Consider the following 144,179-nt stretch of genomic DNA (forward strand, 5'->3'; position numbering starts at 1 on the left):
ATTGTTTTAAGCTCCCAACATCTCTCTCTCTCTCTCTCTCTCTTTCTCTCTCTCTCTCTCTCTCTCATATTTATTTATTTGCCACCCATTTTGCTGTTGGGTGACTCTGAAGGGCTTAAAGGTAAAAGGTAAAGGTTCCCCTCGCACATACATGCTAGTCGTTGCCGACTCTAAGGGGCGGTGCTCATCTCCGTTTCAAAGCCAAAGAGCCAGCGCTGTCCGAAGACGTCTCCGTGGTCATGTGGCCGGCATGACTCAACGCCAAAGGCACATGGAACGCTGTTACCTTCCTACCAAAGGTGGTCCCTATTTTTTCTACTTGCATTTTTACGTGCTTTCGAAACTGCTAGGTTGGCAGAAGCTGGGACAAGTAACGGGAGCTCACCCCATTACACGGCAGCACTAGGGATTCGAACCACCGAGCTGCCGACCTTTCGATCGACAAGCTCAATGTCCTAGCCCTTGAGCCACCGCGTCCTTACAATGCATACTTACGCATGGCTTACAATCTGATAAAACTATAGTATAAAAAATTAAAATGGTAGAATAAATACATTAAAATTAATGAGTGATAATTAGGGTGTGTGATAATTAGAGTGATAATTAGTAATAAATAGGGCCTCTGGTGGCTCAGACTGCTAAGACAGTCTGTTATTAACACAGCTGCTTGCAATTACTGCAAGTTCAAGTCCCACCAGGCCCAAGCTTGACTCAGCCTTCCATCCTTTATAAGGTAGGTAAAATGAGGACCCAGATTGTTGGGGGCAATAAGTTGACTTTGTATATAATATACAAATGGATGAAGACTATTACTTAACATAGTGTAAGCCGCCCTGAGTCTTTGGAGAACAGCGGGATATAAATGCAAATAAATAAAAAAAATTAAAATAGTGTGGGGTATACAATAGAATAGAGGTGAGATCTTCTATTCAATCCAGTAACCACCTCCAGGATGACATGTTCCTATCTGGGCCTCAGGTTTTAAGGTCTTTACGGAGGGCTAAGAGGGTGGGGCATGTAATTCCAGAGGGTGGGAGCCATGGTAAAAAAGGCTTTTCTCCTGGACCCTGCTGAAATTCCTTGGCCAATAGGATCCACTGCATGCCTTCTGCCAGTGCAACTGGTGCGGGGCAACCCCTTTGAGAGGAGATGCTTCCTTAGATAACCTGGACCCAGGCCATTTGTTTTGATAGACAAAGAGAGAAAAAAATGCAGTGGTGAAATACAATTTTTTTACTACCGGTTCTGTGGGCGTGGCTTGGTGGGTGTAGCTTGGTGGGCATGGCAGGGGAAGGATACTGCAAAATCTCCATTCCCACCCCACTCCAGGGGAAGGATACTGCAAAATCTCCATTCCCTCCCCACTTCTGGGGGAAGGATATTGCAAAATCCATTCCCACCCCACTCTGGGGCCAGCCAGAGGTATATTTGCTAGTTCTCCAAACTGCTCAAAATTTTCGCTACCGGTTCTCTAGAACCTGTTGGAACCTGCTAGATTTCACCCCTGGAAAAATGTGTATTGATATGAATGGCTTACTCACTTATAAACAAGGCATTTTCCCAATGATGAATTAACTTGCAAAAACCATGTTTAAATGAATGTTAAATCATTGAATATGTTTCGAATATGAACCCAAGTAGGTGTAAGGACAGTTCATCCTTCTGGGCAGGGAAGTAAAGTAAAACCCTCAGATCAATGGACCTTGCATTGTTAAAAATGTATAAGGAATATCAAATACATATCAAAGTGTTGGAAATATAAAAAGGAACTTTTACTGTATTATGTATGGTGGGCCTGTGAAAAAGCAAAGACATTTTGAGCACAAATCCATACAAAGATACAAGATTACTTATGCACAAAGATGAAAGTGTAATGAAATACCCATAGTTTTAAAAAATGGGTTGTAAAATTGATGGAGCTTGTGGAAATGGCAAAGCTAAGTTTGGTCAAGGAAAAAAAGAAATCCTTTTTTTGAAGGACTAGGAAATCTATATGTACTTTTTTTCAACAAAGCCTGAATTATGATTTATGGATTTAGGAACTAAAAAGGAGTAAAAGGGAAGGGAATTACTAAATAAGATGGTAATTTCATATAGAAAGAAAGGTAGAAATCATTTTAAATGTCCTCCTCCTCTTTTGTTTGGTTCTTTAAACTTTTATTGTATTTAAAATTCTAATAACGACCTCGTAGACGACCCTCACTTTGTCAAGGATTTAGGAGTACTCATCTCAAACTGACTGCTCTTTAGAAGGTCAGATCCTGAAGATGAAACTGAAATACTTTGGCCACCTAATGAGAAAGAAGGACTCACTGGAGAAGAGCCTAATGCTGGGAAAGATTGAGGGCAAAAGAAGAAGGGGACGACAGAGAACAAGGTGGCTCGATGGAGTCACTGAAGCAATAGGCGTGAGCTTAAATGGACTCCAGAGGATGGTAGAGGACAGGAAGGCCTGGAGGAATGTTGTCCATGGGGTCGCAATGGGTTGGACACAACTTCGCAACTAACAACAACAACATCTCAAATGATGTAAGCCCCAGAGCTCATTGTAACAGCATTGCCAAAAAGGCATTAAGAATTGTTAATGTAATTTTGCGAAGCTTCTTCTCCAGTAATATTGAATTGCTAACTAGGGCATACAAAACCTTTGCCAGACCAATTCTCGAATACAGCTCATCTGCCTGGAATCTACACTGTATATCAGACATTAATACAATTGAGCGGGTCCAGAGGTATTTCACAAGAAGAGTACTCTACTCCTCTACTCACAATAGAATCCCTTATGCACCAGGCTTGAAATTTTGGGCTTGGACAATCTGGAACTGTGCTGCCTGCAGTCTGATCTAAATGTAGTACAAAAAATTGTCTGCTACAATGTCTTACCTGTTAACGACTTCTTCAGCTTCAACCCAGGGGTGAAATCTAAAAATTTTCCCTACCAGTTCTGTGGGCGTGGCTTGGTGGTCAGATGGCTTGGTGGGCATGGCCAATAACAGTAATTAATAAAAATAATAAACAAAGTATAAAAAAACAATAAGAGGTACCAAAAACCAACTTTCACACTTTACACACACACAACACAACTGACTCACACACAATGTAAAAGCAGCTGCGCTTCACACTTCACACAGCCACAAAAAGCTCAAAACCCAACTTTCACACTTTACACACACACAACTAACACACATACACACACACACAGACACACACACAATATGCCACATACAGCTTTCTGAGATTTTGTGTGTTTGTGTAGTTAGAGTGAAACACTACAGAAAGACACCAAATCTCAGAAAGCTGCACAAATATTTTATTATTTTATTTTATTTTATTTTATTTTATTTTATTTTATTTTATTTTATTTTATTTTATTTTATTTTATTTTATTTTATTTTATTTTATTGTGGACTTCAAATCCCAGAGTTCCTCAGCCAGCAAAGCCAGCCAGTTGATCACCGAGGAAATAGATTAGCTGAGCGATTGATTCTGTCTGGCTGAAACTGAAACTGCTTTCGGGCTGGAAAAAGAGCCATGCGTTCATCAGTAATCAGATAAGTGCCTTAGAATCTCTATTCTTACTTGTAGAAAACATGTTTTCTACAAGTAAGACTACAGGTAAGGTTCTGCTGATGAGGAACTCAGGTGAGATCGCCAGAGGAGACTTTAATTTTTTTTTTAAAGTTTAAAGTCTCTGCCAATCTCAGCTGAGCCGCGGGATCCTCAAAGGCTTTTTTTTTACTTTTAAAGGCCTGTTTCGGCTGAAGCAAAACCGGCTTTTAAAAGTAAAACTTTAAAAAAAAAAAAAACTTCTGTTGATGGTGCGGCTCAGCAGAGGCAGGGGGGCCGGGGCCAGGGATTTTTGCTACCGGTCCTCCGAACCAGCAGCCGCCATCGCTACCGGATCGCGTGATCCGGTCAGATCCGGGAGCATTTCACCCCTGCTTCAACCTCAATAATACAGGGGCAAACCTATATAAATTCAAAGTAAACCACTCCAAACTCGATTACAGAAAATAGGACTTCTGCAACAGAATGGTCAATGCCTGGAATGCTCTACCCGACTCCGTTGTTACATCCTCAAATCCCCACAGCTTCAACCTTAAACTGTCTACCATGGACCTCACCCCATTCCTAGGGGGTCCGTAAAGGGGGCATGCATAAGCGCACCAGCGTGCCTATTGTCCCTGTCCTACTGTCCCCATTTATTTATATTCATTTCCTTTGTTCATGTCCATGTTCATATTTATATCTGCTATCTTGTACATGTTTGACAAACTAATAAATAAAATAAATAAATAAATAAAATAAATTTCAATGGACCTTGCCAAAGAAGGAAAAGTCATAAAAGTTTATTCATGTCAAACTTTGATTCTGTGTCTTATGCCTATCACATTGCTACTTGTAAATACAAGATAAATAGGGGCAGTTTTACACAGGTCCTAAAGTTCAGGAAAGTGTACAATAGCAAGTCACCCTGGAAGGTAAAGAGATTCCTCATGGAGTTCAATTAGAGTCCAGTTCATAAATCACTTCTGGGCCAATCCTCCTTTCTCCAGGTGGACCATCAGAAGTAAGAGTGCTTGTGACTCACTAAGGAATAGCTGGGATCAAAATCATCACCTCCTTTTTCTAGAAATGCAGAGCTTTTGTTGTGGCAGGAATGAAGAATGGATCACGTAAGTATTTTTTCCCCATAAACCTATTTTTAAAATATCTGCTATAGTGAACATCAATATTCATTTTTTTTCTTTTAAGTAGTGTTTTTCCTTTACAACTAATATTGCTGCTCAGCAAAAATATTTGTATATCAGTCTTAATCTTCTTCTTCTTCTTCAAAAGTGTTTTGGATTAAATTGCACATATTACAGAAGAACTGAATCTCATCTCAGGGCACCTTTGCTGAAACTAATATTAGGTAAATGAGTCCACATTTGCAACAGAAATATGAAAGCCTATCACTACAAACCTAGTTTAAGCCCCATATTGTTGAATATGAGATTCTTTCTAAATAAATGAATTTTTATGATTACAGCATAATTGCCAGTTTGGCTTGCATTTTATTACGTTTTGAATATAATTTATTTATAAATTTTCTGTTTATACCTTTTGGCAAATGTTCCCTAAGAAAAAACCACTTATAACCTTAAACTTGGAGTTGGGGACAGCCAGTAACTTAACGGAAGACAAGGACCAGACCACCCAACTTCTTTACAAACAAATAACCAGACTGCAACACAACAGATTCTTTTCCAACCATGGAAAGGCGACATCCTGCAGGACAACAGGTAAGACATCCTGAAGACAACAGATAAGCTTAGGAAGAGGAGGCAAACCGTATATTGCAAAGAAATACAATCCTGTCCTTAATGTAGTAACTCAGTTCAGGAATTCCTCATCACACTTTTTGCACCGCCTAAGATTCAGATTGAGTGGACCAAGCACAGGTCTTCTCTGCTGAACTCTTCAGATTTGGGAAGAGTTTATAAGATCTATGACTTTTGTGGCAAGGCTGATGCAGGATGCTTTGAATCACTTCTCACCCCACTTCATATATTTTGCAGAGGAAGCATCCCTCTGTCTGACTCCAGAGTAGATTTTTTCATGGAAGAATGAAGTGATTCCATAGCATTTGTCCTTCCAAGGTTCTACAGGACAGGAACCACCCACGTTTGCATCCCCTGCTAAACTCCGTGACAGAATGATTTTTAGCTTCAATTCAACTCATAGAAATTGTGATTTATTTATCACTCTCACATTATCACACATTTATCACTTCAAAACCTTTAAAATAATTAAGCCAGCGTTCTCTTGAAATGTATGGTAAATGTATATCATAGATGACCTCTTTTAAGACATCTACCTAGTATCCAGTTTCATGGGTCTATGAAGCCCGACTCATAATGGCATCATGTGTCCATGAATATTTGTCACCAGTTTTCTCTGGGTTTTTTTATCGCAAGCTCAGTGATTTTTCAGATGTCTCCTATCCAAGTACTATTGGGATCTGCTTATCTTATGTTTTCAGTCCAACCCAGACTGAGCCTGAGCTTTGTTTTCAGAATATATTATTCTATTAACTATTCTTCAGAATTGTTCTAATTAGGAAACATATTTAACTAAGACCCAAGAGTTGATCAGACAGTAATATTGACCTGGATTGGAGTTTTACTTAATTGAATTGATCGATAGATCTACAATTTCACTGAACAACTTAGAATATTTTATCCAGATCTAAAGTAAACCCTAAATTCAACATGTATTGTATTATATGCATCCATTGTACTCACTACTTTCTTTAACACATCCCCATCCACAAATATGCATAGCATTATCTAATAAGTACTATAAATACATATATTAGATATCTTCCTTGTGGTCTAGATTTTTTTTGTTGGAGTATTGTATCAATGAACTAATAACAGTTTATATATAACATGCATACGTTATCTTCACTGTGAATAATGGGGAGGTTTGATGGCAATCTATGGCCATATTTATTTGCAATCACTGAATAAAAAGAAAATGCCCATCACTTTTAGAGATTATCAATTATAGAATAGAACAGATTTTTTTATTGGCCAAGTGTGATTGGACACACAAGGAATTTGTTTTGGTGCATATGCTCTCAGTGTACATAAAATAAAAGATACCTTCATCAAGGTACAACACTTACAACACTTAATGATAGTCATAGGGTACAAATAAGCAATCAGTAAGGATACAAGCAACAAAGTTACAGTCGTAAGTGGAAGGAGATAGGTGATGGGAACGATGAGAAGATTAATAGTAGTGCAGATTTAGTAAATAGTTTGACAGTGTTGAGGGAATTAGTTGTTTAGCAGAGTGATGGCATTCGGAAAAAAACTGTTCATGTGTCTAGTTATTCTGGTGTGCAGTGCTCTATAGCGTCAATTTCAGGGTAGGAGTTGAAACAATTTATGTCCAGGATGTGAGGGATCTGTAAATATTTTCACAGCCCTCTTTGATTCGTGCAGTATACAGGTCCTCAATGGAAGGCAGGTTGGTAGCAATTGTTCTTTCTGCAGTTCTAATTATCCTCTGAAGTCTGTGTCTGTCTTGTTGGGTTGCAGAGCCAAACCAGACAGTTATAGAGGTCCAGATGACAGACTCAATAATTCCTCTGCAGAACTGGATCAGCAGCTCCTTGGGCAGTTTGAGCTTTCTGAGTTGGCGCAGAAAGAACATTCTTTGTTGTCCTTTTTAAGTGACGTTTTTGATGTTAGCTGTCCATTTTAGATCTTGTGATATGGTAGAACCTAGAAATTTGAAGGTTTCTACTGTTGAAACTGTGTTGTCTAGTATTTGTGAGAGGTGGAAGTATGGAAGGGTTTCTCGTAAAGTCTACCACCATGTCTACAGTTTTGAGTGTGTTCAGGTTTTTTTTTATTTACATTTATATCCCGCCCTTCTCCGAAGACTCAGGGCGGCTTACATTGTGTAAGGCAATAGTCTCATTCTATTTGTATATTTATATACAAAGTCAACTTATTGCCCCCCCAACAATCTGGGTCCTCTTTTTACCTACCTTATAAAGGATGGAAGGCTGAGTCAACCTTGGGCCTGGTGGGACTCGAGCCTGCAGTAATTGCAAGCAGCTGTGTTTAATAACAGGCTTCTTACAGCCTGAGCCACACCGCAGCCCAATCAGTTCCAGATTGTTCCGGTCACATCACGAGGCTAGTCGTTCAACCTCCTGTCTGTATGCGGATTTATCATTGTCTCGAATGAGACCAATCACTGTTGTGTCATCTGCGAACTTCAGTAGTTTAACAGATGGATCGTTAGAGATGTAGTCATTGGTATACAGAGAAAAGAGAAATGGGGAGAGCACACAGCCTTGTGGGGGGGGGCTGTGCTAATTGTACAGGTATCTGATGTGATTCTGCTTAGCTTCACCTGCTGCTTCCTGTTTGTTAGGAAGCTTGTGATCCACTTACAAGTATGTTCAGGTACCTGTGGCTGGTTTAGCTTAGTTAGAAGAGTGTCTGGAATGATGGTATTGAATGTTGAATTAAGTCTACAAAGAGGACCCTTGCATAGGTCTTTGGAGATTCAAGATGTTGTAGGATGTAGTGCAGAGCCATATTAACAACATTATCTGTTGATCTATTTGCTCGGTATGCAAATTGCAAGGGGTCTAACAGTGGCTCCATGATTTTTTTAAATTTTTTTTTGTTTTTTTTTGTTTTTTTTTGTTTACATTTATACCCCGCCCTTCTCCGAAGACTCAGGGCGGCTTACAGTGTATAAGGCAATAGTCTCATTCTATTTGTATATTTTTACAAAGTCAACTTATTGCCCCCCCCCAACAATCTGGGTCCTCATTTTACCTACCTTATAAAGGGTAGAAGGCTGAGTCAACCTTGGGCCGGGCTCGAACCTGCAGTAATTGCAGGCTTTGTGTTCTAATAACAGGCTTCTCTATTGCCTGAGCTATCCCGGCCCCTTGATGGTTTTCAAGTGGGACAGCACTAACCTTTCAAAAGTTTTCATGACTACAGTTGTTTGAGCAACTGGTCTGTAGTCATTCAGTTCCTTGATGGTGGGCTTCTTCAGCACTGGGATGATAGTAGAGCGTTTGAAGCAAGAAGGAACATAGCACATCTCTAGTGATTTATTGAATATATCGGTGAAGATGGGGGCCAATTGGTCAGCACAGACTTTTAAGCAAGAAGGAGTTATCTTAATTTCTTCTACAGTCACCTGTAAAAAGTATTTATTTTTCCCCCACAGGAGGCAAAAAAAACCTAATGCTACTATGGCATCAACAAATGAAACAGTGGCAGTAGTATTCATCTTAATTGGATTATCTGACCAACCCAAAGCCCAGCTTATTTTCTTTTGGCTCCTGTTGATGGTGTACCTCATTAGTTTTGTTGGCAATGGACTCATCGTTGCATTAATTATTACAGACCCCCAACTTCATACTCCTATGTATTTCTTTATTTGTGTCCTCTCCTTGATAGACTTCATTCTCATCAACAATGTAATTCCTGAAGTTCTCATCAACTGCTTCATTTACAGGCCCACTATTTCATTCTCCAGATGTTTGTCTCAAATGTATCTGGGTCTGCTGCTTGTTTCAACAGAGTGTGTTCTCCTTGCAGTCATGGCATATGATCGCTTTGCAGCTATATGCCAACCCTTACACTACATGCAGATCATGAGTTGGAGTTTATGCACTTCCCTGGTAGCCACATCAGTCACTCTTGCTTTCACGTTTACCTTGATCAATGGGCTTTTGCAGCCCGTTGACTTCTGTGGCCATCACATTATCAACCATTTTGCCTGTGAGCTACAATCTTTTGTCAAACTGGGTTGTTCCAACTCACATATCAGTGAGGTCTTGATGAATGTTTCCAGCCTCTTTCTCTTAATCCCTCCCTTTGGCTTCATAGTTCTGACATACGGTCGCATAGGCCGGGCTGTAATGCACATTCGCTCAAATCAGGGTTACAAAAAGGCCCTTTCCACTTGCAGCTCACACCTTGCTGTTGTCAGCGTCTTTTATGGGACAATCATCATAATGTACATGGTGCCGGAAAAAGAATCCGTTTCTGACAAGGGGAAGATCCTATCTATAGTCTATGGAGCTCTGACCCCTATGCTGAATCCTGTAATTTACAGCCTGAGAAACAGGGATGTGAAAGGAGTTTTTTGGAAACTGGTTGGAAAAAAGATATCAAATTAAATCAGTGTTCATCTCTGTCTATTACCCAGAGGCACCTGCAGCTGGTAGTTATTTGTAACTACCGGTATTTATTGTAGATACTAAAAATTACCTTTTCCCATTATCACTGCATGGTGTTTCAGCCATGGAAGAATAACCTACACAGAACATATATCTGGCTGAAAACAATGAAATCTCTCTTCTCAATCAAGAACATATCCCATTTTTGTAGTTGAGAGTGGGGTCTTCTGCCCATTTATATATAGTAGATTCTCTACCAGTTTGGTAGGGATTTGGTTTTCTTCTTGGTGATTCCTTGATTAGAGCATTGTAAATCTAATAAAGTTCAGACTATACTTGTTTTGAGATCTGGTGCACCATTTAAACAGTGATGGAATTACATATCTAAATTTGTGTGGCGGGGAAAAAACCCACAAGTTAAATATAAGGTGCTACAAGATGCAAAGAAAAAAGAAGGATTGGGTTTACCTGATTCGTTGCTGTATTTTGCAGCTTGTTGTTTGGTTCAGATGAGAAATGTTGCTGAGAAATAGGATGTTTGTAGAGTAAGAGGGACATGACATGAGATGTGAGTGGCATGGATATTTGTGATAGGACAAAGTCAAAGTTAATGTGGATTTTAAAAATTTATTGAGATAAATTTTGAGAAAATGGAATACATAGAAATCCAGGTTGTACCCAAAAACATCTAAGTGGCTCTCAGCAAAAGAAGCATTTTAAAAATGAGAAATAATAAGCAAACACAAATGGCTGACTTATTGTGAGATATTAGAATTTTGTCAAGGGGAATGTAAAATAAAATCAAGAGAAGAACTTGTGATATTGGGATATAGTTGTCAATGCTTTTTTTATTTATAATTATCACAAAGTTTTAAAATAACCAAATAATTATGGTTTTGAGCATTCTAAGTCTGAGTTTGAAGTGGAATGGATGATCATGTAGTTGCTATATATGAACTATTATTAAAATTTGAAACAGAAGAACAAGTGAAAAAATGTATGGTAAAATGGGCTAAATTTTGGTTATGATATACAGATGGCTAAAAGGACTAAAATTTGCCTTTGTACAATCTTTAAAAAAGCTTTAATACAATGATATACCATAAAAAAACCCCCATCCAATCAGAGTACAGACAAGCTCCCACCCAATCAGTTCAAACCCCCACTAGCAGTTAAAAGGAAGAAACAGCTGCGATCACACATTGCTCCCAGAAGCACGAAGCTGAAGCCTGAAGATAACGAATGAGACTTCGTCGAAATGTCACCAAGACACTTCCAATTTTATGCAGGAGAAAACCCGAATAACCAAAGACACACACACACACACACACACACACACACACACACACACACACACATAATGTAATAATTGTCTAGACTATATAAAGGGACATCAAATTTATGTTGGAAATGCGAACAAGAAGAAACATTTTATCATGTTTGGTGGACATGTAAAAAAACTAAAAATTTCTGGATTCAAATATATATATCAATTCAGAGGATATTTAGAATGAATAAAAAAAACTGAAACCAAAGGGGTTTTGGGGGTGGGGGATTGATGGACAAACAGTTGTAAAAAAGTTGTGAAAATTTGTTTTTGTGCATGATAACTATTTAAACCTTAAACACTAAAAATTCTGGCATGTAATCAAGCTTCCAACATTGCAATTTCCTCACCCTAACCAAACATTTCTGGAGAAAACCTTTCCTACCATGAGGCCTTTATACAGAGGCATGATTGAGAGCGTTTTAACAAACTGATCACTGTTTGGTTTGGTGGCAGCAGTGTCTCAGATAGAAAGTCCATACAGAAAGTGGTGAGGACAGCCGAGAAGATTATAGGAAGCTCGTTTCCTGTTATTTAGGATACTGCTTATAAGCTCTATGTGCTTAGAGGTTTTTTTTATTTTGCTTTTTTACTTGACTTTCTTATTAATTTTTTTAATTTTTAATTTATTTTTTATGTGCTTAGAGTTTGAAGCATTGTTAGAGACTCTACACACCTACTTCATAGTCTGTTTTTGTTTGCTTCCCTCTGGGAGGACGTTTCAAAGTATTTCTAGCAGGATTACCAGACTGGGTAACAGCTGTTGTGATCCAGGCCCAAATAGGTAGTAAGAAACTCAGTCTGTGAAAAAACAAACAAACTTTATTCGAACAGCTGAGAATTCCTTCATTCCCAGCTTCGTTCAATTCAAATTAAAACAAATGCCTCCCAACACAAATTCCTCAGTTCTCTCTCAAACCTTGGTCCAATTAGGCAAACTGCCAAAGGCCTTTCTTGGCAAACGTTCACAAGTCACAAAAATAAAGGCAAGATGTAGACAAAGCAGAAGACAAAGCAGAAGATGAAGCTACCAACGTTGTTTTCTGGCAAAGTTCAAATGACAGTGTTTGTCTGTTTTAAGCCTTATGGGAAGGACCAATCATCTCTTGGCCCTACTCCCAAGTTGTCCTTTTTGCTTGAGCTGCTCTTGCCTTCTGGCAGCTCTTCTCATGCATGCATTAGGAACAGGCTCCTCCTGTTCCTCTGCCTCACTACTATCAGTCTCTGGAGGCTCTGGAGTCCGCACCTCACTCCCCGATGGCCCTGGCCTCACCTCAGCCTCATCGCTGTCCGACACCATTGCCAGCTCTGTAGGCTGCTGACGGACCACAATAACAGCTTTGTTCTCTATGCTATCTATCTGGCAAACTCACAAGATTTGTTTTTCTCACCATGTACATGTATACATTCAAACTAGACTGTGTTGTTTCTCCGTATCATATAATATATGTGGGTATAGGCATAAGTTTGTTTACTTATTTTGTCATGTTTATATAGTATATATTGGAGGTGGAGACCCTTTGAGAGCTGTATGCAACAAAAATTCATTTTAATGTATGCCGATTAGTGTACAATTCAAAGTGACAGTAAAATTATTCTATGTCTAAGGCTTTTTGAAAGTTAGAGGGTAGAGGCCAGGGGTGAAATGCTCTGGTTTCGACCGGGGTGGCCAATCCAGTAGCGATGGGGGCAGGTGGTTCGGAGAACCAGTAGCAAAATCCCTGCCTTCCCACCCATGCCCACCCAATGCCTGGTCCTCGCTTCCCCGCTTGCCGCTTCTTTTAAAAAATGCTTTTAAAAGGTTAAAAAAAAGAGGCTCTGATGATCACAGCTGAGGCGCGTGATTGTCAGAGCTTTTTTTTTACTTTTAAAAACATTTTTTACAACCTATTTGGCTGAATAGGTTGTAAAAAATGCTTTTAAAAGTTAAAAAAAAAAGATCGCGCACCACAGCTGATCACCCCCTCCCCCGCGGGGCTGTTCTGCTTACCCCATGCATCCTTTTGGCATGCACTGTGCACATGCACATCTTGCATTTGGTGCGTGGTGTGCACTGTGCATGCGCGCACAGCGCACATGCGCAACCAGTGAATCAATAGTAAACTGGTTCAGATTTCACCACTGGTAGAGGCCTGCTAAACCTCAGGTGGAAGAATGTTCCATACAGCAGGGCCTGCCATGGAAAAACACTTTCTAGATCCTATAAGGTGATAATGCTTAAGGACTAGGAATGTGCCCACCTTATCTAACCTAGGAGAGATGGATAAATGTCCTTAGTGAAAGATGGTCCTTCAGATAACCTGGTCCTGAGCCATATTAGAATAGAATAGAATAGAATAGAATTTTATTGGCCAAGTGTGATTGGACACACAAGGAATTTGTCTTGGTGCATATGCTCTCAGTGTACATAAAAGAAAAGATACGTTCATCAAGGTACAACATTTACAACACAATTGATGATCAATATATCAATATAAATCATAAGGATTGCCAGCAACAAGTTATAGTCATACAGTCATAAGTGGAAAGAGATTGGTGATGGGAACTATGAAACGATTAATAGTAGTGCAGATTCAGTAAATAGTCTGACAGTGTTGAGGGAATTATTTGTTTAGCAGAGTGATGGCCTTCGGGAAAAAACTGTTCTTGTGTCTAGTTGTTCTGGTGTGCAGTGCTCTATAGCGTCGTTTTGAGGGTAGGAGTTGAAACAGTTTATGTCCAGGATGCGAGGGATCTGCAAATATTTTCACGGCCCTCTTCTTGATTCGTGCAGTATACAGGTCCTCAATGGAAGGCAAGTTGGTAGCAATTATTTTTTCTGCAGTTCTAATTATCCTCTGAAGTCTGTGTTTTTCTTGTTGGGTTGCAGAACCGAACCAGACAGTTATAGAGGTGCAAATGACAGACTCAATAATTCCTCTGTAGAACTGGATCAGCAGCTCCTTGGGCAGTTTGAGCTTACTGAGTTGGCGCAGAAAGAACATTCTTTGTTGTCCTTTTTTAATGATGTTTTTGATGTTAGCTGTCCATTTGAGATCTTGCGATATGATAGAACCCAGAAATTTGAAGGTTTCTACTGTTGATACTGTGTTGTCAAGTATTGTGAGAGGTGGAAGTATGGAAGGGTTTTTCCTAAAGTCTACCACCATTTCTACGGTTTTGAGTGTGTTCAGTTCCAGATTGTTTTGGTTGCACCACAAGGCTAGTCGTTCGACCTCTTGTCTATATGCGGATTCGTCATTGTCTCGAATGAGACCAATCACTGTTGTGTCATCTGCGAACTTCAGTAGCTTAACAAATGGATCATTGGAGATGCAGTCATTGGTATACAGAGAGAAGAGAAGTGGGGAGAGCACACAGCCTTGGGGGGCCCCTGTGCTAATTGTACAGGTTGTATTAGGCTTTAAAGGTGATGATCTGGAAAAAAACAGGAAGCCAGTGCAGTTTGTGCAACAACAACAACAACAACAACAATAATAATAATAATAATTTAATTTGTATACCGCCCTTCTCCCGAAGGACTCCCAAATAAAACAACAATCAAGACACATACAATACAACTAAAAACAGTAATTAAAAAACTTATTTAAATTTGGCCCAAGTTTTAAAATACATTCAAACCCTATAAAACTAATTAGAATTAAAACCCATAAAATCATCTAAAAGATTAAAATTCAGGCCAATCCTGCATGCAAAAATAAATATGTCTTAAGTTCGCGGCGAAAGGTCCGGAGGTCAGGTAGCTGTCAAAGTCCAGGGGGAAGTTCATTCCATAAGGTGGGAGCCCCCACAGAGAAGGCCCTTCCCCTGGGGGTCGCCAGCCGACATTGCTTGGCTGACGGCACCCTAAGGAGTCCCTCTCTGTGAGAGCGCACGGGTCGGTGGGAGGCATAAGGTGGCAGTAGGCGGTCCCGTAAATAACCCGGTCCTAAGCCATGGAGTGCTTTAAAGATGGTAAACAGAGGTGGTAAACAGAGGTGTGATGTTGATAAACCTAGGGACACCCATCACTGTGCACACTAATCATTCTTATTTACTTTACATTGCCATATCTGATGACTTAAGTCAGGGGCATCAAACTTGATTTCATTGAGGGCCACATCAGGGTTGTGTTTCACTTTGGGGCGGCAGGGGGCCATGGTCAGAGTGGGCATGGCCAGCTCAACGTCATTCGTGTTGGGGGTGCCTATGGTGGCTTGAGCACTCTGCCAGAAAAAAATGGGCTCCCAAGCTCCGTTTTTGGCTGCGACAGCCTGTTGCATCTCTCTGCCAGCGAAAACAGAGCTCGGCCCTCCAGAGCTCTATTTTCACTGGCAGAGGCACCACAGGCTGGTCCTTCACTGTTTCCAGGGTGGTCCTACAGGCCAGATCTAAGCACCCCATGGGCCAAATCCAGCCCACAAGCCTTGAGTTTGACATCCCTGACCTAAGTCATGCTATTGCTGTCCTCTCATGGTCCTGGAGACTGTGAAGATTTGGATGGGGGACAAGTGACTTTGACTGAACTCTGGTAAGATCAAATGGCTTTGAGTGTGTGGAAGTTTGGGATCAAGGACTTTAGTATCTTTAGTTCTGGGTTGGGTTATACTGCCCCAGACAGACCCAGTGTGTAACTTGGGAGTTCTCCCGGACTTGCGACTCCTGCTCAAAGAACAGGTATCAGTCATGGCTAGGAGACCCTTTGTGCAACTATTTGCTGTGTGCCAGTTGTGTCCTTTCCTGAATCGGGAGTCCCTACACTCAGTCAGTCAAGGCTTGGTCATCTCATGCTTGGTCTATTGCAACACAGTCTACACAGGGTGATCTTTGAAGAATATTTAGAAATTACAACTGGTGCAGATGGCAGCCATGCAGACAGTTTTTGAGTCCCATAGGGTGATCCATGTTACTCTGCAGACTGCACTAGTTGCCAGTTTGCTTCCAGGTCAATTCAAGGTGTTAAATTATCACCTTAAAGCCCTTCATGGCATGGAACCAATTTACCTGAGGAACCATTTCAGCCCAATGGCATTGGCCTGCTATAATTGCATTGGCAGAAGCGCTATGCTATGGACCCTGTCAGTTAATAAATTCCAGCTGATGTGGTCCAGGATAAGAGTCTTTTCTGCTGTGGTTCCCATCCTCTGGAATATTGTACCCCCTTTCGGCCTTCCAAAAGGGCCTGAAGACCTGGCTTTGCCAACCCAATGGAGTATATCATTTTACAGGTGGTTAATGGACTAAAATGAGATCCAAACCCCTTCCTGTGTATATGTTGATTCTTTCTATTTTGTCAATTTTAAGCAATTCTAGTGTTGATATTTACTGTTTTAATGTTTCATCTTATTTTTACGATTGTAGGCCACTCCACTTAGAGTTGCCTCTAGGCAAGATAGGTGGCAGATAAATTTAATAAATAAATAAAAATCTGATCACTTGAAGTTTCTGAGTGGCCTTCAAGGGCAGCCCCATGTAGAGTGCATTGCAGCAATCCAAAGGGGGAAGTGGCCAATGCATGAGTTATCATGAGAGAGACCTTGCAGTCCAGGAAGGGATGCAATTGGCACATTACATGAATCAGCACAAAGCCCCACTTCACCCCAGCCATGGATGCTAGCTGCTCCTCAAGCAGCAGCCGTAGGTTCAGAAGGAGCCCCCAATTGTGCACCAGCTCAATCCAAGGAATTGTCACACCATCCAGTGTCAAGGATGGAATATCATCTGAGTCCATCTGGCCAAGAATGCAGAGTCACTCTGTCTTTCCAGGGTTGAGTTAGAGCCAAGTCCTCCCCATCCAAACCTTTGCTTTTGACTCCTGCCCTGCGACTGAAAGATATTGTAGAACTTGAAGGGCAGGTGAACATGATTCATTTCAATGATTCAAAAAATAATAAAATACATCTACAGTATCTCTGAGTTGCCTATCTGCTTATATTAATTCTGCACAACTCCACTACCTCTGTAGTGGCTACCTTTAAAATTGATCAGAAGATTGCTCACAATCAAATTCCAAAATTTGAGATTTCAAATAGGACGCAACTGCTCAGATGGCTCTGAGGAGACTTTTCACATAATGGACTGTGTTTGATGGGGCTGGGATTTTAGCTTGAGGATCCCCAACTTCAACCTCAGAATATTGCATGTTAAAACTGTAGGTCAACAGCACAACATACACCGGGTCCAAATGAGTGGTCAGGACATTGAAGGGCAGCAAGATTTAGGGCAACATGACTTCCTTCTGGAATGGGAGGGGAACATGGTGAAGCAGCTAGTTTGAGATGGTTTACTCCGAGGCATTCAGAGTAGAAAGAAACAACAAACAGGCCATCCAGTATGGTCTCCAAGCTGCTTTGGTTCTCTGTCTAGTAGTTGGGAATCAAGATTAGAGTGAAGTTCTATAATCATTCTCATTTAAGAAAGCTTGAGAATGGATGGAAAGGGAGGAAAAATGAGACAGAGAGGAAAAAAAGTAATTCTAACATTTATATAGTAGTATTGTTTTGAGAGCTTTTACATTATTTGTATACCTCCTATGACAAATCCAGAGTACTCCTTGCTTTGAGTGAGAATGGCCCATTAGCCACTTCTAATGAAAATATCCACACGCCGCTACTACTTGTACTTCATCATCCATCTGCAGCTAAGGCACCCTGAGGATAGCTTTAAGCAGTGATTCTGGAAGTGATGTTTTCCCTCATGCCATCCAAACTTCAGGCCAGTAATGGGTTTCGTTTGCTACTGGTTCACTTGTGGGCATGTGCACATGTGCACACGCCACTTCTGTGCATGCGCAGAGACATCCGGGCAGATGGGCGGAGCCTCCTGCCACCGCTACCGGTTCGCCCAATCCAGGGTGAACCGATAGCAACCCACCACTGCTTCAGACTCTACAAAGAGAAAATTGATGTGAACAAGGGAAAGAGTCTGAAATAAAGGATTCCATGTCAACAAAGGTGTGCCTCCCATTGATTCTGCCAGCTTCCCGTGGGACCGCCCCCTTCTATATGGTTATTAAACTATTCTCCCACTTCTGGATTCTCATTTGGTTGTGCAGTACACCAGAACACTGGCTTCTACAGCCATTTTATTCTATAAATGTTGTCAGTCTCTGAGAAACTAAAAACATTGGTTTTGCTGTAAAGCTGCCTTTCTGGAAAAGAATGGCACAGTTGAACTTAAATTATCTTTTCGACTTTAAACTTAATGGGCAGGAAATTCCCTTGAAGTTCAATTAAAGACCTGTCCTTGGAATTTTACCTCGGCCTTCTTCCAGCATTTACTACACACAGGGGAAAAGATAAGAATGAAAATAAACCCTTTTACCTCAAGGTACTGACAATGTTGTTCTCAATGCCAAGGCAAAGAACAGATCTAAGACACTATCCTTCTGCTAATATTTTTCCCCTTTAAGTGCTTGTTTTTCTTCTCGAGCTGTGGCTCAGAAGTAAAAGCAACCACAATGAGGACCACTACGCATAGCAAAAATACATGATGCAAAGATAATATGACTGGATGATGCTAGAAAACTTCAGACCACAAATCTGGATCTAAACTTCATCAAATCCCCAGTTTCTTTGAAAGCAAATAGCACCATTTCCCCCACTTTGCTTTTCACAATTACTTTGGAAGACATTAATGAAAATATTTGACTATTTATCACTGGAAGAACACTGGGTAAGCAAAACTTCAGAGATAAAAAGACGAATACAGAAGATAATTTAAGTGGGTAAGTTCTTCTCTGTTTGTATTTGTAAAGCAAATCTTGAATTCATGGAATCCTTGATCTAGACAGGAGACTTTGAAGCCGTGTCAAACATATGCAGTTGCTATGAATTGAGCACAAAGAGCAGATATCAAACTCCATCATCTCTCTCTCTCTCTCTCTCTCTCTCTCTCTCTGTATGTGTGTGTGTGTGTGTGTAGGTGTTTGTGTGTCTGTATTTACATGTGCATACATCTACAGACATAGCAGGGATCTGAGAAAGAAATAGGGTGAATGACCTTTAAACTACCCATCTGAACAAGGCTAATTCAAAAAGATAAGAAGGGACAGAAAAAGGAAGTCTAGATGTAGATTTTAATTAAACAGAAGACTGATGCAAAAAAAAAAAAGGAATGAGAAAGGAACTGTGACTGAAATGAATTGTGTTGTTTTCTGGTTATTCAAATGCTTATCTTTCTGATAAGAGATTTAGTTCTCTAACCAACCTCCATTCTCAATCTTAATCTTTTATAGGAAATGACAGCCCAGGGAGGAGGCCAAGAATCTGATATATAACCTTTTATGCGGTCACTGCAGTTTGCAAACAACATACACTTTAATGCAGTGTGTGAACCTACCCATGTGAGAATCCAACAGTTGTATTCAATAAACCATGGTTAAAACAAATTCTGTCTAAGCATGATGAGCAAAGTGGTTTTCAAACAGTTTTTATTTCATTTTTATTTTTTCTATTCAGCTTTGACAATCTAAACATTTAAAATGAAAATATTGTATCTCTCTTGAATGTAGTCAGTAATCAAAGATTCATTCTTTCCTGCAGGAGAGAATGAGAGAAAATGGGATAGGAACTTCAAATGAATCACTGGTGACCAAATTCATCCTGATCGGATTATCAGATTATCCCAGAGCTCAGATTATTCTCTTTTGGTTCCTCTTGATGGTGTATCTCATTAGCTTTCTTGGCAATGGACTCATCATCATATTAATCATTGCTGACCCCCGACTTCATACCCCCATGTATTTCTTCATTTGTGTCCTTTCCACAGTAGACTTTATTCTTACCAACAATGCAATTCCTGAGATTTTAGTGAACTGCTTCATTTACAGACCCACAATTTCTTTCTCTAGATGTTTGGTCCAGATGTACATGGGTCTATTTCTGGTTGTAGCAGAGTGCATCATTTTGGCAGTCATGGCATATGATCGCTTGGCAGCTATATGCCAGCCATTATACTACACACAAATCATGAGTTGGAAATTATGCTTTTTTCTAGTAGCCATGTCAGTGGGCCTTTCCTTCATGACGACACTGGTCAACGTGCTCTTGCAGCCCATTGACTTCTGTGGCCATCACACCATCAACCATTTTGCATGTGAGCTGCAATCTTTACTCAAACTGGCTTGTTCCAACACAGTCAGTGAACTCTTTATGCATATCTCCAGCTTCTTTCTGTTATTCCCTCCCTTTGGCTTCATAGTTGTGACATACGTCCGCATAGGCCTGGCTATACGACGTATCAGCTCTACTGAGGGACGCAGAAAAGCCTTCTCCACCTGTAGCTCTCACCTTGCTGTGGTCAGTGTCTTTTATGGAACAATCATGATCGTGTACTTGAGACCCAAAGAGAAATCCGTTTCTGAAAAGGACAAGGTCATAGCCTTAGCATACGGGGCTCTGACTCCCATGCTCAATCCTCTGATCTACAGCCTGAGAAACAAGGATGTCAAGGGGGCATTTTGGAAGCTGATTCAAAGAAAAATCTTAATGTAATGCTCACCATGTCCTATGTAAGTTTTTATTGCTGCCAATCTCTACTGACCTGAAAATATTTACAGACCCCTTGCATCCTGGACATAAACTGTTTCAACTCCTACCCTCAAAATGACGCTATAGAGCACTGTACACCAGAACAACTAGACACAAGAACAGTTTTTTCCTGAACGCCATCACTCTGCTAAACAAATAACTCCCTCAACACTGTCAAACTAATTACTAAGTCTGCATTACTATTAATCTTTTCAGCATTCGTATCATCCATCCCCTCCTACTTATAACTGTATGATTGTAACCTTGTTGCTGGTATCCTTAAGATTTATATTAAGAATCATTAAGTGTTGAACCTTATTTTTCTTGACAAATGTATCTTTTCTTTTATGTACTCCGAGAGCGTATGCACCAAGACAAATTCCTTGGGCGTCCAATCACACTTGGCCAATAAAGAATTCTATTCTATTCTATTCTTTTAAAAAGGAATTTAATAACCAGCCATCCTGCTCCTAGTAAACCCAAGAGGGCATAAGCAATATTGAATTTTAAGGAGGAATGTGTTAGGACTCCAAGAACTAGAATTCATAGTGCTTTTGAAGAATGTCAGGTTGGGGAATATATTCACAAATAAACTGAGAATTTTAGGTGCCAAAATACACCCCTGAATAAACTACTGTTTCAGCTTATTGTATATATAGTAATACTTCAAAAAATATTTGTTATCCCATATGAGCTCACAGGTAAGCCATCCATTAATAAGCTGATCCTTGATTTTCTAACCAAAATAACTGTGCTGGGATTCGACTGGAAGCATCGCAGCGATACAGTCACCTAATAGCTCACCTCTGATGAGCCTTGTGAAAATCCGGTCTGACAAATCGCTGTCAGGGGGGTCTTTGAACCAGATCTGTCCTGTAGGGTTGGAGAAGAAGGAGAGGCACCTCAGAAGACCAAGAGGAACAAGCAAGTTCCTTGGAGATCGGAGGAAATTCTTTGACTCAGCGGCAGGGTGGTGGCCATTGCAGCCGTCACTAAGCTGGGGAAACCAGATTAAAGTTTTGAGCAGGAGCGGTGATTTGGATGGAGTATTGGTACCAGGTGAGTGATTGGCCAGCTCACAGGCAAAAAAGAAATATTTTTAAATTGCTAAAGGCTGCCCCAGCAAAGAAACAGCAGCTAATGGGCGGTGGGGAATATTAATAGAGAGAGGAGAACAAAGCGGAAATTTAAAGTGTCAAAGCCTGAAATGGAACTTGAGTTTTGGTTTAGAATTTGTCTGGAGATATTTAAATTATTATTAGAAGAAACCTGAAATAGTGGTGAAGAGGATTGTTAATAATTTTAAAACTTTTGAACATGAAGGAAGAACAAACAAAAGTTTAAAATTAAAAGCCCTGTGACAGAGTTTTTTTTAAAAAACTGGATTTGGATTTGGATTTGAAAATTGGAACTTGGGGAACATTAAAACAATACTAAAAAGATTGAAATTGATAAATATTGGCAATGTGGATTTAATAAATAAATTGGATATTTTTTTTAATGTGTTGACTGGAAGTGTGAATTGGAGAGAGAAATCTGCAGGCGGAAAGATACATTACAACTGTTAATGTGTATTTTGGAAAAAAAATTCTTAAAGTGATAACACTGGTGGGAACTTTTGAGGAGGATTTGTTTTTGTTTAAGCTGTTTGATCTCGACATTCAAAGAAAGTGGAACATAACAAAACTTAAAATTGGAATAAAGACAACTCAGAAACAACAAAATGACGCAGGAACTAATTGAAATGATTGAAACGATGCGCATATCATTCAAATTGGAAATAAATGAAATGCTTACAATGATGCATGAAAAACCTAAACTGGATAAACTAGAGACTGTGCTGGAACATACCCAAGTGGAAGAAACCAGGAACAAGAAGCAAGAAAGTACTATTAAAAATAAAGACATTGATTATGAAAAATTAAATGATTATGGTGGGAGTAACAATGAAAAAAAGAGAGGATTTAGGAGAAAATTAATGGGAAAAAGGAAACAAATAAAGGGATGAAAAGGAAAGGGGAAAAGGTTAGAAATGAAGATGAATTTTAAATATTACATTAGGATTAACAATGTCAAAAATGGAGGGATTATAAAGGGACAAGGAGAGAAAGAAAAGGGGAAGAGACAAAATATAAAAAAAATCAAATGATTACACCGGGATTAACAGAGAAGTTGGAAATACGGGGCAAACTAGGAGAGCAAGGGACTTTAAAATTAGGGGGGAAAGGGAAAAAGAAGAAAATAAGAGGGTGGGATAAAGGATAATAAGATTTACAAGTATAAATGAATGGTAGTAAGTTTAATAGATGTGATTATAATATTTGGAATGTTTTTAATAGTAGTAATGGAATTCAGCTAAAGCATTTGAAATTATATTATATTGATATAGAAAAGCCTGTTCAATTATGCAGGAATCATGAAGGATGAAAGAAAATAAAAAATAAAGCATGAAACAGAGAAAGGTATAATGCACAATACTCATTTTATTGAAGCAGGTTTTGAAGTTTTTAAAAAGCAAATTTGTTCCCTCTATCCCACCCAGAAATCTTTTAAAAATCGTCATTTGTATGCAATTTGTAAGCTTTGAGTCTATAACATACATGGTTGCTTAGGTCTGCTCTGCTAGAGAAATGATTGTAGCCTCTTCAACGATGCAAGAATCATGAAGGGTGAAAGAAAATAACTAAAGCATGAAACAGAGAAAGGCATAATGCACAATATTCATTTTATTGAAACAACTGAAGATTTTAAAAAGCAAACTCTTTTCCTCTTTCTACCCAAAACCCTTTTTAAAATCATCATATCTATGCAAAGAAATCCATTCATCCCAACATGTGGAATACAAGTATAGAATCAATATATCCAGTCATAATTGGTTATATAAGAAATAGCATCATTTTTGTCGTAGGAGGAGGAAGAGAAATGCAGGATCATCAGTCTCAGAGCTTGCAGTCCCGAGTCCATTCTGACAGATCTCTTCCTTGGCATTTGCTTTTCCAGCCATACCTAGGAGTAAAAATAAGAACGTTGCTTTCTTTTCTACATCACACACATGATTGTTTCTTTGATGACATAACTCTACTTCAAGAGATTCAGGATTTTTCAAGGTGAACTAGTTCTTTATTGAATGTCCTTTCCCCCAGGTTAAAATCAAAGGAAAATAATTGTTTTAGCTAAAATAGTCCTGAGTTTCTATTTCTCATAATAAAGCCTATATGCCACTGTTGCCCCATATATAATTTGGACTCCCACAAAAACTTGCCAGAATCCCTGTTAGGGCTGAAGAGATTTAATCTGAAGTATGTGGTGAGCACCAGAGGCTCACAAAATCCTGCCCCAAACCTTAGAGGGCCTTAGAAAGGCACACAGCAGTGTAACTTTTAGATAATTAAAATATACAAATTTAGATAACTAAAATATACAAATAGAATGAGACTATTGCCTTACACACTGTAAGCCGCCCTGAGTCTTCGGAGAAGGGCGGGATATAAATGTAAATAAAAAATAATAATAACTCTAATTGTTGATCACCTAATATCTTTATGATTTGCTTTTAAATGCTAATTGCTGGCTTAAGAGTTTCCTATCTAATGATCTGCTGCTGCAGCCCCCTTTCCCACCCATCCTATAATTAGAGGCTTCCCAAACGATCTCCTGCTTCGCTTACAGCTATGCTGTTCACAAATCCACTTCTTTGATCCCTTGGAGCTCATTCCAAGGTGGTGAGCTGTGGTGGCGCAGTGGTTAGAATGCAGTACTGCAGGCTATTTCTGCTGATTGCCGGCAGCCTGCAATTTGGCAGTTAGAGTTTCACCGGCTCAAGGTTGACTCAGCCTTCCATCCTGCTGAGCTGGGTAAAATGAGGACCCAAATTTTTGGGGGCAATAGGCTGACTTTGTAAACCACTTAGAGAGGTCTGTAAAAGTGAGAATGAGGAAAGTAGAAAGAGATAGAAGAAGGAAGAGAAGGGGAGAGGAAGAGGAAAGGTTGTGGAAAAATAAAGGAGAGGAAATGGTAAAAGAACAGTCTTGAATAAGAGACTGTACATTTAAATATGTTTATGAAAAACAAAAATAAAAACCTTTTTTTTAAAAAAAAAGAGAGGACTGTAAAGCATTGTGAAGCAGTATGTAAGTCTAAGTCTAATTCAGGAGTGGGATTGAAAATTTTTAGCAACCGGTTCTTGGCCTGGTTGCTGGGTGGCATGGGCTGCTCGGCCTCCTGCACCATGGTGGTGGGGTGTCTTTGCCCTCCCCAGGCTCCAAAACTTTCCTTGAGCCTCTGGGAGGGAGAAAACAGCCTCTTATGGACTCCAGAGGCCCTCTGGAGACCAGAAACAGGCCTGTTTCTGGAGTTCCAGAACTTCCGGGAGGCCCATTTTTTGCCTTCCCCAGGCTCCAGTAGCTTTCTTTGAGAGAGGGTGAAAATGGCCCCCCCTGGGCTCTGGAGGTTCTCCAGAGGCCGGAAACAGGCCCATTTCTGTACTTCCAGGACTTCCGGGAGGGCTGTTTTTTGCCCTCCCAGAGCCTCCGCGTGGGCCCTGAACTTATCTCGCATCCAAAATGGGCTGCGGGTGCTTATTGGGTATCTTCCCAGAAAAAAGCAGTAAAGAAAATATTTATATTTATTTGATTATACATGTAATAACAGCAGCAAGAATTGTTTTTGCACAAAACTGGAAAACAGAGAAAATACCTCTAGAAGAAGAAGTTATTTAAAAAATTAGATTGTGCAGAAATGAATAGATTAATTTAGATGATCAAAGAAAGAGGATTCAGAATATTTTAAGATATGGGGTCAATTTTGCCATTGGTTAGAAAAAAAGATATAGATAAGCAATTGATAGTTATGTAAGAAAATGGTATAATTAGAATATTGTACTTGTGAAAAAACTGTAATAAATTAAATTGAAATGAAGAAAGACGAAAAACAAAAAGATGGAGCCATGAAGAAAACACCGAGATGTCAAACGGAAGGAATGACTGATGTATTAAATGTTTGTTTGTTTATAAAATAATATAAAAAATATATATGACTCCTGGGAGGGGAGGGGTGAGAGGGGCCAGCCACTCCTTGGAATTATCGCTTCTGTGAACCAGATGTAAAATTAGCATTCGGTTTGCCCAAACCGGTTTGAACTGGCTGAATTTCCACCCACCCCTGATCTAATTGCTATTGCTATTCTTAGGATCAGAATCTTGGTGTTTAAAAGGCCATTTGCCAAATTCTTCTCTTGCCTGTCCCAACTGGGTGCTAAACCTCCATGATGAACCTGTGTTTAAAAAGATGTATAAATAGCCAGCAAGCAAAAATTGGATAATGGATGTCAAATTACTGGGAGGAAATTCTCCAGCCTATAAAAATAGGCAACATTCACCCTGCTAATCTGTGCCAATAATCCACCTTTAATCTACTTCTAATCCACTTTCAAACCATGATTTAAAAGACTGTTAAACCCAAATTCAAAAGGCTGTTAAACCCCTGTTGTAAAGCAACCGAAATGGAAGCATAGCAATAAAAATACAGTTTTTTAAATACATATTCTGAATGTATTTTTCTCCACCAATGTTAAAGTTGTACAATAGTCTAGAGAAAGGTAGTTATCTTTCATGAGCAATAGTAGTGGATTTGCTACTGAATGCCACAAGTAGAAAGATGTTAATGAGAGATTGACTCACCAGGCATTCATCCCATTGGGATCACGCACAACTCTCTTAACACAAGTAATATCATCTGTGATGTCATCATCTATGAAATCTGCCAGTAGAAACAAATAAAAATATGTCCCATCCCAGATATTTCAAAGTTATTTTCAAACATTTGCATAAAATGATTATAGGAAGCAAAAAAAAAGTGAGAGAGATGGTGAGAATGTTGAGCCGTGTGGGACACTGGGACCTCATCAAATATGGGTCTGGTGCTCATTAAAACTCAGATCACACTGGGTTGGGTAGTGTGGAGGCACAAAGTCAGGTATGTCTTTGTAGGGGAAGGGAGACAACTTGTGAGAAGCTTAGAAATGGGATACTAAGTGGAGGACCAGATTGAGGAAGGATAACAGGTCAACAAAAAACAATGTGTCTAGGTACCATCACAATTTATTTATTTATTTTATTTATTTATTTAATTAAACTTTTATACCGCCCTTCTCCCGAAGGACTCAGGGCGGTGTACAGCCTACATTAAAACAATTAATATACACACTAAAATAACAATTAAAAAACTTATTCAATAAAGGCCGAAATTAAAACCATCCAATTGACCATATAAAATACCCAAGAAATATTAAAATTGAAAAATTTAAAATTTAAAAATTTAAAAATCAGGCCAGTCCCGCTTGGATAAATAAATAAGTTTTCAGTTCCCGGCGAAAGGTCCGAAGGTCGGGCAATTGGCGTAAACCGGGGGGGAAGTTCCTTCCAGAGAGTAGGTGCTCCCACAGAGAAGGCCCTTCCCCTGGGGGCCACCAGACGACACTGCTTGGCGGACGGCACCCTGAGAAGACCCTCTCTGTGAGAGCGCACGGGTCGGTGGGAGGCATGTGGTAACAGCAGGCGGTCCCGTAAGTACCCGGGCCCTAAGCCATGGAGCGCTTTAAAGGTGGTAACCAAAACCTTGACGCGCACCCGGAAGACCACAGGTAGCCAGTGCAGACTGCGCAGGAGTGGTGTTACTCGGGAGCAACATGGTGCTCCCTCAATCACCCGTGCAGCTGCATTCTGGACTAGCTGAAGTCTCCGAGTGCATTTCAGGGGTAGCCCCATGTAGAGAGCATTGCAATAATCCAGACGAGAAGTGACGAGAGCATGAGTGACTGTGCATAAGGCATCCCGGTCAAGAAAGGGGCGCAACTGGCGGACCAGGCGAACCTGGTAAAAAGCTCTCCTGGAGATGGCCGCCAAGTGATCTTCAAACGACAGCCGTCCATCCAGGAGAACGCCCAAGTTGCGCACCCTTTCCGTTGGGGCCAATGACTCGCCCCCTACTCAATGACCCGAGTAGGAACTCGAAATAATTTTGAGAGGCAGGATGATTAAATGTGAATCTTCATGAAGTGATGGGTGCAATTGGACAATTACAGAGACCAATAAAGGAGAAGAAGGAGTTAGAATTTCCCTACAAAATTTTCAATTGAATTATTTGAGACATTTCACTTTTTTGCTTTTCTAACGAAATACGTGTCAGCCCTTGATAATAGATCAGGTCAGGAAAAAAACACTGCAAGGATTATGGGAATCTATACTACTTCATTGTCATAGACCAGAATAATAAGAACAGAATTTTAAAAGCTTCTCTCTCCCACCTCACACACAAACAGGATCAAAGTGGGGTCACTTTTAGTCTCTTTCAGGTGTTTCCTTCTTTCCTAGGAGTTGTCATTCTTTTCTCATCAACTTTCTCTTAATAGTTCTCCTAACAGCTCTTGCATTCCTTTATCAAGATTATACCCTACATATCTTACCACTGCAAGGTTTATTGCAGCCATTAGCTGTACGGCCCTGGTTATCATTGCACCAATAGCGGCTGTTTATCTGGAAAAGCCCATAGTCGCGACTGCCATTGTCATTTAGCCTACTCACAGCTCCGGTGTCAAAACTGCTTTCAGAAGAAGCCATACAGATCCCTGGAAAAAAAGCAAATGAGGAGAGGGCCACAAAAGGCCTTTGCTGTAAATGAAAAGGCTATCCTGGCTTCTCACACAGAACATTTAAAACAGAATATTTAACTATCTTCCCATTTTTTCTCCAATCAAAGAAGGACCCAAGAAGTGCAATACATTTTTGGAAACCTTCAGGAGAATTTGGAATAAACCTGATTGTTGTCTCCAAGATGTTCCTGGGGTTGTTGATGGCAGATAAAGCCACGTCTGCTTTTTCTTTCTTCCTAATCAGGCCTTGCCGGGAGAAGATACTTTTCCATGGTGGATCTTTTGCACTGCTGTGCCTGTGGAAAATCTTCTGGGATGGATCCTTTAACTATATTTGATTTGGGGGAATCTGAAGGATCTGACCTTTGAGAGGATGCTTATAGCTGCCTATTTGTAAGCTGTCTATATTAGCTAAGCAAGTTATTGTTAATAGACAATACAGGGTTCTAAGCAAATCCCAGTTCTGCTCTTGTCCCAAACAGGTGACAAACTGGAGATCACTCACCCTCATTAAAGTCAGAATAGTAATGCTCAGTTTTTGCCCCATTTAGGATCCCTCTTGCAAACCTGGTTCTTCCTAAGGTGGAGAAAAAGAGAGAGTAAACTCACAGTCTCCCAAGCTGACACCCTCATATCCATCCATGCCATTTTGTTTCAGAACTGAAGCCAGGTCACATCTGGTATATCGTTTGGCTTCACTGGCTGCAACGAGGAGGAAGAGGAAGGTGAGCACTAATGCCTTCATTGCTGTGGCTTCTTGGAGGACGATGTCTGATTTCTCCAGTGCAGCTACTGGATTTTATAGTCAGAAAAAATGGCACATCTGAAGACATTGTAAACAAAGTATATAGCAATAATAATTCTGAAACCTGAGGTAATTATGCACTGATAAGCAGAGAGTAGAAAGGGCAAAAACCAAAGGGAAAGAAAAACAAAAATGTAAATCTTCTTTCAATTTAAAAATCAAACACAACCAAAATGGGGGAGAAGCATTTTTTGTAACCTGAAAGATCCTGGGTCAAGGGAGTCTATATGAGGGGTACCAAAATTGTACAAGTAAGGATTGCAACTATGTGATTGAAGCCCCAACCATTTTATGTGTCTTGCATGCAATGCACATGAAAAAGGAGCTGGGTTTTCATTGTGTGGTGGCTGCCGACATCTTTATTTTTCTCAGTCCCACCCCATAGACATTCCTCTCTGGGGGCCCATTGTTTATTTGAGTTTTCTGTTTGTTTGTTTGTTTGTTTGTTCGTATGTTTCAATTGCAATTGTGGTTTCAGTGTATATTTCTTTTGTCAGGTGAAGTTTGTAGAGAAACAAAACACGCTGAAACAACTGAGAGAACTATATTTTATTTCTTGCTTTTCTTGCCATAATACCAGTGATGGGATTCAGCCAATTTGCACCACTTCGGGAGAACCGGTTGTTAACTTTCTGAGCAGTTTAGTGAACTGGTTGTTGGAAGAAAACATTAGGGCAGAGAACCGGTTGTTAAATTATTTGAATCCCACCACTGCATAATACCCTCCCTGAAGGCACAGAAAGTAGGAGGGGGCAAAGGGAGAGAAAGGTGGGAATGAGGCTCTAATTATGTCCTTTCTGTTCATATAGGAATACCTAACACGGGTGTATAATAAATTCACACCTTCTAGGTGTTTGGCATTTCTTTACAGGATGCTTTATTAAAAGCTTTTTGAGAACGAAGGTTGGTGGGACAGGACGGGACCCTTCTCCTTCAGTTGATCTTATCAGAGAGATGAAATCCACTGAATCCACCCCTCCCCCCTCCCCTAACTAGGCGCAACCATCTAAGGAACTTCAGGGTAAATCCATGTCGCTCCTTTTCCAGTCCAGGAGCAAACCGGCTGCAGAAGCCAGCTTCTAGCAGCCAAAGCTGCCATTTGGCCAGCAGAGCAGAGAAATGCTCAACTGGACCAGAATGCTATTTCTGGGTGGAGTCCTAGGATTTGGCAATTCTTAAGAGGATGCTTTATTAAAAGCTTTCTGAAACACAATATTGGTCCATTAATTCATTTTTATCTTGAATTGAATTGGATTGAATTGAAGTTCATTTTGCAGTCATGCTGACATTGCTAAGAAAAAGACTTTTCTGTGGTGATACTAAGGATATAGAATAAATGAAAGCCCAGGTTGTATCCAAAATACCTTTACTGTTCTCAGAGCATATAGCATTTTAAATGTATCTGGGTCTGCTGCTTGTTTTAACAGTGTGTGTTCTTCTTGCAGTCATGGCATATGATCGCTTTGCAGCTTTACACTACATGCAGATCAAGAGTCGGAGTTTATGCACTTCCCTGGTAGCCACATCAGTCACTCTTGCTTTCACGTTTACCTTGATCAATGGACTTTTGCAACCCGTTGACTTCTGTGGCCATCACATTATCAACCATTTTGCCTGTGAGCTACAATCTTTTGTCAAACTGGGTTGTTCCAACTCACATATCAGTGAGGTCTTGATGAATGTTTCCAGCCTCTTTCTCTTAATCCCTCCCTTTGGCTTCATAGTTGTGACATATGGTCGCATAGGCCGGGCTGTAATGCACATTCGCTCAAATCAGGGTTTCAAAAAGGCCCTTTCCACTTGCAGCTCACACTTTGCTGTTGTCTTTTATGGGACAATCATCATAATGTACATGATGCCAGAAAGAGAGTCAGTTTCTGACAAGGGAAAGATCCTATCTATAGTCTATGGAGCTCTGACCCCTATGCTGAATCCTGTAATTTACAGCCTGAGAAACAGGGATGTGAAAGGAGCCTTTTGGAAACTGGTTGGGAAAAAGATATCAAATTAAATCAGTGTTCATCTCTGTCTATTACCCAGAGGCACCTGCAGCTGGTAGTTATTTGTAACTACCGGTACTTATTGTAGGTACTAAAAAATACCTTTTCCCATTATCACTGCATGGTGTTTCAGCCATGGAAGAATAACCTACACAGAATGCATATCTGGCTGAAAACAGTGAAATCTCCCTTCTCAATCAAGAACGTATCCCATTTGAGAGTGGGGTCTTCTGCCTATTTATATATAGTAGCTTGCGCTACCATTTTTAGTAGGGATTTGGTTTCTTTCTTGGTGATTCCTTGATTAGAGCATTGTAAATCTAATAAAGTTCAAATTAAACCTGTTTGGACATCTGATGCCCCATTTAAACAGTGATGAAATTACATATCTAAATTTGTGTGGCGGGGAAAAAAACCCGCAAGTTAAATATAAGGTGCTACAAGATGCAAAGAAGAGAGGAAGATTGGGTTTACCTGATTTGTTGCTGTATTTTGCAGCTTGTTGGATGAGAAATGTCGCTGAGAAATAGGACATTTGTAGAGTAAGAGGGATATGACATGAGATGTGAGTAGCATGGATATTTGTGATATGACAAAGTCAAAGTCAATGGCCGACTGCCCAAGAGCTATACTGGATGAAGGAGGACCTAACGGGCCACCTGATCCTCCAGGAATGCCAGATTGCCTCAGTGCTGGTGGAGTGCACAACTATCCTCGAGTGGAGAGCCACGTGGCTCCTGGACCTTAGTGAGTCCCAGGAACGGGGTGCCCAACCGCGGTCACAAAGCCAGACTTTGGATGGGCTGCCAGAGAGGGTCAGCCAACTGAGTGTCAGCAGCCTGAGTCAACACCACCAAGCCAGCCAAACCGTGATGGCCCTGATCCAGCCGACATTCATCTTCCCTACCCAGGGGAATGTGACCACCCCGAGTGGAATTTCCTTCTTGTTCCATTCAGCACAGAGTGGATACTGCCCAAGTCTCCCTGTGGGACTGATCTATGAGTTTGACAGCTCAAACTCTGACAGCCACCAACCCTTTGGGCTGGATTTAAGCACCCCACAGGCCAAATCCAGCCCACGGGCCTTAAGTTTGACTCCCCTGCCATAGCTCACTGGAGGTCATGAAATAAAGCTTTGGCTCAGACAGTTTAGCTCCCAGCACAAATTCTATTGCACAGTTGGTAGTCCGGGGGGGGGGGGAGCAGGGTGTTGCATTCTTGTTCACTGAATGTGTTGGCCCTGTATTCTTTAAGGACCTGGAGGCAACTTGGTGATGATTTGGTGCTGGTGGCAGCTTTCTCACGGCTCTCTGGGTCATATGGCAACCCCCAATCAATGGTGTCCCATATGACCCGGAGAGCCGTGACTTATATAAGTCTAAGTGGTATTGCTATTGCTATCCTGGGTCTAGCCTGGCGTGACAAATGGGCACCTGCCATCACATGGGAAGATGGCTACTGGATGGCTATTGGAAGGTGGTCCCACTAGGAGTGGGACCATTGCCACCTCACCCTCATTGCAAAGCCTCATTTTCACCCTACATGGCCTCCTCCAGTACTCTGCAGGCCAAAAACGGGCTGATAACGGGCCGAAAATGAGCCACATGGCTGCTCACCCCCCCCCATAGACTAGCCTCCAGCAGCACTCTACTGGCCAAAAACAGGGTGTGCGGGGACCACGGGAGGTTGTCTCCCATGGGTTCTGCAAGTTTCCTGAGGGACCATCCCCTTTTATGTGGTCATTAAGCTATTCTCCCACCTCTGGATTCTCATTTGGTTGTGAAGGACACCAGAACACTGGCTTCTACAGCCATTTTATGCTATAAATGTTGTCAGTCTCTGAGAAATTAGAAAACATTGTTTTTGCTGTAAAGCTGCCTTTCTGGAAAAGAATAGCACAGTTGAACTTAAATTTATCTTTTCGACTTTAAACTTAATGGGCAGGAAATTCCCTTGAAGTTCAATTAAAGAACTGTCCTTGGAATTTTACCTCCGCCTTCTTCCAGCATTTACTACCCACAGGGGAAAAGATGAGAATGAAAATAAACCCTTTTACCTCAAGGAACTGGCAGTGTTGTTCTCAATGCCAAGACAAAGAACAGATCTAAGACACTATCCTTCTGCTAATATTTTTCCCCTTTAAGTGCTTGTTTTTCTTCTCGAGTTGCAGTTCAGAAGTAAAAGCAATCACAATGAGGACCAGTATGCGTAGCAAAAATACATGATACAAAGATAGTATGACTGGATTATGCTAGAAAACGTCAGACCACAAATCTGGATCTAAACTTCCTCAAATCCCCAGTTTAGATCCAGACCACAAATTTGGATCTAAACTTCCTCAAATCCCCAGTTTCTTTGAAAGCAAATAGCACCATTTCCCCCACTTTGCTTTTCACAATTACTTTGGAAGACATTAAAAAAAATATTTGACCATTTATCACTGGAAGAAGACTGGGTAAGCAAAACTTCAGAGATAAAAAGGCAAATACAGAAGATAATTTAAGTGGGTAAGTTCTTCTCTGTTTGTATTTGTAAAATAAATCTTGAATTCATGGAGTCCTTGATCTAGACAGGAGACTTCAAAGCCCTGTCAATCATATGCAGTTGCTATGAAGTGAGCACAAAGAGCAGATGTCAAACTCCATCATCTCTCTCTCTCTCTCTCTGTGGGTGTTTGTGTGTCTTTATGTATGTTTACATACATCTACAGACATAGCAGGATTAAATCTGAGACAAATAGGGTGAATGACCTGTAAATTATCAATCTGAACAAAGGCTAATTCAAAAAGATAAGAAGGGACAGAAAAAGGAAGTCTAGATGTACATTTTAATTAAACAGAAGACTGATGCAAAAGAAAACAAGTGGGGGGAATGAGAATGGAACTATGACTGAAATTAATTGTGTTGTCCTCTTGTTATTCTAATGCTTATCTTTCTGCTAAGGTTGAACTTGTTGCTAACATCTCTTCTCTCTCTACTCTCTTTACTTTCATTCCAAGAATGTTTTTCTTTTTGTGAGATTTAGTTCTCTAACCAACGTCCATTCTCAATCCTAATCTTTTATGGAAAATGACAGCCCAGGGAGGAGGCCAAAAATTTATAACCTCTCCTTTGGATTCTAGTATAACACAAAAAAAGTGTCTTGAATAGTTTGAGAATGGACTACCTAGTATGTCGTTAGTTTTCCTTAATAAAAGCATCAGCCTATTTTCTATTCTGAATAATAACATAATTTTCTTTCAATCTTTCCACCCTCCCAAAGAATTCTGATCATCTTTTAACTAACAATAATTCTGAAGTATTATTGTTAAAATATCAGTGCCCTGATTATAACATAATAAAGCAAAGAAAAACAAAGCTAAAGTTGACATCTTAATAGAGATATCTCAGGTTTAATAACAACATTATGCCCTGCAACAAATTGTACTTGCTTACAATGAACCCTGTGTGCCACTCTTTTTTTTGGCTCTTTTAGATCCAAAAAAGAAAGGATGGTGTGCTTGAGATCAGCATCGATTCTACTTTGTTTTGTGAATTATCTAATTCACAATTATCATTGCTTCTAATGAGTTAACTCAGGACATTTTTGTTCAGTTTCTACTAACCTACTGGTAAATTAGGGGAGGGGATGAAGCTACAGCTGCCAGCTTGCTGCTTCCATTACTTTTGGAAATAGATTTCTTCATCTTCTATCTGGGGTTGGATCTCAATATCTACCTGTGAGATATCTAGCTTATTGAGTTTTGGCTTAGCATTTTAGGTGGTTACTGCACTTTGCAAACAACATATACCTTAATGCAGTGTGTGAACCTACACATGTGAAAATCCAATAATTGTATTTGATAAATCATGGTTAAAACAAACTCTGTCTAAGCAAGTTGCGCAAAGCAGTTTTCAAGCAGTTTTTATTGCATTTTTATTTTTTTCTATACAGCTTTGGCAATCTAAACATTTAAAGTGAAAGTATTGAATCTCTCTTGAATGTAGCCAGTAATCACACCATTCATTAAACCCAAATTCAAAAGGCTGTTAAACCCCTATTGTAAAGCAACCGAAATGGAAGCATAGCAATAAAAATACAGTGTGTCATATTCTGAAAATATTTTTCTCCACCAATGTTAAAGTTGTACAATAGTCTAGAGAAAGGTAGTTATCTTTCATGAGAAATAGTAGTTGATTTGCTACTGAATGCCGCAAGTAGAAAGATGTTAATGAGAGATTGACTCACCAGGCATTCATCCCATTGGGATCACGCACAACTCTCTTAACACAAGTAATATCATCTGTGATGTCATCATCTATGAAATCTGCCAGTAGAAGCAAATAAAAATATGTCCCATCCCAGATGTTTCAAAGTTATTTTCAAACATTTGCATAAATTTATTATAGGAAGAAAAGAAAAAAAGTAAGAGAGATTGTGAGAATATTGAGCCGTGTGGGACACTGGGACCTCATCAAATACGGGTCTGGTGCTCATTAAAATCAGACCACACTGGGTTGGGTAGTGTGGAGGCACAAAGTCAGGTATGTCTTTGTAGGGGAAGGGAGACAACTTGTGAGAAGCTTAGCAATGGAATACTAAGTGGAGGACCAGATTGAGGAAAGATAACAGGTCAACAAAAAACAATGTGTCTAGGTACTATCACAATGACCCAAGTAGGAACTCGAAATAATTTTGAGAGGCAGGATGATTAAATGCGAATCTTCTTGAAGTGATGGGTGCAATTGGACAATTACAGAGACCAATAAAGGAGAAGAAGGATTTAGAATTTCCCTACAAAATTTTCAATTGAGTTATTTGGGACATTTCACTTTTTTGCTTTTCTAATTAAATAGGTGTCAACCTTTGATAGTAGATCAGATCAGGAAAAAAACACTACAAGGATTATGGGAATCTATACTACTTCATTGTCATAGACAAAAATAAGAACAGAATTTTAAAAGCTTCTCTCTCCCACCTCACACACAAACAGGATCAAAGTGGGGTCATTTTCAGTCTCTTTCAGGTATTTCCTTCTTTTCCAGGACTGAGTTGCCATTCTTTTCTCATCAACTTTCTCTTAATAGTTCTCCTAACAGCTCTTGCATTCCTTTATCAAGATTATACCCTACATATCTTACCACTGCAAGGTTTGTTGCAGCCATTAGCAGTATGGCCCTGGTTATCATTGCACCAATAGCGGCTGTTTATCTGGAAAATCCCATAGTCGCGACTGCCATTGTCATTTAGCCTACTCACAGCTCCAGTGTCAAAACTGCTCTCATAAGAAGCCATACAGATCCCTGGAAAAAAAACAAAGGCCTTTGATGTAAATGAAAAAGTTATCCTGGTTTCTCACACAGAACATTTAAAACAGAATATTTAACTATCTTCCCATTTTTTCTCCAATCAAGGAAGGACCCAAGAATTTCAATACATTTTGGAAACCTTCAGGAGAATTTGGAATAAGCCTGATTGTTGTCTCCAAGATATTCCTGGGGTTATTAATGACACATAAAGCCACCCTCCTTTTTCTCTCTCTCTTATCAACAAAGATAATTAGGGGACTGGAGGCTAAAACATATGAAGAACCGTTGCAGGAACTGGGTATGTCTAGTTTAATAAAAAGAAGGACTAGGGGAGACATGATAGCAGTGTTCCAATATCTCAGGGGTTGCCACAAAGAAGAGGGAGTCGGGCTGTTCTCCAAAGCACCTGAGGGTAGAACAAGAAGCAATGGGTGGAAACTGATCAAGGAAAGAAGCAACTTAGAACTAAGAAGAAATTTCCTGACAGTTAGAACAATTAATAAGTGGAACGACTTGCCTGCAGAAGTTGTGAATGCTCCAACACTGGAAATTTTTAAGAAAATGTTGGATAACCATCTGACTGAGATGGTGTAGGGTTTCCTGCCTGGGCAGGGGGTTGGACTAGAAGGCCTCCAAGGTCCCTTCCAACTCTGTTGTTATATTATTATATTATCTAGGCCTTCCAGGGAGGAGGTACATTTCCATTATTGATCTTTTGCATTGCTGCACCAGTAGAAAATCTTCTGGGATGGCTCGTTCAACCATTTTCAGACTTGATTTGATTTGGAGGAATCTAAAGGATCTTACCTTTTAGAGTATATTTATCCTGGGAGGGATAACCCCCTATTCTTAAGTGAATAAATAAAATATTAACAAAACCAGTTATCGTTAAAAGACAACAAAGAGACTGAAGCAATATAAGCAAACCCCAGTTCTGCTGTTCTCTCAAACAGGCAGCAATAGGTGATCATTTCCCCCTCATTAAAATTAGCATGTTAATGCAGGGTGAAACTGATCAAGGAAAGAAGCAACTTAGAACTAAGAAGAAATTTCCTGACAGTTAGAACAATTAATAAGTGGAACGACTTGCCTGCAGAAGTTGTGAATGCTCCAACACTGGAAATTTTTAAGAAAATGTTGGATAACCATCTGACTGAGATGGTGTAGGGTTTCCTGCCTGGGCAGGGGGTTGGACTAGAAGGCCTCCAAGGTCCCTTCCAACTCTGTTGTTATATTATTATATTATCTAGGCCTTCCAGGGAGGAGGTACATTTCCATTATTGATCTTTTGCATTGCTGCACCAGTAGAAAATCTTCTGGGATGGCTCGTTCAACCATTTTCAGACTTGATTTGATTTGGAGGAATCTAAAGGATCTTACCTTTTAGAGTATATTTATCCTGGGAGGGATAACCCCCTATTCTTAAGTGAATAAATAAAATATTAACAAAACCAGTTATCGTTAAAAGACAACAAAGAGACTGAAGCAATATAAGCAAACCCCAGTTCTGCTGTTCTCTCAAACAGGCAGCAATAGGTGATCATTTCCCCCTCATTAAAATTAGCATGTTAATGCAGGGTGAAACGTGAAAGCTCATCAATTATTTGGGATGGGGAAGAAAGGGTATTTTGAACAAAGTTTTCTATTCACTGGGTGAACTTTTTCTGGAAAGGAATTGCCCCATTTTGCATCCCTCTTGTGAACCTGGATCTTCCTAAGGTGGAGAAAAAAGAGTAAACTCACAGTTGCCCAAACTGTAGCCATAATATCCATCCACGCCACTTCCTTTCAGAAATGAAGCCAGTTCACATTTGGAATATCGTTTGGCTTCACTGGCCGCAATGAGGAGGAAGAGGAGGGTGAGCACTAACGCCTTCATTGCCTCGGCTCCTTGGAAGACAGCTACAGGATTTTATAGTCACGGATTTTGGCACAATAATAATTCCGAAACCTGAGATAATAGAATAGAATAGAATAGAATAGAATAGAATAGAATAGAATAGAATAGAATAGAATAGAATAGAATTTATTGGCCAAGTGTGATTGGACACACAAGGAATTTGTCTTGGTGCATATGCTCTCAGTGTACATAAAAGAAAAGATACGTTCATCAAGGTACAACATTTACAACACAATTGATGATCAATATATCAATATAAATCATAAGGATTGCCAGCAACAAGTTATAGTCATACAGTCATAAGTGGAAAGAGATTGGTGATGGGAACTATGAAACAATTAATAGTAGTGCAGATTCAGTAAATAGTCTGACAGTGTTGAGGGAATTATTTGTTTAGCAGAGTGATGGCCTTCGGGAAAAACTGTTCTTGTGTCTAGTTGTTCTGGTGTGCAGTGCTCTATAGCGTCGTTTTGAGGGTAGGAGTTGAAACAGTTTATGTCCAGGATGCGAGGGATCTGCAAATATTTTCACGACCTCTTCTTGATTCGTGCAGTATACAGGTCCTCAATGGAAGGCAGGTTGGTAGCAATTATTTTTCTGCAGTTCTAATTATCCTCTGAAGTCTGTGTTTTTCTTGTTGGGTTGCAGAACCGAACCAGACAGTTATAGAGGTGCAAATGACAGACTCAATAATTCCTGTGTAGAACTGGATCAGCAGCTCCTTGGGCAGTTTGAGCTTACTGAGTTGGCGCAGAAAGAACATTCTTTGTTGTCCTTTTTAATGATGTTTTGATGTTAGCTGTCCATTTGAGATCTTGCGATATGATAGAACCCAGAAATTTGAAGGTTTCTACTGTTGATACTGTGTTGTCAAGTATTGTGAGAGGTGGAAGTATGGAAGGGTTTTTCCTAAAGTCTACCACCATTTCTACGGTTTTGAGTGTGTTCAGTTCCAGATTGTTTTGGTTGCACCACAAGGCTAGTCGTTCGACCTCTCGTCTATATGCGGATTCGTCATTGTCTCGAATGAGACCAATCACTGTTGTGTCATCTGCGAACTTCAGTAGCTTAACAAATGGATCATTGGAGATGCAGTCATTGGTATACAGAGAGAAGAGAAGTGGGGAGAGCACACAGCCTTGGGGGGCCCCTGTGCTAATTGTACAGGTATTTGATGTGATCTTGCTTAGCTTCACCTGCTGCTTCCTGTTTGTTAGGAAGCTTGTGATCCACTTACAAGTCTGTTCCGGTACCTGTAGCTGGTTTAGCTTAGTTAGAAGAATGTCTGGAATGATGGTATTGAATGCTGAAGTCTACAAAAAGGACCCTTGCATAGGTCTTTGGAGACTCAAGATGTTGTAGGATGTAGTGCAGAGCCATATTAACAGCATCATCTGTTGATCTGTTTGCTCGGTATGCAAATTGCAAGGGGTCTAAGAGCGGATTCGTGATGGTTTTCAGGTAGGAAAGCACTAGCCTTTCAAAGGTTTTCATGACTACAGATGTTAGAGCAACTGGTCTGTAGTCATTCAGTTCCTTGATGGTGGGCTTCTTCGGCACTGGGATGATGGTAGAGCGTTTGAAGCAAGAAGGAACATAGCACATCTCTAGTGATTTATTGAAAATATGGGTGAAGATGGGGGCCAATTGGTCAGCACAGACTTTTAAGCAAGAAGGAGTTATCTTGTCTGGGCCTGGAGCTTTTCCTGGCTTTTGTCTGTGAAATAGGTCCTGCACTTCCTTTTCTGTGATCACTAGGGGTTGTGAACCCAATGAAATGGGGTCAGTTGTAGGAGGCTTGGGAGGCTTGGCTGTTGTTGGTGTGTCTGAGATGGGGGTTGTGGAGATAGGTGGCTGTAGTTTCCTTTCAAACCTGCAGTAAAACTCATTCAGGTCATCTGCCAGTTGTTGATTACCTTCAGCCTGGGAAGGAGGTTTGCCATAGCCGGTGATATTTTTAAGAGTTTTCCACATGTTTGCTGGTTCATTTGCTGAAAATTGATTCTTTAGCTTTTCAGAGTAGCTTCTTTTTGCTGCTCTTATCTCCCTTGTTAGTGCATTTCTGGCCTGATTGTACAGCATTTTATCACCTTTTCTGTAGGCTTCCTCTTTGGAATGTCGTAGCTGCTTAAGTTTAGGTGTAAACCAAGGTTTGTTATTACTGTGTATTCGCAAGTTCCTTGTAGGTACACATAGGTCTTCACAGAAGCTGACATATGATGTTACAGTATCTGTGAGTTCATCCAGGTCTGCAGAGGTATCTTTAAAAATATTCCAATCAGTGCAGTCAAAACATGCCTGTAGCTTTAATTCTGATTCCTCCGTCCAGGTTTTCACTGATTTAATTATTGGTTTTATGGCTTTAAGTTTTTGCCTGTAAGCAGGTACAAGGTGAATCATGCAATGATCAGAGTGTCCTACAGCTGCACGTGGTAAAGACCGATAGGCATCTTTTAGTGTTGTGTAGCAGTGGTCTAGAGTATTCTTGCCTCTGGTGGGACAATTGACATGCTGAAAGTATTTTGGTAGTTAATTATGCACTGACCAGCAGAGAGTGCTGAGGGCAAAAGCCAAAAAGAAAGAAAGAAAAATTCACGGTCATTTTAAATTTTATAAGAAGTCAGACACAACTAAACCGGGAGAGAAAAGCATTTTTAACACCCTGAGTGATCCTGGGTCAAGGGAATCTGCACGAGGAGTACCAAAACTGTAAAAGTGGCTTCTGCAACTGTGCGATTGAAGCCTCAACCATTTTCTGGTCTTGCACATGAAAAAGGAACAAGACGTTCATTGTATGGCAGCTTTCAACATTTTTGGACCTCCACCCATTGACATGCCCATCTGTGGGGCCCAATGCTTATTTCTGGTTTTCTGTTTCTTTGTTTCAGTTGCAACTCTGGTTTCAGTGCATTTTTCTTTTGTTGGATGAAGTTTGTAGAGAAAAGAAACCTACTGAAATAAATATAGAAACTGTATTTTATTTCGTGGTTTTCTTGCCATATTTACCCTACTTGAAGGCACAGAAAGTGGGAGAGGGACAAAGGGAAAGAAAGGTGGGGATGAGGCTCTGATTTTGCACTTTCTGATCATATAACAATACCTGACTTGGATGCACAATGAATTCACACCTGCTAGGATTTGGGTATTTTTAACTGGATGCTTCACAGGTAGTCCTCAACTTATGACCACAATTGAGCCCAAGATTTCTGTTATGTGAGACATTTGTTAAGTGAGTTTTGTCCCATTTAATGACCTTTCTTGCTTCAGTTGTTAAATGAATCACTGCACTTGTTAAGTTTGCAACACCATTGTTAAGTGAAGAGGGCTTCCCCTTTGACTTTGCTTGTCAGAAGGTTGCAAAAGATGATCACATGACCCTGGGACACAGAAATGGTCATAAATATGAACCAGTTGCATATGATCATGGGGATGCTGCATAGGTCATAACTGTGAAAAGTGGTCATAAGTCACTTTTTTTAGGGATGTTGTAACTTTGAACAGTCACTAAATGAACTGTTGTAGGTTGAAGACTACCTGTATTAAAAGCTTTCTGAAACACAATGTTAAAGTCCATGAATTTAATTTAATTTAATTTTTAATTTGATTGAATTTAATCAAGTTTGGTTTGCAGTATTACTTAGTGATATTGCTGTAGAAAGGACCTCCATGTGGCCATATTAAGGATACAATCCAAAAATACCTTTACCTCAGAGCAGGAAGCATTTTATAGAAAACAGGCAAAGGGAAATGGTTAACATCTATTAGTACAAAAGGTTGGAAAATTTAAGATGAAGTCAAGAGAACAATTGACTGTAAAGGAGTTATTTTTCAATGGGTTTCATATTTTTTCATATGCAGAAAAAACAATTGCTACCAATTGATTCCCTCAATACTGTCATACTAATTATTAAGTCTGCACTACTATTAATCTTCTCATTGTTCCCATCACCCATCTCCTTCCACTTATGACTGTATGACTGTAAATTTGCTGCTTGTATTCTTACGATTTATATTGATATTGATTGTTTCCTGATTGCTTAATTGTAGCCTATGACTATCATGAATAGAATAGAATAGAATAGAATAGAATAGAATAGAATAGAATAGAATAGAATAGAATAGAATTTTATTGGCCAAGTGTGATTGGACACACAAGGAATTTGTCTTGGTGCATAGGCTCTCAGTGTACATAAAAGAAAAGATACGTTCATCAAGGTACAACATTTACAACACAATTGATGGTCAATATATCAATATAAATCATAAGGATTGCCAGCAACAAGTTATAGTCATACAGTCATAAATGGAAAAAGATTGGTGATGGGAACTATGAGAAGATTAATAGTAGTGCAGATTCAGTAAATAGTTTGACAGTGTTGATGGAATTATTTGTTTAGCAGAGTGATGGCCTTCGGGAAAAAACTGTTCTTGTGTCTAGTTGTTCTGGTGTGCAGTGCTCTATAGCGTTGTTTTGAGGGTAGGAGTTGAAACAGTTTATGTCCAGGATGCGAGGGGTCTGTAAATATTTTCACGGCCCTTTTCTTTATTCGTGCAGTATACAGGTCCTCAATGGAAGGCAGGTTGGTAGCAATTATTTTTTCTGCAGTTCTAATTATCCTCTGAAGTCTGTGTTTTTCTTGTTGGGTTGCAGAACCAAACCAGACAGTTATAGAGGTGCAAATGACAGACTCAGTAATTCCTCTATAGAACTGAATCAGCAGCTCCTTGGGCAGTTTGAGCTTACTGAGTTGGCGTAGAAAGAACATTCTTTGTTGTCCTTTTTTAATGATGTTTTTGATGTTAGCTGTCCATTTTAGATCTTGCGATATGATAGAACCTAGAAATTTGAAGGTTTCTACTGTTGATACTGTGTTGTCTAGTATTGTGAGAGGTGGAAGTATGGAAGGGTTTCTCCTAAAGTGTACCACCATTTCTACGGTTTTGAGTGTGTTCAGTTCCAGATTGTTTTGGTTGCACCACAAGGCTAGTCGTTCGACCTCTCGTCTATATGCGGATTCGTCATTGTCTCGAATGAGACCAATCACTGTTATGTCATCTGCGAACTTCAGTAGCTTAACAGATGGATCATTGGAGATGCAGTCATTGGTATACAGAGAGAAGAGAAGTGAGGAGAGTACACAGCCTTGGGGGGCCCCTGTGCTAATTGTACGGGTATTTGATGTGATCTTGCTTAGCTTCACCTGCTGCTTCCTGTTTGTTAGGAAGCTTGTGATCCACTTACAAGTCTGTTCCGGTACCTGTAGCTGGTTTAGCTTAGTTAGAAGAGTGTCTGGAATGATGGTATTGAATGCTGAACTAAAGTCTACAAAAAGGACCCTTGCATAGGTCTTTGGAGACTCAAGATGCTGTAGGATGTAGTGCAGAGCCATATTAACAGCATCATCTGTTGATCTGTTTGCTCGGTATGCAAATTGCAAGGGGTCTAACAGTGGATCCGTGATGGTTTTCAAGTAGGAAAGCTCTAGCCTTTCAAAGGTTTTCATGACTACAGATGTTAGAGCAACTGGTCTGTAGTCATTCAGTTCCTTGATGGTGGGCTTCTTCGGCACTGGGATGATGGTAGAGCGTTTGAAGCAAGAAGGAACATAACACATCTCTAGTGATTTATTGAAAATATGGGTGAAGATGGGGGCCAATTGGTCAGCACAGACTTTTAAGCAAGAAGGAGTTATCTTGTCTGGGCCTGGAGCTTTTCCTGGCTTTTGTCTGTGAAATAGGTCCTGCACTTCTTTTTCTGTGATCACTAGGGGTTGTGAACCCAATGAAATGGGGTCAGTGGTAGGAGGCTTGGCGGGGGTTGTGGAGATAGGTGGCTGTAGTTTTCTTTCAAACCTGCAGTAAAACTCATTCAGGTCATCTGCCAGTTGTTGATTACCTTCAGCCTGGGAAGGAGGTTTTCCATAGCCGGTGATATTTTTAAGAGTTTTCCACATGTTTGCTGGTTCATTTGCTGAAAACTGATTCTTTAGCTTTTCAGAGTAGCTTCTTTTTGCTGCTCTGATCTCCCTTGTTAGTGCATTTCTGGCCTGATTGTACAGCATTTTATCACCTTTTCTGTAGGCCTCCTCTTTGGAATGTCGTAGCTGCTTAAGTTTAGGTGTGAACCAAGGTTTGTTGTTACTGTATATTCGCAAGTTCCTTGTAGGTACACATGTAGTTGTAGGTCTTCACAGAAGCTGACATATGATGTTACAGTATCTGTGAGTTCATCCAGGTCTGCAGAGGTATCTTTAAAAATATTCCAATCAGTGCAGTCAAAACATGCCTGTAGCTTTAATTTTGATTCCTCCGTCCAGGTCTTCACTGATTTAATTATTGGTTTTGTGGCTTTAAGTCTTTGCCTGTAAGCAGGTACAAGGTGAATCATGCAGTGATCACAGTGTCCTACAGCTGCACGTGGTAAAGACCGATAAGCATCTTTTAGTGTTGTGTAGCAATGGTCTAGAGTATTCTTGCCTCTGGTGGGACAATTGACATGCTGAAAGTATTTTGGTAGCTCTTTCCTTAAGTTTGCCTTGTTTAGATCTCCCAAAACAATGGCCAGTGAATCAGGGTGTTTGGCTTCAGCCTCCATGATTTGGTCAGCTAGAGTTCGTAATGCCTTGTTTACACAGGCTTGTGGTGGGACATAAACAGCAATTAGAAGAAATGAGGAAAATTCACGAGGCGAATAGTAAGGTTTGCAGTTGATAATTAGAGTCTCTAAATTATTGTCACAGAATTTGTAAATTATTTTAAAATCTTAAGTGTTGTAAGTGTTGTACCTTGATGAAGGTATCTTTTCTTTTATGTACACTGAGAGCATATGCACCAAGACAAATTTCTTGTGTGTCCAATCACAGTTGGCCAATAAAAAATTCTATTCTATTCTAATCTAATCTATTCTATATGCACAATTAAGAGCGAATTAAAGATACTGTAGATAAAAAGATGGCAGGAATTGAACAACATAAGACAGAATTTGAAAATGAATTATGTACAAATAATGAACACGTGATTGCAAAAGTGCATAAACCTTTGTTGAAGAGGGATAAATTCAGAATGGCATGATAAAATGAGCTAAGAATTTTGATTATAATATACAAATGGATCAATGGGAGAAAATGTGATTAAATAGGATGAAATTCCAGTTGTGTTCTAATTTAAGAGAGAATGTTCATGAAGGATGTATCATTGGTATATGACATCATAAAAATTATTTAAGATGTATAAGATACTTCTAGTCAATGTTGGAAATAGATTATAACTATTTGTAGACATGTTATGTAGGGGGAGGAAAACCTACCAGTTATTTCTATTTTTCCGCATCTCAGTCAGGGTGGACTCTTTATGTTCAGTGTTAAATATATTTGACATTTGGGTATTTTCTCTCTCCCCCCCCACTTTTTTTTTTGTACACATAAAGAACCCCCCCCCCCGCCTTTTTCAGTGTTAATGTTGGATGTTCATCTTTCTGTTTCTCTGTTTTGTTTTTATTCTTATTGACAAATGAAAATAAATATGAAAACTAGATAAAAGATGTATAAAGATACTTCTAGTGAATGTTGGAAATGTGAAAAACTTTAACAGACATGTTATCATGCATGGGAGAATTTTGAAAAAGCAAAATAAAAATTGGATACAAATAATAATACAAGGAATTTTAAGATTAATATTAAGAAGAACCCCAACACTCTTTATTTGGGATTTATGTGCAGCCAAATAGAAGAGAGTCGTGGAAGACTGATTTTATATATGGTAACTGCAGCAACATCATTATAAGCACAACAATGGAGAAATACTAAGACGCCACAGTAGAAGGGTGGATTGTGAAACTAGCAGAATTGGCAGAATGAACTTGTTTGGTCTGGAACTGAAGTAATTTTAACAAAGACTGGAAACTATTTATGGACTTTTTGCTTAAAAGATAAACAAGTGAAATGATGATTTCTGGATGTGACAGTTGAAATGGAATTTTAAAAAGACTGAAAAAATTTTAGCAAGTGGCAAGAAGAAGAAGAACGAGTTTCTTTATAACGGTTAAAAAGAAGGTCATTTTTTCCCGACTGTTATTTCTTTCGTTTCTTTCTTGCTTGTTTGCTTTCTCCTATATTTTTATACTTGCCTTTTATCTATGTAAAGCTCTTAATTAAAATTAGAGAGAAAGAAAAAAGAAAAGCCCTCCCGCCACTCAAGTATTCTTTTCAGAAATGTGGAGAAAAAGTTCAGTTTTTCAATGCCAGAGTTCTGCTTTTATGAAGCATCCATGCCCAGTGGAATAGAGAACAGAAAAGTGGCATAGGCACATGTCATAATAACATAAGCCAATTGGTTCATCTCCTCATCCCTCTTGATTATTGGAGACCATTACACAAGCAAGGTGGGAAAACAAGACTGGAACTGAACTCTGGGATTTCTTCCAGCTTGCGTGTTGACCTGACTGAATTTATACAATCTGAATCAATATAAACACTGAAATCACTTCTAAATAACTGCACGTACTGGCCACTGAGTCTTTTTAATAAAATCAATGCCAGGCATACTTACTGGAAACTTTGGCTAAAAGATGTGATTCTTCTAGCCAATGAATAAACAGCTTTAGACTCTGCTGTGTGCTAGGCCAAGGCCTAATACTCCCACCTGGTGGCCAAATCTAGCCCTGGGTTCTGCCTCGGTTTACCTTTTCCAATAAGCAACCAAGTCAGAAGAGCATTTAAAAGCAATTTATTAGAGTTCTCTGATCAAGAGTGGTCTCCCTATGAAAAGGGGAAACATGGAGAAATTGATAACATTTACTTTTATAGTTAGCACAACAAAGAACCTCGAAGCAAAAGTTGATTGGTTTAGGAATAGTCATCTGTCCAAGTTACATGACAAAAGTTACAACATTTTATTTATTTTATTTTATTTATTTATTTTGTCGAGTACATATTAGATAATATATATATAAGTATAAGCATGAATTGAATACGTAAAATGAATACAATTAAAGGGAACATTAGGACAGGGACAGTAGGCACGCTGGTGCTCTTATGCACGCCTCTTACAGACCAATAATATGTGTGCATAAGCATAGAAAAGGGTGTTGTAGTCTGAATAAAAGAAACATTTGCAAAGTAAAACATCAAAGTGGGTATGGGTAGGATACAAAAACCATGTTTCAAGTATTACAAAATCCACCCTGTGTGGCCCTCACACCTGACTGAAATATAGTCTTCTAAGATCCCTTTATCCCCTTTGTCGTAGACCCGAAGCAAACTTGTGATTCAACTTTCAGGGAAACCTTTTAGTGGTGCTGGTTTAAGATTATTGTATATGGCACCCCTAGTCCATATTGAGTGATGGCTCCACTTCCAGTCAATGCAAAGATTTGGCACTACCTAAATTTTGGTATCCAAATCCAGCACTAACTTTGCTTTAATCCAAAACTGGTCCTGCCCTTAAGTACAAATTTATATCTTCTACAATTGAATACCCTTCTTGACTGCATTTCAAATAAATGATAGACTCAAGTTGAGATTCAACACAGGTGGACATTTCTCAGATGTAGTGCAAACTAGCAATAGACTTAAGCAACAATATATCCTAAGTGCTTCATTACTCACAAGAGTAGAGTGCAGTAGAAAGGACATCATCCCTTTATGACTGTAAAATGATGGAATAATATCACAGATTCTTGTAGAATGAAGAAGGACCATGGGGACACTCTGCTACTTCTGTAAACAACATTCATTACAAATTCATTACAGGAAAACAAAGATCATGTACCTTGGGAGAAAGTAAAAAAACAAATCCTGCAGCATGGATGGGAAGCTGATCCATCATGCATGTAAAGGGTAGTGAAAAGTTCAGTTTTTTACCGTACTTGCTGCTCTGCCATTAGATTAAGAGAAAAGATGGATTAGGTAAGAATCAGAATGGTGGGGTTATATTAGAGAAGGAATTTGAATGGATAAATGGTTAGGAATTAGAACTATTCCTTCCTTCCCCGATTCTACCTGCTAATTTTCTGCCATGAATTCTCTGGTGGGTTTCAGGCACGACTTTTGGAGGAAAGATAAGTTGATAGAATCAGAACTTCCATGCCTTCAAAATAAACAAAGGATGTGCAATATTACTGTGATGGGTTTATAACTCTTCTGTTACCTTTCAGGGTGTGAAATGGCATGAAACAAATAGGTAGGCATATAAGAAAGAAAGTTATGGAACAACAGTGGAACAATTTGCCTGCAGAAGTTGTAAATGCTCCAACACTGGAAATTTTTAAGAAAACGTTAGATAACCATTTGTCTGAAATGGTGTAGGGTTTCCTGTCTGGGCAGGGGGTTGGACTAGAAGACCTCCAAGGTCCCTTCCAACTCTATTATTATTGTTGTTGTTTTTGTTGTTGTTGTTGTTGTTGTTATTATTATTATCATCATCATCATCATCCTATAGGTCCATGATGGTGAACCTATACACATGTGCCAGAAGTGGCACACAGAGCCAACTCTCCGGGCATACCAGCCGTCGCCTGTTGCTCTTCTGGTTTCCGGCACTCCTGCCTGTGCCTACGCCGGGCAGCTGCTCTTCCTGTTTCCAGTGCTCCCCCGTGCATGCGCATGCTTCTAGTTTGGCACTCGGTGCCAAAAAGGTTTGCCAACACTGCTATAGGTTGTTGCTGTTTAACGAGTGTACAAACCTAATCTCTTTGAAGACCCAGAGAAATTCAGTAGCAATTCTTTTTCCCCCCAAGTGAACACAGCATTGTTTTGTGAATATCTCAGGCCAACCCTTGGCCCAGCTCTGTATGGGGCTCAGTTAAATACCAGTATTGATTATACTAACCCGGAAGATTGCAAACTAATTTCTTAAACAAACTGTTCAAGTAAGAAAAGGCATTCCAGTGCAGTCCAGGAGGCAGGGCTGCAAAGAGATGAAACACAACCAAGGCTTAGTGGTTTTTAAAAATTCATTAATGATTAATTTTCAGTTCCAACTCTTGACTCCTCTTGTCAGAAAATTGCTGGGTCCCCTTCAAAGATTGTATTGAAGATCGACTTCCAAAATTGGGATTTGTGCCAGAGCCGCTCTGATACACAGTGACCAAATATACTCTGCAATTGGAAAGAGGACACCCTAGTTTCTACTCACAAAGGGAAAGGTGCCCATCCTCCAGAGTTACAGATCGTCACTGAAAGGGCTTCAGTATGCAAGAGGAAACGTGATATTAACTGCATTCAAATAAATATAAATGAAATTACTGGAAACCAATGCAAATTGGTTTTGCTCCTGACACTATTAGCTGGCATGCCTGCTATTCTTCATTATAGAATTCGTGGTCAGTAAAGCCAAAACTATAGACATCCATTGGCAAAACAAGGCTTTGGGACAAGCTGAAGCACCTTAATCTCAAGGCTTGAGCATCAACTTAGATTTAATTAGACCTGTGCTCTGCTGAAGGACTACTGGTATCTTTCGTCATCACCTAAATTGGCTTTCATGTTTTCAGAGAAAGGGCTCAAAACAAGCTTTCAGGCAATAGATTGAACATGGTTTTGGTGATAACCCAAGGATTTCACATACTATCAAGTATGTAATACAAATACATATCAAGTGTAGTGTTCAAAAATTGTTCCCAGATATGTGTTATGCATTATTTGCAGGATCTAATCTGGAAAAGAGAGACCCTGGACCAGTGGTGGGATTCAAATAATTTAATAACTGGTTCTCTGCCCTAATGATTTCTTCCAACAACCAGTTCACCAAACTGCTCAGAAAGTTAACAACCGGTTCTCCCGAAGTGGTGCGAACTGGCTGAATCCCATCATTGCCCTGAACCAACCCCATGTTTGGTTGGAATCCTCTGTTTGAATTGGACTGTTGGGGGCATTAAATTTTTTATTTATTTATTTATTATTCAAACTTATATACCGCCCTATCTCCCAAAGGACTCAGGGCGGTTTACAGGCAAATCTAATTCAGTGCACACATCCAAAGGAAAACATCCCTGGTGGATGTTGTCTATTTTCTGGTTGGACAGATCCAGCAATGAGGAGCTTACCCTTATGTTTACTTTAATCATTCTTCCTAGTTTTTTTTTTTAAAAAAGTCCATCGTCTCACTGTTTCATCAATAAACTACTAAAAAAAAAAGGAATTCAGTTACTATGTAGGAAGTTGATAAAAGGTTTAATGGTTGAGTGGTTCCAAATCCCACTTCTCTTGGCCCTAATAATCCTAGATACATGCATGAACCAGAAAGTGTGGTTTCTTACATGCATAGAATAAACACATTGCAGTAAAGGGTTCAGTTGAACCAGGTACAGGCAGTTGTGGTCTGGCCAAAGTGAAATACATAACAGAAACTCAGAACCCAGCGGTGTTTTGCAGGTTGATTGAGTTACCCAATAAAAGTGAACATTTATTATTATTTTATTGAAGTCTAGAAATGTAAAGATAAAAACATTAATATAAACTACTCTAAACCACAACATATATATTTTAACCCTAGTCAGATAGATTTACTTTATAAACCTCCTGTTTACTTCTTAAAAATTTGCTCTGTAATCCCATCAAATAATGTCCCACAAATTGATTTCTTATAACGTTCTCTTTGTCTCGTTTCAGGAACAGAATATAGCATCCAGAATAACAGTTGAAAGGGACCTTGGAGGTCTTCTAGTCCAATCCCTTGCTCAAGCAGGAAACCCTATACCATTCCAGACAAATGGCTGTCCAATCTCTTCATAAAAACCTCCACTAATGGAGCATCCACAACTTCTGAAGGCAAGTCGTTCCACTGATTAATTGTTCCAACTATCAGGAACAATTTCTCCTTAGTTCTAGGTTGTTTCTCTCCTTGATTAGTTTCTATCCGTTGCTTCTTCTCCTGCCCTTCAGGTGCTTTGGAGAATAGGTTGACCCTCCTCTTGTTTGTGGCAGCCCCTGAGATATTGGAACACAGTTTTTGTAAATTGAAAATGAGAAAGCTATCCAAATTACTCTTCTGATTCATTATTTGTATATCCATTTTTATTAGGAAGACATTAGCTGGTTTCATTTGTAAATCCATTTTAGCATCTTTTTCCATATCATTTATACTCTGACATTTTTAAATTCAATTTCAGATCCACAAGACCTTTTCCTAGATCACCCTTGACATCCAGCATTTTTTTTAAAAAAAATCCAAATCCATATTTAAATAGCCTTAGTCTCTATTTTTTTTTATTGAAAGAGTTTTAAAAAAAAAAACAAAGACATTTCCCCCCCTTTTTCCCCCCTCCCTCCCAGAAAACCCCTTTCAATCTGTTATACATAAACCAAACATAGAATAAAATTTTCCCTTCCAATCCAATTAACCTCATCCAAAGCTTTTCATCTCCCAACCCCCTCCCCATTACATAACCTTAGTCTCTATTTTATCTAATAAAATATTGGTCTACATCCTCTATTATAGTATCAGACAATCATGTAAGTAATTTCTGAGTATATTGTTCTCAAATGGCCTTAATTTCTTGTATAGTCATTATTGCCCCATAGCATTAATAGATCACTTTAACTGTATATTGTTCTCTCTTATTCCCTCTAATGAACCTTAAAGTTCTCTCTCCCAAGGGACAGTTAATTTATATATTGTTTTGTACATTTTAAAATACCCCACAGGAAATATTCTATCCCCTAATGTTCCAAAATGAACATTCTAGCTCCCTTTTTTGCTGTTTCCAAAGATTAATCCTTGTTAATTGTTAAACCTACTGGTGCTCTTTGCAGATTGTCTGATTCCTAATAGCTCTGAAGCTTCATGGCTGTAATGCCCTGTTGTGAGACAGATCTGGGAAGTGAGGGGGCTTTGGGTAACACTGCAGGAAAAGTTGCTTGTTTTTTCACTGGTGTGAAGTCAGCTCGCCCTCCTGTGGCACACTTTGGGAAGTGTGCAAGCATGTCTTAGAGCTGGTACCTTAGCAAGCCAAACTACTACTCTACAATAGCATTGTGGATTCATTCATTCATGCACTCATTTAACCATGAAGATAACTGTAGTGGGAGAAGGTCTTGAGGAAGGATTATCTCTGCCATTTAAAGCAAAAAATCTTTACTTCCGATAAATAGGGATTAATAAAGTGATAAATTGAGAGGAACCCTGAGAAAATCTGCTTGGAGAGAGTAAATCCAGCATAAAAGTGTTCTAACTGAGGTCTCCAACAGTGGCCATCAAAGCTGCCGCCTGTTACATTCTCTGTGCCTTCCAGCATCTAATGAAGATGAATACTTTGCAAAGAATAATACTTCTCTTGATACATCTGAAGGAGTAGTTTGTCACTGAGTCTATATCAAAGTGTAATATCTCATCATTTTACATTATAGAACACTAGCTGGACACCTGTGCTTCACTATGAAACTATGTGATTGGATGTGATAAATTGACACTTAAAGCCTGAAACAAATTCCTTGTGTGTCCAATCACACTTGGCCAATAAAATTCTATTCTATTCTATTCTATTCTATTCTAATGTAGAATGTGTAACTCCATAGCATCAGAGCATGTTAATATAAGGCAACTGGCAGCTGGAACAGAGGGGGAAGGGGAGTAGAATGTCCCAGCCTGCAGGCCTGATGAGTCATGTGCTGGCCATGCCCACGCCCGGTTTAGCGAAGGGGTAGCATGACAGTGTGTTAATATAAGGCAACTGGCAGTTGGGACAGAGTTTATTTTAGGTGGGTTGGAAGAGTAGAACATCTAACTCCTTAGCATCAGAGTGTGTGAATATAATATTGTATATGAAATAATAATGATCTGATGGTCATTTTGAAAAATCCTTTCTTAGCGAGCACCTAGAAGCCAAGAGGAACATATGTGCCAAATTTCAAGTTTGTAGGCTTTACAGTTCTGGAGATTTTGTGATGATGCATGAGTGGTTTTCACTTTTATATATATAGATAAGCAGGTTTCCTAATGAGAAACTATTTAGCAATTCCCTTCCTCTCAGTGAACTACTAATGTTAATTGAAGTTCCTGCAGTCCAAGCCTCATGAAAAGCAGACTATAGTATCATGCTATATGATATGTTTCTTATTGCTGACATTACCAAAGACATGCTGGCTAATGGCGTTATGTATTTACATAATGTTAAGTTTGATCCAAAGGGCAGAGCTTTTATTTTATTTTTTAAAATTAGATTGCGATCCTGTAGACATTTTAAATACTGTAAGTCTAATTGAACTCAATGGATCTCAGTTCTCACAACTCCACATAGTTTGGGTTGTTTATGAAGAAGTTTCAAGGATATGAAGGGGCCTCTGTGGCTCAGACTGCTCATGCAGTCTGTTATTAACAGCAGCTGCCTGCAATTTCTGCAGGTTCTAGTCCCACCAGGCCCAAGGTTGACAGCCTTCCATCCTTTATAAGGTAGGTAAAATGAGGACCCAGATTGTTGGGGGCAATAAGTTGACTTTGTATATAAATATACAAATAGAATGAAGACTATTGCTAATATAGTGTAAGCCGCCCTGAGTCTTCGGAGAAGGGCGGGATATGAATGCAAAAAAAATATATGCTTAGTGGTTAATGTTTGAAAACTAAAGACAGTCAGAAAACAGTTAACTATAACTGCAGTCTCAGTTGGAACTTGGGGGAGGGGCATTTTGGGGAAAGTACAAGTATTTAAACAAATTAGAAAGATAAATATGAAGTCCAAGTATTTAAATTACACAATTAATTAAGGATCAATCAAAATCCAAAAGGTGAATGCACTTGATCGCAGTCCAAACAATTTCATTTCATAATCTTTATTTCTTGGCTGCCAGCAATAGAGAACTGAAAGGGCTCTTAACCAGACAAACAGCTCTTAAAACACACTCAGATACCCAAAAACCACCTATTTTCAGGAATGAGGAATTTTTTGACTTGTTTCTTGCTTTGTCTTCCAGGGACAAAGCAGAGGAACTTATTCACTGCATTAAAGCAATATGTTTGCGTATGTTAGTTACAAATCTAGTTACTGAATTAATACAACATGCTAACTTTGGTTAGCTTTAACATTTGTTAGTGTTTTTGATTCGCTGTAATTGTTCAAACCTCATAAAACGGCTTGAGTAACCAGGTTAGGTTTGCTGTGGGAAAACAGCCTTTGGTTTCTTCTATGGTAACAAGTTTCCAGTTCAAGAAGACTTAGAACTTAGACTTAGAATAACTTTATTGTCACTTTGAATGTACACTAACCAGCATACATTAAAATGAAATTTTATTGCATACAGCTCTCAAAGGGTCACCACCTCCAATATACACTACATAGATACGATATGACATGACAAGATAAATAAATAATAAATAAATAAATAAAATAATATGTATATAACCATATATATTATATGACACAGAGAAACAACACAGTCTAGTTCAGATATATACAGGTACATGGCAAGAGAAACAAATCTTGCGAGTTTACCAGATGGATGACATAAGGAACAAAGCTGTTACAGAATCTGGCAGTCCTGCCAGAAATACTTCAAAACCTCCTCCCAGAGGGGAGCAACAGAAATGGACCGTGAAGTGGGTGTGTGGGGTCTCTAACAATGCTTTGAGCTCTAAGCACATAGCTCTTATAAGCAGTATCCTGAATAACAGGAAGTGAGTTTCCTTTTCAGATGTCCTTACCACACTCTGTATGGACCTTCTATCTGAGGCACTGCAGCCACCAAACCAAGCAGTGATGTAGTTTGTTAAAATGCTCTGTAAAAAGTGGCGAGGCCAGAAGGAGAAAGATGTGCTCTCCTCATCCAGTGCAGGAAATGCAGACACTGGTTTGCACGCTTCACTAAGGATGATGTGTGGAGCAGTGGTGGGTTTCAAAATTTTTTACTACCGGTTCTGTGGGCGTGGCTTGGTGGGCATCGCATGGCCTGGTGGGCGTGGCAGAACAAGGATACTGTAAAATCTCCATTCCCACCCCAATCCAGAGGAAGGTTACTGCAAAATCCCCATTTCCTCCCAATCAGCTGGGACTTGGGAGGCAGAGAATAGATGGGGCGGGGCCAGTCAGAATATTTACTACAGGTTCTCCAAACTACTCAAAATTTCCACTACCGGTTCTCCAGAACTGATCAGAACCTGCTGAACCCACCTCTGGTGTGGAGAGACCAACTGAGATAGCTGGTTATCTGAAGTAGCTGAAAGAATAAATTTGTAGTTTTAATTGAAGCTTTCTTTCCTGGGCTTCTTTGTTCCAGCTCAGTTATTTCTCAACAAGTTTGCGTGATGCTATTTGTTTGAGAGGGCAATATTGGGAAAGAGGAATCTAGCAAACATCGCAGTTATTAAGGAAGAATGAATATGCTGGACAGCCAAGACATCATACGATAGATCATCCATCATATTTACCTCTGAGGTTAAAGATCAGTAGTGAATTTCGGGAAAGCTGATCAACTGTTTATCAAAGACATGATGAATCTGTCTTTCTCTCTAATTTTCCCCCTAAATTGCTTCTATTTTCAGACTCATTTACTCAGCAAAGGTTGTTTGGCCAGAAACAGTTCTTTCTCTTCTTTTAACCAATATTACTTATATTTCACCATAATATAATAGCAATATGATACCACATCAATATGTGTGTGTGTGTATATACATATACATAGATATACAGTACATACTGGTAGATATATGTATAGTATATTTAAAAAGTATTCAGATCTCCTTCACTTTTGTCAATTTTGTTATGCTGCAGCCTGATAATTAGAGTTGTTGAAATTCATTTTTTTCTCATTAATCTACATTCAATACCCCATAATGACAAAGTGAAAACAGAATTTTAGAAATGTCTGTTAAGAAGACAACCATTTCAATCAATCAATCTTCTTACCTGGGAACTTTTCTTCCCTGTATGGATAAAAATCTCACTTCCATTTCTTCACTTCTGATATAGCTCAGATACATTTCAAAAGAGCAGGTTTACCTACCTTCCTAAACTCTGAATAGCCTTGCACAATTGCATATACATCAAGAACAACCAGTTCCAAAATATTACAATTTTAGTTACTGGAAATGAGTTTCAAGCAAACATACAGCAATCTCATAAGATTTCACATCACATTTCAGCATTTGTGCAATTCTGACATTCTGGGGAGGATTTTTTTCCATTTTATGAATAATTGTTCTATTTTAGGTACAACTTAGGGACCTAAATAAGCATGGTCCAAATTAGTAATGCCAGTGGCTATTTTATAGATATTTTATAAAATATTTTATAAAGGTGATGGTGGTGTGGTAATTGGTTGAGTTGCTAGCAAATTCATTTTGTCTCGTTTTTGAGGCTGATGAAGTGGTTTGGAATATGTGGGCATTATTATGATGAAGATGAATTGTACGTTACTTTAAAATAGTTATATTAAAACATGGCATGTAATAATTAAGGATTATATTAAGATATGAGAAATTAAAATTGTCTTCCCAATTGCTGCCCAATTGCTTTTGGGGAGAATTTCTATAATAAAAATGATTGTTTTGACTAGAATGATTTTTTGTTGATTGTTGGTTTAGACAATACCTACTCCGACAATGATGCACCATTCAAGCAATGGCAAACAGACATATATAAATTTGAATGACAAGAGAAAAACCATGAGATAAATATAAAAGAAAACTGCAAAAAATCAATAGGTATGTAGGTATGTATGTATGTATGTCTTGGCATATTCGGGTCTTTTCCCATGTATGGTTGAGAGTATCTTGGCAACGTTTCAATGAGGTCTCACTCATCATCTTCAGACTGGTGCTTTCGGCTTCATGCTTGTGAGAGGAAAGCGTGGTCGGAGCTGCTGTCTCTCTATAAATACTGGTGGGGAGGTGGGGAGTGTTGCTGTGAGTGAGTTGGTTGGCTGTGTGGTTGCATCTTGATTGGTAGATGGAGTGGGTGTTTGCAGATTGGTCGGCCGTTTTGTAGCATCCTGTGTTGGTGTGGTCCTAGTCCTACACCCCAAAATACAATTCACTATGGAAATAGAAACTAACAACCAACTCCCTTTTCTGGACGTCCTAATCTACAAAAAACTCAACGGCTCCCTAGGACACACCATCTACCAGAAAAAAACACACACCAACTGCTACTTAAACACACAATCACATCACCACCCTGCACAGATCAACTCCGTAGCCAAGACTCTCATCTCCAGAACCAAACGCCTAGCTGACAAAGTCCACCTGAAAACTGAATTACACACTCTCACAAGCATATTAATTTCCAACGGATTCCAAAGAAACACAATTACCAATCTAATCCAAAGGGAGACACCACCCAAGAACTAAGACACAGAACAAGACAACGGCATCGCCCTCCTCCCATACATCAAAGGCACCACAGATAAAATCAGCAAAATTCTCCACAAACACAACATCAAGACAGCCTTCTGCACAGACCAAAAAATAGCCAACATCTTAAGAAACCCCAAAGACAAATCCATCTAGAAAACCAAGGAGTCTATACCATGCAAAATCTGTCCAGCCACATACATTGGACAAACTAATAGGAGAATAAATGCACACATCGCAGAACACAAGAAGGCAGTCAGAAAAGAAGAAAAAACCTTCTCCCTTTTCCAGCACCTTAAAACCACAGGATATGAAATTGATTTTGAAGGAACCAAATTAATCTCCAAAACTGAACACTATAACAAGAGAATAATTATGGAAGCCATAGAAATAGAGAAACACCCCCACAACATGAACAAACGGGATGACATCTCCCACCTACCAGACATCTGGAAACTAGCCTTAGTCAACAAATGAGTCCCAGTCACAAAAATTGACACCGGACCCAGGATAACACACAACGCCACCACCAGTCATCCTCAACAGATTCAAACCCAAACCCATCCCACAGATGAAACACAACCACCATCCAGAAGCCAGACCACGCTGGCACCACTGGCTGCTGCACCCCCCTCTGATCCCCACAAAAAGCAAGCTGACACATGCCAGGAACACATGACAAGACCTCGGACTCGGAGCCAAACCAAAACCCGGGATGCTGCACCACGGCCATCTGCTCAAGACATCACATCACAGAACTCCAGAGACCACAACACCAAAACTCAGGTACAAAAGACTAGGACCACACCCACACAGGATGCTACGAAACAGCCAACCAATCTGCAAACACCCATTCCATCTACCAATCAAGATGCAACCACACAGCCAACCAACTCGCTCACAACAACACTCCCTACCTCCCCACAAGTATTTATAGAGAGATGGCAGCTCTGACCACGCTTTGCTTGCACAAGCACGAAGCCGAAAGCACCAGCCTGAAGATGATGAGTGAGACCTCGTTGAAACGTTGCCAAGATACTCTCAACCTTACACGGGAAAAGACCCAAATATGCCAAGACCTACATACCTATACCCGTGAAAACCTACAAACACACACGCACACACACATAGAGAGGGAGAGAGAGAGAGAGAGGGAGAGAGGGAGAGAGAGAGAGATAATTTATCAATTTGAAATTGTATTCTACAGCTTGTAGTTTGGTTTGGATAAAAAAAACGGGTGTTTCTGAGAAACAAAGGACTTTTAGAGTTAGGACACCATGACCTGAGGTATGGATATTTATAGTAAATGAATGCATTATGCACTATAGACAAATAGTTGGTGAAATTGACATAATTTGCTGAGATGGACAAACTGACTTCTTTGATTAGAAAAAGTTCATTATTAACATTTATCAATGACTGAAAACTCCTTATGGACTTTTTACATTAAAAAGAAAATGATTTTATGATTTATGGTGAGATTAGAAAGAATAGGTTATAGTAGCAAGGTGTCAAACTGGTGGCCTGCAAGCTGGATGTGTCTTGCACAGGCCACGCCTACCTCAGTTCCGTGAATGGGAAAAACGTCGCAAAACATCACATGATGGCAATGTGATGCACCACGTTTGACACCAGTGGGTTATAGAATGAAAGGAATTATGATGTCATCTTAAAGAAAGAGGTTTGATAGAATTAATTAGAAGATTAAAAGTCAAAGAGAGAGATAGAGATTCTGTTCATTTATTTTCTTTTTCTTTTCCTTTTTTTCTGCCCCGTTTCCTTGTTTTTCTTTTTTTTTCCTATTCTGTTTTTCTTTTCCACATTTACTTTATTATTTTTCCTTTTCTTTTCTTTGAATGTATTTCATTCATTCAAAAACTAGTTTTAAAAAAGAATCTTGGACTGTATTGTTGCTCTATCTACCAATAACATAGCAATATTTGTAAATCACCCAGAATCACTTAGGTGAGATGGATAACATAGAAATTTGATAGATGCATAGATAGCTAGATAGATGATAGACAGATGATAGAGATAGATAGATGATAAATAGATAGATAGATAGATAGATAGATAGATAGATAGATAGATAGACAGATAGACAGATAATCAGAAAATCAGAAACTTGATATCCATTCATATAAAGATTTTCAAATACTTTAGTCCTTTCAAAATAACAATTATATCTGCCTTGCAAAATGATAAGGAAAGGGCCCCTTTATCAAAAGATTTCTCTTTCTAATATAGAGGCTGAGCTTCCTTTTTATTTTTGTACCATTCTTTTGGAAACCCATGTGGCACAGGCACCATTCCAAAATTCATAAAATCAGTTCTACTCAATACTTTCTACAGTATTAAAATTATGGCTAAAGCCTTTGAACTTTAGCCATAGCTTGAGAAATCTCTGAAAGATTTTTAAACTTTTACTTTTTAAAAAATTAAATTTTACTTTTTACTTTTAAAAAAAACTAATAATCTTGCTTGACAGGTAACTATATAATTGAACGATAAGAGTTATATATAAAATTGGATGGAATAGGTAGAAGCATTCACGCAATTAGCAATTGTACTATTTACTATGAGTTGAGAGGGAGCTGCAGTGGGTTGTAGTGGCATGAATGACTGGTAATTTAAGGGGATGTTTGGGGAGAAGTGTTTTCGGGTAAACAGATGAACTCTTCTCAAATCATCTTTAGAGAGGCTGTCTTTCTTTCAAGATCTTCACAATTTGGTTAGTCTAGTGATTTACTATGTGAAGATATTAACTATAGGGTACTGTAATGAGGAAACAATTCCTAGTTTAATACCAGCTGAAGATCCCTCTACAAATGAAACTTTGGGATTTTGTGAGGAGTCCCCAGCAGAAACTGGGACCTATAACCTCATGGTAGGTGCATGGTGCAATACATTTAGTTAGAAATTCATAAAGAATGGAGGAAGGAAACAAAAACAAAACTAGTAGACTTACCGTTTAGTAGAAATAAGAAAAGGAAAGAACACTGTGGTAGTTAATAATCTTTTAGCTGACCTCTGGGGAAATCCAGAAATTCTTCTCAAGAATCAGAAGCATTTATAGAACTTCCCCAGAGGTCAGATGAAAAGATTATTAACTACCACCGTGTTCTTTCCTTTTCTTATTTAGAATAGAATAGAATAGAATTTTATTGGCCAAGTGTGATTGGACACACAAGGAATTTGTCTTGGTGCATATGCTCTCAGTGTACATAAAAGAAAAGATACGTTCATCAAGGTACAACATTTACAACACAATTGATGGTCAATATATCAATATAAATCATAAGGATTGCCAGCAACAAGTTATAGTCATACAGTCATAAGTGGAAAGAGATTGGTGATGGGAACTATGAAACGATTAATAGTAGTGCAGATTCAGTAAATAGTCTGACAGTGTTGATGGAATTATTTGTTTAGCAAATTGTCTAACAAACTGTCTTAAATCTACCACATACTGGTTTCATTCCCCATCCTTCCTCCTTACACATCTTACAGTAATTTCAAAGTTGGGAAATAGGGGATTCAGGTTGGCTACCTGGTTCATTCATTAATTTTGGCATTGGGAAAACTTCTCAATAGCAATAGCACTTAGACTTATATACCGCTTCACAGTGCTTTAAAGCCCTCTCTAAGTGGTTTACAGCATCAGCCTATTGTCCCCAACAATTTGGGTCCTCATTTTTACCCACCTCAGAAGGATGGAAGGCTGAGTCAACCTTGAGCCTGGTGAGATTTGAACTGCCAAATTGCAGGCAGCTGGCAGTCAGCAGAAGTAGCCTGCAGTACTGCATTCTGTACCATACCACTGTGGCTCAAAGGAAACATGTCAGAATCATAATCGCTAAGAGGAGAAAAAAATAGTATGAAACCGCACCAAATACCTCTTCAGACTATGCATTGTCCCAATTGGCCAGCCAGTCAGTTAATGCATATGAAAAATCTTTATCTTCGTAATAGGGGAAACTGTTTGTGGTTACCAAATTGTATTTTATTTTTTATTTAATTATTATTTTATTTTTATTTTAGTTATTTATTTTCATCAAACATGTATTTTATGACAGATACAAGTGTAAATATAATTATAAATACATGAAAAGGTCACAAATAAAAGAAAATATTAGGACAGGGATGGTAGGCATGCTGGTGCGCTTATGCATGGCCCTTATGAGGACTACCCCACTGTAGCAGTGAATGTGCCTTACATATCCATGTATTTTATTTCCTAATCATATAACTAAATTAGAGTTAGAGGAGGGAGATATAAGTCCACCTTATAACTCCTTCTCCTTTGGTAGAAGTAGACTTGAGAAGGGTAAATTTTACAGGAACAGGAAGAAATTCTGTTTGGCAAGTCTCTGGGGGAATTCAACATATATATAATAGTAATATATATATATATAATAACATAATAGAATACAGATAATAACCAAGTACAGTGCTATTCAGTCAATAGGAACTGGAGGCTATTGACACTATAATGATTAAAGTAAACTGAGCCTTTCAAAACAGAATAAATATAACAACGTCAAATATAATTTCTGAGATGTAAATAGACAGGGTGTTGTCCTGCTAATTCTAATATAATCTTGATAAAAAGAATGACTGAATGAGTTCATCAATCTCTTGAAGGCAAATCAACAAACAAAAGTGGGAAGTTTCCTCATTCCTGAACCCAGGTGCTTTTTGTGTATCTGGGCGTGTTTTAAGAACTGTCGTTTGGTAAAGAGCCTTTTCAATTCACTGTTGCTGGCAGCCAAGAAATAAAGATTATCTGTTTAAATTGATTGTGTACAACTGCATTAATCTTTTGGACTTTGATTAATCTTTAATTAATTGCCCCATTTAAATACTTGGACTTTCATATTTATATTTTCAGGTTATTTGTACTTTCCCATAAATACCCCCAAGGCCAATGATACTGTAGTTATGTTAACATATGCATTTCCTGACTTTCTGTAGTTTTTGTGAGCACTGACTACCTGCTAAGCATCTCCTCCAAACCTCTTCACAAACAACCTGGAAACTATGTGGGGCTGTGAGAATTGAAACCCACGGAGTTCAATTAGATTTATTTAAAAATGTCTACTGGATTGCGATCTAATTTAGAATAGAACAGAACAGAACAGAACAGAACAGAACAGAACAGAATAGAATAGAATAGAATAGAATAGAATAGAATAGAATTTTATTGGCCAAGTGTGATTGGACACACAAGGAATTTGTCTTGGTGCATATGCTCTTAGTGTACATAAAAAAAAAGATATGTTCATTTAAAAAGCAAAATAAAAGCTCTGCTCTTTGGATCAAGCTTAACATTATGCAAATACATAAGGGCCATTAAATAGCATGACTTTAGTAATGTCAGCAATAAGAAATGTATTTACATGGTACCGGATTCTGTGCTTAATGATGTTTGGATAGTAGGTAACTTCAATGGATTTTTCTCATCAGAGTTGGTTTATGTAAACATGATGGGGAAAAAACAGGAGGCTTTATAATTAATAACAGTTTTATAAAAATGTTCCTCATGATGACAACATTGGAGTTTCCTCTCCTTGGACTACTGCAGTGAGCCAAAATAGCAAGGAGGTTGGCATTCCATGGAAACAATTCACAAACGGGGAGGGTATCACTTTTAGGGGATGACTCAATCAACTTGCACACAAACATACACAAAAATCCCACTGCTGGGTTCTGAGTTTCTGTTATGCCTTCCAGATTGGCCAGACCACAACTGCCTGGACCCGGTTCAGCTGAACCCTTTATCGCAATGTATGTGTTCTACGCATGTAAGAAACCACACTTTCTGGTTCATGCATGTCTCTAGGATTATTAGGGCCAAGAGAAGTATGTCTAGGATTTGGGAATACTCAACCGTTAAACCTTTTGTCAGCTTTCTACATGGTAACACTGATTTCCTTTTTTAGCAGTTTGTTTATAAAACAGTGAGAGGATCAGGGGTAAAATGCTCCCGGTTCAGATCAGATCAGCCAATCCAGTAGCTATGGCGGCAGGTAGTTTGGAGAACCGGTAGCAAAAATCCCTGCAAACCGCCCCCCGCCCCCCGCCAAGCCTACCCAATCGGCCGATCGCCTGCTTGACCACTTGCCCGCTTGCTGCTTCTTTTAAAAAATGCTTTTAAAAGTTTTTAAAAAGAGGCTCCAATGATCACAGCTGAGCCGCGTGATTGTCATAGCCTTTTTTTTACCTTTTAAAAGCATTTTTTTACAATCTATTCTGCTGAATAAGTTGTAAAAAAATGCTTTTAAAAGTTTTAAAAAAGAGGCTCCGATGATCACAGCTGAGCCGCGTGATTGTCATAGCCTTTTTTTTACCTTTTAAAAGCATTTTTTTACAATCTATTCTGCTGAATAAGTTGTAAAAAAATGCTTTTAAAAGGTAAAAAAAAAGATCGCGCGCCACAGCTGATCACACACCCTCTGCATGAGATGTTCTACTTACCCCATGCTTCCTTTTGGTGTGCATTGCGCGCACACATGCGCACCTCACATTTGGTGCATGGTGCATACTGTGCATGCGCATGTGCAGTACACATTTGGTACACAACATGCATGCGCAGCCAGTGAACAAGTAGTAAACCAGTTCAGATTTCACCACTGGAGAGGATGGACTTTTTTTAAAACCAGGAAGAATGATAAAGATAAACATAAGGGTAGGCTCCTCATTGATGGATCTATCCAAGCAGAAAATAGACAACATCCACCAGGGAAACTTTCCTTTGGATGAGTGCACTGAATGTAATGCCCCCAACAGTCCAACAGAGGATTCTAACTAAACATGGGGTTGGTTCAGGGCCTCTCTTTTCTAGATGTGGTCCTGCAACTATTTATTTATTTTTTCAATTTTTTCAATCTCTTTCCAATTGCAGAGTATATTTGGTCACTGTGTGTCACAGCACCTCTGGCACAAGTCCCAATTTTGGAAGTTTATCTTCAATACGACCTTTGAAGGGGAACTGCATTTGTCTGGCAAGATAAGAGGAATCAAGATTTGGGACTGAAAATTAATCATTTATTAATTTTAAAAAACCACTATGTCTTGCTTGGGTTCCAGCCTAGCAGCCATACCTCCTGCCCAAGGGCTGCACTGGAATGAATTTTCCTACTTGAACAGTTTGTCTCAGAAATTAGTTTGCGCTCTTCCCGGTTAGTATCATCAATGATGGAAATTAACTGAGCTCCATATAGCGTTGGGCCAAGAGTTTGACCTGAGATATTCGCAAAGCAAAGTTGTGCACTTAGGGAGAAAAAGAAGCAAGAATTATGGCTGAATTCCTCTGAGTCTTCCAAGGATTTGAGTTTGCTCAAAGGGATTAAGTTTCTAAACTAGTTAAAAAGCAATAACATATAGCATAATTTTCTGTCTTAGAAAATTTTATACCTTGAAAGGATCATCACAGTAATATTCCGCAACCTTTATTTATTTGTAAGGCATGGAAATTTTGTTTTTATCAAATTATCCTTCCTCAAAATGTCATGCCTAAAACATTCTAGAGAATTCATGGCAGAAGAATTATCAGAAATGTTTGCCAAGGTTTGAAAGGGGAAAGGAAGGAATCCCTCTAATTTCTAATAATTTCTCCATTACAGTTCCTTCTCTAATACAATCACTACATTCTGATTCTTACCTAATCCATCTTTTCATATTCCTGTTATTCTTAATTTAATGGCAGAGCAACAAGTGAGGTAGAAATTTCTGTGCCCACAAAAAGGAAGTTTAGTAAGGCTGATAGCCTTCTTTTTGGGCAAAAGGAAATCCTACCCTTACAAAAAGTTAAGCGGTAGAAATGAAGCAGTGCCACTTTTCTGTAGTCTTATCAGGGCTGGGATACAGGTGCTCTATACTGATATTGATTGTTTCCTAATAGCTTAATTGTAGCCTATGACTATTATTAAGTGTTATATCATTAAGTGTTAAATTTGTACTATCATTAAGTGTTGTAAGTGTTGTACCTTGATGAAGGTATCTTGAGAGTGTATGCACCAAGACAAACTCCTTATGTGTCCAATCATACTTGGCCAATAAAAAAATCTATTCTATTCTGTATTCTATTCTATGAACATCAGGCTGGTTCCCTGTTTGGTAGTTTGAAAGACTGGGTTGTTTTGAAAAGACTTTCACTGATTTAACATTGCCACTTTATTATTTTTTTTATTAGAAAAGTTTTACAAAAAAATTTTTCCCCATACGTCCCCCACATCCCTCCCACCCTAACCCTCTTCCCTCCCCCTTCCCTCCTTCCCCCACTCCCTCCCCCCACCCAGACTTCCCAGAGCAAATACAGGGTATAGTGTCAACAATCACAAACTAAAATATACTAATCATCCAATAGCTCCACCCCTCTCTAAGCCCTTAACTCCCCTTTTCCATAAAAACGAAGAAAGGGTTGTAGCAATACAATTTACAATCTTTCCATTCATAAACTATTTAACTTTTTAGTCTTTCAGTCCAGTTCTTAAATATCAGTCTATCTTCTCCATTCGTAATATCTTGCATAAACAAATATGATACTTCCACGTTGCCATCTAAGTTCATAAATTTTACTGTCCATTCTTCAACGATAAACAGTATTCCAACTTCTGATATTACACCATCAAGAGTTATTCTTCAATATAATCCATATTTACTTTCTAAAATGTATTTGGCTATCCAAAGTCAATTAGGAAATATATCTTATAGTCCATATTTGTATGTCCATCAAATAAACATTATCCTTTTAATTTATTTAAATCTAACATTTAACTCCAGTTCATTCCCATATTCCCAACATTGTATTCTAAATCCAAATCCTTATTCTGAGTTTCCACCATATCTTTATAATCCAGTATTTCTTTTTCCATTTCATTAAATTTTTGATCTATTACAGAAATTTGAGCCTCCCAAAGTTCCTTTAAAAAAGCCCTTAAATATTCCTTAAGATCTTCTTTTAACTTCTGTATTTGAACTAGAGAGATTTCACAGTCCTTAATAACATTTGGCTTTGTTTACTTAAAAGCCATTTCCTGTTAAGCTATAATATGCCAAATGGCAAAAAAAGATAAAAAAGAAAATGGAAAACTTCGGTAAATCTTCTCCTCTTGAACTCTATAATAAAAAAAAATTCAGTTCTTGTACATTCCATTTACTTAATTTCTTCTTATCTTCGTGTAGCTTCAACACAGACTGCTTTAACAAGCACTTCCTTAACTTTCGCTTTCAAAGAACAAAACACCATTTCCTTTCTTCGTCTCCAATCTTTACAACAAAGTATCCTCTGGTTAGGGAGTTAGAATTTCCTTGCAAATAACTGCCAGATCTCCTGTTTTTGCTCCGTCTGCGTTAAAAATCAATTCACAGGTCCATATCGATCGCAGAAGTGGACGCAGCGTTTTGTTCTGCCATTAAGGCAGAAGCACTCTGGATCTGGAGCTTTTCCGGGCTTGAGAAGGAGCACTCACCCTCAAGCCTCCAGAAACTTTCCTGGGGCTTTCCGAGGGGCTCTACTTCAGCCCGAATGCTCACCTTTCCCTCTTTATTCAAGGGAAAGGTTTCCGAGCCGCCAGACAGCTGATTTGCACTGTCTGAGCGGCTCTACATGATCATGGAGCTAGCGGTCTGAAAAAGACTGCCATCAACACAGCGGAGTCACTAGAAGTCCGTCACTTTATTTTTTAAATGGTTTATATAGCAGTTGCGGTTTCTTTTTATTTAAACCGGATGGATGTTTTCTGTTGTATCATTTTGCTTGAGCCACACAGAATCTTTTGATTGGGGCAGCATATAAATATATAATTATAATATTTTTATACCATTGTTAGCCCCCATTATTCTGCAAACATATATCCATTCTTGAAAATACCTATAATGCCATACAGCATTTATTTGCTTTACATTTTGTAACTGCACATAATAAGAAAGAAAGAAAGAAAGAAAGAAAGAAAGAAAGAAAGAAAGAAAGAAAGAAAGACATTTTTAAATAAAATAGTAAGATAGCTAAGTGGTGCTAAGGAAGGCATGGCTAGGAGTAATGGGCGTTTAATTTGTGGCTCCCCTGCTGTTTGTAATAATGAATTTAATTACTTGTAGTTGATCAGTAAATCATTACTATGATATTTGCACTGAAAAGTATAAAGTATAACCAATACCAGGATTTAAGTGTGCCCCATACAGAACTGGACCAGTGGTGGGATTCAGCTGGTTCTCTCCGGGTCGCACGAGCCGGTAGTGGTGACTGCGGGAGGCTCCATCCACTCGCCCAGACATAATGTGCGACTACTGTGCATGCACAGAAGGCTGTACACATGCGCAGAGGTGCAAAGAGGCATGCGCTGACATTTGCGAACGGTAGGGAAGGTAAATGAATTCCACCTTTGAACTGGACCGATAATTTTACTTCAGATATTTGCAAAGCAAACTTTTGTGCTTCTAGAGAAAAATGAAGCAAGAATTGCTGCTGAATTCCTCTGAGTCTTCAGAGAAAACAAGGCAAGCTGGACTTTTCACTACCCTTTACATGCCTGATGGATCAGCTTCCTATCCAGGCTGCAGGATTTGTTTGTTTTTTTACTCTTTCCCAAGGTGCATGATTTTTGTTTTCCTCTAATGAATTTGCATGTTTAATGATGTTTACAGAAGCAACATAGTGCTCTCATGGTCCTTCTTGGTCCACAGATTCCACAGGAATCTGTGATGGCATTATTATTTTATTTTATTTTATTTTGCTTTATATTTTATTTTATTTTGTAAAACGTTGGTTGTCCATCTTACCCAGGGCAACTCTGGCTGGCTTACAATCATAAAAGATAAATGTATATAAAACTAAAGATATAAATAAAATACTACAAAGTGAAATACTGCCGCCTAATTAAAAGATGGGGACGGCAGGAGCAGAATGGGGGAGAAGGTGGGGTCAATCTCTCAACCACCTCCAAAGTAATGTGCTACTGACAGAATTCATACCCGTATTCATAGACACCCGTATACTTCCTAAAACCTGGGAACTTCACTTTCGGAGAATGTATGAAGACCTGTCCAGCGAGAGTCTAAGGGATACAATGAAGGATTTACCTGACTGGCTCCCAGTTTTAGAGTCTGAAATTAAATCTTTCATTGGCCAACTCAGGACTGGGAAGGCCTCAGGAGCTGACTTCATTTCTGCTGAATTATTAAAGAACAATTTGGAGTGGTAGATACCAGTTCTGGCAGCGTACTTATATATATCGACTCCACTGGCAATGTCCCAGAAGATTGGGGCTTGGCAATCATTGGCCTAATTTTTAAAAAAGGAAAGAGAGATGACCCTGCCAATTACAGACCAATAAATCTGCTAAATATAATCCGCAAACTTTACACCAAACACCTCCAAGATAAATTAAAGGAGTGGCTGGATCTTGAGAACTTGATCGCTGAAGAGCAAGCCGGGTTGAGAGTGGGGAGAGACACCATAAATAAGTGCTGAGTTCTCTGTCATATGACTGAAAAATATGTATTAAATAGACCTGTATCATTATACACCGGCTTTATAGATCTCAAGGCAGCCTTTGATATGGTTACCTGGAGAAGTTGGAAGCTGCCTCAATTGACCACATTTTTCTTCATCTATTACGTGCCTTACATACTAAAACATCCCTCAAGGTGAGGTATAATATGCAAGGCTCCCTCTCGAAGTCAGTCAAAACTCAAAAGTGGGTTAAACAGGGGTGCATTTTGGTTCCCTTGCTTTAACAATGGTTAAATAAACTAAATTACAACCCCCAAAACAATAGGTGATCGTAGCATCACCATGCTGCTCTATGCAGATGACACCGGGATCCTCTCCAGGACACCAGTAGGCCTTAAAAGAGCCTTGCGAGCCCTCATCCAGTATTGTAATTATAACAAACTGGATATAAATTATGAGAAAACAAAGATTATAGCCTTTGCAAAAAGGCCAAAACTCTATTCATAGTATCTAAATAGCCATAATATAGAGCAGGTAACCAGCTTCAAATACTTGGGGGTGGTCATCCAGGCCACTGGTTGAAGAAAAGCACATGGTGACCATGCGGCTGCCTTGGGCTAAAGATCAGCAAGCGCCATCCTTAAATTTTTCCACACAAAGGGACGATACTATGTTCCTACCGCAATTAAACTTTTTCTGGCCAAGTCACTAGCACAACTTCTTTATGGGACCTTGCTTAGACACTCAGCTTCCTGTTTCACACCATTAGAAAAAGTTCAATCCAAATTTACTACAGCAATTCTCTAGATGCTGTGCTGTTGTCTCAAATGCACATCTGCGCCTAGAGACAGGATTGACAAAAGTTGAAGCAAGAATCTGTATAGTGTCTTTAAATCTCTGGCTAAAGCTTAACTTCTTTCTGCAAGGTGTTGTTCCATTAATCCTCCAAGACAAATTCTCCTCGTCATGGACCAATGCTGTCAAGTCCAACTTTACCAAACTAGGCTTCTTCCCAGCTGCAATACTCAAGTTGGACTACGGCCAAGCAAAACAAACCTTGAGACAAAGGGCAGAGGACATTAAAAGGCAAAGAGACTTAGAGAAAACTCCATTGTTTCTGGCTCCAGACACCATTAGATATGTTGTTACTCCTGCCAGCTATCTTAGACAGTTGGAGTCTGCAAACCATCAAAAAGCATTTTCGCTCACCCGTTGCCATGTGCTTCCTGTACAAGTATAAAAAGATACCATTGACTGAAAAACTCTGTTCCTGTGGATCAGAAGAAATGGAGACCGTTGATCACATACTCCTTCAATGTTCCTTTTACACAGAGATTCGGAAAAAACATATCCTTCCAATTATTGCTAGGTATCCGGCCGTTCCGACGCTGCTTATCTCCAGTGGCTGCTTAAGAATGAACAATCCAAAACTACAGCACAAGTGGCTAAATTCTGCACAGGAGCACTGAGGATTCATTGAAAACATGTGTCTAATCCACCATAGCTATTTTATACAACAGATGTGGCAAATCCTTTGCACTGCTTATTCCTTTCCCTTTAGTAATAAACTGACTATGGGCCACACCATTTATGGATTATAATTTTAGTATAGTTATTTATTTATTTATTTATTTATTTATTAATTAGTTAGACCATGTGTAATTGATAGACTGGATTTTATCATAGATTTTATCTGTTATTTATTATTTTATTGTAGAATTCTTAATTGTATATTTTATTGAGTGTTTTTATTTGTTCTGGTCTCTAGTCTATGGCTGTAATAGACTGAATTGAATTGATCACCTTGTCTGGATAAAATAGAATAAATATAGACCTGTTTTCCAATCATGATGATGCTCTTTTTACTAAATACTTCATTTATTGCATTGATACAATATGTAACTGGACAATGAAGCACTCAGGATATACCATTGCTTAAGTCTATTGCTAGTTTGCGCTACATCTGCAAATGTATCAGCTGTATTGCATCTCACCCTGAGTCTATCGTTTATATGAAATGCATGTAAGAGGGGGAGTCAATTGTAGAATATATAAGTGTGCTTAAAGGCAGGGTCAGTTTTGGGCTAAGGCAAAGAAGGTAGTGGATTAAAAAGGTAAAGGTTCCCCTCGCACATATGTGCTAGTCGCTCCTGACTCTAGGGGGCGGTGCTCATCTCCATTTCAAGGCCGAAGAGTCAGCGCTGTCCGAAGACGTCTCCGTGGTCATGTGGCCGGCATGACTCAACGCCAAAGGTGCACAGAACGCTGTTACCTTCCCACCAAGGGTGGTCCCTATTTTCTCTACTTACATTTTTACATGCTTTCGAAACTGCTAGGTTGCCAGAAGCTGGGACAAGTAACGGGAGCTCACCCCGTTACATGGCCACACTAGGGATTTGAACCGCTGAGCTGCCGACCTTTCGATCTACAAGCTCAACATCCTAGCCCCTGAGCCACCGCTTTGGGAGTGCTGACTCTTTGCATCAACTAGAAGTGGAGCTGTCACTCAATTTGGCCTACCAGTGCCATGTAGTCTTGAGCCAGCACTGCTAAAAGGTTTCCCTGAAAATTGAATCACAAGTTTGCTTTGGATCTAAAAACAAAGTGGATAAAGGGATCTTAGATCTTTTTTTTCCCAGTCAGATAAGAGACACTGGCCTAGCACACAACAAAGTCTAAAATTGTTTATTGTCACATCTTTTAGCCAAAGTTTCCAGTAAGTATGCCTGGCATTGATTTTATTTAAAAGATTCAGTGACCAGTAAGGGCAGTTATTTAAGAGAAATGACTTCAGTGTTTATATTGATTCAAATTGTGTAAATTCAGCCAGGTCAACCTGCAACCTGAAAGATATACAAGCTTTCATTTCCAAACTTGTTCTCTCAGCTTGTTTGTGTAATGGCTTCCAATAATCAAGGGGACAAGGAGATAAACTTATTGGTTTATGATATTATGACATGTAACTATGCCATTTTTTTTTTCGTTCTCTGTTCCCCTGGGCATGTATGGATGCTTCATAAAAGTACAAATTTGGAATTGAAAAACTGATCTTTTTCTCCATATTTCTGAAAAGAATAATTGAGAGGATGGAGGGCATTTCTCATTTCTTTAATGTAATTTTTATTAAGACTTTTTATCTATATAAAAGACAAATATAAAATGTGTGTGTGTGAGGGGGGGAGGGGAGAGAGAGAGAGATGTAATTGAAACAAACAAAAAGTAAACTCAGATAAGCATTGGGTCCCCCAGAGAGGACTGTCTATGAGTGGGGGTCTGAAAAATAAATATGTCAGAAGCCACCATACAATGAACATCCTGTTCTTTTTTCATGTGCAAGATCATAAAATGGTTGAGCTTCAATCACACAGTTGCAGCCCCCACTTGTATATTTTGGTTACCCCTCATGCAGATTCCTTTGACCCAGGATCTCCTCAGGTGCCAAAAATGCTCTTCTCACCCACGGTTAGTTAGGTTTGGCTTTTTATGAAATTGAAAATGACAGTTAAACCTTTTTCATGGTTTACAGTCCACTGATTCCGCAACCCTCCATCACATCCAAACACTCACCACCCAAAACATCCATCCACCCATCCAACCTCCTATACAACCACCAGTTATACATATCCCTCAACCAACTAACATCCAAAACTAGGTATGCACGCCCCTTACCTCTTCAAATCACTCTCTACAGATTTTAAATGTAAATTGATGAATGCAAGAAGTATTGTTAACAAATTACCTGAATTTATCCTCCTGCTAAACAGTACATTTGATATTATATTTGTTTGTGAAACATGGCTGAACTCATCCCTTCCTGACTCCATCATTTCAAACAAAGAATATCAAGTTCACCGATCAGATCGTGAAAACCGAAGAGGTGGTGGAGTGGCTATTTTTTACAAAAAGTCACTGAATCTAAAAAACATTCAAGTTGCACACAAACTTTCTCTTCCTGAAACTATTGTATGCGACCTATCATCTAACACCACACTTCGATTCATACTATGCTACAGAGCCCCTAACTACGACATTACTCATGCTAATATTTTAACCTCATTACTAACATGGGCTACCTCTTGGCCATATCCCCTCATCTTCCTGGGTGACCTAAATCTACCTCTCATTAACTGGATAACAAATGAATGTACAACTGATCCAATCCATACTACAATATACAACGCTGTTACAAACCTAGGTCTTGAACAACTTTAACTAACAGTACAAGACTCAACAACTGCCTTGACCTCATCTTCTGCAACAACACCAATACCATTTATGGACTACAAATAAAAGAACCCTTTTTCAACAGTGATCATTGCATGATTGACTTCCATCTTAATATACGTCATTACTTAAATCGTCATATCAATAGCATTCCTAACTACAATTTCAAAAAAGCCAACTATGACCTTATAAACAACGATCTTTCATCTCTGGACTGGCAAAATCTGTTCTCAACCTGTATAACTGCTGAAGACCACTATAGAGTTTTCCTACTTGAAATCAATAGAGTCATTAAACTACACGTACCACAAACTACCACCAAGATCAGGAAAAGCAAACTACCCATATCAATAAAAAAGCTTCAATCTAAAAAAAAATCCCTCTGGAGAAGAAACAAAAAGGGCTATGTAGCAAATTTTAAAAATCGCTACAGAATTATATGCAATCAAATAAAAACTGAATGCACAAATTACCACACCAAGCAAGAAGAGGATCTTCTTCACAAATTCCAGTCGTGCCTTCTATAATTTTGTGAACAATAAGCTTAAAGACTCTAAATCCATCCCACCACTAAAAGATTCTAACGGCAAAGAATACAATGACGAAACAACTAAAGCAAACCTCTTTAACACATTCTTTGGCTCAGTTTTTGTCAACAGTGATGACACATATCCGACATTCCCAAATTGTACAAGCAATGAGTATGACGACCTAACACATATAGATTTCACAGAAGATAATGTTGGAAAAGCTCTTTGCAACTTGAAACCATCTCTATCCATTGGACCTGATAGACTATGTGCTTACTTCTTAAAAAAACTTTCTACTAATTTAGCAGAACCCCTAAGTATAATCTTTAATAAAACTTTCATAACCAGTTCCCTTCCTAATCTCTGGCCACCAGCCATAGTCATTCCAATCTTCAAAAAAAGCGACCCCAGCTTAGTTGAAAATTAGAGACCAATCTCCCTATGCTGCGTCGCCTGCAAAGTAATGGAATCTATCATCAACCAATTCATTACCTTCCACTTAGAAATACACAACCTACTCTCAAATAAACAATTTGGCTTCAGAAAAAAATTATCATGCAACTTACAACTTCTCCACTGTAAAACCTATGGACTACATATCTTGATCTAGGTAAAACAATAGATGCAATATACATAGACTTCTGTAAAGCTTTTGACTCAGTAGTACATGATAAACTTCTCCTAAAATTAAAATCCTATGGCATTTCAGGACCCCTACACAATTGGATATCTGCTTTTCTGTCAAACAGACAACAAGTAGTTAAAATTAGTAATGCTCTATCAAATCCTGTTCCTGTCAAGAGTGGTGTTCCTCAAGGTAGTGTTCTTGGACCAACTCTCTTTATAATATACATAAATGATCTTTGTGACCATATCTCAAGTAACTGTGTTCTCTTTGCTGACGATGTCAAGCTTTTTAACACCATTGACAATACATCTACAATTCAAAAAGACCTTGATCATCTAACCGCTTGGTCTAAAATTTGGCAACTCCAAATCTCAATCAGCAAATGCTCAGTCTTACATATTGGATATTACATATTACCTTACAGATGACACCCACCTTGTCAAAGACCTTGGAGTTTTTATATCTAATGATCTAAATGCCAAAGCCCACTGCAACTACATAGCAAAAAAGGCTCTAAGAGTTGTAAACTTAATTCTACGTAGCTTCTTTTCCAAAAACACCACACTACTGACCATAGCATATAAAACATTTGCTAGGCCAATTCTTGATTACTGCTCACCTGTCTGGAATCCATACCATATTTCTGACATCAATACAGTTGAACGTGTCCAAAGGTATTTTACGAGAAGAGTTCTCCACTCCTCCATAATCAATAAAATACCTTATTCCACCAGACTTGATATCCTGGGTTTAGAAAACTTGGAACTCCGTTGCCTTCGACAGGTCCTGGGTTTAGCTCATAGAATCATCCGTTGTAATGTTCTTCCTACCAATGACTACTTCAGTTTCAACTACAATAACACAAGAGCTACCAACAGATTTAAACTTAATGTCAACCGCTCCAGTTTGCATTGCAGAAAACACGATTTCTGTAACAGAATTATCTATGCTTGGAATGCATTACCTGACTCTGTGGTCTCTTCTCATAACCCCAAAAGCTTTATTCAAAATCTATCCACTGTTGACCTCACCCCATTCCTAAGAGGACTCTAAGGGGCGTGCATAAGAGCACAAATGTGCCTACCGTTCCTGTCCTATTGTTTCTTCCCCTATATATATATATATATATATATATGCTTATACTTCCTTGTTCTCCTCATATATATGTTTATATATTATATAATCTTTTGTGTTATGCTTGTGTATATTGTTATGAAAAAATTAATTAATTAAATAAATAAAATAAATAAATAAACATCCGTGCCCTTTCTTTTTCTTCCTCATTGGTTTTTTCTCCTCAACTGTCTCTGCTTGTCAATCCATAATAACCACAGATTGGGGAAATCTTATTGCTACATACTCTGTTTACCATCCCTCCAAAGGAGCCAGTTTCTCAAGCTGTGACTATAAAATCCAGTAGCCATCCTGGAAAAATCAGACATCATCTTCCAAGAAGCCGAGGCAATGAAGGCGTTAGTGCTCATCCTCCTCTTCCTCCTCATTGCGGCCAGTGTAGTCAAACGATATTCCAAATGTGGACTGGCTTCATTTCTGAAACGAAATGGCATGAATGGATATTATGGCTACAGTTTGGGCAACTGTGAGTTTACTCAATCTTTTTCTCCACCTTTGCAAGTTCCAGGTTTGCAAGGCGGATGCTAAGGGGGAACTTCCTTCTTAGAAAGACTTCATCCAGCCCACTCAGTGAATAAAAAGCCCAAATGTCTAGGCAGACCTCACACTTCACCCTGCATAAAACCCTTTAATTTTAAGAATGTGATCAATATCCATTTCATTGCCTGTTTGGCGCAACAGCAGAATGGGAGTGTGATTAGACCACTTCGGTTTTTGAATTTTCCACATTTGTGGTAGTGCAAAAGTCCCACAATGGAAAAGTACCTCCTCCTTGGAAAGCCCAGTTTAAGAAGAGAGAAAGAAGGAGAAGTGGCTTTATGTGCCATTAACAATGGCAGGAATATCTTGGAGACAAGATTCAGTTTTATTCCAAATTCTCCTGAAGGTATCCAATATGTGTTGGACTTCTCAGGTCCTTCTTTGGTTCAGGAAGAATGAATATATGGTTAAACATTCTGTTTTAAATGTTCTATTTAAAAAGCTAGGACAGCTTTTTCATTTACAGCACATGCCTTTTATAGCCCTATGCCTGTTTGCTTTCTTCCAGGGGTCTGCATGGCTTTTTATCAGAATGCGTACAACACTCGAGCTGTGGGGCGGCCAAACTGGGATGGCAGTCGTGACTATGGGATTTTCCAGATAAACAGCTGGTGGTGGTGCAACAACAACCAGGGCCCTACGGCTAATGGCTGTAATAAGCTTTGCAGTGGTAAGACACATATTGTAGAGGAAAGCTTTAACAAACTTTCAAAATTCAAGAGAATTGACACAATGAGGTGGTATGCTTGTACTCCTTGCAGGGTTGCTTCCTGACCTGACCTACTATCTATTTCACCTATTTCACTAGAAAAACAAAACATGTGAAATTTATTTTATTTATTTATTTATTTATTTATTTTGTCACACAGTATATGTAAGCATAAGCATGAAATAACTATACACTATATAAGCATAAATATATATAAGTATGAGTATGAGTATGTAATAACTATATTAATTGGATATAATGAAAGGAAACAATAGGACAGGAACGGTAGGCACGTTTGTGCTCTTATGCACACTCCTTACAGACCTCTTAGGAATGGGGTGAGGTCAATAGTAGACAGTTTTTGGTTAAAGCTTTGGGGATTTTGAGAAAAAACCACAGAGTCAGGTAGTGTGTTCCAAGCATTAACAACTCTGTTACAGAAGTCATATTTTCTGCAATCAAGATTGAAGTGGTTAACATTAAGTTTAAATCTATTGGTTGCTCTTGTATTGTTGTGATTGAAGCTGAAGTAGTCTTTAACAGGAAGGACATTGCAATAGATGATTCTATTCTATTCCAACCTGAGTGCTGCTATGTGGTAGGCTGAGCTCTCATCATTTGCTCCAGGTCCTTGACTGGGACATGAAAGGAGCCTCTATGGGCATCCTCCCAGCAGTGGTGATGTCACCAGTTGATCTTTTCAATCCAGAAATGCCTTAAACAGTGTCTCCAACACTGGGGAGGAGCAGGGGGCAAGTATGTGGGCATGGCCAACCGGGTGGGCGTGGCTATCTTGACACCACTCGCCAAACTGCTGTGATGTTTCCCCTTCGCATCAGGTAGACCGGGCCAAAGCCACATGGCCTGATCTTTCCTTTTCGCACTGGGTAGACCAGAACAGCCCTGTAGGCCAGATCTGACCACATTGCGGGCTGTATCTGGCCCATGGGCCTTGAGTTTGACACCCCTGATCTAGGACCAAAGCATAAACTTGTTAAATATACTCTGTTATGTGCTATTCTCAAGCATGTTGGATAGTGAGCTTTTTAGTGCTTACCCGATCTTAATTAAAGATCCGATACTCTGGATCTTAACTGCACTGGGCAATGGTTGGCCTGGACTCTGGCAAGGTTATGTGGGAGTCCAAACTATATTGAGCAGCAGTGCCATGTAAATTTTATTGTGAGAAATATAACTAAAACAATCGTAGTTCTTTTCATTTTAATCTGGAGGGAAGTAAATTAACAATTAAGAAAGAAAGTCCAAGAAGAGGAAAAATGAATGAATACATTTAATGAAGAATTACATCATCTGAAATTGTCAAAGAAACAAACATATGTGTGATCAACAAAGGCACGCATTATGCTTATTTTTAATTTGTATTCTTATTTTTAGGGTAGCCTGGAGAAACAACTGCAAAGGAAAAGATCTGTCAAAATGGACCCATGGCTGCCAGCTCTGAGTTTGATGATCCAGTATTTCTCTTCCTCCTCCTGTGATGAAAATGATATTATTCCTTATATAACCACGTAGAACAGTTTGATTTTATTCTTGCACTCCACACATTGGCAACAATGAGTTTCTTTGCACACAAATGATTATTTTTAAATGGTTTATGGGTGGAAAAGAGGGAAAGACTTTGCTTTTTTAAATCTTTGAAAATTGCTTCAATAAAACGAGTGTTGTGCATTATGCCCTGCCCTGTTAAGTGCTTTATTTATTTCCTTTTCATCTTTCATTATTCCTACATAATTGACCTGGTTACCAATCATTTCTATGGGGGAGCAGACCTGTGCAACAAAATGCATCATTGATTCAAAGCTTGGCGTCACTTAACAAAAAACCAGATGCATCTCTTCATACAATATTAGCAAACTATTGAGATTCTTATATGAAAACCCTAGATTGGAATCCAAGGCCATAGAGATTTTGTGGTTAACCTCCTGTTTTATTAAGGCTTGGCATTTGCTCCATAATATAAGAAAAATGTATTCTGAATTTAAAAATTGGTGGCCATCTTCTTCCTATCCATTCACCTGCCAAATAAGACAGCATCCAACAAGAGGGCAACAGCAGCAGATTAATGATACAGGCCAAATTACTGTGAATTCTGCTGTTCCAAGGTCTGGATCTCATCTTCTCACAAAGTCTAGATACACTTTTCTGTTAAATCTAGGCTACTCTGTGCATCCTCGGTTCCATGATGTAGTCAACAAGTCATTGTCCATCTGTGATACCTGCACATGCAGAAAGCTGAGAAGATTGCAATATATTGTATTCAAGTGAACGAATGCCTGGAATGCACTACCTGACTCCTTGGTTTCTTCCCCAAACCCTCAAAACTTTAACCTAAGAACTATTGTTGACCTCACCCCATTCCTAAGAGGTCTTTAAGCGGCGTGCTTAAGCGCACCAGCATGTCTACCTAATGTTTCCTTTTATTCATATCCATTTCATGTATTCATAATTATGTTTACACTTGTATCTGTTATCAAATACCTGCTTGACAAAATACAAGAATAAATAAATATGAAAAAAACAGCAGGAAGCAGATAGCAGCAAAAGCTAGTGGGTAACTCTCCTGGCTAAACTGGAGAATACTAAGTAAGATTCAACCTGTAAAATCTGTAATAATTTCAACTAGAAAGAATGCAGATTCCTTTTTGAGATTTCAATCAATGGGATTTGCCAAACTGGATTTTAGTGAGAACTGAGGGCCAAGCTAATTAATATTTCAAGAACCCAACGTAAAGAGGATTCAGCTGTTAATTTCAGCAGAACTAGATATGTTTTCAGTCTTAACTTCCCATAGCCAAATGTAGACTCATTTTGTTCCCAGAGACCTCCAAATCTGTGTCACAATCACTCAGGACCACTGGTGGCTCTTGCTGGGGAATTTGGAAGCTATTTATCTGAACACAAGTTACAATGGTTAAAACAAATGGTAATAACTTAGAGCCGTGTTAAAGTTGATATGGAGAAGTGCAGAATACAAAAACATTCATAACAATGATTCCAATTCAGAAACGGAGTCATGTCATTGAGGCCCAGTAATGAGGAAGCAGAAAAGGGTTCAAGGTCTTTTAAAAGAGAGCAGGGTGCGGGCTGTGTGGATGTAATAATAATAATAATAATAATAATAATAATAATAATAATAATAATAATAATAATAATAATAATAATAATAATAATAATAATAATAATAATAACAGAGTTGGAAGGGACCTTGGAGGTCTTCCAGTCCAACCCCCTGCCCAGGCAGAAAACCCTACACCATTTCAGACAAATGGTTATCCAACATTTTCTTAAAAAATTCTGTTGGAGCATTCACAACTTCTGCAGGCAAGTTGTTCCACTGATTAATTGTTCTAACTGTCATGAAATTTCTCCTTAGTTCTAAGTTGCTTCTCTCCTTGATCAGTTTCCACCCATTGCTTCTTGTTCTACCCTCAGGTGTTTTGGAGAATAGTTTGACTCCCTCTTCTTTGTGGCAACCCCTGAGATATTGGAACACTGCTATCATGTCTCCCCTAGTCCTTCTTTTTTATTTATTTATTATTATTATTATTATCATCATCATCATCATCATCATCATTATTATTATTATTATTATTTATTTGATTTTTATACCGCCCTTCTCCCGAAGGACTCAGGGTGGTGTACAGCCAAAAGTAAAAACAGACAATACAATATACAATTAAAATACAAATTAAAAAACTTATTTTATAATTGGCCTAAAAAACTTTAAAATATATAAAACTAAAACCCCTTAAAATTAATAATAGAAAATTTAAAATCAATAAAATTTAAGCCAGCCCCGCGCGAATGAAAAGATGTGTCTTCAGTTCGCGGCGGAATGTCCGAAGGTCAGGTATTTAGCGTAAACCCGGGGGAAGCTTGTTCCAGAGTGTGGGAGCCCCCACAGAGAAGGACCTTCCCCTGGGGGCCGCCAGCCGACATTGCTTGGCGGACGGCACCCTGAGAAGTCCCTCTCTGTGAGAGCGTACGGGTCGGTGGGAGGCATGCGGTAACAGCAGGCGGTCCCGTAAGTACCCAGGCCCTAAGCCATGGAGCGCTTTAAAGGTAGTGACCAAAACCTTAAAGTGCACCTGAAAGGCCACAGGTAGCCAGTGCAGCCTGGGAGGCGCTGGCAGGAGCTACGCGAAGCTCCCTCTATCACCCGCGCAGCTGCATTCTGGACTAACTGAAGCCTCTGAGTGCACCTCAAGGGGAGCCCCATGTAGAGAGCATTACAATAATCCAAGCGAGAGGTAACGAGCGCATGAGTGACTGTGCACAAGGCATCCCGATCAAGGAAGGGGCGCAACTGCTGAACCAGGCGAACCTGGTGGAAGGCCCTCCTGGAGACGGCCGTCAAATGATCTTCAAACGACAGCCGTTCATCCAGGAGGACACCTAAGTTGCTCACCCTATCCTTTGGGGCCAATAACTCGCCTCCAACAGTCAGCCGCGGCTGCAGCTGACTGAATCGGGATGCCGGCATCCACAGCCACTCTGTCTTGGAGGGATTAAGCTTGAGCTAATTAAACTAGACATACACAGTTCCTGCAACCGTTCTTCATATGTTTTAGCCTCCAGTCCCCTAATCATCTTTGTTGCTCTTCTCTGCACTCTTTCTCAACATCTTTTTTACATCGTGGCGACCAAAACTTATTTATTTTTATTTATTTATTTATTTATTTTGTCACAACAATATATGTAAGTATCATACAGAAAGGTTATATAGTATATAAACATATATATGAGTAAATATTAGGAGGTATAAACATATATATATATATAGGAAGAAGAAAAGCAAAACAATAGGACAGGAATGGTAGGCACGTTTGTGCGCTTATGCACGCCCCTTATGGTCCTCTTAGGAATGGGGTGAGGTCAATAGTAGAAAGTTTTAGGATAAAGCTTTTACAATTATGGGAAGAGACCACAGAGTCAGGTAAAGTATTCCAAACACTGATGATTCTGTTACAGAAGTCATATTTTCTGCAATCTAGATTAAAGCAGTTGACATTAAGTTTAAATCTATTGGTTGCTTTGTATTATTGCAATTAAAGCTGAAGTAGTCTTTAACAGGAAGGACATTACAATAGATGATTCTATGAGTTAAACTTAGGTCTTGTCGAAGGCGACGGAGTTCCAAGTTTTCTAAGCCTAGGATTTCAAGTCTAGTGGGATAAGGTATTTTGTTGTTTACAGAGGAATGGAGAACTCTTCTTGTAAAATATTTCTGGACACGTTCAATTGTATTGATGTCAGAGATATGGTGAGGGTTCCAAACAGGTGAGCTGTATTCTAGAATTGGTCTAGCAAATGTTTTATATGCTCTGGTTAGTAGTGTAGTGTTTTTGGAAAAGAAGCTACGCAATATTAGGTTTACAACTCTTAGAGCCTTTTTTGCTATGTATTTGCAGTGGGCTTTGGCACTTAGATCATTTGACATGAAAACTCCAAGGTCTTTAACGGGATGGGGGTCATCTGTAAGGTAATGTCCATCAAGTATGTACTTAGTGTTTGGGTTCTTTTTTCCTATATGTAAGACTAAGCATTTGCTAGTTGAGAATTGGAGTTTTAGACCAAGCGGTTAGATGATCAAGGTCTTTTTGAATTGTAGATGTATTGTCAGTGGTGTTAAATAGTTTGACATCGTCAAACAAAGAGAACACAATTACTTGAGATATGTTCACAAAGATCATTAATATATCATTAATATATCATAGTATGAAGAGTGTTAGTCCAAGGACGCTGCCTTGAGGAACGCCACTCTCGACAGGAACAGGATTTGATAGAGCATTGCCAAAAACTGAATGCAATATTCCAAGTGTGGCCTTACCAAGGCATTATAAAGTGGTATTAATACTTCACATGATCTTGATTCTATCCCTCTGTTTATGCAGCCCAGAACTGTGTTGGCTTTTTTGGCAGCTGCTGCACACTGCTGGCTCATATTTAAATGGTTGTCCACTAGGACTCCAAGATCCCTCTCACAGTTACTACTATTGAGCAAGATACCACATATACGGTACCTGTGCATTTTGGTTTTTTGGCCTAAATGTAGAACCTTACTTTTTTCACTGTTGAATTTCATTTTGTTAGATAGCACCCAATGTTCAAGTCTGTCAAGATCTTTCTGTAACTTGAGCCTATCTTCTGGAGTGTTGGCTATTCCTGCCAGCTTGGTGTCATCTGCAAATTTGATGAGTTCCCCATCTATCCCCTCGTCCAAGTCATTGATGAAGATGTTGAAGAGTACTGGGCCTAAAACAGAGCCTTGGGGTACTCCACTGCATACTTCCCTCCATGTGGATGTAGTTCCGTTGAGGACTACACGTTGAGTGTGGTTGGTCAGCCAGTTACGAATCCATCTGGTGGTGGTGCTGTCTAACCCACATTTTTCTACTTTATCTAGTAGTAGGTTATGGTCTACTTTATCAAATGCTTTACTGAAGTCCAAGTAAATTATATCGACAGCATTCCTCTGGTCTACTAATTTTGTCACTTTGTCAAAGAATGCGATAAGATTAGTCTGGCATGATCTGTTTTTGACAAACCCATGTTGGCTTTTGGTTATTACTTTGTTTGCTTCTAGGTGTTCAGTGATTCGTTGCTTGATTATCTTTTCCAGAATCTTCCCTGGTATTGAGGTCAGGCTGATAGGTCTGTAGTTTCCTGGATCTGTTTTTGTTTTGGAGAATAAGGTCAGTTTCCTGCTTTCTAGGATCCAAGACATGTTACTGTTTAATAGAGCAGATCAGAAATATGCCAATCCTGATACATAATTAAAGTCAAAGCCTTTATTGTACATAATCAGTCAATGTTATTCAGAGGAATCAATGACTAATCTAACGCTTGTATACATCAGGTATACAACACTTGTATACATTATGCATACAACAAAATTGGTATAGCCTCTACTGGTACAGTTCATACAAGACAACATGAATAATATAAAGGATAATCATTATACAAGTAGTTAGGGAAAAAACTAATCATATGTTTCCATAGGTACAACATATTCTGTGCAACATGTATATTACTGAGGTTTATTATCTTATGGTATATTAATATTACAACTACATTGGCACCAATGAAATTTGTGGTGCTATATTGTGTTTAGGAGTCTGACAGTCCATGGGTAGAAGGTGCTTTAAAACCTGTTTGTCTGGCTGGCTATACTTCTATGTCTTCTGCCTGATGGTAAAAGTGAAAAAAGACACTGGCCTGGGTGTGAATCATCCCTAAGTATCTTCCTTACTCTGCTGAAACAGCAAGACCTGGCAATGTCATCCAGTGGTGTTAGAGGGCAACCAATGGTTTCTTGTGCTGAATTAATCACTCTCTGCAATGCCTTCTGGTCCGCAGCTCTTAAACCAGCATACCATACTGTTATACAGTATGTGAGGACACGTTCTATCATGGACCGATAGAAAGAAGTCATCAGCCATTGTTCTACCTGATTTTTCTGCAGGATTCTAAGGAAATGAAGTCTCCTTAGTCTCTGAATAATATTAGATAGACAGATAAAATTGGAGATGAGGCATCCTGTGACCACATAGGGCTTTTGCAGATAAAAACCAGCCTTGAATTCCCTCAGAAACCAAGTGGCAATTAACTAACCCCATCCCTGCCTCTGCTGCTCACTTTGGGACCAGATCTGGCTCCTGACTAGCCTTCCAGGACAGCCTATGTAAAGTTCACTGCAGTGACTCATACTGTGAATAATTTACAAAACCTGGTTGCAAAATTCAACAATTTCAGATCATGATGGAGAAAAAAATTATATGGTCACTAAGAGCTGACAGAGACTTGATGGCACATAATCAATCAATGTTATTCAGAGGAATCAATGACTAACCTAACACGGTAATTTTTCCTCTACCAATTCACATCCATATCTCTCACCATGGCCACAAGCCAAACAAATTAAATTAAATTAAATTTTAAATTAAAAGAATTCAATATCATGTTTCAGAAAGTTTTTGATAAAGCATCCTGTTAAGAGTGACAAGTTGCTAGAAGATATGAATTTATTGTGCATCAATGTCAGATTCTCCTATAAGAGCAGAAAATACAAAACTAGAGCCTCATCCCCACTTTTCTCTCTCTCCCTCTTTATGTGCCCTCAAGGAGGATAATAAGACAATAAAACCAAGGAAATAATAGTAATTTCTGAGTAATTTCAGTATGTTGCATTTCTCTGCAAACTTCATGAGACCAAAAAATATGCGCTGAAACTAGAGTTGAATTAAAACAACCAGACAGAAAACTCAACCAAATGAGAGACAGGCATGTCTTTGGGACGGGGGTCCAAAAAAATCAAAAAGGCAGCAGTCACCACATAATAAAAGCCCTCTTCCTTTTTCACATACGTCGCATGAAAAACATTAAAAATGATGAGGCTTCAATCATGCAATTGTAACTAACCATCACTTGTTCATTTTTGGCACCTCATTCTCTTTGACCCAGGATCTCTCAGGGAGCTAAAAATGCTTTTCTCACTCATTTTTAAAAAATTGGTTTGGCTTCTTACAAAATTGAAAATGAGAGTTAAAAATACTTTTTCTTCTACTTTTGTCCTCAACACTCTCTTCTGGTTACTCCATTATTGCCTCAACTTTGGGAATTTCTATTGCTACATACTTTGTTACTGATCTCTCCTGAGTTCCACTTGCACAATCTGGACTATAAAATCCAGTAGCCGCACTGGAGAAGTCAGACATCCTCCTCTGAGGAGCTGCAGCAATGAAGGCCCTAGCGCTCAGTCTCCTCTTCCTCCTCATTGCAGTCAATGAAGCCAAAGTATTTACCAAATGTGAACTGGCTACAGTTCTGAAAAGGGCAGGCATGGATGGATATTACGGCTACAAATTGGGCAACTGTGAGTTTACTCTATCTCTCTATTTTAGTCTGGTCCAGGTTTTCAAGAGCAATGGGTCCTTGGGTCCTTCCTTGGTTGGGGAAAGAATGATTGAAGATGGTGTAAGAAACCACAATAGCTTTTCATTTATAACACAGGCCTTTTATATTCCTTTCCCTTTTTGCTTTCTTTCAGGGATCTGTATGTCTTATCATGAGAGCAGATACAACAGCCTAGCTGTGGGGCCACCAAACTCGGATGGCAGTCGCGACTATGGGATTTTCCAGATAAACAGCCGTTGGTGGTGCAACAATTACCAGGGTCGCACAGCTAATGGCTGCAATAAGCCTTGCAATGGTAAGACACTTAGTGTAGAGAAGAAAGTATCTTGATGAAGGAATGCAAGAGTTGTTAGGAGAACTGTTAAGAGAAAGTTGGTGAGAAAAGAATGACAACTCAGTCCCAGGAAAGAAAGAAACATCCAAAGTGAAATTAACTCTTGATTCTGTTTGGTGTAAGAGATGGGGGGGAGAAGTTTTGACAAGCGTTCAAAATTCTGTTATTGTTGCTGTTGCTGTTATGATGTACTATCCCTGCAATCCTTCTAGTATTGGTTTTCTGATCTGACCTACTGGCAAGGATTGACACCTTTTACACTAGAAATGAAAAAAAAACTGTCCCCAATAAGTCAGGTCAAACTTTTGAAGGGGAGTTTTAATCTTTCTTCTCCTTTATTGCTCTTTGGACTTGTTTAATTTCATCCAGTGCTTCATGAAGGTTGCCATTGAATCATCCTCTCTCAAACTAGTTTCCAGTTCCTGCTTGGGTTATCTGTGATGGTATCTAGCCATCATATTTTCTGTTGGCCTCTTAGCCTTCCTCAATCTGCTCCTCCACTTTTTTACTCCATTTCCCAAATTTTCACAAATCCTTTAACATCCTTCACACAGCCTCCACACCATCCACCACAACATTGGTCAATGTCTTGCCCAAAGGCACAAGTTAAAGGCAGCACTAGAACTAGCAAGGAAGCTGATCTAGTGCTCTCTGCCCTTAGTCAGAGAAATGTGGTTCTTGGACTCTGATGAGACAATTCTTCTCTCGCTCCTATCCAAGAGTGCAGAAAAACTGTCAGGAAGTCTGCATATTCAGCTCCAGAGGAAAACAAATTCCCAGTGCTCTATATTTTTCAGATTTGTTAGTCTACACAGTTAGTGGATGAGAAACAGCATTTCATGGTCTACACCAGCATATATGACTAATGAATTCCTATAACTAAAATTCCTGTTAGGTAGGAATCTGCTTTCAATAATAATTTTATGCAAGTCGTTGGGAATTTGTTTGAAACATTTGGGTTGGGACATATTCTAATTTGACTTTCTTGGCAGCTTTCACAAATGATGACATCACAGATGATATTGTTTGTGCTAAGAGAATTGTGCGTGATCCCAATAGGATGAATGCCTGGTAAGTCAAACTTTCATTAACCTCTTCCATTTGTAACGTTGGGTAGCAATTGAACTGTCTTAAAAGATAATTATCTTTCTTTAAATTATTGTACAACTTTTAACCTTGATGGTAAAATACAATTTCTGAATATGGAGATTTGTATTTTTCTTGCTAGAGGTGTTTGTTGAAACCGATTATAGCTGGTTAATTTCTTCCCAGGAATTTCCCATCCATTATCCACTTTTGTGCTTCTCAATTGTTTTAAAATCTTTTATCACAGGTTCAGCATTGGGGTTTGATACCAAGTTGGGGCAGGTAGCAGAAGAATTTGGCAGATGGCCTTTTAAACACCAGGACTCTGATCCCGTGGAGGAGCTCCACAGCATTAGAGAACTGGTGGATAAACAATGCAGTGAGAGAAACTGGGAAAGATCATTTGTGAAGCCTCCAGTCATAGGTTGAATAGGAAAAGGGGCTGCAGCAGCAAATAGTTAAATGGGAAACTGGTAAACTGGGCATCTAGAACCAAACAATAATGGTATTATATGGTCAAAATGTAGAATAATTTAAAAGTTACTTTGCTGTCTGCTCTTCTGAGGGATTCTATGATATGGGGTAGCCCTCTGGTGCTCACCAAAGACTTTGGACTTGAACTCCCTTTAGCTCTGGCTAGTATAGGCCCTACCTAAGATAGGTGGGAAGCAAAGTATCTCTTGGGCATTACTGGCATATAGGCTTTATTGTGACAAATAGAAAGTTAGGATTATTTTAGCTAAAACAAAAAAAGTGTTGAATTTTAGCCTGGTGGAAAGGAATTCATTGACCAATCAGCAAAGAAACTTTATCCATCAATAAACAGATGAATGAAAGATAGTTGCTGCTAGCTAGCCTGGAAATTCTTGTCTCCTGCTTGGGGGTGGGTAGAGTTGGGGGACTTGGACTCTAAGGTCCCTTCCAATTCTATTATTCTCATATTCTGTTATTCTTGAAGTAGATTTACATAATCAAACAAACAGCTAGCCATGTAGTTTGGAAATACATGCAATATTCTTATTTTTACTTCTAGGGTTGCCTGGAGAAACCACTGCAAAGGAAGAGATCTGTCAGAATGGACTCGTGGCTGCCGGCTCTGAGATGGATGATCCTGCATTTCCCTTCTGCATTTCTCTTCCTCCTCCTGTGAAGAAAATGATAGTATGTCTTATGCCATACAACCAGTCTTTCACAATCCTATTCGATGCGTGCAGCCCACAAGTTGGGAAGAGTAAGGTTCTTTGCATACAAATGATGATTTTAAATCTCTTTTAAACTCTTCAGATATTGCTCGAAAATGTTCAATAAAATGAATATTCTGCATTTTGCCGTTTTCATTTATTACATTTTGCCCTTCATTATTCTCACACAACTGAACTGTGTCAGGGTTCCAAGTAACAGACCCAATGCAATCAAAACTCCAAGGCCAAGGTGCTCCTCAAAGTCCAAATTTATTAGGCATGTCATATTGGCACATCTGGTGACTCTGAAGGTCCCACAGTTTTCCCCACCCAAATTAAAAGTTTGCAATACAATATTACCCAGAGAAGAAGCTTCGCAAGATTAGGTTAACAACTCTTAATGCCATTTTGGCAATGTTGTTACAATGAGCTCTGGCACTTAGCTCATTAGAGATGAGTACTCCAAGGTCCATGACAGGTTGTATCCACCCAGCTTGTTTTTGGCCTTCTGATTTTTTTTGGCCAATGTGTAAGACAAAGCATTTGTTGGTTGAGATTTGAAGTTGCCAATTGTTTGATCATTCTGACACATAGTCAAGGTCTCTTTGTAAGGCAGCAGCATTGGTGTTGAATAGTTTTACATCATCAGTGGTGTTGAATAGTTTTACATCATCAGCGAAGAGAACGCAGTTGCTTATAATATGATTGCAAAGGTCATTTATGTAAAGTATAAAGAGAGTGGGTCCTAAAACGCTGCCTTGGGGGACACCGTTGTTAACAGATGCAGGATTTGATAGGGCGCTCCCTATTTTGACTACTTGTTGCCTGTTTCACAGGAATGCAGCTATCCACTTATGCAGGAATCCAGAAATGCCATAAGATTTGAGTTTTAGAAGTAGTTTGTCATGTACCTCTGAATCAAAGGCTTTACAGAAGTCTATGTAAATTGCGTCTATTGCTATACCCTGGTCGAGTTGTGTAGTCTATATGTTTTTGCAGTGTACAAGTTGCAGACAATTTTTTCCTGAAACCAAATTACAATGTAATTTGTAATTTGTACATTGTAACAAAGTTACAATGGTTAAAACAAATGGTAATAATTTAGAACTGTGTAAAAGTTGATATGGAGAAGTGCAGAATACACAAACATTCATAACAATTCAGAAATGGAGTCATGTCACTGAGGCCCAGTAATGAGGAAGCAGAAAGCGGTTCAAGGTCTTTTTTGACTGGGTGGGGGCTATGTGGATCTTGGAGAATAAGGACAGTTTCCTGCTTTCTAGGATCCAAGACATGTTACTGTTTAATAGATCAGATTGGAAATATGCAAATCCTGATAGATATTATTAGATCGGCAGATAAAATTGGAGTTGAGACATCCTGTGACCACATAGGGCTTTTGCAGATAAAAACCAGCACCTTGAATTCCCCCAGAAACCAAGTGGCAATTAACTAACCCCATCCCTGCCTCTGCTGCCCACTTTTGGACCAGATCTGGCTCCTGAATAGCCTTCCAGGACAGCCTATGTAAAGTTCACTGCAGTGACTCATACTGTGAATAATTTACAAAACCTGGTTGCAAAATTCAACAATTTCAGATCATGATGGAGAAAAAAATTATCTATATGGTCACTAAGAGCTGACAGAGACTTGATGGCACATGATCAATCAATGTTATTCAGAGGAATCAATGACTAATCTAACATGGTAATTTTTCCTCTACCAATTCACATCCATATCTCTCACCATGGCCACAAGCCAAACAAATTAAATTAAATTAAATTTTAAATTAAAAGAATTCAATATCATGTTTCAGAAAGTTTCTGATAAAGCATCCTGTTAAGAGTGACAAGTTGCTAGAAGATATGAATTTATTGTGCATCAATGTCAGATTCTCCTATAAGAGCAGAAAATACAAAACTAGAGCCTCATCCCCACTTTTCTCACTCTCCCTCTTTATGTGCCCTCAAGGAGGCAATAAGGCAATAAAACCAAAGAAATAATACAGTTCTCTGAGTAATTTCAGTATGTTGCATTTCTCTGCAAACTTCATGAGACAAAAGAATACACACAGAAAACACAACCAAATGATGTATGAGGCATGTCTTTGGGACGGGGGTTCAAAAATATCAAGAATGCAGCAGTCATCACAAATAAAAGCCTTCTTCCTTTTTCACATACACCGCATACAAAACCTATAAAAAATGATAAGGCTTCAATCATGCAATTGTAACCATAACTTGTTCATTTTTGGCCTCTCATTCCCTTTGACCCAGGATCTCTCAGGAAGCTAAAAATGCTTTTCTCACTCATTTTTTAAAAAAAAAATTGGTTTGGCTTCTTACGAAATTAAAAATGACAGTTAACTATATATTTTTCTTCCTCTTTCTCCTCAACACCTTCTTTTGATCCGTTATTGCTTCACGTTTGGGAATTACTATTGCTACATACTTGGTTATCGATCTCTCCTGAGTTTCCATTTTCACAAGCTCTGGGTATAAAATCCAGTAGCCACACTGAAGAAGTCAGACATCCTCCTCTGAGAAGCAGCAGCAATGAAGGCTCTAGCGCTCAGTCTCCTCTTCCTCCTCACTGCAGCCAATGAAGCCAAAGTATTTACCAGATGTGAACTGGCTACAGTTCTGAAAAGGGCGGGCATGGATGGATATCTTGACTACAAATTGGGCAACTGTGAGTTTACTCTATCTCTCTATTTTAGTCTGGTCCAGGTTTTCAAGAGCAATGGGTCCTTCCTTGGTTGGGGAAAGAATGATTGAAGATGGTGTAAGAAACCAGGAGAGCTTTTTATTTATAACACAAGCCTTTTATATTCCTTTCCCTTTTTGCTTTCTTTCAGGGATCTGTATGTCTTATCATGAGAGCAGATACAACAGCCGAGCTGTGGGGCCACCAAACTCGGATGGCAGTCGCGACTATGGGATTTTCCAGATAAACAGCAGCTGGTGGTGCAACAATTACCAGGGCCATACAGCTAATGGCTGTGATAAGCCTTGCAGTGGTAAGACACTTAGTGTAGAGAAGAAAGTATCTTGATGAAGGAATGCAAGAGTTGTTAGGAGAACTGTTAAGATAAAGTTGGTGAGAAAAGAATGACAACTCAGTCCCAGGAAAGAAAGAAACATCCAAAGTGAAATTAACTCTTGATTCTGTTTGGTATAAGAGATGGGAGGGAGAAGTTTTGACAAGCGTTCAAAATTCTGTTATTGTTGCTGTTGCTATATTGATGTAGTATCCCTGCAATCCTTTTTTTTTATTTGTCACACAGTATATATAAACATAAGTATGAAATAACTATACAATATATAAGCATATATATAGGTATGAGCAGGGGTGAAATGCTCCCGGTTCACACCGGCTCCCCCGATTAGGTAGCGATGGCAGCTGCTGGTTCGGAGGACCGGTAGCAAAAATCCCTGGCCCTGCCCCACTGCCTCTGCTGAGCCGCACCATCAGCAGAGGTTTTTTTTTTTACTTTTAAAAGTTTTTCTTCAGCTGAAACATGCCTTTAAAAGTAAAAAAAAAAAATCCCTCTGATGATAACGGGGCTCAGCAGAGATCATCAAAACCCTTTAAAAGTTTTTTTTAAAAAAACCTCTTCAGCCGAAGGGGAAAAAAACAAGAAAAAAACCCGAGGTTTTAAAAGCCTCCTCTGAGTATCCCAGAGGAGTTTCCTGATCCTCACAGGCTTTTAAACTCACTTTTTAACAGCCCCCACTTACAAGAGCCCACACCCAAGCCCATCCAATTCCCCCTCCTCACTTACCTATAATTACTGCTCTTTCGGGCTGGCAACGGCATGCTTTCTTCAGCTACTGAAGAAAAAAAAAAGCTTGCTTTGATTTCCTGCTTTGCTGGCTGAGGAACTCTGGGATTTGAAGTCCACAATAAAATAAAATAATAAAATAAAATATTTGTGCAGCTTTCTGAGATTTGGTGTGTTTCTGTAGTGTTTCACTCTAACTACGCAAACACACAAAATCTCAGAAAGCTGTATGTGGCATTTTGTGTGTGTGTTTGAGAGAAAGAGAGAGAGAGAGTTGTGTGTATGTAAAGTGTGAAAGTCGGTTTTTGAGCTTTTTGTGGCTGTGTGAAGTGTGGAGTGCAGCTGCTTTTACACTGTGTGTGAGTCAGTTGTGTTGTGTTGTGTTGTGTGTGTGTAAAGTGTGAAAGTTGGTTTTTGATACCTCTTATTGTTTTTTATACTTTGTTTATTATTTTTATTATTTATTGTTATTGGCCACGCCCACCCAGTCATCTGACCACCAAGCCACGCCCACCAATTAAGCCACGCCCACAGAACCGGTAGGGAAAATTTTTAGATTTCACCCCTGGGTATGAGTATGTAATAACTATATTAATTGGATATAATGAAAGGAAACAATAGGACAGGAATGGTAGGCACGCTTGTGCTCTAATGCACGCCCCTTACAGACCTCTTAGGAATGGGGTGAGGTCAATAGTAGACAGCTTTTGGTTGAAGCTTCGGGGATTTTGGAAAGAGACCACAGAGTCAGGTAGTGTATTCCAGGCATTAACAACTCTGTTACTGAAGTCTTATTTCCTGCAGTCAAGATTGGAACAGTTAACATTAAGCTTAAATCTATTGTTTGCTCGTGTATTGTTGCAATTGAAGCTGAAGTAGTCTTTGACAGGAAGGACACTGTAATAGATGATTCTATGAGTTAAGCTCAGGTCATGTCAAAGGCAACGTAGTTCTAAATTTTCTAAATCCAGGATTTCAAGTCTGGTGGCATAAGGTATTTTGTTGTTTTCAGAGGAATGGAGAACTCTTCTTGTAAAATATTTCTGGACACTTTCAATTGTATTAATGTCAGAGATGTGGTATGGGTTCCAGACAGTTGAGCTGTATTCTAGAATTGGTCTAGCAAATGTTTTATATGCTCTGGTTAGTAGTATAGTGTTTTTGGAGAAGAAGCTATGCAAGATTAGGTTTACAACTCTTAAAGCCTTTTTTGCTATGTAGTTGCAGTGGGCTTTGGCACTTAGATCATTTGATATGAAAACGCCAAGTCTTTAACAGGGTGGAGGTCATCTATAAAGTAATGTTCCTCAAGCTTGTACTTAGTGTTTGGGGTTTTTTTTCCGATGTGTAAGACTGAGCATTTGCTGGTTGAGATTTGGAGTTGCCAAGTTTTAGACCATTCAGATAAAAAGTCAAGGTCTTTTTGAAGGGTAGCTGTATTGTTGGTGGTGTTAAATAGTTTGACATCGTTAGCAAAGAGAACACAATTACTTGTAATATGGTCACAGAGATCATTAATGTATAATATGAAGAGTGTTGGTCCAAGAACACTGCCTTGGGGAACGCCACTTTTGACAGGAACAGGATTTGATAGAGCATTGCCAATTTTGACCACGTTGTCTGTTAGACAGGAAAGCTGTTATCCAATTGTGGAGGGGTCCTGAGATGCCATAGGATTTTAGTTTTAGGAGAAGTTTATCCTTCTCGTATTGGTTTCCTGATCTGACCTATTGACAAGGACTGACACCTATTAGAATAGAATAGAATAGAATAGAATAGAATAGAATAGAATAGAATAGAATAGAATAGAATAGAATAGAATAGAATAGAATTTTTTATTGGCCAAGTGTGATTGGACACACAAGGAATTTATGTTGGTTCATATGCTGTCAGTGTACATAAAAGAAAAGATACCTTCATCAAGGTACAACACCTACAACACTTAATGATAGTCATAGGGTACAAATTTAACACTTAATGATACAACACTTAATGATAGTCATAGGCTACAAATAAGCAATCAGGAAACAATATAAGTATAAATCGTAAGGATACAAGCAACTAAGTTACAGTCATAAGTGGAAGGAGATCTTTTCTTCTAGAAAAGAAAAAAAATGTCCCCAATAAGTCAGGTGAAACTTTTGAAGGGGAGTTTTAATCTTTCTTCTCCTTTATTGCTCTTTGGATTTGTTCAATTTCATCCAGTGCTTCATGAAGTTTGCCGTTGACTCATTCTCTCTCTCAAAATAGTTTGCAGTTCCTGTTTGGGTTATCTAGCCACCATATTTTCTGTTGGCCTCTTAGCCTTCCTCAATCTGCTCCTCCACTTTTTTACTCCATTTCCCAAATTGTCAGAAATCCTTTAACGTCCTTCACACAGCCATATCTCACTTTGTGCCTCCACACCACCCACCACAACATTGGTCAATGTCTTGCCCAAAGGCACAAGTTAAAGGCAGCACTAGAACTAGCAAGGAAGCTGATCCACTGCTCTCTGCCCTTAGTCAGAGAAATGTGGTTCTTGGACTCTGGTGAGACAATTCTTCCTTCGCTTCTATCCAAGAGTGCAGAAAAACTGTCAGGAAGTCTGCATATTCAGCTCCAGAGGAAAACAGATTCCCAGTGCTCTACATTTTTCAGACTTGTTAAGTCTACACAGTTAGAGGATGAGAAACAGCATTTCAAGCTGTATAAAAAGTAGGTTGCACTGTTAAAGAAGTGAATGTTTTACATAATTACTATTGAGGTCCTACAACTAAAATGCCACTTGGGTAAGAATCTGCATTAAATGGTAATATTGTGAAAGTCTTTGGAAATTTTTTTGAAACATTTGGGTTGGGACATATTGTAATTTGTCTTTCCTGGCAGCTTTCATAAATGATGACATCACAGATGATATTGTTTGTGCTAAGAGAATTGTGCGTGATCCCCAAAGGATGGATGCCTGGTGAGTCAATCTCTCATTAACATCTTCCACTTGTAATGTTGGGTAGCAATTGAACTGTCTTGAAAGATAATTATCTTTCTTTAAATTATTATACAGCTTTTAACCTTGATGGTAAAATACAATTTCTGAATATGAAGATTTGTATTTTTCCCAACCATTATCCACTTTTGTGCTTCTCAATTGTTTTAAAATCTTTTATCACAGGTTCAGCATTGGGGTTTGGTACCAAGTTGGGGCAGGTAGCAGAAGAATTTGGCAGATGGGCTTTTAAACACCAGGACTCTGATCCCATGGAGGAGCTCCACAGCATTAGAGAACTGGTGGATAAACAATGCAGTGAGAGAAACTGGGAAAGATCATTTGTGAAGCCTCCAGTCATAGGTTGAATAGGAAAAGGGGCTGCAGCAGCAAATAGTTAAATGGGAAACTGTTAAACTGGGCATCTAGAACCAAACAATAATGGTATTATGTGGTCAAAATGTAGAATAATTTAAAAGTTACTTTGCTGTCTGCTCTTCTGAGGAATTCTATGATACGGGGTAGCCCTCTGGTGCTCACCAAAGACTTTGGACTTGAACTCCCTTTAGCTCTGGCTAGTATAGGCCCTACCTAAGATAGGTGGGAAGCAAAGTATCTCTTGGGCATTACTGGCATATAGGCTTTATTGTGACAAATAGAAAGTTAGGATTATTTTAGCTAAAACAAAAAAAGTGTTGAATTTTAGCCTGGTGGAAAGGAATTCATTGACCAATCAGCAAAGAAACTTTATCCATCAATAAACAGATGAATGAAAGACAGTTGCTGCTAGCTAGCCTGGAAATTCTTGTCTCCTGCTTGGGGGTGGGTCTAGTTGGGGGACTTGGACTCTAAGGTCCCTTCCAATTCTATTATTCTCATATTCTGTTATTCTTGAAGTAGATTTACATAATCAAACAAATAGCTAGCCATGTGAATTGGAAAGACGTACAACATTCTTATTTTTACTTCTAGGGTTGCCTGGAGGAACTACTGCAAAGGAAGAGATCTGTCAAAATGGACTCGTGGCTGCCGGCTCTGAGATGGATGATCCTGCATTTCCCTTCTGCATTTCTCTTCCTCCTCCTGTGAGGAAAATGATAGTACTTCTTATACTGTACAACCAATCTTTCACAATCCGATTTGATGCGTGTAGCCCACAAGTTGGGAAGAGCAAGGTTCTTTGCATACAAATGATGATTTTAAATCTCTTTTAAACTCTTCAGATATTGCTTGAAAATGTTCAATAAAATGAATATTCTGCATTTTGCCATTTTCATATCATCCTTCATTATTCTCACATAACTAAACTGGCTACGAGAGATCCTGATGCATCTCTTCATGCAATGTTAGTAAACTACCTTGAAATTGTTACATGAAAATTCTAAATCGGCAGTCAAGGCCAGACTCTATCTAGGATGTACCTCCAATTATACTAAGGCTTGGTTTTTGCTGTAGAGTATAATTGATGTCTTCATTTGGAATCTGGTGGTCATCTTACTATGATCCATTGTCTTGGCAGATACCAGAGTGTAAGAAATTGATGGAGATAGTGTTGTTTTTGCAAAGAAAGCAATTTTTGAGAGATGCGGGTTTAAAAGTGTAGTAGGACATTGGGACATTAAAGGTCAAGACTGGAAAAGAGGAGGGGGGTCTGCTATTCTGATAAGCTTGGGCAAGTTTGGGCAAGCAGATTAGTTAACAGTTTTAACCACACAAGTCTAGTATATAGTGGAGAAATTAAGTAGCCGCTTGCCTCAATTTATTATGCTTATGCTGCAAGGATTGTAAGGAAACAAGAAATATAGGTTTAGAAATAAAAAAGGGGCAAAAGGTAGCCTGGAAAAATGGGGAACTGGGCAAAAAGTGGTGAAACAGATTAAGCATGGGGAAATTCATGGAGAAACAGGCATTCTGGGAAGATTGCAACCCTGTGGTCTTTCTCAAAGGGGGCTGCAGGGAGGGATTCGTGGTTCAGGTTGGAGGGAATAAAAAGTTGGAGGAACGTATTCCTTGGTGTGCCTACTAGCCATCTGTTCTTGCAAGGAAGTATTTTACATGCAGTAAACTGCTTGCTGCTTCACTTCATGAACACTTGTCAAATTTCTGACTGGTGGGTCTGTTTCTCACAAGATTATCCAAACAAGAAAGCAATGTTAGCAGATTAAATTATACAGGCCAAATTATTGTGATTTATGCTGTTCCAAAGTCCTCATCTTACCTTCTTTCAAAGTATAAATATGTTATTCTGTTAAATGTAGACTGTTCAGTGCATCATCAGTTCCAGGATGTAGTTAACAAGTCAGAGGAAGACTGACCCAAAGTCATCCAGCTGGGTTGGTGCCTAAGATGGGACCAAAATTCACAATGCTCTGGTTTCTGGTCTGGTGCTTTAATCATTATTCCAAACTGGCTGTTCTGCTTACATTATAATTAAATAGAATTATAATTAAATTGATTGATATTCAGTCTCCTAAAACACCCCTTTCTCCACCATGCTGTTTCTGCAGTGGTCTACTGCACCAGGGAAATGCAATTTGTTTCCTTTTTTGTATATATTTTTTTTCAAAGTATTAAACAAAAACTAATACAAACTAATGTAAAGTAAGGTAAAAGAAAGAAAAAGAATAAAGCAAAGAAGGCAAAAAAAATACAAAAAAAGAAAGAAAAAAGTTGAGGAAAAACAAAATGAAGAAAAAAATATTATAAAAGTAATATATTTTTTATTATATAAAAAAGGTTAGGGACGCGGTGGCTCAGGGGCTAGGACGTTGAGCTTGTCGATCGAAAGGTCGGCAGTCAGCGGTTCGAATCCCTAGTGCTGCCGTGTAACGGGGTGAGCTCCCGTTACTTGTCCCAGCTTCTGCCAACCTAGCAGTTTCGAAAGCACGTAAAAATGCAAGTAGAAAAAATAGGGACCACCTTGGTGGGAAGGTAACAGCGTTCCGTGCGCCTTTGGCATTGAGTCATGCCGGCCACATGACCACGGAGACGTCTTCGGACAGCGCTGGCTCTTCAGCTTTGAAACGGAGATGAGCACCGCCCCCTAGAGTCAGCAACGACTAGCACGTATGTGCGAGGGGAACCTTTACCTTTTTAATATATTTTTACTTTCTAAAATTTCACAATGCTCCTCTTTTTTTCCATAATCTATCCTATCTAATCATCAAAATCATAAATTGTGTTTCTTTTTTATTTTTATACAAAAATTCCATTAGAAGCCTTCAGTCACCAATAAATATAAATACTATTACCAACAGGGCTCACCAAATGAGGGGGGGCTGGTGGGATAGAGAGGATTCTCATGACTAGGCTTTTAGTTTTAATTTTTATCTTTTTATTGTATACTAATTGATTTTGCACTTTTTAACTTGTTTTATATTGTAAGCTACTCAGAGATGTTGTATTAGCCAGATGGGGGCATAGAAATTCACTAAATAAATAAATAATATCTTTCCCCAGCTGACAGGGGAATTCTGAGAGTTGAAATCCACACATCTTCAAGATTCCAAGGTTGAGAAACGTTGATACACTGAAATCATCTACCATGGCTTTTCTTCTAGCTGTTTATTCAATAATCGTATTAGGGAAGGTCCTGGTCCAATAGACTATTGATTTATATAACCATCTGTATCAAACTACGCCTTGAAACCAAATATTTTTAGTTTTGTTGTTCACATTTCCAATGTGCATTTTAAGAGTCTTTATACATTCTAGATAATTTTTCTGACCTCATGTACTAATGAGACATCATTTAATAAAAATTCTCTTGGAGATCATAACAAAACATCCGAGCCGAGGTGGCGCAGTGATTAGAGTGCAGTACTGCAGGCTACTTCAGTTGACTGCTAGCTGCAGTTCAGCAGTTCAAATCTCACCAGCTCAAGGTTGACTCAGCCTTCCATCCTTTGGAGATGGGAACAATGAGAACCCAGATTGTTGGGAGGGCAATATGCTGACTCTGTAAACTGCTTAGAGAGGGCTGTAAAAGCACTATGAAGCGGCATATAAGTCTAAGTGCTATTGCTATTGCTATAATGTGAATTCAACCCTTTTGATCGTGTATTTTCCTACTGATTATCTGTATAACCAAAATTCTTAGTCCACTTTATCATGCATTCTTTAACCTGTTCTTCCTCTGCTTCAAATATCAACAAGTTTGCAAAATTTTATAATTACAGTTCATGTTCATCATCAAAACACAATTATATTTCAAATTCTAGCTCTCTGCTTTATACTATGCCTTTTTTATCTATTTTAGATCTTTCAGATGACTGTAAATGGGAAAATCATTGACAATTATATCCATCTGCTATTCATTGCACTCTTGATCTGATTTTAAATTCCCCTTGAGGATTTTCCAATAAATTTGATATGTCAACTATTTATCTTTGCCAGTTCTCTTCCATAATATGCTGCTTCTTGAGCTGAGAGACTTCAAGGTATTTGTTGCCACAACCTGGGTTTATATTTATTGCATATCTTTAATATGGCACGATGAAGGGAGTTATTTTGAGGGAAGGAGAACTCTCAAAAAATTTCTCAAATTTGGAGGCTCCAGTGACGTCACCCTCCTGCTGGGTGCTCTAACAGAGCACTCCGTGTTAGAAGATTGTAAAAGTCAGTGAAACAGAAAATAAATCACTGTTCACTGAGTTTAGCATAATCTCTGGGTGAAAGAGGTTATCAAGAGTTGTGGAAGAGTGGCAGGTCTGACAGGGGGTTTGCTCTTAAGAGCGAATTTTCCTGGATTTATGACCCCACCGAATTCCACTCCCTCCAACTTCAGCACGCTCCTGTTTTTATCAGGAAAAAGGAAAGGAATGTCGCTTCTGCTCTGGAGGACTTATTAAATTGATTGATATTCCAAGCAGACGGGAATTTCACAAGCGTTCAATCTTTGATGCAGAATCAGCACGGCAAGTACCGACTCCCTTTTTGAAACTTGAAACCTTTCTTTGTCTTTGATTAATTGACTTTTAAAATGGCGTCTAAAAGTGAAAGTAAAAATTTTTTAGTACGATGAAGCAGCGTTACTTGTGGATTGTTACAAACGGAGTTTTTTTATACTGAAAGGAGGGAAGAAGAGTTATTAAGTTTGAATTCCTGATTCTTTTGAAGACAGAATGGCAGCTAAACCTTTAAAGCCTTCTGGAAGAAGGGGATCTGAACCAAGTCTTGAGGAAATATTGAAAGAACAATTAAAACTTTCTGAAGATAGGCAAAAAGAGATGATGGAGAATTTTAATGCAAAAATAAGAGAAGATATTCTTATGGCAGTTCAAGGACTGAGTAAAAAATTGAAGGATTGGAAGTGGAAATGCAACAGATCTCTCAGTCAAATAAGCATTTAGAAGACAAATGAAAGGTGTTCAGAAAAAGTGGATCAAAATGAAGATCAGGTTGTGATATTACAATATAAACTTATGGAAGGAGCTCTTAGAATTCGTGGTATGAAAGAAGAGCGTGGAGAAGACTTAAGAAAAATTATATCAGAAGCATTGGCTGAATTTATTGAAGTGGACTCCCAAGAGGTAGCTTACCAAATTGATAAAATATATAGAGTTAATTCTTGGATTGCAAGACAGAGAAAGCTTCCTCGGGACATTGTGGTTTATTTTGTGAAAAGGACTATGAGAAATCAAATTCTGCAAGTTTCATATCAGACAACTTTAAAAATTGGAGAACAGGAGTTGAAGGTGTTGAAAGAGATTCCTTCAAAGATGTTAAGAGACAGGAAGGAATTTGCTTTTTTTACACAAGAACTTAAAAAACATCAGATTCAATTCAGATGGGAGGTGCCAGTTGGACTGACACTATTCTATCAAGGAAGGAGACATAGAATTGACACTGTTTTAAAGGCAAAGGATTTTCTTTCTACAGTTTTGAAAGTCGAAATAGAAGTGATAGAAAAACTTCAAGAGACTCAAGAAGGCGTGGTGATCCAAGAGCCTTTATTGCTGCCAGTATTAGAGGAACCACAAGAGCAAAGGGTGACAAGAGGAGCCCTTAAGCGTAAAGAAGAGCAACAGTCTCAAAGTAAAAGTCAGGATCCCATTATGGAAGCTGTGGGACAATATGGGCAAATAAGTGCTAGATGGAAAGAAGATCAAAAAATTGGTATAATGCAAAGGGAGGAAAATTTAATAAAGCAAATTAGAAATCAGACCCAGGAGCATATAAAGAGATTGTATAATGTGTTGCTTGAAATAGATTCGGAAAAGGATTTGGTAAAGGATTGTATGATAAAATGGGCACAGAATATTCAGGAACCAATAATGTTGGAAACATGGGAGAAAATCTGGGTTAGAAATGTTAAGTTTACACAAGCACAGAATTTAAGGGAAAATTTTTATAAGATGTTTTATAGATGGCACTTAGATCCCAAAAAATTATCATGTATGTATCCTAATATCCAAGCGAAATGTTGGAGATGTGATTGTGATGATGCTACATATTTTCATATTTGGTGGACTTGCAAGAAAATTAAGGTCTTTTGGATAAGAATTTGGTGGATTATTCAAAATGTACTGAAGAAGAAGATAAAGTTCCTGCCACAATTTTTCCTTTTGGGAATTATAACGGATTGTACAGGGATTGAGACTAAATTGATTTTGAACTTAATAACAGCAGCAAGACTATTGATTGGACAATACTGGAAGAAAGAAGAGATACCTACAATAGAAGAATGGATATTGAAAGTTATTAATTTGGCTGAGATGGCTAAAATCTCAGCGTTTTAAAAGACAATACGAGGAAAGATATTTAATTGAATGGAAAAAATGGATTGATTATCTACAAAACAGATATCAGATTAAGAAATATCAGATTGCCTTTGAATAATTAGAAAGTTATTTTATGTAATGGGGAGGGGGTTGGGAGACGAAAAGCTTTGGATGTGGTTATTTGGATTGGAAGGGAAAATTTTATTCTATGTTTGGTTTATGTATAACTTTACCTTGTGATTGACCCGGGAAGCCGGGGGGTGGGGGAGGGAGGGGGGTGTTTTGTTTTTTGTTTTTTTTTGGGAGGGAGGGGGAAAAAAGGGGGAAAAATGTTTTTGTTTTTTTAAAACTCTTTCAATTAAAAAAAAAAAAATTTCTCAAATTTGGAAAAAAATCCTGACCAAAGACAGAATGCAACAACTGAAAAAAACCAACTGAATTTCCTCATGGTAACTTTCTTTATGAATTAAGAGAAGCATGGAAAGTCCCCAAAGTTGCAGGCTGCTAGAGATGGGATTTAATTGGACACAATAAAAGCTGGGACATAAATAAGTGTAATAGTATCTCCTGCTCATATTTCCAAAATCTAAAGAATATTTACAATAAACAGGAGAATAGAACTCCTAGAATAAAAAGAAGGTGAAATCGGAAAAGAAGGAACTAATTTTAATTTCTATATCAGAAACTGAGCTGAAATCTGATATGGATTTGTTTAGCTGTTTCTATTCTATTTCCCTGAACACAGCTTATAATGATTAAAATGAAAGAGAACAATTTAAAAACGCATAAAGGTTGTCATGGGGAGGTGCGAGATACACAACCATTCATAACAATGATGCCAATTCAAAAGTGATGTCACTGAGGCCCAGTAATGAGGAAACAGAAAGGGGTTCTAGGCCTTTTAAAAGAGAGCAGGGGGAGGGCTGTGTAGATCTCAAAGAATGAGGACGGATTCCTGCTTTCTGGGATACAAACAGGGGTGGGTTCTACTTGCCTTTACTACCGGTTCGCAACGGGAGCGCATGCATGCACGTGCAGATCGCCTATGATTTATTTATTTATTTATTTATTTATTATTCGTATTTGTATACCGCCCTATCTCCCGAAGGACTCAGGGCGGTTCACAGGCAAATAAAAAACATATATATACAAATTAAGAAAACCATTAAGAAACTTATTCAAAAAGCCAAATTATTAAAAATAGTATAAATATTAAAACCAATTAAAACCCCTATAAAATTTAAAAACTAGTCCAGTCCTGCGCAGATAAATAGTGTTTTAAGCTCGCGACGGAAGGTTCGGAGGTCTGGAAGTTGACGGAGTCCTGGGGGGAGTTCGTTCCAGAGGGTGGGAGCCCCCACAGAGAAGGCCCTTCCCCTGGGCGTCGCCAGACGACACTGCCTAGCTGACGGCACCCTGAGGAGTCCCTCTCTGTGAGAGCGCACGGGCCGGTGAGAGGTATTCGGTAGCAGTAGACGGTCCCGTAAGTAACCCGGCCCTATGCCATGGAGCGCTTTAAAGGTGGTTACCAAAACCTTGAAGCGCACCCGGAAAGCCACAGGTAGCCAGTGCAGTCTGCGCAGGATAGGTGTCATACGGGAGCCACGAGGGGCTCCCTCTATAACCCGCGCAGCCGCATTCTGAACTAACTGCAGTCTCCGGATGCCCTTCAAGGGGAGCCCCATGTAGAGAGCATTGCAATAATCCAGGCAAGACGTCACGAGGGCGTGAGTGACCGTGCATAGGGCATCCCGGTCTAGAAAGGGGCGCAACTGGCGCACCAGGCGAACCTGGTAAAAAGCTCTCCTGGAGACGGCCGTCAAATGATCTTCAAAAGACAGCCGTTCATCCAGGAGGACGCCCAAGTTGCGCACCCTCTCCATCGGGGCCAGTGACTCGCCCCCGACAGTCAGCCGTGGACTCAGCTGACTGTACCGGGATGCCGGCATCCACAGCCACTCTGTCTTGGAGGGATTGAGCTTGAGCCTGTTTCTCCCCATCCAGACCCGTACGGCCTCCAAACACCGGGACAGCACTTCGATAGCTTCGTTGGGGTGGCCCGGTGTGGAAAAGTACAGCTGGGTGTCATCAGCGTACAGCTGGTACCTCACACCGAAGCCACTGATGATCTCACCCAGCGGCTTCATATAGATGTTGAACAGAAGGGGCGAGAGGATCGACCCCTGCGGCACCCCACAAGTGAGGCGCCTCGGAGCCGACCTCTGCCCCCCTGTCAACACCGTCTGCGACCGATCGGAGAGATAGGAGGAGAACCACCGATAAACGGTGCCTCCCACTCCCAATCCCCCCAACCTCCCACTCCCAATCCTCCCAATCCCCCCAACCGGCGCAGCAGGATACCATGATGACCTCCGGGTCAGTGGGCGGAGCCTCCCACCGGTTTTACTACCAGTTCTTATGAACCGGTCTGAACCGGGGGCAACCCACCACTGGATATAAAATATATTATTGTACTGTTAAATAGATTGGATGTGAAATATGCCAAACCCGTTAGATCAGGGGTGTCCAAAGTTTTTTGAGTGAGGGCCAAATACAGAAAAATAAGCAAAGGCCCGGGCCACGGGGGGGGGGGGCTGAATTTTTTTTGTACCAGTTCTTTGGGCGTGGCTTATTTTGGGGTGTGGCTTGGTGGTCATGTGACTGGTGGGCGTGGCTAACTGCTCATGTGACTGAGTGGATGTGGCTACCTTGATGAACGTATCTTTTCTTTTATGTACACTGAGAGCATATGCACCAAGACAAATTCCTTGTGTGTCCAATCACACTTGGCCAATAAAATTCTATTCTATTCTATTCTATTCTATTCTATGGGCATAGAAACTACTTTGAGGGCTAAAAAAAGTAATTTTTGACCAGTCCTCACACTTATGACCATCCTCACATTTATGCCCATTGCAGCATTTTTAACAACCATATCACTCATTTCACAACTGCTTCTCTTCACCACGGTTACAAGATAGGGTGCAAAATGTAAAGATAGTTGTAGGTGTGAGGACCAGTCAAAAGTGTGAGAACCTGTCAGAAATCACTTTTTTCAGCCGTCTGGGTAGTCCCTATGCACAGTTTAGGCTTAAGTATACTATATGTGTGTGAGTTATATATATGTGCATGTGTATCTCTATGTTTGTGTACGTGTGTGTTTGTGTTATGTTGATTTTTAATGTAATATTTTTAAATATAATTATTCAGAAAGGCATGCGGCTGGACAACAAACAGTATATAAGCCTAGTAAATTCATGTGTGGCCCGGGCCACACACAAGAGGTGACATATTGACACATGATTACTGTGTGTATTTCTAACTTGCCTATAATGTGAAGAACATTGCTCTCAGTGGGGGCAGTGATGCTGTCCTTTGGATTGAAGGATGGCTGGGATGTCAGGAGAAAGTTTGGTGGTTGAGACACGAAGAACTTCACAGAGATGGCTATCAGTCATTCTGGATCTCAGTCTGCTTTTGTTCTGATTTAACAGAGAAAATGTTTGTTCACATATGTATGTTGAGCCGAACAGGCTCATCATTCTTTTATGGCGTCTCATCAGAGGAAACTTGGCATGATCCAAACTCTGATAGAAGTCAGGGAGGGAGAGAAGCTGATGTTGACTCTTCAGAGAATCATCACATTGCATTTCAATCAGTTCTAACTGCAGACTCTCCTCCACTTCTTCTGCATCCACCAGGAAGGGGGTCGAGAACAGCTTGATTTGTTTTTCAATGACAGAAAAATCTTGAAAACGCTGGTTGAATTCTGTCACAAGAGATGTAATTACAGAAACATATTTCTCCTTTTTAGCAGAAAGGTCTGCCTTTGGAAAAGCAGACTTGATTTCAGACAGCGCAGGGAAGTGTGCAGTTTACAATATATGGATATCATCTTCATTTAAGGGGGGAAAATGTTTCATATTCATTCATCTTGTTAGGTGTCAAACTTGGTCTCTTTAAGACTTGTGTACTTCAACTCCCAGAGTCCCTCAGCCAGCAAAGCTGGCTGAGGAACTCTGGGAATTGAAGTCCACAAGTCTTAAAGAGACCAGGTTTGGACACCCCTGATCTTGGCTTTTGTTTTGTATTTGGTATGAACTTGAAACTCCCTTCGTTATTCCATGCCCAAGGGGTGGAGGCACGAGGAGCCTCACCAGGCGGCCCGAGGAAGGCGAGGATAGAACTGCTGGGGTCGGGCACGGCCAGCAGCCTCTTTCCCGCTTGCCGCCTCCTCCGCCCCCTCCCTTCATTATTCCATGCCCAAGGGGTGGAGGCGCGAGGAGCCTCACCAGGCGGCCCGAGGAAGGCGAGGATAGAACTGCTGGGGTCGGGCATGGCCAGCAGCCACTTTCCCGCTTGCCGCCTCCTCACCTGTTTCTCGATGGCTGTCATTGCCGCCACGCGTGTCCGACATGGGGAGGCGCAAGGAGCCTCGCCAGGCGGCCCGAGGAAGGCGAGGGTAGAACTGCTGGGGTCAGGCACGGCCAGCAGCCTCTTTCCCGCTCACCGCCTCCTCCGCCCCCTCCCTTCATTATTCCCCGCCCATGAGGAGGAGCCGCGAGCCTCGCAGCGCGAAAAGGGCCATATTAAATTATACTTTCAGAATTTGCTGCGGGCCAATAAAAACTGACCCGCGGGTCGCAGTTGGCCCGCGGGCCGTAGTTTGGACACCCCTGCGTTAGATCTTACTAGATTATAGTGACCAGATTTTAACATTGGTAAAGTGGGACACTATTGACCGGGGGGGTGTTCTAATTTTTTTTAGTGCCGGTTCTGTGGGCGTGGCTTATTTTGGGGTGTGGCTTGGTGGTCATGTGACTGGGCGGGCGTGGCTAGCTGCTCATGTGACCGGGTGGCCCTAGCTATGGGCATAGAAACTACTCAGAGGGCTAAAAAAAGTAATTTCTGACCAGTCCTCGCACTTATGACCATCCTCACATTTATGCCCATTGCAGCATTTTTAACAACCACGCCACTTATTTCACAACTGCTTCTCTTCACCACGGTTACAAGATAGGGTGCAAAATGTAAAATGTGAGGACAGTTGTAGGTGTGAGGACCAGTCAAATGTGTGAGGACAGGTCGAAAATAACTTTCAGTCCTCCGAGTAGTCCCTATGCACAAAATGCTGCAACAGGGATAAATGATGACCGGTCATAAGTGTGAGGACTGGTCAAAAGTGTGAGAACCTGTCAGAAATCATTTTTTTCAGCCTTCTGGGTAGTCCCTATGTACCCAGAGGACTGAAAAAAGTGATTTCTGACAGGTTCTCGCACTTTTGATCAGTCCTCACACTTATGACCGGTCATCATTTATCCCTATTGCAGCATTTTTAATAACCATGTCACTCATGTCACAACTGTGGTGTTTCATGTGACCAGGTGGACACGTCCAGATGGTCATGTGACATAGCTTCTTTGCCCTAATGACTGTTTGCTGCAATGTTCTTAAGTGTGAAAAAACAGTCATAAGTCACTTTTTCAATGCCATGCTTGTTAAACCAATTACCAGAACAAATCCATTCTCCCTCCCTCTTTCTCTCCATCTCTTTCTCCACCTTTCTCTCTTTCTCTCCTTAATCTCTTTCTCCCTCCCTCTCTTTCTCTCAATCTTTCTCTCCTTAATCTCTCTTTCTCCCTCCTTCTCTTTCTCCCCCTTTCTCGTCTTCATCTTTCTCCTTCTATCCTTCATCTCTCTTTCTCTCCTTCATTTTTCTCTCCCTCTTTCTCTCCTTAATCTCTTTCTCCCTCCCTCTTTCTCTCCTTCATCTTCCCCCCCCTTTCTCTTCTTCATCTTTCTCCCCCTTCTATCCTTCATCTCTCTTTCTCTCCTTCATCATTTTCTGCCCCCCTCTTTCTCTCCATCACTCTTTCTCCAGATGGGTTAGGGTAGGCTGGCGCTGTGTGGGTGGGAGGCGGCCGGAGGACAGTCCTGCTGGGTGGACAGCAGGCCGAGGCGATTGACACACGCTTCGCGGCCCAGTCCAGGTGTGGAGACCTTCCTCCTCCTGCGGGAACCGAGCGACACCCCGGTCCTTCCCACACACCCAGCTTGCTATGAGGGCTCGGCTGCTCCCCGCCGTCGGGACGGGCTTGGCTTGAGGAACCGTCCACCGGCACCAGGCAGGTGCAAGGCCGGAGAGTCGAACGGGGCCCGGGCAGAGCAGGAACACACCTCCGTCTCCCTAGCAACGCCCAATTGCCAGCGTGCCCTGTCTGCGCAACCAATGGCAAAGCTCTCTTTTTGAGAGGAGGCCAGAGGGAGCCAATCGCGGTGCAGCACGGGAAGCCGTGGCTGGGAATCCTGGGAGTTGAAGTCCACATGTCTTGAAAGTTGTTGCCTCTGCAAGAAAAAGCGGGGCTTTTTTAAAACGCTGCGGGACGCAGGACAAATTTGCCAAAAGCGGGACTGTCCCGCCAAAAGCTGGATGTCTGGTCAGCTTATACTAGATAGATAGACAGACAAACCTGCAGGCGCAAACCAAACTTGCTTCAATTCAATTAAAAATTAAATTACGTTAATGGAATTTAAGATTGTATTTCAGAAAGCATTGAATAAAGAATACTGTTAAGAGTTGCAAATTCCTAGAATACATGAATTCTTTGTGCAATCATGTCAGATTCTCCGGTATGTTTCAGGTGCAAGAAATCAGGAATCAAGATTGTTCAAATGAATGCAAGTTTATTCCATGCTACCTGTATGCAAGAATCTGAACTACCAACAGTCAGGGCAAATTGGTGGGAGATAAGAGTCAACTGAATTCAATGAGGACTGGACTTAGATCTCTTGTGCGCACAAAGGGATTCCAGCTTGATATATTTAACCCCTCCCTTGTCCTCGGTCTTGTCATCTCCTGCAATATGATCCAAAAATACAAACTCAGAGCTTCTTTCCTATCTTCCTCTCTCTCCTTCATTTTCTCTCCCTCTTTCTCCTTAATCTCTTTCTCCCTCCCTCTTTCTCTCCTTCATCTTTCCCCCCCCTTTCTCTTCTTCCTCTTTCTCCCCCTTCTATCCTTCATCTCTCTTTCTCTCCTTCATCATTTTCTGCCCCCCTCTTTCTCTCCATCACTCTTTCTCCAGATGGGTTAGGGTAGGCTGGCGCTGTGTGGGTGGGAGGCGGCCGGAGGACAGTCCTGCTGGGTGGACAGCAGGCCGAGGCGATTGACACACGCTTCGCGGCCCAGTCCAGGCGTGGAGACCTTCCTCCTCCTGCGGGAACCGAGCGACACCCCGGTCCTTCCCACACACCCAGCTTGCTATGAGGGCTCGGCTGCTCCCCGCCGTCGGGACGGGCTTGGCTTGAGGGAACTTCGTCCACCGGCACCAGGCAGGTGCAAGGCCGGAGAGTCGAACGGGGCCCGGGCAGAGCAGGAACACACCTCCGTCTCCCTAGCAACGCCCAATTGCCAGCGTGCCCTGTCTGCGCAACCAATGGCAAAGCTCTCTTTTTGAGAGGAGGCCAGAGGGAGCCAATCGCGGTGCAGCACGGGAAGCCGTGGCTGGGAATCCTGGGAGTTGAAGTCCACATGTCTTGAAAGTTGTTGCCTCTGCAAGAAAAAGCGGGGCTTTTTTAAAACGCTGCGGGATGCAGGACAAATTTGCCAAAAGTGGGACTGTCCCGCCAAAAGCTGGATGTCTGGTCAGCTTATACTAGATAGATAGACAGACAAACCTGCAGGCGCAAACCAAACTTGCTTCAATTCAATTAAAAATTAAATTACGTTAATGGAATTTAAGATTGTATTTCAGAAAGCATTGAATAAAGAATACTGTTAAGAGTTGCAAATTCCTAGAATACATGAATTTTTTGTGCAATCATGTCAGATTCTCCGGTATGTTTCAGGTGCAAGAAATCAGGAATCAAGATTGTTCAAATGAATGCAAGTTTATTCCATGCTACCTGTATGCAAGAATCTGAACTACCAACAGTCAGGGCAAATTGGTGGGAGATAAGAGTCAACTGAATTCAATGAGGACTGGACTTAGATCTCTTGTGCGCACAAAGGGATTCCAGCTTGATATATTTAACCCCTCCCTTGTCCTCGGTCTTGTCATCTCCTGCAATATGATCCAAAAATACAAACTCAGAGCTTCTTTCCTATCTTCCTCTCTCTCCTTCTATGTGTGTCTTTCAGGAGGGTAATGTGGCAATAAAACCAAGAAATAAAATGCAATTAATTTTCAATATATTGCTTTTCTTCACAAACTTCATCAGACAAAAGAAATATATTCCGAGACCAGAGCTGCATTGAAACAAACAAACAAACAGAAAATTCAAATCAACTTTAGGTCTCCCAGAAAGGAATATGTTTGAGGGGTGGGGGTTGAAAAGTCCAAAAAGTCAAGAAGATAGCAATCACCATGCAATAAAAGCTCTGTTCCTTTTTCACACACACCACTTGTAAGACACATAAAAAATGACACACTTGTTTATTCTGGGCCCCTCTCATGCAAATTTTCCTTTTGCTTCAACGCTCTAAGTAATTATTATGGCTTAAGTATTTTATTTACAATCTTGGCAGAGGTGCCAATTTTTCAAGCTGTGACTATAAAACCCTGTAGCCATCCAGGGAGAAGTCAAGCATCCTCCTCCAGGCAGCCGCAGCAATGAAGGCATTAGTGCTCACCCTCCTCTTCCTCCTCATTGCAGCCAATGAAGCCAAAGTGTACTCCAGATGTGAACTGGCTTCCCGTCTGAAACAAGATGGTATGGATGGATATCATGGCTTCAGCTTGGATGACTGTGAGTTTACCCTCTCTTTTTCTCCACCTGAGCAAGGTCCAGGTTTGCAAGGATGGGGGATCCAAAATGGGCCAGATCTTTTGAAGAATTAAGTTCATCCAGCCCACCCAAAGAATAAAAGCTCTTTTCGATTTTCTTACAGTGTTAAAATATGCTTTTGTCCCATCCCAAATGACTGGGGAGGTCTCCCACTTCACCCTATGCTAACACCCTTATTTTTATGGGACCAAACAATATTCATTTCATTGCCTATTTGGCACAACAGCAAAACTGGAGTGTGATTAGACCACTGTATTATCTACATTTTAAAAACCAGTGCTTTAGCCAATATTTTATATCTTATCAATATCAATATAATATCTTCAGAATATCAATATAATATCTTCAGAATAAACGGTTATTCCTGCCAGGGATCTGACCTTTGGATGCTAATCCAGGTGAGTTTCTTCATATTCCTTCAAATCATTTCAGTTCAAGATATGGTTGAAGATATCTTCATATTTTCACAGAAGATTTTCCACAGATACATCAATACCGCCCCGCTAGAAGGCCTGGATAAGGAAGAGAGGAGAGGTGACTTATGTGCCATTAACAACCCCAAAAATATCTTGGAGACTACAATCAGGCTTATTCCAAATTCTTCTGATGGTTTCCAAAATGCATTGGACTTCTTGGGTCCTTCAAATTTCTGGGTTCTATCATATCGCAAGATCTCAAATGGACAGCTAACATCAAAAACATCATTAAAAAAGGACAACAAAGAATGTTCTTTCTGCACCAACTCAGTAAGCTCAAACTGCCCAAGGAGCTGCTGATTCAGTTCTACAGAGGAATTATTGAGTCTGTCATTTGCACCTCTATAACTGTCTGGTTCGGTTCTGCAACCCAACAAGAAAAACACAGACTTCAGAGGATAATTAGAACTGCAGAAAAAATAATTGCTACCAACTTGCCTTCCATTGAGGACCTGTATACTGCACGAATCAAGAAGAGGGCCGTGAAAATATTTGTAGATCCCTCGCATCCTGGACATAAACTGTTTCAACTCCTACCCTCAAAACGACGCTATAGAGCACTGCACACCAGAACAACTAGACACAAGAACAGTTTTTTCCCGAAGGCCATCACTCTGCTTAACAAATAATTCCCTCAACACTGTCAGACTATTTACTGAATCTGCACTACTATTAATCGTTTCATAGTTCCCATCACCAATCTCTTTCCACTTATGACTGTATGAATATAACTTGTTGCTGGCAATCCTTATGATTTACATTGATATATTGATCATCAATTGTGTTGTAAATGTTGTACCTTGATGAACGTATCTTTTCTTTTATGTACACTGAGAGCATATGCACCAAGACAAATTCCTTATGTGTCCAATCACACTTGGCCAATAAAAAATTCTATTCTATTCTATTCTATTCATTCTTTGGAAAAGAATGGGAAGATAGTTAAATATTTTGTTTTAAATGTTCTGTGTGAGATACCAGGATAGCCTTTTCATTTACAGCACAGGCCTTTTGCGATCCTTTTCTCATTTTTTTTCTTCTAGGGGTCTGCATGGCTTTTCATGAAAGCAGTTTTGACACCCGAGCTGTGGGGCGGCCAAACAGGAATGGCAGTCGCGACTATGGGATTTTCCAGATAAACAGCCGTTTGTGGTGCAACAATAACCAGGGCCGTACAGCTAATAGCTGCAATAAATTTTGCAATGGTAAGATATGTAGGGTATAATCTTGATAAAGGAATGCAAGAGCTGTTAGGAGAACTATTAAGAGAAAGTTGATGAGAAAAGAATGACAACTCAGTCCTGGGAAAGAAGGAAACATCTACAAGAGACTGAAAATGACCCCATTTTGATCCTGTTTGTGTGTGAGGTGGGAGAGAGAAGCTTTTAAAATTCTATTCTTATTATTGTGGTCGATGACAATGAAGTAGTATAGATTCTCATAATCCTTGTAGTGTTTTTTTCCTGACCTGATCTACTATCAAGGGCTGACACCTATTTCATTAGAAAAGAAAAAAAAGTGAAATGTCCCAAATAACTCAATTGAAAATTTTGTAGGGAAATTCTAAATCCTTCTTCTCCTTTATTGGTCTCTGTAATTGTCCAATTGCACCTATCACTTCATGAAGATTCATGCTTAATCATCCTGTCTCTCAAAATTGTTTCAAGTTCCTACTAGGGTCATTGTGATAATACTTAGACACATTGTTTTTTGTTGACCTGTTATCCTTCATCAGTCTGCTCCTCTACTTAGTATCCCATTTCTAAACTTCTCACAAGTTGTCTACCTTCTACCACAAAGACATATCTGACTTTGTGCCTCCACACCCCCCAATTCAGTGCAGTCTGATTTCTAATGAGCATCAGATCCATAGTTGTTGAGGCCCCCTATTCCACAAACATCAACAATCTCTCTTATTTGTTCTGCTTTATGTATTAATTTTATGCAAATGTTTGAAAATAACTTTGAAACATCTGGGATGGGACATATTTTTATTTGCTTCTACTGGCAGATTTCATAGATGATGACATCACAGATGATATTACTTGTATTAAGAGAGTTGTGCGTGATCGCAATGGGATGAATGCCTGGTGAGTCAATCTCTCATTAACATCTTCCATTTGTAACATTGGATAGAATAGAATAGAATAGAATAGAATAGAATAGAATAGAATAGAATAGAATAGAATAGAATAGAATAGAATTTTTTTATTGGCCAAGTGTGATTGGACACACAAGGAATTTGTCTTGGTGCATACACTCTCAGTGTACATAAAAGAAAAGATACCTTCATCAAGGTACAACATTTGCAACACAAATGATGGTCAATATATCAATATAAATCAATAGCAATTGGATTGTCTTGAAAGTGAATTATCTTTCTTTTGTTGCACTATTGTAGTACAACAATAGTACTATTGCTGTACTACAACAATGTAGTAGTACAAAGTCTACAATGTTGTACACTATAGTACACTATTGTACCACATTGGTGGTAAAATATAGTTTTTTGATATGACTTTTTTTAAAAAAATAGCTATACTTCATTCTGGTTGCTTTAGAATATGGGTTTAATAGTATTTTGAATTTGGGTTTAACCGTCTTTTAAATCCTGATTTAAAAGTAGATTGGCACACAGCTTAGCAGGATGAACATTGATGCTTATTATAGCTGGATAATTTTCCCCCCAATAATTTGACATCCCTTATCCAGTTTTGTGCTTGTCAGCTATTTATAGATTTTTTTAAATACAGGTTCATCATCAAGATTTAGCACCCAGTTGGGGCAGGCAAGAAAAGAATTTGGCAAACGGCCTTTTAAACACCAGGATTCTGATCTCATGAATGAGCTCCAAGGGATCAGAGAACTGGATCTGTAAAGAACCTAGTAGTAAGCAAAGCAGGGAGAGATCGTTTGTGAACCCTCCAATTATAGGATGGGTAGGAAAGGGTGCAGCAGCAGCAGATTATTATATAGGAAACTCTTAAACCAGCAATCAGCATTTAAAAGCAAATCATAAAGATATAGTGTGGTCCAGCAGTGAAATCCAATTTTTTTTATTACCGGTTCTGTGGGCGTGGCTTGGTGGGCATGGCAGGGGAAGGGTACTGCAAAATCCCCATTCCCACCCCACTCTGGGGCCAACCAGAGGTAGAATTTGCCGGTTCTCTGAACTACTCAAAATTTCCACTACCGGTTCTCCAGAACCTGTCAGAACCTGCTGGATTTCACCCCTGGTGTGGTCAACAATTAGAGTTAACTAATAGTTGCTCTGCTGTATGCCCTTCTAAGACACTCTAAGGTTTGTGTAGGATTTTATGACCTCTCTGGTGCTTACCCAATACTTTGGAGTTTAAGTGTCTTTAACCCTGGCTAACATAGATTCTGGCAAGTTTATGTTGGACACTGGAATCCAATGTATCTGTTGGGCATCAGTGGCATGTAGGCTTTGTTATGAGAAATAGAAACTCAGGGCTATTTTAGCTAAACTAATTATTTTTCTTTGATTTTAACTTGGGGAAAGGGGATTTATTGAAAAAACTAGCTCACCTTGAAACATCCTGACTCTCTTGAAGCAGAGTTATAGCGTCAAAAAAATAAGCATGTATGTGATGTAGAAAAGAAAGCAATCTTCTTATTCTTACTTCTAGGATTGGTTGGAAAAACAAATGCAAAGGTAGAAATCTGTCTGAATGGACTCGGGGCTGCAACCTCTGAGATTGCTGATCCTTCATTTCTTTTTCCCCTCCTATGATGAAAATGATGCTACTTCTTACATAAGTAACATTTGACAACTTGATTCTATGCTTGTAGTACCTCACATGTTTAAAAGAATGGATTTCTTTGCATACAAATGATGATTTTTAAAAGATTTGTGGGTGGAAAATGGGAAAGTAGCTTGCTTTTTAAAAACTCTTCAAAAATTGCTTCAATAAAATGAATATTGTGTATTACTGGATGTCCTTCCCTGTTTTATGCTTTATTTATTTTCATCTTACATTAGTCCCACATAACTGAACTGGTTACCAATCTTTTCTGTGGCAGGAGATACCTGTGTTACCAAACATATCATTGGCATGCGCAGAGGGTACAAAACACAATACTTCCTGGTTAAAACCAGGAAGTAACAACAGCTAGGTGGGTGGGCGGACCCTCACACCGCGATTGCTACCGGTTCTCCGAACTACCAGCCAAGATCACTACCGGATCACGCAATCCGGTCCGAACCGGGAGCATTTCACCCTGGCTCAAAGCTTGACTTCATTTAATAGAGATCCTGATGCATCTCTTCATACAATATTAGTAACCTATCTTGAAAATCTTACATACAAAAACTCTAGGTTAGGAGCCAAGGCCAGACAATTTCTAGGGTTAATCTCCTGATACTTTTTCTCTATAGTATAAGGAAAACGGATGTCTGAATTTGGAATTTGGTGGCCATCTTCTTTTCATCTGTTTATCTGCCAAATTGGAGAGTGTCCAAATAAGAAGGCAACATCAGCAGAATGACTACTTGGTTTAGAAGACAACACCTAGAGATTCAATCTCTTAAAACACCTCACCCTCTCACCATACTGCTTCTGCAGTGGTCTACTATACCATGGAAATGCAACTTGTTTACCTTTTTATATAACTTTTATTAAAATTGTTAAACAAAAAGATAGAAATTAAAACAAACTAATATAAGCAAGGAAGAAGGAAGAAAAAGAAGAAACCAAAGAGAAACCAAAAAGAAAAGAAAAGAAAAGAAATGGAAGAAAAACAATTGAAGAAAAAATATTGTTCTTTCAATAATCTATTCTATCTAATCATCAAAACCATAAATCATGTTCATTTTTATACAAAAATCCCATTAGAAACTTCTAATCACCAATAAATAGATCAAAGAAATCAATTTACCTATTTGAGCAAAATTCACCTATCAGTCATTCCTTCATAATGGGTAGTGTCAAACCTTTGCATTTCTCCGTGTATAGTAATCCCACCTTAGTAATTATATGTTGAAATCATCGTCCATGTATTTTTTTCTGTTTATCCATTAATCCTAAAATGGAAGATTTTGGCTTCAATGGTATATTGATCTATACAATCATCTGTATCAAACTTTTCATTTAAATCATTTTTAGAGGGTTTTTTTTACATGTCCACCAAACATGAAGATACGTCCCTTCATGCTGTTCACATTTCCAACATACACTTGAAGAGCCTTCATATGTTCTAGATCATTTTATTGACCTCATGTAGAATGAGATTCTCTTTGACACAATGTAAATAACCAAAACTCTTATCCCAATATGCGATTACTGAAAAAGCCCAATTGGAGGAATTTTCTTATGGTAACTTTCTTTGTAAATTAAGACCACTGGAGAGAGGATTGACGGACACAATGAAAGATGGGGTGTAAATGGGGTGTAAATAAGTGCACAAGTGTTATTATGCGTACTGCTGGGTTTGGCTTACAGTCAGTCTCACACTCACAGCCCTTATGAAGAGCCATATTCAAATAACTTGCAACTGAATGTAAGGAACAACCAGAGAGTGAATGAATTTAAAATAATAAGAAAACTTCACTGGCTACAACGTACATTTGTTCTTTTACACACACACACACACACACACACACACACACACACACACACACTGATCCAAGGTTATCCACATTCTTATCAACTAGGATGGAGCAAGGAAAAAAGAAAAAAAGGAAACAAAAAACATAGAGAAACAAACACAGTAGGAGATGGAAGAGACATTAGCCCTATTTTCAGTGAAAATCAATGGTTTAAATGCACAGAAAAAGAGAACACAAGTATTTACAAAATTAAAAAAAATAGATATAGATGTGATATGCTTGCAAGAAGTACATATAAAAAAGGATTCCAAAAATTATTGGAAAACAAGAAATTAGGAAGATTATATGTATCATTATCACAACAGAAAAAAAGAGGAATAGCAGTGTACATAAAAGAAAAAATAAACTCAGAATTAGTGTATGCAGATGATGAGGGGAGAACTTTAATGATAAAATTAGATATGGAATATAAACAAATATTACTAGTAGTTGTATATGCTCCAAATAAAAATCAACAGGAATATTACAAAAAATTGCATGACACAATAATAGAACAAAAATTTTACTAGAAGAGTTCTTCACTCCTCCGAAAACAACAAAATACCTTATACCAACAGACTTGAAATCCTAGGATTAGAAAACTTACAACTCCGTCGACTTCGACCTGAGCTGTGTTTAACACACAAAATCATCTATTGCAATGTCCTTCCTGTAAAAGACTACTTCAGCTTCAATCGCAATATTACAAGAGCAAAAAATAGATTCAAGCTAAATGTCAACCGCTTCAAACTTGATTGCAGAAAATATGACTTCTGTAACAGAGTTGTTAATGCTTGGAACTCATTACCTGACTCCATAGTCTCTATTCAAAATCCCAAAATCTTCAACCAAAAACTGTCTACTATTGACCTCACCCCATTCCTAAGAGGGCTATAAGGGGCATGCATAAGAGCACAAAAGTGCTTACCGTTCCTGTCCTATTGTTCCCTTCATCATATCAAATTGATATAGTTGATGCATATTTTTTTACATATATATATATTTTCTTCAAAATATGTGGTTTTATCTATGACAATTTTTTGTGTATACTGTTGTGACAAAAAGAAATAAAAATAAATAAATAAAATCTATGCATAATAGGTGACTACAATGCTGTAGCTGATAGTAAAAGAGATTATTACAGTAATAAGAAAAATAAAAAAAAGAAAGAAATATTACCCAAAGAATTTTTTAACATGGCATCAGAACTAAGGTTAAGAGACATATGGAGAGAAATTCACAAGGAAGAAAAGCAATATACATATTATTCCCATCCCCATCAATCGTGGTCCAGGATAGACATGGCCTGGATGACAACACAATTACAATTAGAAATAGAAAAAATAGAAATAGGAACAAATGAGTGGGCTGACCATAATCCAATAACCGTGTATTGGAAAGGACAAAAAAGATATAAAAGTTGGATCTTAAACCAAAATATATATAGAGAGAAAGAATATCAGGAATTCCTGGAAAAAGAGCTAGAGATTTTCTTAAGTGTAAATAAAAAAGAAGATATGTCTATTCAAAATCTCTGGGACACATTAAAAGCATTTGTTAGAGGGGTGACAATTGCATATATGACAAAAAAAAAAAAGAAAAGAGAAAATGTCCCAACAAAATAAACTACAAGAAGAGCTTAAAAAAGCATAAGAAGACTTGCAAAAAAAAACCCAAAATAAAAAAATAAAAGAGGAAAGGAGAATAATTAAACATAAATTAAATCTGATAACTCAAGAGGAAGTGGCAACGAAAATAAAGATGGCCAAACAAAACTATTTTGAGCATGCAAACAAAGTGAGCAGATGGTTAGCCTATAAATTAAAAAAAGAAAAAGAGAAAAGAATGATCCAGCTTTTTAAAGATGAGGAAGGGAAAATCCAAAGCAAAAGAGAAGATAAGAAACAAATAGTACACACTTTTTTTTCGAAACTATATACACAGGAAAAAATGACAGAAGCAGAAATCCAAAAATATTTTGAGGAAACAAATGTATGCAAACTGACAAAAGAACAGAAAGAAATATTAAATATAATATTTATATTATATTTAATTAAATATAAAACATTAAAGAAATGTTAAATATTATATTTATATTATATTTAATATTTAATAAATATTAAATATTAAACTACACCGCCTTCGACATGACCTGAGTTTAACTCATAGAATCATCTATTATAATGTCCTTCCTGTCAAAGACTACTTCAACTTCAATTGCAACAATACATGAGCAAACAATAGATTTAAGCTTAATGTTAACCACTCCAATCTTGATTGCAGAAAATATGACTTCAGTAACAGAGTTGTTAATGCTTGGAATACACTACCTGACTCTGTGGTCTTTTCCCAAAATCCCCAAAGCTTCAACCAAAAGCTGTCTACTATTGACCTCACCCCATTCCTAAAAGGTCTGTAAGGGGTATGCATAAGAGCACAAACGTGCCTACCGTTCCTGTCCTATTGTTTCCTTTCATTATATCCAATTAATATAGTTATCACATACTCATACTTACATATATGCTTATATATTGTATAGTTATTTCATGCTTATGCTTATATATACTGTGTGACAAAATAAATAAATAAATAAATAAACAAACTGACCAATCTCTGGAACAGAATTCGGAATTGCAATAAAAAGACAAAAAAACAATAAAACGCTGGGCCCAGATGGAATACCAGTGGAATTATATAGGAGTATTCAAAAACAAACAGGAGAATTAATGTTGGAAATATTTAACGAAGCATTACAGTATACAAACATACCCCAAACATGGACAGAAGCTTTAATTACACTTATACCTAAGGAGGATTCAGATCAACAATTAGTTCAAAACTATAGGCCCATCTCTTTATTGAATTCCAGTTATAAAATATACATGTCAATTATTGCGGAAAGGTTAAAAACAATTTTAGATAAATATATACAGCCAGATCAAAATGGTTTCCTCCCTGGTCGACAAATTAAAAATAATACCCAGACCATAATCGATATATTAGAGTATTACGATGTACACCAAGAGAAACAAGTCTCACTGGTTTTCCTTGATGCCCAAAAAGCTTTCGATAATTTGAATTGGAAATTTATGATACAACAAATTTAAAAAATGGCATTCAGATCCAAATTTGAAAAAATGATTGAAAAAAATATATTCAAAGCAAACCGCAAGGGTAATTATTAACCAAGATACAACAGATAAATTTGAAATAACAAAAGGTGTAAGACAGGGAAGTCCACTCTCCCCACTTCTCTTTATACTATCATTGGAACCACTCTTAAAAAAAATTAGGGAAGATCGGGAGATGAAAGGATTGAAAATAAAAAATGAGAGGTACAAATTGCAAGCCTTAGCTGATGATATGGTTTTTATTATTGAGGAACCCTTAAAATCAGGCCCCAAATTTATTAAATTTATAAATTTATTTAATAGGAAGAAATCTAAATTATTAACAAAAAACCTTACAAAAAAACAGGAGATAGAATTAGAAAATAACATGAACATTCAGATAACAAACAAACAAAAAAATTAGGGATCTGGTTAGCAGCAAGAGGCTCCTCAATTAAAAAAGATAATTATGATAAATTAATACAGCAAATTGGGAAAGATTTGGAAAATTGGAAAAACTTACAAATTTCATGGATGGGAAGAGTGGCAGCAATAAAAATGAATATCTTGCCCAAAATCCTGTTCCTCTTCCAGGTTATACCGATAAGAATAGAAAAAAGTTTCTTAACTCTTAAACAGATTGACCTCAAAATTTATATGGCAAGGACAAAACCTAGGATCAGATTGAAAACATTACAGGATACTAAGGATAGAGGAGGAGTAGCCCTATCAGACTGGGAAATTTATTATCAAGCAGCATGCCTGACATGGTTAAAAGAATGGATGGAGCTGGGAAATAAAAGAATCCTAACAAGGGAAGGCCATGATTTACAGGTAGAATGGCATGCATTTTTGTGGGGCGAAAAATACAAAACCCACGGGTATTTTAAGAGATATATAATTAGAAATTCATTATTATTAATTTGGAATAAAATCCAAAAACAGCATTATATGAATATACCATTTTGGGCCTCCCCCAATAAAATACTAACATACCCAAATTTAATAGATGGGACTAAAATAATAGGAAAGGACTGTCTTGAATAGCTGATAAACAGTGATATCTATATAAATGTTGTATGTTTTGTCTTTCATTTTAATGTGTTTTAAAATAAAAATGAGAGGTACAAATTGCAAGCCTTAGCTGATGATATGGTTTTATTATTGAGGAACCCTTAAAATCAGGCCCCAAATTTATTAAATTTATAAATTTATTTAATAGGAAGAAATCTAAATTATTAACAAAAACCTTACAAAAAACAGGAGATAGAATTAGAGAAGTGGGAAAAGATGTGGAGAACAAACATGAAATTGACAATATCGACAGCATACAAGGAAAACCAGATGAAAATGTTCCATAGATAGCATTTACCACCAGCCAGAATAGCAAAGATGTTCCCCAATAACTCACCAAAGTGTTGGAAATGCAAGAGCAATTACGGAACATATTATCATCTCTGGTGGACCTGCCCAGTGGCGAAACAATTCTGGGCCAAAATTAAAAAATATTAGAATGTGCAGAGATGGACAAACTTACAAATTTCATGGATGGGAAGAGTGGCAGCAATAAAAATGAATATCTTGCCCAAAATCCTGTTCCTCTTCCAGGTTATACCGATAAGAATAGAAAAAAGTTTCTTAACTCTTAAACAGATTGACCTCAAAATTTATATGGCAAGGACAAAACCTAGGATCAGATTGAAAACATTACAGGATACTAAGGATAGAGGAGGAGTAGCCCTATCAGACTGGGAAATTTATTATCAAGCAGCATGCCTGACATGGTTAAAAGAATGGATGGAGCTGGGAAATAAAAGAATCCTAACAAGGGAAGGCCATGATTTACAGGTAGAATGGCATGCATTTTTGTGGGGCGAAAAATACAAAACCCACGGGTATTTTAAGAGATATATAATTAGAAATTCATTATTATTAATTTGGAATAAAATCCAAAAACAGCATTATATGAATATACCATTTTGGGCCTCCCCCAATAAAATACTAACATACCCAAATTTAATAGATGGGACTAAAATAATTAGATATAGGGATATATTAAATGAACTGGGAAAATTAAAAACAAAACAAGAATTGGAACAAAATGAATTGGGAAAATTAAAACAAACAAGAATTGGAACAAAATGAATTGGGAAAATTAAAACAAACAAGAATTGGAACAAAATGAATTGGATAAAATAATATATGGGAAGGACCAAAATTAATTAGTAAAACATACAATTTCTTGTTACGGTATAAAATGGAAGAGGAAATAGTGAAAGATACCATGATTAAATGGGCAAGAAACTTTAACCATACAATAGAATTAGAAAATAACATGAACATTCAGATAACAAAAAAAAAAATTAGGGATCTGGTTAGCAGCAAGAGGCTCCTCAATTAAAAAGATAATTATGATAAATTAATACAGCAAATTGGGAAAGATTTGGAAAATTGGAAAAACTTACAAAAGAAATAAAATCAAAAACAACATTATATGAATATACCATTTTGGGCCTCCCCAATAAAATACTAACATACCCAAATTTAATAGATGGGACTAAAATAATTAGATATAGGATATATTAAATGAATTGGGAAAATTAAAACAAACAAGAATTGGAACAAAATGAATTGGATAAAATAATAATAATAATAATAATAATAATAATAATAATAATAATAATAATAATAATAATAATAATAATAATAATAATAATAATAATAATAATAATAATAATAATAATAATAATATTAAATATTAAACTACACCGCCTTCGACATGACCTGAGTTTAACTCATAGAATCATCTATTATAATGTCCTTCCTGTCAAAGACTACTTCAACTTCAATTGCAACAATACATGAGCAAACAATAGATTTAAGCTTAATGTTAACCACTCCAATCTTGATTGCAGAAAATATGACTTCAGTAACAGAGTTGTTAATGCTTGGAATACACTACCTGACTCTGTGGTCTTTTCCCAAAATCCCCAAAGCTTCAACCAAAAGCTGTCTACTATTGACCTCACCCCATTCCTAAAAGGTCTGTAAGGGGTATGCATAAGAGCACAAACGTGCCTACCGTTCCTGTCCTATTGTTTCCTTTCATTATATCCAATTAATATAGTTATCACATACTCATACTTACATATATGCTTATATATTGTATAGTTTTTTCATGCTTATGCTTATATATACTGTGTGACAAAATAAATAAATAAATAAATAAACAAACTGACCAATCTCTGGAACAGAATTCGGAATTGCAATAAAAAGACAAAAAAACAATAAAACGCTGGGCCCAGATGGAATACCAGTGGAATTATATAGGAGTATTCAAAAACAAACAGGAGAATTAATGTTGGAAATATTTAACGAAGCATTACAGTATACAAACATACCCCAAACATGGACAGAAGCTTTAATTACACTTATACCTAAGGAGGATTCAGATCAACAATTAGTTCAAAACTATAGGCCCATCTCTTTATTGAATTCCAGTTATAAAATATACATGTCAATTATTGCGGAAAGGTTAAAAACAATTTTAGATAAATATATACAGCCAGATCAAAATGGTTTCCTCCCTGGTCGACAAATTAAAAATAATACCCAGACCATAATCGATATATTAGAGTATTACGATGTACACCAAGAGAAACAAGTCTCACTGGTTTTCCTTGATGCCCAAAAAGCTTTCGATAATTTGAATTGGAAATTTATGATACAACAAATTTAAAAAATGGCATTCAGATCCAAATTTGAAAAAATGATTGAAAAAAATATATTCAAAGCAAACCGCAAGGGTAATTATTAACCAAGATACAACAGATAAATTTGAAATAACAAAAGGTGTAAGACAGGGAAGTCCACTCTCCCCACTTCTCTTTATACTATCATTGGAACCACTCTTAAAAAAAATTAGGGAAGATCGGGAGATGAAAGGATTGAAAATAAAAAATGAGAGGTACAAATTGCAAGCCTTAGCTGATGATATGGTTTTTATTATTGAGGAACCCTTAAAATCAGGCCCCAAATTTATTAAATTTATAAATTTATTTAATAGGAAGAAATCTAAATTATTAACAAAAAACCTTACAAAAAAACAGGAGATAGAATTAGAAAATAACATGAACATCCAGATAACAAAAAAAAAATCTAGGGATTTGGTTAACAGCAAGAGGCTCCTCAATTAAAAAGATAATTATGATAAATTAATACAGCAAATTGGGAAAGATTTGGAAAATTGGAAAAACTTACAAATTTCATGGATGGGAAGAGTGGCAGCAATAAAAATGAATATCTTGCCCAAAATCCTGTTCCTCTTCCAGGTTATACCGATAAGAATAGAAAAAAGTTTCTTAACTCTTAAACAGATTGACCTCAAAATTTATATGGCAAGGACAAAACCTAGGATCAGATTGAAAACATTACAGGATACTAAGGATAGAGGAGGAGTAGCCCTATCAGACTGGGAAATTTATTATCAAGCAGCATGCCTGACATGGTTAAAAGAATGGATGGAGCTGGGAAATAAAAGAATCCTAACAAGGGAAGGCCATGATTTACAGGTAGAATGGCATGCATTTTTGTGGGGCGAAAAATACAAAACCCACGGGTATTTTAAGAGATATATAATTAGAAATTCATTATTATTAATTTGGAATAAAATCCAAAAACAGCATTATATGAATATACCATTTTGGGCCTCCCCCAATAAAATACTAACATACCCAAATTTAATAGATGGGACTAAAATAATTAGATATAGGGATATATTAAATGAACTGGGAAAATTAAAAACAAAACAAGAATTGGAACAAGATCTGAATAGACAAGTCAAATGGTGGACGTATCTCCAGATCAGATCAAAATATTTAGAAGATTCTAAAATTAATCAGATTCAATTGGAACAAAATGAATTGCATAAAATAATATATGGGAAGGACCAAAAATTAATTAGTAAAACATACAATTTCTTGTTACGGTACAAAATGGAAGAGGAAATAGTGAAAGATACCATGATTAAATGGGCAAGAAACTTTAACCATACAATAGAATTAGAGAAGTGGGAAAAGATTTAGAGAACAAACATGAAATTGACAATATCGACAGCATACAAGGAAAACCAGATGAAAATGTTCCATAGATGGCATTTACCACCAGCCAGAATAGCAAAGATGTTCCCCAATAACTCATCAAAGTGTTGGAAATGCAAGAGCAATTACGGAACATATTATCATCTCTGGTGGACCTGCCCAGTGGCGAAACAATTCTGGGCCAAAATTAAAAAGCGGTTACAGGAAATAATACAGAAACCAATAAAGTGATAGCCAGAACAATTTTTATTAGGGATTCCAACAGAAAATTATACAAACGATACTCAATATTTAATACTCCATATATTAACAGCAGCACGTATAGCCTATGCCCAAAACTGGAAGAATGAAAATCCATCAACAGAGGAAGAGAATAAATTAAAAAAAACATTAGAATGTGCAGAGATGGACAAACTTACAAAAGAAATTAAAGAGAAAGAGGACACGGAATATTATAAGGTCTGGAGCAAATGGTTAGAAAATAGGAACGATAGATAAACAACAGTAGAGTAAGATAAAACTAAAATAATAGGAAAGGACTGTCTTGAATAGCTGATAAACAGTGATATCTATATAAACGTTGTATGTTTTGTCTTTCATTTTAATGTGTTTTAAAAATAAAAAATTTTACACAAAAGCTGCCAGACTTGATCCAAAGATGGCTGAAAGAGTGAATGGGCTTGTGGATCTTTTATCATCTAATCTAATCTAATCTAATCTAATCTGATTTGCTTTTTTGCTTTGCGCTTTGCTTTGCTTTGCTTTGCTTTTTGAGAAGACTGGCAGATTTCAGGAGTTGGGTTTTCATGTACTCAGTATCAACTTCCTTTGTACAGTTCAGATGATATTTATTTTTTTGCTTCCTTAATAACTTGGTTCTTTCTTAACTACTTCCCCTAAGATATGTTTTAGACAAGATTCCTAGTTTTTCTCCACCCAGCTCATATGCTTACTTCATCCTTAGGTATGGAAGCTTCAGCCTAGTCTCACAGTGTCCTCTAATATTTCCAAAATTTAAAGATTATCTATAACAAACTCTTTTACAAAAGAAGGTGAAAAGGGAGGAGGGAGGAATTTTAATTTTTGTACACTGAAAATGGAGTCGAAGTCTCAGGCTTGACATGGAGTTGTTTATCTGTTTATAAATTCTATTTCTCTAAAACCAATTTTAAAAAATGGTAATAATTTAAAACCATGTAAAAGAGGTGAGAAATACACAAACATTCATAATAATGACTCAAATTCACTGGCCCAGTGACGGAGGAAGCAGCAAGATGCTCAGGAAGTCAAGATCTTTCAAAAGAGAGCAGAACTGAGGTTCTCTTCTCAGGGAAGCCAGTTTCTTGCTTCCTGGGATCCAAAAGAAGCTACTGTTTAGATCAAATCTGAAACAGTCTAATCCTGTTAGATCTTACTAGATAGAGAGACAAAAGTGGAGATAAGTTAGTCCTGCAGGCATCCTGTAACCATGTAGGGCTTTTGCAGATAAAAACCAGCACCCTGAATTTCCCAAGAAAACAAGTGGCAATTGTTGGAATACAGTGTCCGTGTATTTTGTGCAACAAAACAGCAGCAAGGATATATATTCTCCAACCAGTGTTTGTAACTGGTTGATGATGGGTAGTCTTCCAGGACAGCCTATGTAGAATTCACTGCACTGACTCATACGGTGAATAATTCACAGAATCCAGTTATAGAATTCAGCAATTTGATATAAAATCAAAGATAATTGATTAAGTGACAGACACTTAATCATTACTAAAATAAAATAATAATAAAATAAATAAATAAATAAATAAATAAATAAAACAAAGGAATAAGAAAGATCATCATTATGCCAGCCAGAAAATCAAACGCTGATAAAATCTTAGAATCAAGATTAACAACTATTGAACAAAACATAGATAAAAGATTACAAGCTATTGAACAAAACCTAGAAAAAAGAATTCATAATATTGAACAAAACCTAGAAAAAAGAATTCAAAATATTGAACAAAACTTAGAAAAAAATTCTATCAGTTATTGAACAAAGTTTCACAGATTTGATAAAACAAATTTCAACACTAAAAAATGAAAACTCTAATGATCTAAATCTCTTCCAAACTCATCTATCACCACAAAATATACAACTTACAACTCAACCTAGACATCAAATTAATACAACACAACCCAATCAACAAACAACTACTAATCAACTAATCAGAGATGCAATGGAGAGAGGACAAAAAATAAATAATGCAATATTATTTGGACTTGAAAACACAAATGAACCAGATATCAATAAGATTCACAACATCATTGGAAATTATAATTCATCAACCATCTCCCCAAATGAAATAATTGCTGTCTCCAGAGATGGACCAGAATATAAAAACAGCGATGGGACAACAGCACCAAGATTTTGTAGAGTTATATGCACTAATGAGGACAGCAAACGCAAATTCATAAAGACTATAAACTCAATTGCTAAATCCAACCCTACCTACAGTAAACTTAGATCACGTCCTGACCTATCCTTTCTACAAAGGATACGCCTCGTGAACTTCGCACAGAACTTAAAAGAAGACAAGACAATGGTGAATCCAACCTATACATCGACTACCATGCTGATTGCATAAAAATAAAACCTGCAATCAAAAATCACCTCAAACCCCCATCACCCATAACAATCAACCAGCCATCCCAGTATTCAACCAAGTACCCATCCCCCTACCTCCCATTCAACCAACCATCTTACCAACTATCCAACCAACAGCCATCCAATCAACAACCCAACCAGCCATCCAACCAACCATCCAACCAACCATCCAAACAGCCATCCAAGCAGCCATCCAAGCAGCCATCCAAACAGCCATCCAACCAGCCATCCAAACAGCCACCCAACAATCCACCCAACCAGCCATCCAAACAACCATCCATCCAAACACCCAAACTACCATCCAACCATCTATACAACCATCTATTGTCCACAACCCCCAACCTACTAACACCCAAAACTAGGTATGCACAGAGGTTACCCCATGAAGACCCATGAAATCACATCACAAATGCAAATTGATAAATGCAAGAAGCATAGTCAACAAATTACCTGAATTTATCCTCTTATTAAACAGTGGCACATTTGATATCATTTTTGTTTGTGAAACATGGCTGAATTCATCCCTTCCTGACTCCATTATCTCAAACAAAGAATATCAAGTCTATCGATCAGATCGGAAAACCGAAGAGGTGGTGGAGTGGCTATCTTTACAAAAGACACTGAATCTAAAAATATCCAAGTAGCACATAAACTCTCTCTTCCTGAAACCATAGTATGCGACCTATCCCTTGACACTACTCTTGATTCTTACTATGCTACAGAGCCCCCGACTATGACATTACCCACGCAAATATGCTAACCTCAATGCTAACATGGACTACCTCTTGCCCATACCCTCTTATCTTCCTTGGTGACTTAAATCTACCTCTCATTAACTGGACAACCAATGAATGTTCAACTGACCCAATCCATACTACACTATACAACGCTGTTACAAACCTAGGTCTTGAACAACTTGTAACTAACAATACAAGACTCAACAACTGCCTTGACCTCATCTTCTGCAACAATCCAAACTCAATTTACGGTATACAAATTAAAGAAACCTTTTCAAACAGTGGCCACTGCATGATTGATTTTCGTCTCAATATACGTCCATACTTAAATCGTCATAACACCAGAACTCCCAACTACAACTTCAAGAAAGCCAATTACGACCTTATAAACAACGATCTTTCACTTCTGAACTGGCAAAATCTGTTTGCAACCTGCATAACCGCTGATGACCTCTATAGAATCTTCCTACTTGAAATCAATAGAGTCATTAAATTATATGTACCACGAATGACTACCATGTCCAAGAAAACAAACTACCCATATCAATAAAAAGCTTCAATCAAAAAAATCCTCTGGAAAAGAAACAAAAAGGCTATGTTACAAACTTCAGAAACCGTTACAGAAACATATGCAACCAAATTAAAACTGAATGCACAAATTACCACACCAAGCAAGAAGAAAACCTTTACGCACAAATTCCAATCGTGCCTTTTATAATTTTGTCAACAGTAAACTTAAAGATTCAAGATCCATCCCACCACTAAAAGATTCTAACAACAAAGAATGCAATGACGAAACAGTCAAAGCAAACCTCTTCAACATTTTCTTTGGCTCAGTTTTTGTTAACTCCGATAACACATATCCAACATTCCACAAACGAACCAGCAATGACTATGATGATCTAACTCATATAGATTTCACAGAAGACAACGTTGGTAAAGCTCTTCACAACTTAAAACCATCGCTTTCTATTGGACCTGATGGTCTATGTGCATATTTCTTAAAAAAACTTTCCATTAATATAGCTGAACCCCTAAGTATTATCTTTGATAAAGCTTTCACTACCAGTTCTCTTCCCAAACTTTGGTCACTAGCCACAGTCATCCCCATCTTCAAAAGGAGACCCCAGCTTAGTCGAAAACTACAGACCGATCTCCCTTTGCTCGTCACCTGCAAAGTCATGGAATCTATCATCAATCAATCCATTACCTCACACTTAGAAACTAACAACCTACTCTCCAACAAACAATTTGGTTTCAGGAAAAGTTATCATGTAACTTACAACTTCTCCACTGCAAAAACATATGGACTTCAAATCTAGATCAAGGCAAATCAATAGATGCAATCTACATAGACTTCTGCAAAGCTTTTGACTCAGTAGTACACGATAAACTTCTCCTTAAACTAACATCCTATGGCATCTCAGGACCCCTCCACAAATGGATATCTGCTTTTCTGTCTAACAGACAACAAGTGGTCAAAATTGGCAATGCTTTATCAAATCCTGTTCCTGTCAAGAGTGGCGTTCCTCAAGGCAGCGTCCTTGGACCAACACTCTTTATTCTATACATTAATGATCTTTGTGACCATATCTCAAGTAATTGTGTTCTCTTTGCTGACGATGTCAAACTATTTAACACCACAGACAACACTTCTATCATTCAAAACGACCTTGACCATCTAACCGCTTGGTCTAAAATTGGCAGCTCCAAATTTCAACCAGCAAATGCTCAGTCTTACATATAGGAAAAAGAACTCTAAAACTAAGTACATACTAGATGGACATTACCTTACAGACGACCCCATCCCGTTAAAGACCTTGGAGTTTTCATGTCAAATGATCTAAGTGCCAAAGCCCACTGCAACTACATAGCAAAAAAGCTCTAAGAGTTGTAAACCTAATTTTAGCTTCTTTTCCAAAACACCACACTACTAACCAGAGCATATAAAACATTTGCTAGACCAATTCTAGAATACAGCTCACCTGTTTGGAACCCTCACCACATCTCTGACATCAATACAATTGAACGTGTCCAGAAATATTTTACAAGAAGAGTTCTCCATTCCTCTGAAAACAACAAAATACCTTATCCCACCAGACTTGAAATCCTAGGCTTAGAAAACTTGGAACTCTGTCGCCGACAAGACCTAAGTTTAACTCACAGAATCATCTATTGTAATGTCCTTCCTGTCAAAGACTACTTCAGCTTTAATTGCAATAATACAAGGGCAACCAATAGATTTAAACTTAATGTAAACCGCTTTAATCTAGATTGCAGAAAATATGACTTCTGCAACAGAATCATCAGTGCTTGGAATACTTTACCTGACTCTGTGGTCTCTTCCCATAATCCTAACAGCTTTAACCAAAAACTTTCTACTATTGACCTCACCCCATTCCTAAGAGGACCATAAGGGGCGTGCATAAGCGCACAAACGTGCCTACCGTTCCTGTCCTATTGTTTTTCTTTTCTTCTTCCTATATATGTTTATATGTGTATATACTATATAATCTTTTTGTATGATGTTGTGACAAAATAAATAAATAAATAAATAAAAATAAATAAATTTCAGATCATAATGGAAAAAAATCTATGTGGTCCCGGAGAGTTGACAATGACTTGATGACACATGTAAGAAGGGTAAAACAGAAATAAAATCAAGAAATAAAATACAGTTCACTGGGTTATTTCAATATGTTGCATTACTCCACCAACTTCATCAGATAAAAAAACAAACAAAAACTTCAATTAAATGTTGAGTTACCCAGGAAGAGAGGAATGTCTAGAGGGTGGAGGTCTGAAAAGTCAAGAAGGCAGCATTCACCACACAATAAAAGCCCTTTTTCACATACATCAAATGTGAGGCACATAAAAAAACTTGCAGCTTCAATCACACAGTTGAAACTAGCACTTGTTCATTGATCCAACATCTGTCAAGGAGCTAAAAATGCTGTCCACTATTTGTTGGTTTTGGCTTCTGATAAAATTTAAAGTGATAATTATTATTTCTCCTTGATATTTGCCCTCAGCACTCCCTGCTTATCAGTTTATATTGACCTCAGATAGGAAAATTATTGCTACATATCTTGTTTACCATCTCTCCAGAGGTGCCAGTTTCTCAAGCTGTGACTATAAAATTCCGTAGTTTTCCTGTGGAAGTCAGACATCGTCCTCCAAGGAGTTGCAGCAATGAAGGCATTAGTGCTCGCCCTCCTCTTCCTCTTCATTGCAGCCAATGAAGCCAAAGTATACACCAGATGTGAACTGGCTTCAATTCTGAAACGAAATGGCATGGATGGATATTATGGCTACAAATTGGGAAACTGTGAGTTTATTCTCCTTTTTTCTCCACCATAGCAAATTCCAGATTTGCAAGGGGGATCCAAAATCAGGCAGATCTTTCAAGAATTAGTTCAACCAACCTTCCCAATGAATCTTTTGAATGTTCTTAGAATGAGAATATATGCTTTCTTCCCATCCCAAATTGTTAGGAAAGCTCACCCTTCTCCCAGAACTAATACCCATTTTTTTATCAAGGTAAAATATTTCCAATTTTTTGCCTGATTGGGATAATTGCAAAAATGCGATATGGTTATACCATCTTGGACTCTGTGTGGTTTTTTTTTACAATTATGGCTTAGTCAATATATTATTTATTCTCTTAAAAATAAGGGATTATCCCTATAGGATAAACATCCTCTCAAAGGTAAGATCGTTCAAATTCCATCAAATCATTTAAATTTAGTATACCATTGAAGGGGCCATCATAGAAGATTTTCTACATGTGAAGATTGCCAAAGGATGCACGATGAAAAAGGACCTCCTCCATGGAAGGCTCAAATTAGGAAGAGAAAAGAAAGGAAAATTCCTTGAAAGTTTCCAAAATATATTGGATTTTTTTGGGTCCTTCCTTGGTTGAGGGAAGAATGAGAAGATAGTTAAGCATTGTGTTATAAATGCTCTATTTAAAAAAAAATACCAGGATAGCTTTTTAATTTGCAGCACAGCTCTTTTATATTCCTTTCCCTTTTTGCTTTCTTCCAGGGATATGTATGGCTTATTACGAGAGCAATTACAACAGCCGAGCTGTGGGGCCACGAAACTCGGATGGCAGTCGCGACTATGGGATTTTCCAAATAAACAGCCGTTGGTGGTGCAACAATTACCAAGGTCGCACAGCTAATGGCTGCAATAAGCCTTGCAGTGGTAAGACACATAGTCTGACAGGCTTCCAAAATTCTGTTATTATGTTCTACAACACAGTGAGATAATATGCCTGTATTCTTTGTAATTTTGGGGGTAGAAAGGATTGATCAATATCAAGTCAATACTCACCAACACTGCCTATCAAAATTGTTTTGAGTTCCTGCTTGGGTCAACAATGATAATATCTAGCCACTCTGCTTTCTGTTGGCTTCTTATCCTTCTTTTATTTAGTGTCCTGCTACTCAACTGGTCACAACTACTCTAAATTCCTTCACACAGATATATATCTCAATTTCAACCCCCAGAACATGCCCCAAAATATTATCTAAAGAGCAAAAGGCTTGTATGTGGTGAAGTCCCACTCACATTAACTATCTCACACTCTCTTCAGTGCTTTTTAAAGATTTCTTCACTTTTGTTATTTTTATAAATTCAATTAAAAGTTGCATGCATACCTAATATTCCTTCTTCCTCCTATTTTTCTTAAAACAACTAAACTCTGTGAACAGGGGCGGGTTTCAAAACCTGTTGCTACCGGTTCACTCATGGGCGCGTCAGTGCTCACACATGCGCATGACATTTCTGTGCAAGTACAGAAGCGTCCGGGTGGGTGGGCAGAGCCTCCCGCTGCCTCAGCTACCGGTTCACTCAATCCAGAGCGAATTGGTAGAAACCCACCACTGTGAAGTTATTTGGTCTGAGAGGAACTGACTGGCCCAAAGTCACCCAACCAGTTTTCATTTCCAAGGTGAGACTAGAACTCACAGTCTCCTGGTTTGTAGCCTGGAGCCTTAACCACTAAACTCGCTCGGATCCGGGATGGACTGGACACTGATTGGATAGACCCGGGCGAGGGGACAGGGACGAGTCTTGTGGATATTACCTGGGATGAGTTTGAGCTTGTGACCCCTGATGACATGGACAGGTTGTTGGCTAGGCTGAATCCCACCACATGTTTATTGGACCCGTGTCCCTCCTGGTTGGTACTGGCCACACAGGAGGTGACACGAGGCTGGCTCCTGGGAATTACCAATGCTTCTTTGTTGGAGGGCATCTTTCCCACCACCTTGAAAGAGGCGGTGGTGAGGCCCCTCCTCAAGAAGCCATCCTTGGATCCAGCTGTATCGGCAAACTATCGTCCAGTCTCCAACCTTCGCTTTTTGGCGAAGGTTGTTGAGAGTGTGGTGGCATATCAGCTTCCCCAATACCTGGAGGAAACTGTCTTTCTAGACCCGTTCCAGTCTGGCTTCAGACCTGGTTACAGCACAGAGACGGCTTTGGTCGCGTTGGTGGATGACCTCTGGAGGGCTCGGGACAGGGGTTGTTCCTCTGTCCTGGTCCTGTTAGATTGCTCGGCGGCTTTTGATACCATTGACCATGGTATCCTGCTGCGACGGTTGGGGGGATTGGGGGGGGGAGGTACCGTTTACTGGTGGTTCTCATCCTATCTCTCTGACCATTCGCAGACGGTGTTGGCAGGGGGGCGGAGATCGACCTCTAGGTGCCTCACGTGGGGTGCCTCAGGGGTCGGTTCTCTCGCCTCTCCTGTTCAACATCTATATGAAGCTGTTGGGTGAGGTTATCCGTGGTTTCGGGGTGGATTATCATCTGTACGCTGATGATACTCAGCTGTACATTTCCACCCCGAACCACCCCAGTGAAGCTGTCGAGGTGATGGACCGGTGTCTAGAGGCCGTGCGGGTCTGGATGGGGAGGAAAAGGCTCCAGCTCAATCCCACCAAGACAGAGTGGCTGTGGGTTCCGGCGTCCCGGTACAGTCAGCTTACGCCTTCGCTGACTGAGGGGGGTTAAGTTCTGACCTCCAGGGGAAGGGTGCACAACTTGGGCGTTCTCCTGGACGATCGGCTGTCCCTAGAGGAGCACCTGATGGCCGTCGCCAGGGGAGCATTTTATCAGGTTCGCCTGATGCGCCAGTTACGCCCCTTTCTTGACCGGGACTCTTTACGCACGGTCACTCACACCCTCGTTACCTCTCGCTTGGACTATTGCAATGCTCTCTACATGGGGCTTCCCTTGAAGAGCACCGGGTGTTAGTGCTCACTTTTAAAGCGCTCCATGGCTTAGGACTGGGCTATTTACGAGACCGCCTTCTGCCATCGATAGCCTCCCAATGACCTGTGCGCTCCCACAGAGTGGGCCTGCTCCGGGTGCCATCAACCAAACAGTGTCGGCTGGTGGCCCCCAGGGGGAGAGCCTTCTCTGTGGCAGCACCGACCCTATGGAATGAGTTACCTCCAGGGCTGTGTCAACTTCCTGACCGCCGAACCTTCAAACAGGAACTGAAGACTATTATTTAATCGGGCGGGACTAGCCTAAGTATTTTAATTTAATTTTAACTTAATTTTAATTTAATTTTAATGTATTAATCTATTTATAATTTTAAATTTTAAGGGTTTATATCGGGTTTGATCGTTTTAGTCAATTTGGCCTGTTAAATATTTCATTTTAAATGTATTTTAAATCTGGGATTTATGTGTATTATGTGTTTTAAATAAGGCTGTACACCGCCCTGAGTCCTTCGGGAGAAGGGCGGTATAAAAATTTAATAAATAAATAAATAAATAAATAAATAAACTGGCTCTCCCTGTTGTGCAATGAAAAGTATTGCTTGGTAAGAAAGCCACATGATCCTATCTTCACAATAATTAGTCAATATCTTGTCAGAGGAGCCAGTTAAGGACAGCAATTTCAGCTTCAGAAACCCACCCAGTTAAAGAACCCAATCCTTGTGCATTTGCTACCCTTTGTTAGAACTTAGGACTTAAGTGAGATATTTCCTCTTTGGCTCCTGTCCAAGAATGTAATAATGCTATTGGGATGCCTTCTTGTCCAGCATATTCAGTCCAGAGCAGAAACAAACTCTTAGTACTTTACAGTTTTCAAACTTGTTACTCTACATGTTCAGAGAAGGAGCAAAAATATTTTTCATGGTCTACGCTAGCTCTGTAAATAGTCGCTTATACTAATGATATGAGTGTATTGCACACTGTATATAACTAATGATGGGTAAAAATCTGCTTTAAGTAATAAGTTTATGGAAATCTTTGAAAATACCTTTGAAACATCTGGAGTTGGATAAATTCCAATTTGTCCTTTCCTGGCAGCTTTCACAAATGATGACATCACAGATGATATTATTTGTGCTAAGAGAATTGTGCGTGATCCCCAAAGGATGAATGCCTGGTGAGTCAATCTCTCATTAACATCTTCCATTTGTAACATTGGGTAGCAACTAAGCTTGTAGTCATGAAATTTAATGACTTTCTTTGGACTGTTGTAAAACTTTTGAGCGTTGGTCGTGAAATATATTTCCTGAACATTACAGATTGTATTTTTATTGCTATGCTTGCATTCTTGTTGCTTTAAAATATGGGTTTAAGCAGTCTTTTGAATCCTGGTTTAAAAGTAGCCTGAGACACAATTTAAGATGGGGCTGTTGATGATGATTATAGATGGATTACTCCATCTTCAGTTTAAAAAATCTAGAATTTAGTACCGAGTTGGAGCAGGTAGCAGAAGAGTTAGGCAGAGGGTCTTTTGAACACAAGGATTCTAATTCCATGGATGAGCTCCATGGGGTCAGAGATCTGGTAGGTAAAGAACTTAGCAGTGTGAGAAGCAGGGAGAGATCATTCCTGAAGCCTCCAATCATAGAATGAATAGTAAAGGGGGAGGCAACAGCAGATCATTAGATGGAAAACTTTTCAGCTGAGTATCTACAACCAAAGAATAAAAATGCTTTGTGGTAAATAATCTGAATTTTATTTGTTTATTTATTTATTTATTTATTTGTCAATCAAATATAAGATAACAGGTAAAAGTATAAACATAATTTGGATACATGAAAAGAGTAAGTAAAAAAGGAATATTAGGCACGCGGGTGCACTTATGCATTCCCCTTACAGACCTCTTAGAGGTTTTTTTTTTAATTTTCCTTAAAACAACTTAAATCTCTGAAGTGAGAGGATGTGACAGACCCAAAGTTACACAACCTCTTAGGAATGGGGTGAGGTCAACAGTAGACAGTTTAAAGTTAAAGTTTTGGGGGTTTGGGGAAGAAATTACAGAGTCAGGTAGTGCATTCCAGGCACTGACCACTCTGTTAGTGCCTATTTTCTGCAATCAAGTTTGGAGCGGTTTACCTTGAGTTTGTATCTATTATTTGCCCCTGTATTGTTGCGGTTGAAGTAGTCATTGACAAGTAGGACATTGCGGTAGATAATTTTATGTACTATGCTTAGGTCAGATTGAGGTCTGCGTAGTTCTAAATTGTCTAAGCCCAAAATTTGGAGTCTGGTGGCATAAGATATTTTATTGCGAGCAGAGGATTGGAGGACTCTTCTTCTGAAATATCTTTGGACTCTCTTGATTGTATTCATGTAAGTATTCTGTGTGCTGTTCTGAAGAGATTCCAAAGTATCAACTGGGCATTAGTGGCATGTAAGTTTTACTGTGAGAAATAGAAAGTCAGGACTATTTTAGCTAAAACAATTATTTTAATCTGGAGGAAAGGAAATTCATTTAAACAATTAAGAAAAGAACTTTATCAGTCAATGAATAGGAAAGATGAATGAATGATAGTTTCACTAGCTCACCTAGAAGTTTCCTGAATCTCTCCAAGTAGAGATTCATTGTTATGTTAAAGAAACTATCACATGTGTGATGTACAAAGACATGCATTATGCTTATTTTTATTCTTATTCCTCTCTTAAGGGTTGCCTGGAGAAACCGTTGCAAAGGAACAAATCTTTCAAAATGGACCAGTGGCTGCCGGCTCTGAGTTTGATGATTCTGCATTTCTCTTCCTCCTCCTGTGATGAAAATGATATTATTCCTTTTATAACCACACTGAGCACTTTGATTCTATGCCTGCATTCCACATGCTGGAAGAATCTTTGCATACAAATGATGATTTTTAAATGGTTTCTGGGTGGAAAAGAGGGAAAGACCTTGCTTTTTAAAATTGCTTCAATAAAATGAGTATTGCACATTATCCCCTTCTCTGTTTCGTGCTTTATTTCCTCTCATCCTTCATTATTACAACATAATTGAACTGGCTACCAGTTCTTCTTTTCATCAGACTGGACATACCCATTTCCAGCAACCATTCTTTATATCTTTTGATGAATCTCTTCATACAATATTAGTAAACTATCTTGAAATTCTTCTATGAAAACTCTAGGCTGGCATCCAAGGCCAGACAAATTCTATGGTCAACCTCCAGTTATGTTAAAGCTTGACTTTTGGTTTTTGCTATTTAAAAAAAGTGATCTGATGGCCATTTAAGTCCCATTAGTTTACCTGCCAAATACCAGAGCATCCAAACAAGACAGCAACATCAGCAGGTTAATGACACAGATCAAACTATTGTGATTTTTGCTATTCCAAAGTTCTTTTCGCATCTCTTCTCATAGTCCAGATATGCTAGTCTGTTGAATCTAGTATATTCTGTGCATCCTCAGTTCCAGTATGTACAACAAATCATGGTCCAGCTGTGGTACTGCTGAAAATTGAAAAGACTGCTGGAAACTCTGTTCAAGTAAACATACGCACAAAACCCCAAGCAGCAGATGGCAGAAAAAGCTAATGGCAACTCCTCAGGAACATTAAGCAAGGTTCAGCCTGCAAAATCTCCCAGTTTGTAATAATTTCATCCAGGAAGAATCCACACTCCTTCTTGTGATCTCACTCAATGGGAATTTGCAGCCCTGGATTCTAGTGAGAACTGAGGGCCAAGCTATTCGGTATTTGAAGGATCCAACATAAGAAGGATTCAGTTTTTTAATTTCAGCAGGCACTAGATAGGTTTTCAGTCGGAGGAGAGTGGCTGGTTTTATCTGGTTTCATCTGGACCTGGGGCGAGTGGTGGCCATTTGGGTTTGGAGGTAGAGCAGCAGCCCCATGGAGTCCTGGAAGTCCACGGTCCATCCTGCCAGCCGGAGAGCCCGTTCTGCTGTGGTGACACCTTGACCGGCTTTGATGGGCTGCTTACCGTACTTTTTGTTATGCGGAGATTTTCAACTGCGGACCTTCTTGCCCTGCAAGATTCCCCTCTCTTGCAGGTTTGACCCTCCACACTATCGAGGGCCCACCTTGAGGATGGGTTTTGGAACCCCGAGAGTTGGCATGCTAAATCTAGGAGACTTAGGGGATTTTTAACTAACTGTTTTAATCGTTTTTTTTAGGGGAGTTTTAATGGGGATTTTAAGAGGGGGAGGGAAATTGACGGGCTGGGGTTGGGGGGGAGGATGGGTGGAGGGGGAATCCCATTGGGGAGGGTGCCAAGTCCAGCTGATGTTCGCGGTGGTAACTTAACGGGTCCTAAGGTGACAGGGGAGGGTTTAGTTCCAGTTTATCAGGGTCGGGTCATTGATACGGTAAGTGGGAGAGGCAGATATGACGGAAGGGGGGGCCACATCAGGTTCGGGGGGTACGCCCTCGCTATTTAAGAGCGATCGCGTGCTCCGGCCCCCCAGGATTTTCCCGTTCCCCGAGTGGCCAGAGTACTCAGGACCTGGGCCTTCGGCTGATGTTATGTAACGCTAGATCCGTGGTTAACAAAGCCCCCCTGATCTCAGATCTAATTCGGGAGGGGACCACGGACGTTATGGGCATTACAGAAACCTGGTTGGGCATTGAAGGGGGGGTTCCCCTAGTGGAGATGTGCCCACCAGGTTTCTGAGCATTCCATCAGCCGAGGACCCAGGGTAGGGGAGGTGGGGTGGCGGTTATTATTAAGGAGAGTCTGGAACCGAGGGAGACCACTGTGCCTCAGATATCTGGGTGTGAATTCCTCTTCGTGAAGTGGGGTCGTAGGACTCAGGTGGGCTTGTTGATCACGTACCTGGCTCCTTGCTGCGTGACAACAGCCCTGCCCGAGCTGTTGGAGCTGCTGACGGGGTTGGCAGTTGAAACCCCTAGACTGTTGGTCATGGGGGATTTCAATCTGCCATCAACTGGCGTGGCGTCTTCGGTGGCTCGGGAGTTCATGGCCTCCATGACGGCCATGGACCTGACGCAATTAGTTGACTGCCCTACCCCCATCGGGGGTGGCACCCTAGATTTGATTTTTATCTCTGGCCAGTGGTTGAATGATCTGATTTTAAGTGATTTAGTGGTCGAAACTTTGTCATGGTCAGATCGTTTTCTCCTTCGTCTAGACTTTCTGACCGCTACCCACCACCGCAGGGAGACGGAACCAATGTGTTGGTTCCGTCCCAGGCGCCTGATGGATCCAGAGAGGTTCCTGACGGAGCTTGGGCCGTTTCCCGAGAATCTGGCCCACGGCATGACTGAAGAACTAGTCGCGGCCTGGGAACAGGCCGCGGCTGGAGCTTTGGACTGTGTCGTGCCTTTGCGGCCTCTGACCCGACGCCGATCTCAACCAGCTCCTTGGTTCTCCAAGGAGCTGAGGGAGATGAAATTTATTTATTTATTTATTATTTATTTATTTATTATTCGAATTTATATACCGCCCTATCTCCCAAAGGACTCAGGGCGGTTCACAGGCATATAAAACATCAATATCAATATACAAATTAAAATAATCCTTAAAAAACTTATTCTAACGCCCGAATTATTAAAAATAGAGATATAAATATTAAATATAAATATTAAAATCAATTTAAAACCCCTCTAAATTTAAAAATCTAAGCCAGTCCTGCACAGATGAATAAATGTGTCTTGAGCTCGCGACGGAAGGTTCGAAGGTCAGGAAGTTGACGGAGTCCTGGGGGGAGTTCGTTCCAGAGGGTGGGAGCCCCCACAGAGAAGGCCCTTCCCCTGGGCGTCGCCAAACGACACTGCCTAGCTGACGGCACCCTGAGGAGTCCCTCTCTGTGAGAGCGCACGGGTCGGTGAGAGGTATCTGGTCGCAGTAGGCGGTCCCGTAGATAACCCGGCCCTATGCCATGGAGCGCTTTAAAGGTGGTCACCAAAACCTTGAAGCGCACCCGGAAGGCCACAGGTAGCCAGTGCAGCCTGCGCAGGATGGGTGTTATGCGGGAGCCACGAGGGGCTCCCTCTATCACCCGCGCAGCCGCATTCTGAACTAACTGCAGCCTCCGGATGCCCTTCAAGGGGAGCCCCATGTAGAGAGCGTTGCAGTAATCCAGGCGAGATGTCACAAGGGCGTGAGTGACCGTGCAAAGGGCCTCCCGGTCCAGAAATGCCGGAGAAGACGCCTAGAGAGTGTCTGGAGATCCAGCCGCTCCGAAGCTGACCGGACACTAGTTAGGTCCTATAGTAGGACCTACCTAGTGGCATTGAGGGATGCAAAGCATTCTTACATTTCCTCCCTCATTGCGTCGGCAGATAACCGCCCGGCCACCCTGTTTCGGGTGACCCGCTCTCTCCTTCAACAGGAGGGACGGTGGGACCCATTATCAGGGCGTGCCGAGGAGTTTAACGGTTATCTATACGATAAAATCGTTCAGCTTCGGGACGGATTGGATCAAAATTGGGTAGATCCGGGCGAGAGTTGCGAGGTCCGTCTTGTTGAGGTTGTTTGGGATAGTTTTGATCCTGTGACTCCTGAGGACATGGACAGGTTGAATGCCACCACATGTTTACTGGACCCGTGCCCCTCCTGGCTGGTGCTGGCCACCCAGGAGGTGACACAAGGCTGGCTCCAGGGGATTACAAATGCTTCTTTGTGGGAGGGGGTCTTTCCCGCTGCCTTGAAAGAGGCGGTGGTGAGACCTCTTCTCAAGAAGTCTTCCCTGGACCCAGCTGTTTTAGGTAATTACCGTTCAGTCTCCAATCTTCGCTTTACGGTGAAGGTTGTAGAGAGTGCGGTGGCATGTCAGCTACCCCAGTACCTGGATGAAACTGTCTATCTAGACCCGTTCCAGTCCGGCTTCCGACCTGAATACAGTACTGAGATGGCTTTGGTCACGTTGGTGGATGATCTCTGGAGGGCCAGGGATAAGGGTTACTCCTCTGCCCTGGTCCTATTAGACCTCTCAGCGGCTTTTGATACCATCGACCATGGTATCCTGCTGTCGTGTCCCACTCCTCCGCTGACGGCCGGGTCAGGGAAATCCGAATCAGGCTTGCCTCTGCAGCTCTGCCCAAAGTCCTAGCAAAGTCCTCAGAGCAGGCAGGAGACCAGTAAGTGACTTCAGCAAGATAAGTTCGACTTTTGCCTGACTCAGAGACTGCCAGAAAGCAGATCCTTTATATAGGCCATGGGGTGTGGCTCCATGACTCAGCACTCATTAAGGCCTGCCCCTCCCTTCCTTCTGTTGCCTCCGCCTATCCAATCTTCTGATGCGAGGGTCACTCCAATCAGCTGTTGTTGGGAGTAAACCCTCCTCAGGCTCACATGCTGAGGAGGAGGGGGAGGGGTCTAGCCGCTCCGTTTGCCTGGGCATGGAGTTAGGGCTGGGGCAGGGAGGTGCTCCTTCTTCTGCAGTTTGTCTGGGCATGGAGCCAGGACTGGGGTCGGGAGGCATACATTCCTCCGTGTTTGGGAGCAGATAAGAAGGCCCCGGCTGCTCTGAGGGTGGGCAAGACACAACACTATCCCTCACCGTAGGGCCCTTCCCCCGGGGCTGACGATCGGGATGCGGTCGGGCCGGGTTCTGCTCGTGGAAGGCCCGCACCAGGTCCGGGGCGTGGACGTCGGAGGCGTTGACCCAGGTGAACTCGGTCCCATACCCTTGCCACGCAACCAGGTATTGGAAGCGCCCCTTCAGCCAGCGGGAGTCGCGTATGCTGTGCACCTCGTACTCCTCCACCCCGTCCTCGTCGACAGCGACGGGTGGCGCTGGGCGCTGGAGGGGAGACGGTGGGGCCTCAGGAACCAGCAAGGACCGATGGAAGACGGGATGGATCCACATGGAACGTGGCAGGGTCAGTCGGTAGGCCACCGGATTGATGACCGCCTCGACGGGGAACGGACCGATGAACCGGTGGTCCAGTTTCTTCACTGGCCGGTCGGACGGGAGATGCTTTGTGGAGAGCCACACGTGGTCTCCGACCACCAGCGGGGGTGTTGCCCATCGGGAACAATCGGCGACCCGCTTGTAGTCCTCCTTCGCCCGATTCAGCTGCCGACGCACCATCTGCTGGACTGCGTGCAACTCGGAGAGAAAGGATTGTGTCTCGGGAACCGGGGAGTCCGGGGGCGCCAGAGGGAAGAGCCGCGGATGGTACCCCAAGTTGGCCAGGAACGGGGTGGTCTGGGTGGAGGTGTGTTGGGAGTTGTTGAATGCGAACTCCGCCAGGGACAGGTAATCGGCCCAGTTGTCCTGCTGTTGGTTCACGAAGCACCGGAGGTACTGCTCCAGGACGCCGATGATCTTCTCCGTCCCGCCGTCGGTCTCCGGATGGTGCGCCGACGACAGGCACACCTGCACCTCCAATGCGGCCATCAGGCTTTTCCAAAAGCGAGCCGTGAACTGCACCCCACGGTCCGACACCACCCTGTCCGGCAGGCCGTGGAGGCGGAAGACGTGCTGCAAGAAGAGACGGGCTGTCTTGGTGGCGGTGGGCAGCCCGCGGCACGGGATGAAGTGTGCCATCTTGGTGAGCATGTCCACCACCACCAGCACCGTGGTGAACCCCGAGGACGGCGGCAGGTCCGTCAGGAAGTCCATGGAAATCGCCCCCCAGGGTCTGTCAGGAGTCGGCAAGGGCTGGAGGAGACCGGGAGGGGCCCCCGTGGTGGCCTTGGCTTGCCGGCACGGCACGCAGGACGTCACATAGGCATGGACATCATGCCGCACCCGGGGCCACCAGAAGGTCCGCGTCACCAGGTTGAGAGTCTTGAAAAACCCGAAATGGCCCGCGGCAGGGTTGTCGTGGCACTGGGTCAGGACGAGGACGGAGCGGCCCGTGGCACATACAACCGCCCCCGGAACTTGAGTACGTCGTCTTCCAATGTCCACGGAGACGTGGGGCCCGCCTCTGCTCGCCGCTGCTGAGACCAGGCGTCTTGGCGCTGCGCCTCTCGCACCCGGGCCCGTAAGTCTACCGGTTCCCGGGCGGCGGCCAAGGCTTCCGCCGGCAGTACGGTCCGTGGAGGAAGAGGGTCTTGGGCGCTCAGGTACTCCGGCTTACGGGACAGGGCATCCGCCCTCCGGTTGTGGCCGCTGGGGATATAGGTGACGCGGAAGTTGAACCGGGCGAAGAACAGCGACCACCGGATCTGCCGCTGGTTCAACTTCCGAGCCGTGGTGAGATGTTCGAGGTTCCGATGGTCCGTTCGGACCTCCACCTAATGCCGGGCCCCCTCCAGGTGGTGCCGCCATGCCTCGAACGCGGCCTTGATAGCCAGCAACTCATTTCCCAGATGGTATAGTTGCGCTCGGAAGGGTTGAGCTTCCGCGAGTAAATGCGCGCGGGAAAAGAGTGCCGCCATCCGCCGGGGCCTGTAGCAGCACCGCTCCGAGGCGGCGTTGGGCGTCCGTCTCCACCACGAAGGCCGGTGTGGGTCGGGATGTCGCAGGATGGGCTCCGTGACGAAAGCCTTCCTGAGAGCCGTGAAGGCTTCCTCCTGCGGGGACCCCACGGGCAGGACCTTCTTCTGAGGAGCTGGGTGAGCGGAGCCGTCAGCGTGGCGAAGCCCGGGATGAAGGTCCGATAGTAATTGGCGAAGCCCAGCAGCCGCTGGACATCCTTCACCCGACGCGGGGCTTCCCAGCTGCTCAGGGCCTCCACCTTGCGCGGGTCCATGGCGATCCCCTCGGGTGAGAGGATGTGCCCGAGGAACTCGATGGACGACCGGAGGAAAAAGCACTTCTCCAGCTTGGCGTAGAGCTGGTGCTCCCGCAGGCGCTGCAGGACCAGG

General features: G+C 39.7%; 6 protein-coding genes across 18 annotated transcripts; 5 read left to right on the forward strand and 1 right to left on the reverse strand.

Moving 5' to 3' along the window:
• The first annotated feature begins 8,779 nt into the window (after positions 1-8,779).
• LOC131190611 (olfactory receptor 13H1-like) lies at positions 8,780-9,712 on the forward strand. The gene has a single exon (XM_058167948.1). It carries the CDS (start codon positions 8,780-8,782, stop codon positions 9,710-9,712), a length of 933 nt encoding a protein of 310 aa, XP_058023931.1.
• An 8,676-nt stretch (positions 9,713-18,388) lies between these two features.
• On the forward strand, positions 18,389-78,373 carry LOC131191466 (olfactory receptor 13H1-like). 13 transcript variants are annotated; one of them, XR_009153499.1, is made up of 3 exons: positions 18,389-18,744; positions 76,491-76,652; positions 78,087-78,373. XR_009153499.1 is itself a non-coding variant. In XM_058169644.1 (2 exons), exon 2 carries the CDS (start codon positions 19,568-19,570, stop codon positions 20,510-20,512), a length of 945 nt encoding a protein of 314 aa, XP_058025627.1. In that variant the 5' UTR covers positions 18,389-18,744; positions 19,562-19,567; the 3' UTR covers positions 20,513-21,385. The 13 variants fall into 13 exon arrangements, 2 of the variants coding, with proteins under 2 accessions (XP_058025627.1, XP_058025626.1); XR_009153504.1 differs by lacking the exons at positions 76,491-76,652; positions 78,087-78,373 and adding exons at positions 21,428-21,607; positions 28,748-28,837; XR_009153502.1 differs by lacking the exon at positions 18,389-18,744 and adding an exon at positions 33,259-33,508.
• On the reverse strand, positions 23,287-47,810 carry LOC131191467 (lysozyme C-2-like). Its single transcript, XM_058169646.1, has 7 exons — positions 47,796-47,810; positions 38,034-38,241; positions 36,123-36,284; positions 28,806-28,988; positions 28,011-28,172; positions 26,227-26,305; positions 23,287-23,554 (listed from the first exon to the last, which is right to left on the reverse strand). Exons 2-7 carry the CDS (start codon positions 38,167-38,169, stop codon positions 23,488-23,490), a joined length of 789 nt encoding a protein of 262 aa, XP_058025629.1. The 5' UTR covers positions 38,170-38,241; positions 47,796-47,810; the 3' UTR covers positions 23,287-23,487.
• A 7,047-nt stretch (positions 78,374-85,420) lies between the features above and the next one.
• On the forward strand, positions 85,421-96,187 carry LOC131190612 (uncharacterized). The gene is made up of 9 exons (XM_058167949.1): positions 85,421-85,587; positions 85,762-85,923; positions 86,955-87,033; positions 88,082-88,146; positions 89,302-89,322; positions 90,774-90,920; positions 91,087-91,248; positions 94,882-94,960; positions 95,951-96,187. The coding sequence occupies exons 1-9, from the start codon at positions 85,452-85,454 to the stop codon at positions 96,015-96,017; spliced, it is 918 nt and encodes a 305-aa protein (XP_058023932.1). The 5' UTR covers positions 85,421-85,451; the 3' UTR covers positions 96,018-96,187.
• Positions 96,188-110,299: 14,112 nt separating this feature from the next.
• On the forward strand, positions 110,300-114,989 carry LOC131191468 (lysozyme C, milk isozyme-like). Its single transcript, XM_058169647.1, has 4 exons — positions 110,300-110,448; positions 112,007-112,168; positions 112,975-113,053; positions 114,614-114,989. The coding sequence occupies exons 1-4, from the start codon at positions 110,313-110,315 to the stop codon at positions 114,678-114,680; spliced, it is 444 nt and encodes a 147-aa protein (XP_058025630.1). The 5' UTR covers positions 110,300-110,312; the 3' UTR covers positions 114,681-114,989.
• A 16,314-nt stretch (positions 114,990-131,303) lies between these two features.
• Positions 131,304-137,378, forward strand: LOC131191158 (lysozyme C-3-like). Its single transcript, XM_058169001.1, has 4 exons — positions 131,304-131,483; positions 132,203-132,364; positions 135,490-135,568; positions 137,099-137,378. Exons 1-4 carry the CDS (start codon positions 131,348-131,350, stop codon positions 137,163-137,165), a joined length of 444 nt encoding a protein of 147 aa, XP_058024984.1. The 5' UTR covers positions 131,304-131,347; the 3' UTR covers positions 137,166-137,378.
• Positions 137,379-144,179: the final 6,801 nt, after the last annotated feature.

Source organism: Ahaetulla prasina, chromosome 2, assembly GCF_028640845.1.
Source record: "Ahaetulla prasina isolate Xishuangbanna chromosome 2, ASM2864084v1, whole genome shotgun sequence".
Taxonomy (NCBI): Eukaryota; Metazoa; Chordata; class Lepidosauria; order Squamata; family Colubridae; genus Ahaetulla; species Ahaetulla prasina.

What these genes read in the sequence shown, in the direction of transcription:
- LOC131190611 (XM_058167948.1), top strand. Translation starts at nt 8,780, where the DNA reads ATGGCATCAACAAATGAAACAGTGGCAGTAGTATTCATCTTAATTGGA.
- LOC131191466 (XM_058169643.1), top strand. Translation starts at nt 18,654, where the DNA reads ATGAAAATATTTGACTATTTATCACTGGAAGAACACTGG. An exon ending in TATCACTGGAAGAACACTGG is followed by an intron (nt 18,693 to 19,561) that starts GTAAGCAAAACT and finishes TCTTTCCTGCAG; the next exon opens with GAGAGAATGAGAGAAAATGG.
- LOC131191467 (XM_058169646.1), bottom strand. Translation starts at nt 38,169, where the DNA reads ATGAAGGCGTTAGTGCTCACCCTCCTCTTCCTCCTCATTGCGGCCAGT. An exon ending in CTGCAACAAACCTTGCAGTG is followed by an intron (nt 28,989 to 36,122) that starts GTAAGATATGTA and finishes TATAAAATCCAG; the next exon opens with TAGCTGCACTGGAGAAATCA. An exon ending in GGGTGTCAGCTTGGGAGACT is followed by an intron (nt 28,173 to 28,805) that starts GTGAGTTTACTC and finishes CTTTTTTTCCAG; the next exon opens with GGATCTGTATGGCTTCTTCT.
- LOC131190612 (XM_058167949.1), top strand. Translation starts at nt 85,452, where the DNA reads ATGAAGGCCCTAGCGCTCAGTCTCCTCTTCCTCCTCATTGCAGTCAAT. An exon ending in CTGCAATAAGCCTTGCAATG is followed by an intron (nt 85,924 to 86,954) that starts GTAAGACACTTA and finishes CTTTCTTGGCAG; the next exon opens with CTTTCACAAATGATGACATC. An exon ending in TGACTACAAATTGGGCAACT is followed by an intron (nt 90,921 to 91,086) that starts GTGAGTTTACTC and finishes GCTTTCTTTCAG; the next exon opens with GGATCTGTATGTCTTATCAT.
- LOC131191468 (XM_058169647.1), top strand. Translation starts at nt 110,313, where the DNA reads ATGAAGGCATTAGTGCTCACCCTCCTCTTCCTCCTCATTGCAGCCAAT. An exon ending in TGGCTTCAGCTTGGATGACT is followed by an intron (nt 110,449 to 112,006) that starts GTGAGTTTACCC and finishes TTTTTCTTCTAG; the next exon opens with GGGTCTGCATGGCTTTTCAT. An exon ending in CTGCAATAAATTTTGCAATG is followed by an intron (nt 112,169 to 112,974) that starts GTAAGATATGTA and finishes TTCTACTGGCAG; the next exon opens with ATTTCATAGATGATGACATC.
- LOC131191158 (XM_058169001.1), top strand. Translation starts at nt 131,348, where the DNA reads ATGAAGGCATTAGTGCTCGCCCTCCTCTTCCTCTTCATTGCAGCCAAT. An exon ending in TGGCTACAAATTGGGAAACT is followed by an intron (nt 131,484 to 132,202) that starts GTGAGTTTATTC and finishes GCTTTCTTCCAG; the next exon opens with GGATATGTATGGCTTATTAC. An exon ending in CTGCAATAAGCCTTGCAGTG is followed by an intron (nt 132,365 to 135,489) that starts GTAAGACACATA and finishes CTTTCCTGGCAG; the next exon opens with CTTTCACAAATGATGACATC.